Source organism: Salvelinus namaycush, chromosome 29 (assembly GCF_016432855.1).
Source record: "Salvelinus namaycush isolate Seneca chromosome 29, SaNama_1.0, whole genome shotgun sequence".
NCBI lineage: Eukaryota > Metazoa > Chordata > Actinopteri > Salmoniformes > Salmonidae > Salvelinus > Salvelinus namaycush.
The window spans coordinates 31690182-31834360 of record NC_052335.1 but is presented as its reverse complement, the minus strand read 5'-3'; the positions used below and the strand labels follow the sequence as shown (position 1 = coordinate 31834360).

The 144179-nt window shown below is 43.8% G+C and overlaps 3 protein-coding genes across 3 annotated transcripts; 2 read left to right on the top strand and 1 right to left on the bottom strand.

Moving 5' to 3' along the window:
• The first annotated feature begins 16416 nt into the window (after window positions 1-16416).
• LOC120024253 (melanocortin-2 receptor accessory protein 2A-like) lies at window positions 16417-25578 on the top strand. The gene is made up of 3 exons (XM_038968448.1): window positions 16417-16552; window positions 20994-21093; window positions 25098-25578. Exons 1-3 carry the CDS (start codon window positions 16417-16419, stop codon window positions 25576-25578), a joined length of 717 nt encoding a protein of 238 aa, XP_038824376.1.
• A 24450-nt stretch (window positions 25579-50028) lies between these two features.
• On the top strand, window positions 50029-97807 carry LOC120024603 (beta/gamma crystallin domain-containing protein 1-like). The gene is made up of 22 exons (XM_038968895.1): window positions 50029-50269; window positions 54764-56256; window positions 56631-60861; window positions 61487-61657; window positions 62172-62210; window positions 63225-63343; window positions 67664-67823; window positions 71089-71228; window positions 74563-74689; window positions 75833-75868; window positions 76267-76418; window positions 76828-76954; window positions 77717-77862; window positions 80433-80559; window positions 80917-80946; window positions 81065-81177; window positions 81411-81543; window positions 85702-85841; window positions 93658-93781; window positions 94172-94327; window positions 96131-96290; window positions 97277-97807. Exons 2-22 carry the CDS (start codon window positions 55682-55684, stop codon window positions 97363-97365), a joined length of 7095 nt encoding a protein of 2364 aa, XP_038824823.1. The 5' UTR covers window positions 50029-50269; window positions 54764-55681; the 3' UTR covers window positions 97366-97807.
• Window positions 97808-97878: 71 nt separating this feature from the next.
• On the bottom strand, window positions 97879-110479 carry LOC120024604 (reticulon-4-interacting protein 1 homolog, mitochondrial-like). Its single transcript, XM_038968896.1, has 9 exons — window positions 109840-110479; window positions 109526-109677; window positions 108761-108829; window positions 107734-107858; window positions 107235-107283; window positions 106928-107064; window positions 105878-106061; window positions 99658-99750; window positions 97879-98441 (listed from the first exon to the last, which is right to left on the bottom strand). The coding sequence occupies exons 1-9, from the start codon at window positions 110135-110137 to the stop codon at window positions 98235-98237; spliced, it is 1314 nt and encodes a 437-aa protein (XP_038824824.1). The 5' UTR covers window positions 110138-110479; the 3' UTR covers window positions 97879-98234.
• Window positions 110480-144179: the final 33700 nt, after the last annotated feature.

Here is a 144179-nt window from a genome sequence, read left to right as displayed (position 1 = left end):
AACATCATCTCAGGTCTTCTCTCCTTTGATTCACTAGTTGAGCTGTCAAGGAGGAAATACCATCTCCAGCACAGCAAGAAAAATCAAATAATAATAAAATGATAAATAAATTATGCAGAAGGCATCGGTGAATAGAAACAGAATCAATGAATAGTTCATTAGCCCTCTTTGGGTTATTTTGAGGCACAATAAAATGTTGCTGTCCCCCAGTTGTGTCGAGCCTAAGCCCAGAGCGACACAGTAGGTGAACCACACTCTGAATTCTGAAATAGCCAGTAATGTTTAAAGGGGCAATCTGGGATTGTGGTAAACAGCTGAGGGATGGGGCCGGAGAAATGTAACCACTCTCAAATTCATAGACGGAGCAATACATCCATGAGATCAAAATGATAGTTTTAAGAATGTTTTGAAGCTATACAGCGTTTATAAGGTTACCAACAATGGAGTAAAATATAGTTCTGATGAGGGGTTCTGATGGGGGGTTCTGATGGGGGGTTTTGATGGAGGGGTTCTGATGGGGGGTTCTGATGGGGGGTTCTGATGAGGGGTTCTGGTGGTTCTGATGGGGGGTTCTGATGGTTCTGATGAGGGGTTCTGATGGTTCTGATGGGGGTTCTGATGGGGGGTTCTGATGGTTCTGATGGTTCTGATGAGGGGTTCTGATGGTTCTGATGGGGGGTTCTGATGAGGGGTTCTGATGGTTCTGATGAGGGGTTCTGATGGTTCTGATGGGGGGTTCTGATGGGGGGTTCTGATGGGGGGGTTCGGATGGTTCTGATGGGGGGTTCTGATGGGGGGTTTTGGTGGGGGGGTTCTGATGGTTCTGATGGGGGGTTCTGATGGGGTGTTCTGATGGGGGGGTTCTGATGGTTATGATGGGGGGTTCTGATGGGGGATTCTGATGGTTCTGATGAGGGGCTCTGATGGGGGGTTCTGATGGTTCTGATGGGGGGGTTCTGATGGGGGGTTCTGATGAGGGGTTCTGATGGGGGGTTCTGATGGTTCTGATGAGGGGTTCTGATGGTTCTGATGGGGGGTTCTGATGGGGTAAGACAGTTGAAATATGCTCATGAGGCATTTATAAGTTCTGTTCTTTAATAATCAATGGCTACTTTTCATTCATTTAGATCCCTGATTGCTCCTTTAAATATGCAGTACTTTCAAATAGGGTAGAACCAACAGGTCATATTATGCTAATTAGGTGTTTTGTACTGAACTACAGTTGTATCACTGAATTTAAAAAAAAATGTGGTGTAACTCAGGATATGTGCACATGGCACCCTATTCCCTATTTAATGCACCACATTTTGACGAGGAGCCCATAGAGCTCTGGTTAAAAAGTAGTGCACTATGTACAGAATAGGGTGCTATTTGGGACGAAGCCTATGTCGTTCAGGCCAAATGTCAGCCTAGTTCCTATCTGCATGGGTGAGTCATGAGAGTTCTGCTGCAGTAGCTAGAGCCCATTATGCCTTTCTGGGTGGTGGAGATGTATGAGTGGTAGCCTGGCTGAGACTAAGGCTAAATCTATGTAAATATGGACACCGTAGCGTGGTCCCAGATCTGTTTGTGCAGTGTAGACAACTCCTATTTGGCCGGCGCGGCAAGACAGCACAAAGGTCTAGGACTAGGTTATGTGAGTGGTTCTTTGTCTAAGGAAAGGATTATAGATTCATATCTGGAGGTAAACTAGAAATAGTAAATTCTTAAATGTTGGGGATTTCATGTCTTCATATGATCTTGACAATATTTTACACTACTCAAATTGTTAATAGAGTACATGTTGATCCCCACAAAGCAGGCATTGCACATACTTTTCAGTTAAACCACAACTCGCTCACAAGGCCACATCACAAGGCCACATCACAAGGCCACATGGGGATGGTGATGAGAAGAGACTGTATCCTTCTATTTGAATGACTGTCAGCTGCCTTTAAGCACTACAGAAGACAATGGCCTAGTTCTATAGCAGGCCTACAAAGCCTCAGTAGAAAGATCACAGGCATGTCCTTTGTAAGTCATTGGTATTCCCTGTCTTTCGTACGAGGAGTGCACAGCATGTAAACTAGCTTACAACCTATACATGAGTAGTTAGCTCTCCGAGTAAGTCCACAGAATGAGAAAATGATTTGATAGTCATGATTCTGAGTTGGAACGAATGGGGGGGGGGGCTAATTCATTCATATTTTTTTGCTACATAAAATAATGCACGTGCTGCAACACCGACAAGCCAACAGTGTTCATTCCCTACATGAGAAGGGCCAGAGGTATTTATGATTTGGACAAATATGCTTGTTGAGTGTAGCATCCTTTGATAATGCCTAAAATGCATTGGGAATGGATGGGTAGATGGATTGATGGGTAGATGGATTGATGGGTAGATGGACAGAATAATTAATTTGTGAATGTTTATTCTCCTTCCAGAACAAATTATTTCCAAAGTTCCGCTCATTTACTACATGAAACATCCCTCATCCCTGCACATGTAGAGCATGGGGATGTATGAAACTGACTCCCCAGCCTGAAGTGTCCCCACTTCCATTGCCAAATTGCTAGCTTTTCGGTGGCACCGACACGTGTGCTAGCAATGCAGAGGTCCTGGGTTGGCGCCTCGGTAAGAGACAAATCAGGAGGAAGCAGTATTCGCTAAGCAAGCAGCATAACGTCCACTACACACACACTACACTGTAAAACTAATTCTAGTTGTTAAAATTATTATTATTAAGTAACTGGTTCCACAGCCTCTTTTCAGTTTACTCAACTTTTCAGTCAGTGTTACCTGAACTTAATATTTTGAGTTGTCCCAAACTTAGGTCCAACTTGAGAAAACGGGAAGAATTTGGCATGCTCTAACAACGAACCTAGCAACGACAGTAGCAACGGACGCTAATAGCTTCTTGAATCTCATTGTGACGCAGGGAGGGACACTTTTAGGCAGGGGGATACAATTTGGCATGACAGGTCCACACTTGGGAACATAAGCAACCATTTCAATTTAAACAGGTTCTCTGGCACAAAATGTATATCAGCCAATTCAATTCATTGATTTACTTAAACGTGACAGAACACTAAATTGTAGCTGGTCGCGTCAGATAACATGATCTTATAATCTCCACCCGGCACAGCCAGAAGAGGACTGGCCATCCCTCATAGCCTGGTTCCTCTCTAGGTTTCTTCCTAGGTTCTGGCCTTTCTAGAGAGTTTTTCCTAGCCACTGTGCTTCTACACCTGCATTGCTTGCTGTTTGGGGTTTTAGGCTGGGTTTCTGTACAGAACATTGAGATATCAGCTGATGTAAGAAGGACATGATAAATACATTTGATTTGATGACATATGCTAACCTCAACAGGTGGCACTGATTTATATCCTGGCACAAATTCTTCATCAGCCTATCAAAGATCGTTGACTTTATATCCACCAACCAATGGCATTTCTTAAAATAGGTCAACCGTGGCCACTAGAGGGATATTTTAAAACTACAAATTTGTTCCGTTGGTCTGTAACAAAAGGTTGTGTGCCAATATTGCATTGATGCATCCTTGACTAGGCTACCAGCCTACGTTTTCGCATATATGACAAAAAAGATTTTATAGAAAAAATATATGTGGTCCTTACAACATGTAAGTTTCTCGTACATCATGAAAAACAATTAAATGAAGAGCCTTATCGATTTGTCGAAAATGCAGTCGTGTAGGCTGTCGTTACCATCATCATCGCGTCTAGGTGGTACACAATGCTAAAGCAGTTGAATTGAAATCGATAGTGCACTTTAACCAAGGGACTAAAATGTATTTGGTATGTCGTGAACCAAGCGATTTTGAGTTAAAGTCCCAGGTGAGGACATGTTGAAAGATATTTACAGTATAAATCAACATCCACATGTCAATGTATGCAGTGGCAATTTTAGCATGTAAATGTTGGTGGAGCAAACAAGATTAAATGTGGGATGCATGCCAGCAAAGCCACTACACAAGTTATACAACACAACACTAAACAATACATGAATTGCACTATACTGGTGACAAACGGTGCGCACAAACTGTTAGGGTCTATATAAAGCTGTCCCAACATCAGAGTCCCAACAGCAGTCTCAACACCTTACCACCGCTACACAAGGCTATCATTGGACCCTTGTCTGGCAGCGAAACAGTTAATTCAGGCTAATTTACTGCCTTTAAAAAAAACATAGCTGATATGGCTGACTTGCTTAAACAAATGTGATTTCTACTGACAATTGAGATGTACAAACTATGGCATAAGGGGATGACAAACGGATAAGAGGCAATCCGGAATATCGATTAAGACATTATTGAGCGAGCTAGGATGGACGTGGTCAATATAACTATTTGTTCAGCACTTTTGAAATGTACAGCAACAGAATTCAGAAAATGGGCCATTCTTACAGTGTTCTTCGTGTACACCAAGTCAGAACCGTAGCAAAAATAAAGGGGGCATATAAGCAGACAATGAAAACTCTTACAATATTCGATGACTACAATTCTCAAAAACAGGTTATAGGTTACATGTGCACCACAAAGACAGAACAGTAGGCAGAATTTAGAGGAGAAAATAGACCAAATTATTAGGGTGAGGCACATGGGCTACTAACAGCTTACGACACAACATACACTTAGTATTACTTTCTTAGCTACAGTATACATACCTCCCTGGCATATTACATAATTTATGCAGCAACATACAATATATTTTTGGACTCACCTTGTTGTGCTGTGCTCACTTGAACAGGAAGGTGGCGCGATGGTCCTTCATGGGCAAATTTTGTCATCAAACATTGTCATCAAAGTCTGGCATTCTCTGGATTTATGGTGCTTTCAAGACAACTGGGAACACTGGAAAAAAAAGTTTGAATAATGATGACGTCAGTGATCTTCTAGAAAGAGACCCAAGTTCTGAATTTACAATTCCAAGTTGGATGAAAGTTAAAAATGTATTTTCCCAGTCGTAGCTCATTTTTCCCGAGTTCCCAGTTGTCTTGAACTCACTAAAGTCAGATTTTTCAGTTCCGAGTTAACAGTTGTTTTGAGCACGGCATAAATCATGCTTCACTGAGAGCATGACCAATGTTGAAAGTTTATAATTTTAAACTAAGAAAAGATACCCTTAATCTTAGACTTGGGATCACACAGCCACTCCACTGAATAGCAGGCTAGTAATTACTTTGCAATGCTTGCAGTTAGCCTGATTCCTTCCATACCACTCATTGTTGAATTTGCGATATCCAACTTGTTGTGTAATGTTTATGTCCAATGGCCCATGAGCACCGATACGTTTTATCTATAATTTCTCTTCATAATTTCTCTTCATATGACAAGGATTAAAAATGATTTTCCAGTAGATTGTCGAATTGATTCATGATGATGACTGCTAGATATGATTTTGAAAGTATGATGTTGACATTGTCAGTCCAATCAAAGCTATTGTGGTTATAATGTGATTTGACATAATTTTCTCTGTGGCTAATGACCTTGAGCCTCCATGGATGGGCACTTTCAATGTAACTCTATGGCAGCACCCAAGGTGCTTGAATTTTCTAGCTCTACCCTTAGACTTGGAGATGACGTAGTGTCCCCATGAGTGACAGAACACTGAGCCAATCACAGCGCAACGCTCCGCATTTCTGCTGGCCTGCCCCACCACCACAGAAAGCACTGAGCTAGGCTGAAACACCTACATTTTGGAGCTGCCTTACTCAAGAAAACAAAAAATAGACCATGTTTGTATGCAGCTTTATTAACTCAATGATATAACTATATTTTTACATTGTTTATAAACTGATATGTGACACGTATTTATGCCAAAATAACAAGCAAAACAGGAAAGCCCCCCTCCAAAAAATGATCTACAAATGTGGGACTCAAAACAGCCCCACCTGCCCTAAATGACGGGTCGCCAATGAATGTATGTCAAATATGTAAGTTGAAAACATTTAGTGAAAACGCCCAAATAATAATTTCTAGTTGAATGAACATATGAGACAAATTGAGCAGACACATCATTTTAAATTGACTGAATTTTTCTTAAGTTGGAGCAAAGTTTGTGCAAACTAAAACATTTAAGTTCAGGGAATACTTTGATCGAAAGTTTAGTAAACTAAAAAAGGCAGTGGAACCTGTTACCTAATAATAATTAGTTGAAACAACTACAACTTTTTGGAACAGAATGGAATTTGAGATAATCTTGTTCGTGGTGCTATAAATAAATGATTCCATAGATCAATGGAGCAGAAAATGAATAGTACGATTTAATCAAATGTCTCTTATCATGTTTTCATGTACCATAGACCACCTCTAGCGGTCCACATCAATGACCACTGATGCACTTCTGATAGACCATTGGATCTTGCCTTTAGAAGCAAGTCGGAATTTCATTGGATGGAGTACACCAATTGTTCCTTCATGAGGTAGGCTAGATAGGAAAGATTAAAAAAGAGGCTCCTTGATTGTGAGTGATGTAAAAAGTTGAAATATCAACTTGCCATATTGATTTAAAATAATGGGGGAGGCAGATTAGATGATATATAATGAAAATATATAACGAAAAAGATATTAGCCCTAACCAAGTAAAATATAAATGGCAAGGCTATCAGTGGTTTCACATCTAATATTTTACAAATATATACTCGGGCAATCTGCAGTTCAAACAATAACAAAGTGGTCATCTCGCCACTGTTTCTGGCAAAGAGCTGAGCAAGGTTATGTATTATATATAGTCAACTAAAACTGAAACTAAAATAAAAACAAAAATTGAAAAAACAATTTAGTAAACTGAAATAAAATAAAGAAAAATATTAAAAACTAAAACTATACTAAAATGATTACCTTTGACTGCAAAACTAATTAAAATAAAAAACCATAATTAATTATGTTTAGTTGTAGTTTTTTTCTTCTACTTTTGGCAAAAATCAATTGGGGTTTCAAAGCTTTTTTTCAAATGGGGTTTTCAGACTCTGGCGGGTAAATTCTGCCAGTAGATGGCGATGTTTCAAATAGTCCTAACTTGGGCATCACTATTACTACCCATCATTAGCTAACAAGGAAGAAATCAGTGGGCGAGCACGGAGCGTAAGCGTCAGAGCCGGTCCTGACCTCCCTGGGACCCTAAGAAAAATTCTGCTAAGAGGCCCTCCTACCTGACCCGGGAGCCATGTAAACCATTTGTCATTATCACACAGTCACACCGGACATCCCAGTGCTCCCACTACAATCCTCCCTCATTTAAAACGGTTTGCTCAATATGTCAGTATAAGAATAAGTAGACCTATACAGAACAAAATATAAAGGTATAAAAAAAACAATATTTATTGAATAGAATATTTTCTATAGAATTTTAAGATAAGTGAATACATTAACATAAATAAGAAATTGTAGAAAATACAAAATGTAGAAAATTATAAAATATAACACTGAGCTTTGGCTCTGGTAATTAGTCCAGTCCCCACGATATTATACAATTAGCTTTGTCTATACAATGTAAACATAAACCTATAGGCTATGGCTGCAGCTATATGTCTCAAAATAGTAAATAAAACCTACACAGCTGTGTGATTAACTTTGGTTCCCTCTACAGCCTGGGCATTTTCAGCATCAGCATAAACACCAGTCTGTCTGGACTGCCTGGAAGAAATTGAGAAAGTATGTCACATAGTTAGTTAAACAGTCATTTACACAAATGCACTTCTGCCATACAATCTTAAATGTTACTAAGTGTGTAAACCTTTGAATGTTTGACTTAAAATCTTACCATCAAAATATTCCTCTACGGCACTTTCTTGACACAAAATCATCACAAGGATATCATCATAGGATGTGTTTCCCCACGTCATGATTTATACTCATGATGGCCAGACCACTCAAACGTTCCTGTGACATGGAAGACCTCAGGTAGCTTTTGATGAGCTTTCATTTTGAAAAGCTCCTCTCTGCCGATGCTACTGTTACTGGTAGGGTGACTGCAATTCGCATAGAGTTCCTCCAAGTTTTTCTCACAGAGAAAGGAAAACAGCTCAAAGGCAGTCATCTTATCTGATAGCAGATCAGGTAAATTCTGAATCTCGTGTACCAGATCCATTCCACTGATGTCACAGTCATCTCTGAAGGTTAGAGTGTTATCAACTTCCATGAAGTGATCCTTTAAAGATCCACGGGACATCTGAGAGGCAGTGCTGAAGTTCAGCAACACTCCATATTTGGTTTTCTCCTGATTGAGTGTTTCAAATCTCTCATCCATGGATGTCACAGCAGAGTCAACCACAATGTTGAAGTAGTTGACTTCAAGGTTTTTCAGTGCATCAGTCACTGGTTCATCAGGAACCTCATAGCTCAAAAGACTCTTGCTGTTTCTCAATCTCTTCTCTTTCAGAACAGCCTCCACATGTATTTCTTCACAAATGCTTTTGGCTGTTGTCTGGGCCTCAAAGAATCCAGTTTCCCGGTATGTAGTGAGGGAGGCCTTTGCATTTGAGATTAAATTCACTGCAATATCCAACTACATTGAGGCGGATTGGAGGAGCATGTTCACCTTGTTTGTCAATGTCGGTATCTCACACCATACGACACAGAAAATCAAGAAGCGTTAGGACCCAGCTTCCTCTGCAAGTGCTTGTGCCTCCACTTTGGCCACAGGATCGTTGATCGTCTGTCTGGCTTCCAGTAATGCCTCCTGAACCTCAGAAGCCTGATACCTGATTGCATGAACACTTTAGAGCCTACTCTCCCATCTTGTCTCACTCCATGACTTCACGGTTATGTTCACGTGTTTCTTCAAAACACTCCATCTTTGTTTGCCAGCTGAAAAGAATGTGAAGAGATTTTGCACATGTCCAAAAAACCTAACTGCATCTTTTGAAGATTTGGCAGCATCTGCAATGACAAGGTTTAGAGTATGTGCTCCACATGGGACAAACACGGCTCTGGGATTTTTTTAGCAGTCTGGCTTGTACTCCTTGGTGCTTGCCCTTCATGTTGGTCCCATTATTATAAGCTTTCCCTCTGCAATCTTCAAATGGAATCTTCAGCTCGTTCAGCTTATCTAAGATGACAGTGGACAGATTCAAGCCTGCTGTAACCTCAACATTCACAAAGCCGAGGAAGTGCTCCTTGATCTCTGGCTTTCCCTTTAAAGCCACACTTCTCAGAATAATGGACATTTGCTCCTGGTGACTAATGTCAGATGTACAGTCCAAGATAATGGAGAAGTACTTTGAGTCTCTTACTTGAGTCACTATTGCTTCCAGCATCTTGTCACTCACAATCTGTATCAGCTCATTCTGTATGCACTTCCCAAGGTAATGAGCATGTGTATCTCCATCTTTATTTTTGCTGAGATGATTTTCCATAACGGGGTCAAATTTTTCCAGTAATTCAACCTCTTTTAAGAAGTTTCCATTATCTGGTTGGAAGAGTTTGTCTGATGAACCCCTGAATGCTAGGTTTCTTTCAGCCAGAGACTGGGTGATACTTATTAAACAATCATATTGTTTGTGTGTTCAGGACTACCCTCATGGTGTTTCAGAATGGCGGTGATATTTGACCAGTCATTCACGCCTTCCTTTATTATTTTGTAGTCTTTTGTAGAAAATAGCTTACAGCAAAAACAATACACTGCGTTGTTTTAGATTGAGTATGAAAGCCAGCTCCTGGTAATCTTTTCCCCGTTTGACAGCTGTCTCTGTAATATGCCTGAATGAAAACCTCTTCTAGACTTGTCTTTCAGGTAAGACAAATTCAGTCCTGGTTTGAATGGACCTCTGCTCACTAACTCAGTCCTCATGAAGTCTGTTAAGACTGGGGGCCAATCTGCTGGGTCATTTGGTGGAGCAGCAACTGTTCTATTAGGGTCTGAGCTGCTGGTATCTGATGCTGGCTGTACACCTCTGGTTGTGCTAGTACTGGCTGAGGCTGCCTGTACTTCACCTGGGTCTGTGTTAGTACTGGCTGAGGCTGCCTGTACTTCACCTGGGTCTGTGTTAGTACTGGCTGAGGCTGCCTGTATTTCACCTGGGTCTGTGTTAGTACTGGCTGGGGCTGCCTGTACTTCACCTGGGTCTGTGTTAGTACTGGCTGAGGCTGCCTGTACTTCACCTGGGTCTGGGTTAGTACTGGCTGAGGCTGCCTGTACTTCACCTGGGTCTGGGTTAGTACTGGCTGGGGCTGACGGTACTTCACCTGGGTCTGTGTTAGTACTGGCTGGGGCTGATGGTACTTCACCTGCGTCTGTGTTAGTACTGGCTGGGGCTGACAGTACTTCACCTGGGTCTGTGTTAGTACTGGCTGAGGCTGCCTGTACTTCACCTGGGTCTGTGTTAGTACTGGCTGAGGCTGCCTGTACTTCACCTGGGTCTGTGTTAGTACTGGCTGAGGCTGCCTGTACTTCACCTGGGTCTGTGTTAGTACTGGCTGAGGCTGCCTGTACTTCACCTGGGTCTGTGTTAGTACTGGCTGGGGCTGCCTGTACTTCACCTGGGTCTGTGTTAGTACTGGCTGGGGCTGCCTGTACTTCACCTGGGTCTGTGTTAGTACTGGCTGAGGCTGCCTGTACTTCACCTGGGTCTGTGTTAGTACTGGCTGGGGCTGCCTGTACTTCACCTGGGTCTGTGTTAGTACTGGCTGGGGCTGCCTGTACTTCACCTGGGTCTGTGTTAGTACTGGCTGAGGCTGCATGTACTTCACCTGGGTCTGTGTTAGTACTGGCTGGGGCTGACAGTACTTCACCTGGGTCTGTGTTAGTACTGGCTGGGGCTGCCTGTACTTCACCTGGGTCTGTGTTAGTACTGGCTGGGGCTGACAGTACTTCACCTGGGTGTTAGTATTTGCTGAAGCCAGCTGTACTGGGTCTGTGTTAGTACTGTCTGAGGCCAGCTGTACTGGGTCTGTGTTAGTACTGTCCGAGGCTGGATGTACTGGGTCTGTGTTAGTACTGGCTGAGGCTGGATGTACTGGGTCTGTGTTAGTACTGTTTGAGGCTGGATGTACTGGGTCTGTGTTAGTACTGGCTGAGGCTGGATGTACTGGGTCTGTGTTAGTTCTGTCTGAGGCCAGCTGTACTGGGTCTGTGTTAGTACTGTCTGAGGCTAGATGTACTGGGTCTGTGTTAGTACTGGCTGAGGCTGGATGTACTGGGTCTGTGTTAGTACTGTCTGAGGCTGGATGTACTGGGTCTGTGTTAGTTCTCTCTGAGGCCAGCTGTACTGGGTCTGTGTTAGTACTGGCTGAAGCTGCCAGTACTGGGTCTGTGTTAGTACTGGCTGAGGCTGGATGTACTGGGTCTGTGTTAGTACTGTCTGAGGCTGGATGTACTGGGTCTGTGTTAGTTCTGGCTGAGGCTGGATGTACTGGGTCTGTGTTAGTACTGGCTGAGGCTGGATGTACTGGGTCTGTGTTAGTTCTGTCTGAGGCCAGCTGTACTGGGTCTGTGTTAGTACTGTCTGAGGCTGGATGTACTGGGTCTGTGTTAGTACTGGCTGAGGCTGGATGTACTGCGTCTGTGTTAGTACTGTCTGAGGCTGGATGTACTGGGTCTGTGTTAGTACTGGTTGAAGCCAGCTGTACTGGGTCTGTGTTAGTTCTGTCAGAGGCCAGCTGTACTGGGTCTGTGTTAGTACTGGCTGAAGCTGCCAGTACTGGGTCTGTGTTAGTACTGGCTGAGGCTGGATGTACTGGGTCTGTGTTAGTACTGTCTGAGGCTGGATGTACTGGGTCTGTGTTAGTACTGGCTAAGGCTGCCAGTACTGGGTCTGTGTTAGTACTGTCTGAGGCCAGCTGTACTGAGTCTGTGTTAATACTGTCTGAGGCCAGCTGTACTGGGTCTGTTTAGGACTGTCTGAGGCCAGCTGTACTGGGTCTGTGTTAGTACTGGCTGAGGATGGATGTGGATCAACTGAGTCTGTGCTTGTACTGTCTGATGATCCAGCATCTCCTCTACTGACAAACTTAGGCACAGCACCTGTAAATTATAGATAACAATACTATTATTAATTTTATCAGCTGCATCAGGCCCATTCAAACTGGCTCCCCCAGATTTCCTTTAATACATTTTCAAATATAAAATACTATTTATACTATGGCTTGGCTGAATACTTGGTTAATATTTACTGAGAGATGTGCATCCATATTGCCCAGTATGCCCAGCTAATCAACGTTTATAAACGTTTAATATATAAATCAATATTCAATGTCAATCCATTGCTTGCCATCTTGCAATAGTCCAGAGTTGTAACTAAACCTTGCTGAGAGACTAGATGATCATTGTCTTGTTTTAAAATTATATGCGCATATGAGAAGTGCCATCACGCCAATATATTGTCTGGACTGGTTCCCACAGATGTTGCTGCTGGAAAGCGCAAATTTCATTTTGTGCACGCGCATATGAACGCATGTTCACGCGCGACGCGGTTATCTTTTCCAAGCTGCAGTTATAAACAAGGTTGCCTGTTGGCGTTTATTCACTCTCACTTTTGTCAGGCACAAAGTCACAGAACACAGCCCTGGAAATGGCTGGCAAGCAAGACACAGACAGACCAAGAAATGCACTGCCCAGCTAGGTTAGCAAAACAGACAGACTAGAGAGAGATGCACAGCAAGCTAACACATCAACTTACTGTTATTTGCTGACATCAAACTTGGAGAGGAGAGCACAAGTTTACCTGATCGCTGTTCCCACAATTCACTCTCATGGTGTTTTTTTGTTCTCTTTTCGTGACCAGAAGGATAGTTCCGATTCATCCTCTCATCCAAGTTGTAAACACTGACACGCGCTTTGACACGAGAGGGAGGCGGAGCCCTTGCGTAATTTGCGGAGCCGCCCAGCTCTGGTAAGCGTGAACTCAACCAACCTCAAAATTAATCTGAACAGCGCCCACAAATAATCATACAAACAATTTCAGTATAAAGACAAAGTAAGACAGCCACCAGCTATTAGTAACTGCACATCAACGGCAATGTTAGGACAACCAGCTTTACGCCTCGATTACACCGACAGTGTGTTTGAGCTAAATGGTACGCAGTTTCTGAATAAACTCAGCAAAAAAAGAAACGTCCTCTCAATGTCAACTGCGTTTATTTTCAGCAAACTTAACATGTGTAAATATGTGTACCAACATAACAAGATTCAACAACTGAGACATAAACTGAACAAGTTCCACAGACATGTGACTAACAGAAATTGAATAATGTGTCCCTGAACAAAGGGGGGGTCAAAATCAAAAGTAACATTCAGTATCTGGTGTGGCCACCAGCTGCATTAAGTACTGCAGTGCATCTCCTCCTCATGGACTACACCGGACTTGCCAGTTCTTGCAGTGAGATGTTACCCCACTCTTCCACCAAGGTACCTGCAAGTTCCCGGACATTTCTGTGGGGAATGGCCCTAGCCCTCACCCTCCGATCCAACAGGTCCCAGACGTGCTCAATGGGATTGAGATCCGGGCTCTTCGCTGGCCATGGCAGAACACTGACAATCCTGTCTTGCAGCAAATCACGCACAGAACGAGCAGTATGGCCGGTGGCATTGTCATGCTGCAGGCACTACAATACATTAAGGACAGGAATGTGATTCTCCAGTCAGGAAAAATCTCACTTGACACAGAGCCAGCCAATATCAGAGCCTTAAAGGAAGAGATGCAGGCTCTTAGAGATGGATGGGAGTCTCTCCTGTCTGAGGCAATACTGATTGCTACGCAAATGGATGTTGTACCTCAATTTAGCAAGGAACACAGCCGCCAGAGGAAAAGGAAGAGATTCCATGATGAGACCTCTCAAGAGGAGACAGCTCAGGACAGTGCAGCAACGGTGTTTCAGAACACAGTGTTTTTTACTGCTATGGACAACATCATACGTGACTTGGACACAAGGTTCCACACCACTGCAAAAATTGTAGAATCATTTTCTGCTGTTCTGAAAGTTGGGCAGATTAGTGAGGATAAATTCCCTTCTGTGTACCAACCACTGATCATGAAGTATTCCAGAGATCTTACACCTGAGTTTCAAAATGAAGTAAGACACCTGAACACTGTATATGCTGCCACTTTCCCCCCTAACTTGTCCCCTCTTGGTCTCCTGGATGCAATTTGTAAGATGCAGCTGCAAAGCATTTTTGGAGAAGTGTGCATTGCTTTACATATATTTTGCACACTGCCTGTGACTTGCTAGTGGCGAGAGAGCTTTCAGTGAGCTTAAACTGAAACTATTTGAGGTCCACTATGTCCCAGGACAGGCTTTGCAGTCTTGCCATGCTGTCCATTGAAAGTCAGTTAGCTAGAAAGCTGGACTTCAAAGACTTGATCAGTGACTTCTAGCAAGAAGGCTCGACACTGGGCTCTTGGTGAGTAAGGCTGAGCAGATCCAGTGATAACTGTTAAATGACATGGCTATGGATATTGGATCACTACACACATGATGCCCACAGGCTGAGAACAAGACTGAAAACAGACTAAGAACAAGATATATCTCAAAGTAATGGCTGGATTGCCATAAAATGTGTTGTGCACAGTCAAGACCCCAAGTGGAAGAAACCTATTGATTTGATGACCTAGTGACCTTTCCCCTGCGCCACCATCAGGCCTTTTCATTTCCATATTGTTTTCCATTTTCCATTTCCACTTTTACAGCTGCTTATTTTCTAGTTGGTATGTATACTTTGTTCAAAAATCTGCTGCTGATTTTATTATTTGGTTTGTTATATCATTCTATAGATGATAATGTTAATTTATTTTAATTGAAGGTTAATATATATTTAATTTATATTTATTTTAGGTTATTCATGAATGTTAAGAGAATTTTCCATTCAAGAATTGTACCATTAAAATTACATTTAGACTGTAAAAGATGTCCTTTAGCACATTTCTTATAGAGGGTATCAGTCTTGCATCAAATAGTGAATTCCACTGAATGCAGAATGTTGCATGTATGTCTGCACAGTGTTATATTTTCACTGCTCACTGTCAGTAAATATCGTACAGTAAATATTGGACTACAAGAGAGTTGCAAGCCTGCAACGATAGAGTTATTTAAAGCTTTGAATGGGTCGATTGGCTTCTGGAGGTGTGTGGTTACAGCAATTGCGCAGGGTTTGAGTGGCCTGTGGTGGTGGGGCCCAATGTGATATTTTTTCATGGGGCCCAAAATCCCTGGAGTGCCTCTGCCGACGATTATCCTTTTAAATCCAAGTCACATTAAGATTGATTTATAATTAGAACATAACCAAACCTCATCACCTTATGTATTACCCCCCCCCCCCCCTCCCCCCCTGTGGCAGGAGGTGACATCCCCAAAAACACAAACTATAAGCCTAAAACACTTAAATGGCTCCTAGCTACTGTCTGTCCCTAACACTACGACTACATCTGAATCTGAAACTAAATCATATATAATAAAAATAAAAATTATTTTATAAAACTCTAATAAATAAAAACTATTACAAAATCACAAAACTATAATAACCTTGCAGCTGAAGGATGGGTCTGGAGAAATGTAACCACTCTCAAGTTCATGATATGATATCAACATTATAGTTTTAACCTTGTTGTGAGGCTATACAGTGTTTGTTTACAACCATATTTTTTACAAACAAAGGAGTAAAACAAGATCATATTTTGGGTTCAGGTGGTGTTAGACAGTTGAACCAAGCTCATGAGGCATGTGTTTGTTATATTCTTCAAGAATCAATGGCTATGTATGGTTAATTTAATTTCAGTCCAAAAATTGACGTATCAATCACAGATTGCCCCTTTAAAAGGCATAACATATTTTTTACAATAGGCCTACATTACTGCCTTTACCCATTCACTAGGTTTTTGACAACAACGTCTCCCTTCGCTCATCCAATCCAATTCAATACCCAAAGCCGATCAATATGAATATATTATCCTAGGTTGCGTCACACGGTATCCCACCCGCGCTGCTGCTTATCCAACCGCAGTGAACCCTCGTGCGGAGGCTACTTGATACTGCGCTTTGCAGGCTTCTATAGCAGCAGTGTGATGCATAGCCTAGGTGTGATGTCCAGCTGATGCACAGGCTTGAAAATAACGCAGCTGAGTTTGTGTCTATTTGTAATGGTTTTTCTACTTTTCTCTTATCTTGAATTCGCTTTTGACGCTCCGTGTCTCGGAATTTGTTCGCGACTGAATTACCGTTTCCAAGAGTGGATGCTGGATAAATGTGTTGGAGCATTTGTAGGATTTCTAAATTCGGAAAGAAATGCAGGTAGGCTATTGTCAAAAAAAACGTGAACATTTTACTTCAATTGGAAACTTTTCATCTGTTCTTATATTTCTGGAAAATGTTTATGGTTCGATTTTCATACGGATGCCCTGGTCTAAGTCGGTTGTTCAGCATGCCAATACTTTTGCTGTTATTTTTTGTCTTCTCTTAGGTCTGGTAAACCCAGTGTCCATTTGAGATGTCCGAAATCCATAATAACCATAATTATAATCAAAGTCGACCCAGCATCACACGTGGCAGTGATTATGTGTGGCAGTATGAATATTATGACGATGACGAGCCCGTGTCTTTCGAGGGTCTCAAGGCTCATCGATGTGAGTGACATCTTATTTTACTAAACGCCTGCCCTGGCCTCTTAATGAAACGCTAGATAAATCAATTGATTAGTCAATTGATTGAGTGTGTGTTGTGCGTGTGTACATTACATTTTGTCGGCGTGCATTTGTCGCTGTGAGTGTGTCTGCGCGCGTGCATGTTTGTTTACACTCCCACCACGTCTATCCTCTATGCTAATTGGGTTTCTATAATTGCATCAGGCAGCTGCTTCCCTAATTGTAATGCTCCTTTTTTCCAAATCAGTGGGACCCCACTGGACACAAACTGGTTCAATCAACCTTGTTTCAACATCATTTGTCAACATATTGTGATGTGAAATCTATGTGGAAAATACAGTGGATTTGCAAAAAGTCATCAACTGTTGTTTTGAGTGAAAATTCAACCACAGGATTATGTCATTATGGTAACCAATTTTCAACAAACCTCATAAAATATGTTGAATTTGTACCTTTGAAGCAACATCAGATACTCTATGCAATATCTGCTATAAGAAAAAAGTATAAACTGGGTGGTTCGAGCCCTGAATGCTGATTTTTTATTTTTTATTTTTTTTATTTCACCTTTATTTAACCAGGTAGGCTAGTTGAGAACAAGTTCTCATTTGCAACTGCGACCTGGCCAAGATAAAGCATTGATTGGCTGACAGCCGTGGTATATCAGACCTTATAACACGGGTATGACATTTTATTTTTACTGCTCTAATTACGTTGGTAACCAGTTTATAATAGCAATAAGGCACCTCAGGGATTTGTGATATATGGCCAATATACCACGGCTATGAGCTGTGTCCTGGCACTCCGCGATGCGCCGTGTATAAGAACAGCCCTTAGCCGTGATATATTGGCCATATACCACACCCCCTCGTGCCTTATTGCTTAATTATAAACTGGGCAGCACTTCCTACTGGAGAGTTGAGCTATCTACAGCTATCCCTTTGGTCTTCCATCCAGGGTTTTAACCAAGCCCAGCTTAGATATTTTTCACTGACTATTACCAATGTGAGAATGATTTGAGAAATCTACACCTAATAGATTCACTGTTGCGATCAAAGTAATTCCAAAGGGTAAGTTTAACAGAGCAAATTAAATGTTACAATATTTCAATCATATAAACTCAGCAAAAAAGGAAACGTCCCTTTTTCAGGACCCTGTCTTTCAAAGAATTTGTTTCCCATGCTTGTTCAATGAACCATAAACAATTAATGAACATGCACCTGTGGAACAGCTTAGGCAATTAAGGTCACAGTTACGAAAACTTAGGACACTAAAGAGGCCTTTCTACTGACTGAAAAACACCAAAAGAAAGATGCCCAGGGTCCCTGCTCATCTGTGTGAATGTGCCTTAGGTATGCTGCAAGGAGGCATGAGGACTGCAGATGTGGCCAGGGCAATAAATTGCAATGTCCGTACTGTGAGACGCCTAAAACAGCGCTACAGGGATACAGGACGGACAGCTGATCGTGGCAGACCACGTGTCACAACACCTGCACAGGATCAGTACATCCGAACATCACATCTGCGGGACAGGTACTGGATGGCAACAACAACTGCCCAAGTTACACCAGGAACGCACAATCCCTCCATCAGTGCTCAGACTGTCCGCAATAGGCTGAGAGAGGCTGGACTGAGGGCTTGTAGGCCTGTTGTAAGGCAGTTCCTCACCAGACATCACCGGCAACAACGTCGCCTATGGGCACAAAACCACCGTCGCTGGACCAGACAAGACTGGCAAAAAGTGCTCTTCACTGCCGAGTTGCCGGTGATCTTCAAATTTGCCGATTTATCGTCAAAGGAATGAGTGTTACACCGAGGCCTGTACTCTGGAGCGGGATCGATTTGGAGGTGGAGGGTCCGTCATGGTCTGGGGCGGTATGTCACAGCATCATCGGACTGAGCTTGTTGGCATTACAGGCATTCTCAAGGCTGTGCGTTACAGGGAAGACATCTTCCTCCCTCATGTGGTACCCTTCCTGCAGGCTCATCCTGACATGACCCTCCAGCATGACAATGCCACCAGCCATACTGCTTGTTCTGTGCATGATTTCCTGCAAGACAGGAATGTCAGTGTTCTGCCATGGCCAGCGAAGAGCCCGGATCTCTATCCCATTGAGCACGTCTGGGACCTGTTGGATCGGAGGGTGAGGGCTAGGGCCATTTCCCACAGAAATGTCCGGGAACATGCAAGTGCCTGGGTGGAAGAGTGGGGTAACATCTCACAGCAAGAACTGGCAAGTCTGGTGCAGTCCATGAGGAGGAGATGCACTGCAGTACTTAATGCAGCTGGTGGCCACACCAGATACTGACTGTTACTTTGATTTTGACTCCCCCCCTTTGTTCAGGTACACATTATTCTGTTAGTCACATGTCTGTGGAACTTGTTCAGTTTGTTTCAGTTGTTGAATCTTGTTATGGTCATACAAATATTTACACATGTTAAGTTTGCTGAATATAAACGCAGTTGACAGTGAGGGGACGTTTCTTTTTTTGCTGAGTTTATATTCAATTATGTTATTTAGGACTAAAGCAGTTAGGAAGTTATCAACAGCTATTGTATAAATTCATCCCGGGATTTAAAAAAATAGCCAATGCCTATAGGCCTAGGGTTTCAAGCTTAGGTTTACAGTGCCTTGGAAAAGTATTCACCCCCCTTGGCGTTTTTCCTATTGCATTACAACCTGTAATTTAAATTGATTTTTATTTGGATTTTATGTAATGGACATACACAAATAGTCCAAATTTGTGAAGTGAAATGAAAAAAATTACTTGTTTCTAAAAAATAACAAACGGAAAAGTGCATGTGTTTTCACCCCCTTTGCTCTGAAGCCCCTAAATAAGATCTGGTGCAACCAACTACCTTCAGAAGTCACATAATTAGTTAGATTGTACACGGGTAGACTTTATTTAAGTATCACATGATCTCAGTATATATAAACCTGTTCTGAAAGGCCCCAGAGTCTGCCACACCACTAAGCAAGGGGCACCACCAAGCAAGTGTCACTATGAAGACCAAGGAGCTCTCCAAACAGGTCAGGGACAAAGTTATGGAGAAGGACAGATCAGGGTTGGGTTATAAAAAAAAATCTAACTTTGAACATCCCACGGAGCACCATTAAATCCATTATTAAAAAATGGAAAGAATATGTCACCACAACTAACCTGCCAAAGAGGGCCGCCCACCAAAACTTGCAGACCAGGCAAGGAGGGCATTAATCAGAGAGGCAACAAAGAGACTAAAGATAACCCTGAAGGAGCTGCAAAGCTCCACCGCGGAGATTGGAGTATCTGTCCATAGGACCACTTTAAGCCGTACACTCCACAGAGCTGGGAATTATGGAAGAGTGGCCAGAAAAAAATAAGCAAACATGTTTGGTGTTCGCCAAAAGGTATGTGGGAGACTCCCCAAACATATGGAGATGGAACTCTGGACAGATGAGACTAAAATTGAGCTTTTTGGCCATCAAGGAAAACGCTATATCTGGCGCAAACCCAACACCTCTCATCACCCCGAGAATACCATCCCCACAGTGAAGCATGGTGGTGGCAGCATGCTGTGGGGATGTTTTTCATCGGCAGGGACTGGGAATTGAAGGAATGGTGGATGGTGCTAAATACAGGCAAATTCTTGAGGGGAAACCTGTTTCAGTCTTCCAGAGATTTGAGACTGGGACGGAGGTTCACCTTCCAGCAGGACAATGACCCTAAGCATACTGCTAAAGCAACACTTGAGTGGTTTAAGGGTAAACATTTAAATGTCTTGGAATGGCCTAGTCAAAGCCCAGACCTCAATCCAATTGAGAATCTGTGGTTTGACTTAAAGATTGCTGTACACCAGCAAAACCCATCCAACTTGAAGGAGCTGGAGCAGTTTTGCCTTGAAGAATGGGAAAAATCCTAGTGGATAGATGTGCCAAGTTTATAGAGACATACTACAAGAGACGTGCAGCTATAATTGCTGCAAAAGGTGGTGGGGGGTGAAAACTTGAGGGGGCATAACTATTCTGTTTTTTTTGTCTTATTTCTTGTTTGTTCACAATAAAAAATATTTTGCATCTTCAAAGTGGTAGGCATGTTGTATAAATCAAATGATACAAACCCCACAAAAATCAATTTTAATTCCAGGTTGTAAGGCAACAAAATAGGAAAAATGCCAAGGTGGGTGAATACTTTCGCAAGCCGCTGTATATCAAATGGAATCGGCAAGTGTTGCATTCATATGTTGCATTCACTTCTCCATCTCATCCAAAAATCTCTCCAAAACAATCTTACTGTATTTAAAGAGAGGGAATAAGAGAAACGTGAAAGACAGAGGGAGAGATGGAGATGATGTAACATCTTCCAACGCAGTGTGCTTGTTTTACAACTTAATGACTATTTACTGACCGGAACTGGACCATAATCCCTTGTTGATCTGATGTTGCAGACTCTATCGTCATCGGCTTCTGGGTGGGACTAGCCGTGTTCGTCGTCTTCATGTTCTTCGTCCTCACCCTGCTGACCAAGACAGGAGCCCCGCACCAAGAGTGAGTTGAAAACAGCCCCTCTTTCCCCCCCTAAACCGTACAATCTGTCTACCCCATCTACGTTCCCCTTTTCCCCTGAAACCCTCTACCCCTTACCTCTCCCACTTTGCTGAGAGCCCTTCCAGCACCATGGACAGCCCCAGAAACTAGCATTGCGGTTTCAAGGCCTTTTTCTCAATTGTCTGTCTGTCCTCTCCTTGCCTCCTTCGGTATCTGCACTAATCTAAAATAATTGAGCAGGTGAAAGCCAGCCTAATGATGAGCTTCCACTATATTGTTTTCACCTGCCAAGTCTTTTCTAATCAGTGCAAATGAAGAAGACCCGAGGAGAGAACAGATTTTTAGACAATTGAGACAGAGCCAAAGACCGATTCCCTCCTTGATCATATCCAACCGTCTTACCTACCGCACTGCAGAACAACTGTGGCTAAAATGTTGCTTTTTGGTTAATATGCCATCAGCAGGATTTCCGTTAGTAGATAATAAATAAGAAAGAGAGGTATATGTCAAGGAGAAATAAGGAGCTTTATCTTAATCTGTTTATATTAAATTGTCTCTGCATCAATCCATTAAGTCTCACCTCTCGAGGCTGTTTCATGGCACTTTAGAGGCAGATGGCTTGGCTCTGGAGTGGAAACACACTAACACTAGAGCTTCCATTAACACACTGGTGACACACTGCTGTGGAGGTAAGTCTCAATGGAAAAAGCACCATTTGTGCTGTCTTGCTCACTCCCATATGGTTATTGGCACAAACAGATCTGGGACCAGGTTAGGAAAGGCTACCTTTGAAATAAAAACATCTAGTAATCACCCAGTGAATATAATCTGTTCTCTCCGTAATGTGATAAATCATCAACCTGTTAAGATTATTTCTGAATTACACAATCTAATAAAGGATTCAATCAAAATGTTGGATTATAAGACATTCACAAGAGCTATATTGCTGTCCTTGAAAATAATATCAATTCATTAAAAAATCTATGTGATGACGTTGAATCAACGTGGGAAAAGTATTGGATTTGCAAAAAGTCCAAAAGTCAGGTCATTTTGTATTTTTTTCACCCAACTTTTAACCTAAATACAATGATATGGTGACATTTTTGCTGTTGATTTCACGTTAAATTGACATTAGTTGACAACTCAACCAAATGTAAATCTAGACTTGAACTGACGTCTGTGCCCAGTGGGTTCTCTCCTCTTCATCTTGCTCACATCCTCGCCACTTCTCTGCTCTTTCATAGACTTCTCTCTGCCCTCTCCTTTCCATCCATCCATCCTCATAATCTTTCCTAAAGTCCCATTAAATTGAATTTCTCGCCACTCCTAACCTTCCCCTCTCCCCTATCTTCTTCAACTAACCTCGCTTCTTCTCTCTTATCCTCTCCTCTCTTTCTAACCTCCTCTTCTCTCCTTTTATCCTCTCTCTTCCCTCCTCTCTAACCCCCCCCCCCCCCCCTCTCCACTCTAACCCCCTCTGTGAGAGAGCTGGCCATTACTCTAACACTTAAAAAGCTTAAAATCGGACTGAGAATGTCCTGTTTAAAATTACTTAATTTAAAAAAAACTGCAGTAGCAGAGTAAGTTAAACATACAAACCTGGCAGCTAAAACTAATATGGCTCACCGTAGTTAAAAGTAGTTCTGAAAACACAGGACATGGTGTTATAAATCCTTTGTGCCAATTGTTGATTGTGAGCACTAACTTAAAATCTGCTTGATGTTGTTGAGATGGGGATAAGGCAGATATTTCATTGGTGTTTTCAAGTGGGCACCTTCCATATTACATGTTTCGTTGATGAGTCCACAGCATTTCCAGAAGGCTCAACAGTGAATTCTGGTATCCCAGAACCAGCCCCCTCTATACCTGCTCAATCTCCTTCCCGCTCACTTTGAGGCCCATCTGGGTTATTTTCTCTTCAGCCAGAGCCACTGGCTGCCCCTTTCAGCAGCCTCTGAAGTTGCCTTGATGGTTTGACATAAGGCTTGGCAGTGGATCCCAAGGTCCTTCAGCAACCTGGTAGTAGATGTTGCCACAAATCCACGACACCCAACCTCCACTGGGCAGACTCTTGCTTTCCAGCCTCCCTGCTCTGTATCCACTGCAAGCTCAGCCTCTTCTTCTCGTATGCCTCGTCCACCTTATCCTCCCAAAGCACTGTTAACTCCACAAAGTAGAGAGCGCACAGAGACTGTGACCATAGTAGACCATAGTACCAGGTTTGGTCTTAGGTTGGTAACAGCTGTTGTATCAGATGGAACTGTGAGGCATTGGCCCACATCCGTCAGCATTTTCCATTCTCTGTCCTTGGAAAGAGATTTCTACGATTTTGTTCTCCTCCGTGGACAAATGCTTTTTGTTGCGTAGGGTCAGGTGTTCTGGGAGGCAAGGCATTGATGGTTGTTCACTTGGTTTCAAAGCTTCAGCTTGGCAGGATTGATGGACCTGTCAATGCTCTTGAGTCCTCTGATGGTCTCCTGCCTTAGCACCTGGGCTTGGTCTGTGTCCTTGAGGCTTGCATCATGCCATATTCACCTGGGCTTGGTCAAGGTCAATTCTGGTGTTCTGAAGAGTCGCAGGTCATGGAAGTTTGCCTTGACAAGGGTTGTGATGGACTCTGGAACCTTGAAGAAATCGAATGCTGCCCAGAGGAGATTGTGTGGAACTGAGCCGAATGCAGTGGTGAGGTCAAGGAACATGGTGTGGAGATCTCTCTTCTCTCTCATGGCAGACTTTGACTTTGAATTTGCTTCCAGATCATGCATGCATGCTCCCGACATTTGGAGAAGAAGCCTGGAATTCCCGCTCTTTTTCATTGGTTTGTATCAACCAGTTTGTTAAAATTATGCAGGTAATGTTATTTGATAGAATTAAAGTCTATCTGCTAATTTCATAGCTGATCTATTCTTTCTTTCCAGATAGCTTGACATCCTTTGAGCTGTGACGCAAAATAAGTGTTACCCTCTACATTTAGGAGGCAGAATTGGCTGATATATGAGGACTCCTTTTCTTTCAGGATCAGTACTCCTGCTCTCTGCCAAGCTTTTGGTATGACTTGCATCTCCCATGCCACTCACATTAGCCTCCACAGACGTCAGGTGCACTCTTGTATAGCCTGTACGGGACGGCGTTAGGCCAGAGCATCATCAGCCTCAGGGCCTATCTTAATGCGTTCGCAGCCTCGTTCCATTTCAGAGGCCTCCATCTGATGTTCCAGCTATTCGATCGGATATCTGATGGAATAACAGTCTGCTCATGCCTTTTCTCATCAGTGTGTTTTTTTCCAGGTGATCCTCCAGCTCTTGCTTTTAGAGTTATGCTTTTTTCCTTGGTGAAAAGCGCTTTGATGAATTTGAAAGGGATAATTAATTGAACCCACCTGGTGTCCCAGGTCTAAATCAGTTCCTGATGAGAGGGGAACAATGAATAAACGCAGTGGAACTGGCTTCGAGGTCCAGAGTTTAGTTTGAGGGCTCTAGGCCACTTCACCTTAGGTTTATACCCACTTTTTCTTTCTTGCTGGATGGGCTCAATAAACTCCACTTTTGATGTTTATGTGCTTGAGTTAGCCTGCTCAGAGACAGGGGTACTGATATTCTGCAAACTTTGGTTTTGCTCGAGTCACTGAACATTCGACTGACTTAAATGACTTCTCAAGAAGTACTGATCAATATGAGGCCCCTGTTTTCCCTCCTCCAAGCACATTCTACTGACACAAACATTCTGGCACACCTACTTTAAGATGGCAGGTGACCCAATTACTGAGCTGAAACCCCTGTGTCAATTACTGACTTCTATTAACTGGACCAATAGAAACAGTTGACAATGAACACATGGCTGCAATTGGTTGAAAATTAAGGAAAATATTTAGTTACTGGTACGTTTGGCTCTATAAAAACTTGGAATAAATACACTTTAAAATTAAGGTCTCTATTGAAGGCATCTCTTTCACACACTCCCTCTCTCCTTGTAACATCTCGCTCTCTATTCTCCCTCCCCAACAGAAACCCGGAGCTGTGCGAGAAGCGCCACCGGCTGGGGAACTGCGTCGTGGACATCCGCTGCCCCCAGGGGGACTCCCTGGCCGACGAGGACAAGGCCTTCTCGCGCCCCCTTCTGGACGAATCACGCTCCTTCTTCTACATCAGCAAGGAGAAGCAGGGGAGAGGGGGAGCAGGGGGTGGATGTGGGCCGCATAGGGTCTGCGGGAGGCTGGGCGGACGCAGCTCCTTCGGGTTGGAGGAGATGGGGGAGGCGGGGGAAGCCAGCGAGCGGGGAGACGGCGGTATCGACCTCCAGGGACTTCCGGAGGAGGGAAAGTCAGAGAGGGAACACAGCTTCCTGTCGCACCACTTCGACATTCCCAACTTTGTGAACTCGGAGCACAGCTCAATGATGGGAGAGGATGATCTGCTGCTCTGTGAGCCGCCCGTCCTCCTGGACAGCCAATCGTGCGGTCAGGATGGCCACCACGTCATCAGCTGAGGCCCCGCCCCCTCCACATACATCAGTGACATCATTATTGGAGATATGTTACCATAGCAATACTTGAGTTCCAAATGGCCTCTGCTCATTTCTTTTATAGGAGTGTGGACTAACAGGTACTGTAAAGTTACACTGACCTCACCCATGACTACCAGGGTTGTGTTCATTAGGGCATGCAACCGAAAACATTTTGCAACATAAAAACAAACATTTGTGTTTCTTATTGGACAATTCCAGTTAGTCCCGCCCTGTTTTAGTCCGTTTTCCTGTGTTTGGGGCCTCATGAACATGACCTAGCTCTTTTCCATCTGGCTATTGGCAGAAAATACTCTTTACAAACCACCATCAGCCCCTGGTGAACCTTACTTGTTAGCTTGTACTAATAGGTTGACACAGGGTGACAATGTTTTTTGCAAGGGAGAATATTCTCAAGTGGAAACTTCAGCGACTTTTTTAATTTGACCTTTATTTAACCTTTATTTAACTAGACAAGTCAGTTAAGAACAAATTCTTATTTTCAATGACGGCCTAGGAACAATGGGTTAACTGCCTTGTTCAGGGGCAGAATGACAGATTTCTACCTTGTCAGCTCGGGGATTCGATCTAGCAACCTTCCGGTTACTAGTCCAATGCTCTAACCATCACAAACCATTACTTTATCTTAATGGCTAACTCATGAATTCATTTTATAAGTATGGGCTGGATGACACTACACAGGAGAGATGAGATGCCTCTTTATGAGAAACCATCTCATAAAGATTGAATTAAAAAGCAGAGAGGGGGTTGGAGAAGAGCGAGAGACTGTGTGGAATATATATTGATGAACACTAGTCTTCCGTTGCCCTTGTCGTATCTCGACTGAGACATTTTCCAGACAGAAACATCATCAGACACTAAAGAAGCAGGTTCTAAATATATAAATGCATGTATAAATACTGTTAATGTATAGATGATTATACAAGTAATATAAACCATCAGACATGAGTCTCTGAGTTTTTTTTGTTTACAGGTATATTACACTAGCATAGCATAAACAGCTAATTAAAGTCTTAGGCCAGCTTCAGAACCTGCAGATGCATCTAATCTAAGCTTTCTTTGCTTTAATTCATCTTTATGAAAGAACAAACCTTTCATAATACAAACACATTAGTCAATAACAAGATGACAAAAAAAGGTACAAGGAGATTGTCTCATTGTAAGTTAGAGGAGATGACTCATCCTGCATTCATCTTGCAAAGACTAGCCTGCGTCCCAAATGGCACCCTATTCCCTTTAGTGCACTACTTTTGACCAGGGCCCTATGTTTAACTTGGGTCAAATGTTTCGGGTAGCCTTCCACAAGGTGAATTTTGGCCCATTCCTCCTGACAGAGCTGATGTAACTGAGTCAGGTTTGTAGGCCTCCTTGCTCGCACACGCTTTTTCAGTTCTGGCCACAAATTTTCTATGAGATTGAGGTCAGGGCTTTGTGATGGCCACTCCAATACCTTGACTTTGTTGTCTTTAAGCCATTTTGCCACAACTTTGGAAGTATGCTTGGGGTCATTGTCCATTTGGACAACAAACATAACGATGGTCATTATGGCCAAACAGTTCTATTTGGTTTCATCAGACCAGAGGACATTTCTCCAAAAAGTACAATCTTTGTCCCCATGTGCAGTTGCAAACCGTAGTCTGGCTTTTTTATGGTGGTTTTGGAGCAGTGGCTTCTTCTTTGCTGAGCGGCCTTTCAGGTTATGTCGATTATAGGACTCGTTTTACTGTGGATATAGATACTTTTGCACCTGTTTCCTCCAGCATCTTCACAAGGTCCTTTGCTATTGTTCTGGGATTGATTTGCACTTTTTGCACCAAAGTACATTCATCTCTAGGAGACAGAGCACGTCTCCTTCCTGAGCGGTATGACGGTTGCGTGGTCCCATGGTGTTTATACTTGCGTACTATTGTTTGTACAGATGAACGTGGTACGTTCAGGCGTTTGGAAATTGCTCCCAAGGATGAACGAGACTTGTGGAGGTCTACAATCTTTTTTCTGCGGTCTTGGCTGACTTGATGTCAAGCAAAGAGGCACTGAGTTTGAAGGTAGGCCTTGAAATACATCCACAGGTACACCTCCAATTGACCCAAAATGATGTCAATTAGCCAAACAGAAGCTTCTAAAGCCATGACATCATTTTCTGGAATTTTCCAAGCTGTTTAAAAGCACAGTCAACTTAGTGTATGTAAACTTCTGACCCAGGGGAATTGTGATAGTGAATTATAAGTGAAATAATCTGTAAACAATTGTTGGAAAAAGTACTTGTGTCATGCACAAAGTAGATGTCCTAACCAACTTGCCAAAACTATAGTTTGTTAACAAGAAATTTGTGGAGTGGTTGAAAAATGAGTTTTAATGACTCCAACCTAAGTGTATGTAAACTTCCGACTTCAACTGTATCTGCATGGAAGCAAAAGGGCTCTCCTATGGGGACAGACGAAAAATCATTTTGGAACCTTTTTTCTAAGAGTGGACCGTTGTCCCTTGACAAATTTAATGTTCGCAAAAACAGAACTCAGTTTTGCTTTATGGAGGACAGTTATCACTAGTATGGAGGGAAATTTGTTTTCATCGTGTTCTTTCTTTCTCTCGCTCTCTCTTTCTCACACTCTCTGTAACACTCTCTCTCTCACACACACAGTAAAACTCTCTTTCTCTAAGTCCTGTTAGGTGTTGTAGAGTAGCTAACATTTTTGAGACCATTGGTGATGCATCAGAGCCCCACCTGTTATATTTTTTATTTGTTGACTGTTTTGCATGTTATTTTGGCATTAATACGTGTCACATATCAGTTTGCAAGCAATGTAAAAACAAAACAATAATTGAGTTAATAAAGCTGCATATAAAAATGGTCTCTTTTTTGTTTTCTTAAGTAAGGCAGCTCCAAAATGCAGGTCTTTCAGCCTAGCTCAGTGCTTTTTGAGGTGGTAGGGCAGCCAGCGGAAAATAATGTTCTCTAGTTGAGCCGTGATTGGCTCAGTGTTCCATCACTCATGGGGACACTACGTCACCGCAAAATCTACTGGGAGAGAATACATTTTTTCCCCTTGGGTGCTGCCATAGAGTTACATTAGAAGTGCCCATCCAAGAGGGCTCAAGGTCATTGGCCACAGATAAAATGACGTAAAATCACATATCTACCATAGCTTTGATTGGACTGATCATGTCAATATCATCATTTCAAATCGTAGCTAGCAAGCTAGACAAGCAGTCATCGTTGTGAGTCAAGTCGACAATCTACTGGCAAATCCTTTTCAATCTTTGTCATATGAAGAGAAATGATAGATAAAATGTATCTGTGCGCATCAGCCATTGGACATAAACATTACACAACAAGTTGGAAATGAAAATTCAACAATGAGTGCTGAGGCACGACTGCAGCCTCGGGTTCAATCCTAGGCTGTGTCACAGCCAGCTGTGACCAGGAGACCCATGGGGCGGCGCACAATTGGCCCAGTTTGGTCCGGGTTAGAGGAGGGTTTGGCCGGACTTGTCTCATCGTGCTCTAGCAACTCCTTGTGGCAGGCCGGGCTCCTGCAAGCTGACTTCGGTTGTCAGTTCGACGGTGTTTCCTCCGACACATTGGTGTGACTGGCATCCGGGTTAAGCGGGCAATATGTCAAGAAGCAGTGCGGCTTGGCTCTCGACCTTCGCAGAGGCCATAGGGGAGTTGCGGTGATGAGACAAGATCGTAACTTCTGGCCAATGGCGTTGCACGTGAATGTTTATCCTTATTTATAAATAAAAAAATTACCCACTTTTTCGCCGCAATTCGTGATATCTAATTGGTTATATTTGAATAGATTGGCCATGCTATCAATCCAGCATGACTTATGTTCAACACAACTGGAAACTCGGAACTGGGAAATCTCAGACTTCAGGGAGTTCAAGACAACTGGGAACTCTGAAAAGAACTAGCTAAGACTGGGAAAATACGGAAAATAATTTTGAATGGTCATCCAACTCGGAATTCCAAATCACAAACTCTGGCCTCTTTCTAGAGCCCAAAAGAAGGACCGCCGCGCCACCTTCCTGTTCAAGTGAGCACAGCACAACAAGGTGAATCCAAAAATGTCTTGTATGCTGCTGCATAAATGATGTAATATGCCAGGGAGATATGTATACTGCAGCCAATAAAGTAATACTAAGTGTATGTTGTGTAGTAAGTTTTTAGTAGCCCATGTGCCTCACCCTAATAATTTGGTCCCTTTCCCCCTTCATAACTTAGGCTACTGTTCTGACTTGGTGGTGCACATGTAGCCTATAGCCTATTTTAAAGAAACGTCATCATTGAATATTGTAAGAGCTTTCATTGTCTGCTTATATGCCCCCTTTATTTATCCTACGGTTCTGACTTGATGTACAGGCAGAATACTGTAAGAACGGCCCATGTTCTGAATTCTTTCACTGTACATTTCAGAAGTGTGTACATCTCAATTGTCAGTAGAAACCATTTTGTTTAAGCAAGTCAGCCATATCAGCTATGTTTTTAAAAAGGGCAGTAAATGAGGCTGAATGAACTGTTTTGCTGCCAGACAAGTCTCTGCTGATAGCCAGGTGTAGTAGGGGTAAGGATTCACTCCATGGTGCTGAAAAGAAAGCTCTGCTGCTGGGACAGCTTTATATAGACCCTAACAGTTTGTGGGCACCATTTGTCACCATTATAGTGCAATTAATGTACTGCTTAGTGTTGTGTTGTTTAGTGTTGTGTTGTGTAATTTAGTGGCTTTGCTGGCATGAATAAAAATACAAATAAATGTTGTTTTCCACACCAAGATTTACATGCTAAAATCGCCACTGGTTGAGACACTTAGCAAAATGCCACTGTAGCCCCTTGCAGTGACGGAAAAATTGTCATACTTGAGTAAAAGTAAAGATACCTTAATAAAAAATGACTCAAGTAAAAGTCACCCAGTAAAAACCTACCTGAGTAAAAGTCTAAAAATACTTAACGTATCAAAAGTAAAAGTATAAATAATTTCAAATGTTTTTGTTTTTTATTTATGGATAACCAGGGGCACACTCCAACACTCAGACATCCTTTACAAATGAGGCATGTGTTTAGTGAGCCCATCAGATCAGAGGCAGTAGGGATGACCAGGGGCGTTCTCTTGATAAGTGTGTGAATTAAACAATTTTCCTGTCCTGCTAAGCATTCAAAATGTAACGAGTACTTTTGGGTGTCAGGGAAAATGTATGGAGTAAAAACTACATAATTTTCTTTAAGAATGTAGTGAAGTAAAAGTAAAAGTTGTCAAAAATATAAATCGTAAAGTAAATATACCCCAAAAAACGACTTTACTTAAGTACTATACATCACTGGCCCTTAGCATATTAGGTACTGAACAATTCATTGTAAATAATGCTTTTATATTGTTTTCAGTATACGTGTATAATAATAAAATATCTGCAATTTAGCAGATGCTTTTATTTAAAGCAACTTCCAGTCATGCGTGCATACACTTTACATATGGGTGGCCCTTGGAAATCAAACCCACAATCCAGGGTCTGCAAGGGTCTACCAGGGTCCGTATCCATAAAGCTTCTCAGAGTAGGTGGGCTGATATGTCAGTTCCCACCTGTTCATATAATCGTATTCATTGTGATCTAAAATAAAAAACTGATCCCAGATCAGCTCTCATAGTCTGACATGTTTATGAATACAGGCTCTGGCTTCTCCAATTTTGTTACTCACTCTTTGAGCTTTTTAAATTCAAATGTGATAACTACAGATTTTTATAACGTAAACACAAGCTAAGAGTCGGGTTACATATGCAACTTGATGTGAAAAGTTTGACAATAGGAACACAGTTTGTGTTGTGAATGATTTGTGTAAACTGAATACAGAGTATACTCTCTGTTGAATAAATGTAGAAGTTGTAACGGCAGTCTAAGTCGTCCTCCTCCTCAGACGAGGAGAGGCGAGAAGGATCTGAGGACCAATGTGCAGCGTGGTAATTTTCCATTATTTAATTAACACAAAACAAGACACTATACAAAATGACAAAACAAACTGTCACAGTCCTAGCTGGTGCAGACAAAACACAAAGACAGGAAACAACCACCCACAATCCCCAACACAAAACAAGCCACCTATATATGATTCTCAATCAGGGACAACGATTGACAGCTGTCTCTGATTGAGAACCATATTAGGCTGGACACAGAAACAGACAAACTAGACACACAACATAGAATGCCCACCCCAACTCACGCCCTGACCATACTAAACAAATACAAAAACAAGGGAAAACAGGTCAGGAACGTGACAGAAGTTCAGAACTAGTCACTGTGTTTATTGTTCAAGAAGGAATGTTTCTATGGTGACCCGGGACTGAGTGGGAGGGGTGGAGTCAGGCGGTCTTACGTTTCCCTCTGAATGAAGTGTTCCATCAGCCTTCGTGGCACCCTATTCTTCCATAGTCAAAATGGGCCTGGTCAAAAGTAGTGCACTATAAAGGGAATAGGGTGCCATTTGAGATGCAGACTTCATCCTCCCCCTCCCCCAAAGTAATGAGTTCTGTTTAGGTCAGCAAAGCAGAATCCAGTGTGAAAACACAATCAATTAATGGATGGAAGAGGGTGGGTGGTTACCGGTGACTGGTCTACTACGTCACATTTTGCACATACACACACACAAACACGCCGTAAGGCTTTGAGTGTATCTTTGTCCTTTGAGTGAATAATTGTCCTTCTTGCAAAATACAGTATTCATAACCATCCTTGAAAATAATTTCAGTACTCTGACACAGACAACAAGTTCCACATTAGAAATAAATACTTTTTGTTATTATGACCATTTATTTCCACCCCACATGTTGACCATGAGCTTCCATTAGTAAAGTTTCCCCTAGGTACAGCTCTAGGATCAGCTTCTCCATTCCGCAATCCTATCCTCAACCAAGAGTGGGGAACATCCTAAACTGACTCAAGATCAGTGTCTAGAGGCAACTTCACCCTAACTACTCCTGCTTCTATTGAGAAGTCTGGTCCTTGAAGATGTAATGACTGTTGTTGACCATAGGGTGGGGCAGTGGAGTGGCACTGATGATGGTTCACAAAGTAGGGTGAAGTTTCCCCGAGTTGCTGATCTGAGGCAGTATCCAAAAAGCGTCTCAGAAAGGTACCTAGGAATCCTGCTAAAACCTGTTTTATTAAGACAATAAAAAACTCCCAGCTCAGAGTAGGTTTTAGGGTGACATGACACTGCCCAGACAAAGCCAGGAGTAAAATAAACTCATAAAAGTTTATCTCAGCTGGTAATCATGACAGTTTGAGGTACAACAAAGGAAATATAGTGATGACGCTCATTGACATTGTTGCAAATGATGGGGAATATATCATTGGGAATAACCAGTCGCAATGAGGCATTGCCAGCTGTGCTCGCTTCAGACAACCACGGTGAATGTGACTGTACATTAAATCTTTCAGGTCATTTTCTCTTACTTGTCTCCCAAGTGGGATAACATGTTTATTAATGTTTAACGTAGCATAACTTGCCCATGCTTCCTCCAACCACATAGTATGATATACAATTTTGGAGCTCTGAAACGGAACCTTTGTAATCAGATTTTTCGACATAAGACACAGTTGGGACAGGCCATCACAAATCGTTATGTTGGATTGACTTAAAAAGTTGAGATGAGACACATTAATTGTTTAGTTGAGCAAGAGTAATGGAAGCCAGGGAAAGGGTTGGTATTTTGTTGTTGTTGACATAGTGATTTCTGGGAGAATTACAGGATAGGGAGGGGAGTGGGTTTACCCCAAAGACACCCTATGAGGCCTAGGCCTATGTGAAATCATTGGCAAAAGCGCAAGAGACACTGTTGCATGAATGTCTAGATTATTTATGGGTTGATCATATAGAAATATCAAACTATTATTTCAACAACTCCAAAGCATTTGTCTGTCTATGGTGCAGGAACCACTGACTCGCTGCCTTTTTCTATTACCAAGACACCTGCTGGTAACTCTTAACTGGTTAGGACAGCTCATGAGGTGTCCTAAATATCTGTCGACTAGGTGGGACTCATGACTAAAGAGGCTTCATGCGTCGCTTTTATTTTTACCCATGAGAGCATGAGTAAAATGTCTCTATACTTGGTACTTACGACCAATTTTCTACTCTGTTACGCTTTGCGGATACGGACCCTGAGGCCCATTTTGTGTCCTCCACCCTAACTCGAATTCAGGGATGGTAGCCTGATCCAAGATCTGTGCATACTTCTACACGGAGTTCTTGTTTGCCAATATGGATGACTGTCTGTTGATTGAGTTAGCGCCTTGGTATGTCTCCAGCAGCGGCTCAGTGAGAGAGAATGAGACAAAAGGTGTGTTCATAAATTCACTCTGGCTATCTACGCTGATTTCAGAGCACGTTCGCCTGAGTGTGCCAGTGCGCAGAAATACTGATCAAATCAAATCAAGTTTATTTTATATAGCCCTTCGTACATCAGCTAATATCTCGAAGTGCTGTACAGAAGCCCAGCCTAAAACCCCAAACAGCAAGCAATGCAGGTGTAGAAGCACGGTGGCTAGGAAAAACTCCCTAGAAAGGCCAAAACCTAGGAAGAAACCTAGAGAGGAACCAGGCTATGAGGGGTGGCCAGTCCTCTTCTGGCTGTGCCGGGTGGAGATTATAACAGAACATGGCCAAGATGTTCAAATGTTCATAAATGACCAGCATGGTCAAATAATAATAATCACAGTAGTTATCGAGGGTGTAGCAAGTCAGCACCTCAGGAGTAAATGTCAGTTGGCTTTTCATAGCCGATCATTAAGAGTATCTCTACCGCTCCTGCGGTCTCTAGAGAGTTTGCTGATGAATTTACGAACACACAAAACCCATTCAATATGACCGGTGTCAGTAAACATCAGCAAAAAAAACATAATTAAATTGTTGCCAGCAGCACAGTTACAGTCATCAACACTCTGGATGACATGAAAACAGCCTAACCAGCTCTGCTAGGGGGAGTAAAATGATCAGAGTGGGGCGTTCTCTCATTTGTGTCTGGATGTAGCTAGCAAGCTAGCAAACTTTAGCCAGTTAGCATGGGTATTTGACTGCTGTTGTGAGGTCAGAAAGCCTACTCCTTGGTCAGAGTGTCCAGGTCAGTGTCCTGTGTACGCTCTGGATACTGACCAGATCAAAGTGTTCTGTGTATGCTCTGGATACGCAGAGAGCGAAAAGCTCTGAATTTAAGAACATAATTTACATATAACCCAGAGCACACTCTGATACACTGGAGGCAATTTACGAACGCCCCCAAAGTGACAAGATTATGGCTATGAGATAACTAGGAATGCCAGTGGTGGGTTGGTCCTTGTATTGTCAATCAAACTACATGAATAGTGTGACTTCGAGTGTGTAGAAAACTTGTTCAACAGCATACGCCAATGCTAGGTACAGTACCAGTCAAAAGTTTGGACACACCTACTCATTCAAGAGTTTTTCTTTATTTTTACTATTTTTTACATTGTAGAATAATAGTGAAGACATCAAAACTATGAAATAACACTTATGGTATCATGTATTAACCAAAAAAGTGTTAAACACATCAAAATATATTTTATATTTGAGATTCTTCAAAGTAGCCACACTTTGCCTTGATGACAGCTTTGCACACTCTTGCCATTCTATCAACCAGCTTCATGAGGTAGTCACCTGGAATGCATTTCAATTAACAGGTGTGCCTTGTTAAAAGTTAATTTGTGGAATTTCTTTCCTTCTTAATGCGTTTGAGCCAATCAGTTGTGTTGTGACAAGGTATGGGTGGTATAGAGAAGATAGACCTATTTGGCAAAAGACGAAGTCCATATTATGGCAAGAACAGCTCAAATAAGCAAAGAGAAACGTCAGTCCGTCATTACTTTAAGACATGAAGGTCAGTCAATACGGAACATTTTAAAGAACTTTGAGAGTTTCTTCAAGTGCAGTTGCAAAAACCATCAAGCGCTATGATGAAACTGGCTCTCAGGAAAGGAAGTCCCAGAGTTTTTTTTATTTAACAAGGCAAGTCAGTTAAGAACAAATTCTTATTTGCAATGACGGCCTAGGAACAGTGGGTTAACTGCCTTGTTCAGGGGCAGAACAACAGATTTTTACCTTGCCAGCTCAGGGATTCAATCTGCCAACCTTTTGGTTACTGGCCCAACACTCTAACCACTAGGCTACCTGCCGTTACCTCTGCTGCAGAGGATACGTTCATTAGAATTACCAGCCTCAGGAATTGCTGCCCAAATAAATGCTTCAGAGAGTTCAAGTAACAGACACATTTCAACATCAACTGTTCAGAGGAGACATCGTGAATCAGGCCTTCATGGTCGAATTGCTGCAAAGAAATCACTACTAAAGGACACCAATAATAAGAAGAGACTTGCTTGGGCCAAGAAACACGAGCAATGGACATTAGACCGGTGGAAATCTGTCCTTTGGTCTGATGAGTCCAAATTGAGATGTTTGGTTCCAACCGCCGTGTCTTTGTGAGACGCAGAGTAGGATGATCTCCACATGTGTGGTTCCCACCGTGAAAATTGGAGGTAGGAGGTGAGATGGTGTGGGGGTGCTTTGCTGGTGACACTGTCTGTGATTTATTTAGAATTCGAGGCACACTTAACCAGCATGGCTGCCACAGCATTCTGCAGCAATACGCCATCCCATCTGGTTTGCGCTTAGTGGGACTATCATTTGTTTTTCAACAGGACAATGACCCAACACACCTCCAGGCTGTGTAAGGGCTATTTGACCAAGAAGGAGTGTGATGGAGTGCTGCATCAGATGACCTGGCCTTCACAATCACCCTGGACCGCAGAGTGAAGGAAAAGCAGCCAACAAGTGCTCAGCATATGTGGGAAATCCTTCAAGACTGTTGGAAAGCATTCCAGGTGAAGCTGGTTGAGAGAATGCCAAGAGTGTGCAAAGCTGTCTTCAAGGCAAAACGTGGCTACTTTGAAGAATCTCAAATATAAAATATATTTTGATTTGTTTAACACTTTTTTGGTTACTACATGATTCCATATGTGTTATTTCATAGTTTTGACATCTTCACTATCATTCTATAATGTAGAAAATAGTAAAAATAAAGACAAACCCTTGAATGAGTAGGTGTGTCCAAACTTTTGACTGGTACTGTATGTTATATGGAAATTAGACAAGAGACAACTGTATTCATTAATTAAAGATGAACTAAGATGTGTCTGAAAAACATTGAGGAAGACGGCCTATTTAACCACATAGCTAACATTGTTGACATAGCTGGATCAATTGTTTTGGGCAGAAATTGTGTCTACTGAAACATGTTTAACAGGTCTGCCTAGGTACTGTAGCAGCTGGAAAGTGGCGGAAATGACGTGTTGTTGTCATCGTAACCATCCATTGTAAACATACACCGTCACTGCCCATCTGTGTCTTGTGTCTGTTGCTATCCTCACAAAAGGTGACATGTCCTTGAACAGGGGCATCTGGTATGTGTCACACCTGCACAGTGACTCAAATTGTCCCGCCAATACTCTCTTAAAGTGTATATAAGGCCAGTGTCTAGTTCAACGTGTGTGGGTCTGGATAACCTCTGATTGCGGATTTGCTACCAAAGGGACTCTCGTGACTGCAATATTCTCTGCTTTTCTGAAACATGGCTTTTGGACAAGATACCTCTCATGGCTATTCAACTGGATGGATTCTCTATCCACTGAGCCGACAGGACAGTGGAGTCAGGGAAATCGAGAGGGGGAAGGGTTTGCCTCTTCATTAACAACAAAAGGTGTGCTGACTCGAGTGCAGTGGAACTCTTTAACAATTGTTCACCCGTCTTGGAATACCTGATGCTCAAATGGCGACCATTCTACCTCCCGAAGGAGTTTCCAGGTGTTATCGTGACTGTTGTATACATTCCACCTCAGGACAAGAAAAATAACAAGATGGCACTTAAAAACTGAACAAGGCTATAAACAAGCAGGAAAAGGTGCACCCAGAGGCTGCTTTACTTGTTGCCGGTGCTTTTAATTCCACGTCATTAAGACACGTGATGCCCAACTTGCATCAACACGTCTCCTTTGCCAATAGGGGCAATAAAGACCACTGTTACTCTACCCACAAACAAGCATACAAGGCCCTTCCTCGTCCCCCATTCAGCTTGTTGTTTTCAAGCAAAACCTCAAACAGGAAGTACCCGTGACTCGCTCCGTTGAGAAATGGTCATCAGAATCAGAGATGATGCTACATGACTATGTTTCGAGACTCCGCCGTTAACATCGACAAGCTAACCACCTCCGTCACCGGCTTCATTAGGAAATGCATCGGTGATGTTGTCCCCACAGTGAAGGTTTGCTGCTTCCCCAATCAAAAGCCCTGGATTAACTATGAGGTTGGCGCTAAGACAAAGGACAGGGCTACCGCACACATTGCTATTGCAGACAACCCTGAAGCTACAGCTGAGGACAGGAACAAGTACAAGAAGTCACGCTATGTCCCACGCAGAGTCATCAAACAAGCAAAAGGACAATATAGGAATAAGGCGGAATCATATTACACAGCCTCCGATGCACACCGCATGTGGCAGGGGCTACAGTTCAGTATGGATTACAAAGGAAGACCCAGCCGTGATCTGCCCAATGATGCCTCTCTACCAGACGAACTCAATGCATTTTATGCACGCTTTGACAACAACAACAACACTGTGCTGTGCGTGAGGGCCCCCACCAACCCAGAGGACTGGGTGATCTCTCTCTCCAAGGCCGACGTGAGTAAGGTCTTTAATAAAGGTCAACACTCGCAAGGCCACAGGGCCGGACAGCATTCCAGGGCAGGCTCTCAGAGCCCTCACCCACCTAGATAAGAGGAATACCTATGTGAGAATGCTGTTCATTGACTACAGCTCAGCGTTTGACACCATTGTCCCCTCCAAGCTCATCACCAAGCTTAGGACCCTGGGCCCTGGGACTGAACACCTCCCTCTGCAACTGGGTCCTGGACTTCCTGATGGGCCGACCCCAGGTGGTAAGGGTAGGCAGCATCACCTCTGCCACACTGACGCTCAACACGTGAGTCCGACAAGTTTGTGTGCTTAGTCCCCTTCTGTACTCTCTATTCACCCATAACTGCATGGCCTCGCACATCATCAAGTTTCCTGAAGACACAACGGTGGTAAGCCTGATCACATGCAACGATGAGACAGCCTACAGACAGGAGGTCAGTGACCTGGCAGTGTAGTGCCGGGCCAACAACCAATTGCTCATTGTCAGTAAGACCAAGGAGCTAATCGTGGACTACAGGGGGGGAGCACAGCCCCATCCACATCGACGGGACTGCAGTGGAGCGGGTCGAGAGCTACAAGTTCCTCGTTGTCCACATCACTAAGGACTTAAAATGGTCCACACGTGCAAACAGTCGTGAAGAAGTCGCGACAGCGCCTCTTCTCCCTCAGGAGGTTGAAAAGGTTTGTCATTGGTTCTACAGCTGCAAAAAGTTCAACAGCTGCACTATTGAAAGCATCTTGACTCGCTGCATCACTGGTTGGTATGGCAACAGCACCTCCCTAGATCGCATGGCGCTACAGAAGGTGGTGCGGACAGCCCAGTACATCACTGGGGCCGAGCTCCCTGCCATCCAGAACCTCTATATCAGGTGAAAGGAAGGCCCGGAATATCGTTAAAGACTCCAACCACCCAAGCCATAGACTGTTCTCTCTGCTTCCGCACAGCTAGTGGTACCGGTGCATCAAGACATCAGCAGGCTCATGAACAGCTTCTATCCCAATGCCATAAGACTACCAAATAGCAAACAAAATGGCTACACAAATCTGAGTTGACCCTTGTATTTTATTTTTGGACTGTTTCAATGCACACTCACAGAACTCTACACACTCACATACACACTCACACTGACACTCAAACACACACACACTCACTTCATTTGCTCACACACACATAACATGCACACACATTTATACTGGCTCTACACACACACACACACACACACACCCACTCATATACGATCATCATATACGCTGCCGCTACTCTGTTTACCATAAATCCTGATGCCTAATCACCTTACCCCTATACCAGTGGAGGCTGCTAAGGGGAGGACGGCTCATAGTAATAGATGGAATGGAATCAATCAACCACATGAAAAACACATGTTTTATACCACTCCATTGACTCCATTCCAGACATTATTATGAGCCATCCTCCCCTCAGCAGCCTCCACTGCCCTATACATATCTACCTCTATCACTCCAGTATCCCTGCACATTGTAAATATGGTATTGGAACTAGGGTTGGAAAGGGTCAGAAACTTTCCATGGTAAATTAAGCCCGGGAATTTGGGGAATTTTGCTTAAATTCATCAAAAAAGTTAGCTTATAACAGTGAACACTTTTTGTGGGATACACATAAGGCAATTCTAGGTATTGTGGCATAGTTTAGTCAAACTATCCCCAATTCAATGGAATTGCAACCCTCTGCATGCACAGTGCATTCTTCCATCACGTGTACAGCTGATTCTCAAGATCTTGCACACTAATGAGATGCTATTGAGCCCACACTACTACACTGTCTGAGCCCAGGACTACATGCTTTATGGTAAGTTTTGATTACAATACTGGGTGGGGTGAATATATTTTATATGTTAACTAGTAAATAGTAGCCATCTGGCCAAGTGCATAAAGTTCCCTCAGCGCTCACAACAAGCAACCTCTGACAAAAGTCCCTCTACTTCTATTCAAGGTGAAAATTATGAATCAGACACCTTATCGATAGCAACAGCTCATGGTCCTCCTGGAATCAGAAGTTTTTTTGACTCAATGGAGGAACGTAGTCAGAGAAATGCTGATGAACGTCTTGCTCGAGCTGTGTATGAAACTAGTTCACCTCTGATGCTCACAGGCAATGTGTATTGGAAGAGATTTCTGAATGTTCTTCGCCCAGCATACACCCCTCCAACCAGACATGCTTTATCTACTCATTTGCTGGAGGCAGAGTTCAACAGATTTCAAATGAAGGTCAAGCAAATCATAGAGAAAGCAGACTGTATTGCAATCATCTCTGATCAAACATGTGCGCCTGGCACCTACTACCATACCATAAAAGGCACTTAAATATTTTGTCTTGCCCATTCACCCTCTGAATGGCAGACATACACAATTCATGTCTCAATTGTCTCAAGGCTTACAAATCCTTCTTTAACCTGTCTCCTCTTCATCTACACTGATTGAAGTGGATTTAACAAGTGACATCAATAAGGGATCATAGCTTTCACCTGGATTCACCTGGTCAGTCTATGTCATGGAATGAGCAGGTGTCCTTAATGTTTTGTACACTCAGTGTATATACACTGCTCAAAAAAATAAAGGGAACACTTAAACAACACAATGTAACTCCAAGTCAATCACACTTCTGTGAAATCAAACTGTCCACTTAGGAAGCAACACTGATTGACAATAAATTTCACATGCTGTTGTGCAAATGGAATAGACAAAAGGTGGAAATTATAGGCAATTAGCAAGACACCCCCAATAAAGGAGTGATTCTGCAGGTGGTGACAACAGACCACTTCTCAGTTCCTATGCTTCCTGGCTGATGTTTTGGTCACTTTTGAATGCTGGCGGTGCTTTCACTCTAGTGGTAGCATGAGACGGAGTCTACAACCCACACAAGTGGCTCAGGTAGTGCAGCTCATCCAGGATGGCACATCAATGCGAGCTGTGGCAAGAAGGTTTGCTGTGTCTGTCAGCGTAGTGTCCAGAGCATGGAGGCGCTACCAGGAGACAGGCCAGTACATCAGGAGACGTGGAGGAGGCCGTAGGAGGGCAACAACCCAGCAGCAGGACCGCTACCTCCGCCTTTGTGCAAGGGGGAGCACTGCCAGAGCCCTGCAAAATGACCTCCAGCAGGCCACAAATGTGCATGTGTCTGCTCAAACGGTCAGAAACAGACTCCATGAGGGTGGTATGAGGGCCCGACGTCCACAGGTGGGGGTTGTGCTTACAGCCCAACACCGTGCAGGACGTTGGCATTTGCCAGAGAACACCAAGATTGGCAAATTCGCCACTGGCGCCCTGTGCTCTTCACAGATGAAAGCAGGTTCACACTGAGCACATGTGACAGACGTGACAGAGTCTGGAGACGCCGTGGAGAACGTTCTGCTGCCTGCAACATCCTCCAGCATGACCGGTTTGGCGGTGGGTCAGTCATGGTGTGGGGTGGCATTTCTTTGTGGAGCCGCACAGCCCTCCATGTGCTCGCCAGAGGTAGCCTGACTGCCATTCGGTACCGAGATGAGATCCTCAGAGCCCTTGTGAGACCATATGCTGACACATGCACATTTGTGGCCTGCTGGAGGTCATTTTGCAGGGCTCTGGCAGTGCTCCCCCTTGCACAAAGGCGGAGGTAGCGGTCCTGCTGCTGGGTTGTTGCCCTCCTACGGCCTCCTCCACGTCTCCTGATGTACTGGCCTGTCTCCTGGTAGCGCCTCCATGCTCTGGACACTACGCTGACAGACACAGCAAACCTTCTTGCCACAGCTCGCATTGATGTGCCATCCTGGATGAGCTGCACTACCTGAGCCACTTGTGTGGGTTGTAGACTCCGTCTCATGCTACCACTAGAGTGAGAGCACCGCCAGCATTCAAAAGTGACCAAAACATCAGCCAGGAAGCATAGGAACTGAGAAGTGGTCTGTGGTCACCACCTGCAGAATCACTCCTTTATTGGGGGTGTCTTGCTAATTGCCTATAATGTCCACCTTTTGTCTATTCCATTTTCACAACAGCATGTGAAATTTATTGTCAATCAGTGTTGCTTCCTAAGTGGACAGTTTGATTTCACAGAAGTGTGATTGACTTGGATTTACATTGTGTGACAATACAGAGGCGGATGCAAGATGCAAGCAACGATGGTTTAATGAATACAGTTTACAGCAGCAACAGGACAGACAGACTGTACTCAGACGGAATCCGACCCAGGGACTAGGGCGCATATACCGATGATAGCGTGCTGAGAAATCCAGGGGAATGTGTCCGGATGGGTAGGAAGGAGCACAGAAGATAATCCACACAAGGGCGGCGAGAAAAAGAGCCCAGACACACGACACAACCTCAGGGAAGTAACAATGATCTGACAACAAGAAACACTGGTTACAGAACATATAAAGGGAAGATAAGTGATTCCAGCTGGCGCAGACAATCAGGCCGAGATTGGGAACCACGCCCACACAAACACGGGAGAGAGAGAGAGAGAGAGAGAGAGAGAGAGAGAGAAAAAGAGAAAGAGAAAGAGAAAGAGAGAGAGAGAGAGGGAGGCAGTGGATTCATGAACCGTGACAATACCCCCCCCCCTAGGAACGCCTCTTGGCGTTCCCAGGCGAATTTACCTGTCGATTGAAATCATCGATAAGGGAGTGATCCAGAATGTCCCTAGCAGGTACCCAACTTCTCTCCTCCGGACCGTAACCCTCCCAGTCCACCAGGTACTGGATTCCGCGTCCCCTCCTTCTAGAGTCCAAAATACGATTGACAGAAAAGGTGGGTTCCCCATCAACAAGTCGTGGCGGCGGGGGAACCGGGACCGGCGGGTTAATGCGTGCCTGAAACACAGGTTTTATTTTAGACACATGAAAGGTAGGATGAATTCTCCTATACGCCGGAGGAAGCTTGAGCCGGACCGCCACCGGACTAATGATCCTGGTGACTTTGAACGGGCCGATAAATTTGGGGGCAAGCTTGTTCGAAACGGATCGGAGTGGAATGTTCTTAGTAGAAAGCCACACTCCTTGGCCAACGACGTATACCGGAGGCTTCGACCGGCGGCGATCGGCCTTAGCCTTGGTGCGCGCCCCCACCCGGAGAAGAGTCTCACGGGCTCTGCTCCATGCGTGACGGCACCTCTGGATGAAAGCGTGAGCGGAGGGAACAGTGACCTCGGACTCCGTACTGGGAAAGATAGGTGGCTGGTAACCTAAACTACACTCAAACGGAGAGAGACCCGTGGCTGCCACTGGCAACGAATTGTGAGCGTACTCAACCATAGAGAGTTGTTGACTCCAGGAAGAGGGATTCTTAGAAACCAAACATCGCAACACTCTCTCCAAATCTTGGTTGGCCCTCTCCGTTTGACCGTTGCTCTGGGGATGAAACCCTGAAGACAGACTGACACTCGCTCCCAGTAACCTACAAAACTCTTGCCAAAACTTGGACACAAATTGGGGCCCCCTGTCAGAAACTACGTCCATCGGCAGGCCATGTAAGCGAAAGACGTGATCCACGACAGTTACCGCTGTCTCCTTGGCAGATGGTAATTTAGGCAAGGGAATAAAATGAGCCGCCTTCGAGAACCGGTCCACCACGGTCAAAACAACCGTCTTGCCCTGGGAGGGCGGGAGGGCGGTAACAAAATCTAGCGCGATGTGGGACCAGGGTCTCGAAGGGACCGACAGCGGTTGGAGTAACCCATCTGGAGGTCGATTAGAAGTCTTCCCAGTGGCACAAACCGAGCAAGCCAAGACAAAACTGTGAATGTCACGAGCCATCAGTGGCCACCAAAAGCGTTGCTTAACCAAAAAGCTAGTGCGGCTGACTCCTGGATGACACGCTACGTTGGAGCAATGCCCCCACCGAATAACATCGGACCGACACCCCTCCGGCACAAACAACCGATTAGGCGGGCAACCGGGCGGAGGCTTTACCCCTTCTAAGGCCGTTTTGACCCTCGATTCAACCTCCCATGTGAGTGTGGAGACCACTAGGGTCCCGGGTAGGATGCACTCGGGAGTGGATGGGCGTTCGGAATGGTCAAAAATGCGAGAAAGGGAATCGGGTTTGACATTCTTGGAACCCGGGCGATACGAGAGAGAAAAATCAAAACGTCCGAAAAAGAGTGCCCACCGCGCCTGCCTGGAGTTGAGTCGCTTGGCGGTTCTGATATATTCCAAATTTTTGTGATCGGTCCAAACTATAAAAGGTACCCCCGAACCCTCTAACCAATGGCGCCACTCCTCCAGTGCTAACTTCACTGCCAACAACTCTCTGTTGCCAATGTCGTAGTTGCGTTCCGCAGGTGATAACCGATGGGACAGGAACGCGCAAGGGTGCATCTTGTCGTCAGAAGAGGAACGTTGGGAAAGTACCGCACCTACCCCCACCTCTGAAGCGTCCACCTCCACCACGAACTGACGCGAGGGATCGGGAGCTATGAGGATGGGGGCCGAAACAAAGCGGCTCTTGAGTTTGGCGAATGCAGCCTCGGCTGTATCGGACCACCTGAACGTCACTCTGGGGGATGTTAAGGCGGTAAGAGAAGCGACTATCTGGCTAAAGTTGCAAACGAAACGCCGGTAGAAATTTGCGAATCCCAGAAACCTCTGTAGGGCCTTACGGGAATCTGGGCTTGGCCAATCCACCACAGCCTTAACCTTGTCAGGATCCATGTGAATACCTTCAGTCGAGACGATGTAACCTAGGAATGGAACGGATTGTGCATGAAAAATGCATTTCTCCGCCTTGACAAAAAGTCCATTCTCCAACAACCTCTGAAGCACTCGTCTGACGTGCTGAACGTGTTCCTGGAGAGAAGAAGAAAAAATCAGTATGTCATCCAGGTAAACATATATGAACTGATCAATCATATCTCTCAGCACATCATTGACGAGTGCCTGGAAAACCGCTGGGGAGTTGGATAGCCCAAAAGGCATGACCAAATATTCGAAGTGCCCTCTGGGGGTGTTAAACGCGGTCTTCCATTCATCCCCCCTCCTTATGCGAACCAAATGATATGCATTACGTAAATCCAACTTAGTGAACACGGATGCTCCCTGTAACCTTTCAAAGGCTGAGGACATCAACGGTAAGGGATAGGTATTCTTCACTGTGATGTTATTCAACCCACGGTAATCAATGCAAGGACGCAGAGATCCGTCCTTCTTCCCCACAAAGAAGAACCCCGCCCCCGCTGGAGAAGAGGAAGGACGAATGAATCCAGAGGCCAGAGAATCAGAGATGTATCTCTCCATAGCCTCCCTCTCAGGAACAGAGAGTGAATATAACTTGCCTTTAGGCGGAGACTCACCTGGCAATAATTCTATTGCACAGTCATAGGGACGATGCGGAGGAAGAGAAGCAGCACGGGACTTGCTGAACACCTCCTTCAGGTCGAGGTATTCAACGGGCACGTTAGACAAATCCACTGCCTCCTCTAGAAACACAGAATCAGACACAGATGAACAAGCAGACACTAAACAGGACTCAAGACACTTGTTACTCCACATGGATATAGAGTTATGACCCCAGTCAACTCTGGGGTTGTGTTGGGTGAGCCAAGGGTGGCCGAGAACTAATGGTGCAAGGGGTGAGTCCATGAGTAGAAATGATAGTGTCTCAGTGTGATTGCCAGAAGTGATGAGTGTGATAGGTTCAGTGGTGTGAGAAATGTTGGGGAGTTCTTGACCATTGAGAGCGTTGACGGATATCTTGTGCGTGAGTGAGGTGATAGGAATCTGGAGTTTGTGAGCGAGCTTGAAGTCCATAAAATTACCCTCTGCTCCTGAGTCCAGTAAGGCTTGGGTGTCGTGCGTGTGGGTGGCCCATCTTAGTCTTACCGGGAGGAGAGTAGATGATGAGGTCTTCTCTGTGGTGACACCACCCGATAGTAGCCTCATACTTACTACCGGGCCTGATCTTTTACCGGGCAGGAGTGGATAAAGTGGCCCGCTCTACCACAGTAGAGACAGAGTCCTTGGGATCTCCGCCTCTCCCTCTCTTCCCGGGAGAGGCGAGCTCTCCCCAGCTGCATGGGTTCGTGAGCGGAGGCTGAACTGGCCGTGTTCCCGCCGCTGGCATGCCAGCCCTCCGTGTCGTTATACGGTCTGTTAGGGCATGCTCGGCGGCCAATACGACTCAGACGAGCGTCGACCCTCAAGGCTAGTTCCACTAGTCCATTTAAACTCCTGGGAAGGTCCAGAACATAAATCTCCTTCTGGATCCGGTCCTCCAGCCCATGCAGGAACATGTCCCACTGCGCCTCCTCGTTCCACTGACACTCTGCGGCCAGAGTGCGGAATTGGATGGAGTATTCCGATACTGAACGGTCTCCTTGGCGAAGGTCAGCGAGTAGTCTGGCCGCCTCCCTACCCGCCACGGCCCGATCGAAGACCCTTCTCATCTCCTCGGAGAGTGTCTGGAAAGAGGTGCAGCATGGGTCCTGGTTCGCCCACACCGCCGTTCCCCAAAGAGCCGCTTTGCCTGATAGCAGTGTGAGTACGAATGCTACCTTAGACTGTTCACGGTTGAAGGTCCGTGGCTGCAACGAGAAATGCATGGAACATCTCGTAAGAAAAGCTCTGCAATAGTCAGGATCACCTGAATAACCCTCTGGTGTCGGTAGCCGTGGCTCTAGCTGGGAATCCGGCTCTGGCGGGGCGGGTTGAACTGCCGGTGTAGGTGGCGCAGCGAGACCCCTCAGATGTTGTAATTGTTGGGTCAGCTGGGATACCTGCGTCGCAAGGGCTTGTACTGCCCGACCTGTGCTGGAGATGTTCTCCTCTTGTTGATCCATTCTCGTGATACTGCGGGAAATGAATTCGGTCAGACTCGTTGAACTCGCTGCATCCATGGTCGGGTCAGATCATTCTGTGACAATACAGAGGCGGATGCAAGATGCAAGCAACGATGGTTTAATGAATACAGTTTACAGCAGCAACAGGACAGACAGACTGTACTCAGACGGAATCCGACCCAGGGACTAGGGCGCATATACCGATGATAGCGTGCTGAGAAATCCAGGGGAATGTGTCCGGATGGGTAGGAAGGAGCACAGAAGATAATCCACACAAGGGCGGCGAGAAAAAGAGCCCAGACACACGACACAATCTCAGGGAAGTAACAATGATCTGACAACAAGAAACACTGGTTACAGAACATATAAAGGGAAGATAAGTGATTCCAGCTGGCGCAGACAATCAGGCCGAGATTGGGAACCACGCCCACACAAACACGAGAGAGAGAGAGAGAGAGAGAGAGAGAGAGAGAGAGAGAGAAAAAGAGAAAGAGAAAGAGAGAGAGAGAGAGGGAGGCAGTGGATTCATGAACCGTGACACATTGTGTTGTTTAAGTGTTCCCTTTATTTTTTTGAGCAGTGTAGTTTACTTACTTCTTGTTATTGTTAGTGCTACATTGATATTTATTATTGCATTGTTGGGTTTAGATCTTGCAAGAAAGGCATTTCACTGTATGTGCATGTGACATTAAAACTTGAAATTTGAAGATAAAGCTTAGTACTAGACTAAAAAGCTATTTCAATGGAGGTTTATTTTTAATCCAAGACTAGGCTTAATCTGTGTGTGGGAAACCAGCCCTGACTGTCGGAACAACATTTTCTCCAGTCAGCCCAGTTCTTAATTAATTATTCTAACATAATATTCAAATATGCAATGTTTCATTAGTGCACCTAAAGTTGGCCGATGGTGCACTAAGGTCCAGGTGAATGACAAACTGATGCCTGTTGGCTATCTTGGCGCAGGTGAAAAAGCAACAGTGGTGTCGTTTTACCTCAGGGTCAGTTGGCTTGGTGGAGTATCAATGCAAGTGTGTTAGAGGGTCACAAAGGGATATCCGTGATGTATATTTTATAATATAGCACCATTATGTGATGGGGACGATTACCTATGGGGTCAGTCTAGCATAGACAGCCTGGTTACCAGCCCAACCCCCAGGAGCAGTGTGGGCGTTAAGTGCCTTGCTCACAGGCACAAAGGCAGGTGATGGCATCTAGGATTTAATCCAATCCTCCTCTCCTGGCCAGAAACATCTAGGCTATTCCTTGTTGGTTGGGAAAAATGTGGATTCAACCAGAATATGCTCAGAAGGCAGCTTTTCTGGTGTGTGTCTACAGGTATTTTACAATGAGTTGTTGCATATGTAATAGGTCTATGTTCGGTTTCCCACAAGTGTTGGTGTAAGAACGTTGATTCAAAACAGTGTTTAAATGTTTAATAGGGTTGGAGAGGCGGGTTTCAACTGCAAAGATTAATAATTTAGCAGTTGGGGGGTATCAACAGTGTGTGTGTGTGTGTGTGTGTGTGTGTGTGTGTGTGTGTGTGTGTGTGTGTGTGTGTGTGTGTGTGTGTGTGTGTGTGTGTGTGTGTGTGTGTGTGTGTGTGTGTGTGTGTGTGTGTGTGTGTGTGTGTCATGTGTTTGTGTCTCTGAGAGTGCTTTACTTTTGTGTTGGACTGAAAGTGTTGTATAACATACTGCCATACCTGCTGTCACCAGTCTTTCTCCTTGGGGTGTGTTACCTGGGCTGGGCAGATTCCAGATGCAGCCTCAGCCCTTCTCTCAGAAAGCCACTCAAACAACGTGGATAATGCAACGCTATTGGTTTAATTCAAAAATTGCCTCTGAACTCTTGACAAGGACATTTGGACTCATATAATGATTTGTTTACGGTATTAGTTTGTAAGAAAAAGTAAAGGTGATGCAGACATAGGTTACCTCACCTCAGAGTGACGGTGGCCGAGTGAGAGTGTTATTTTAACCGGGTCCTTGCTCAAAGTCGCCCCGGCAAGTTCCATTTGACCGATTCCTGGGAGATTTGGAACGGATTCAATAACGAAGGCGTTATCATGGTAAGTACTCCGTCTCTCTCTAATGTATTTCTTTGACTATAATTAGTGTATGGCAGGCGGCTTGGCTGAACTTTGGGATTTGTCTAACATATGAACTGGGCGTGTTAAATGAGGCGAAAAAGAAAGGAATGCCACACTGACATTTTGGTCGACTGTTTCAGGATGAGTTTACCTATGGGCGCGCCAAGGCTTTTACAAAGGGCACTGTATTTTATGTGAATATTTGATAAACAGCCTCGGGAATGCATCTGTGTGACTTGGGTTATATTTATTGGTGATATATCAATTGTCTGTTCTGTAAATGTTTTAGGCCAATATTCTATTATATGTTATTATATCATATTTTATTTTCTAATTACAGGTAGGTAATGTCTAGCCTATTATTAGGCTATTTCAATGATAAAAACACATATATTGCAAAGTAGCATAATGACAATGACAATCGCACTTTAGGCCTAATAGCTGACATTTAGGTGCATAAATAACTTCATTAAGTGGAAAGAAATAGGCTATGTGTAAATATTTGTTCACTTTCCTTGTGGTTATGGTCATTCTATTGACAAATAGACAAAACAAACAGACAAACAACAACTACATGTTATCCTGAGGCAGACAGTTATTTGAAGGGTTAACTACAGTTCTCAACTGCTTATGGAAAGACTGACTTGAGCAGCCCGCCAACAGTGGCACACTGAAACCAGACGATTCAAAAAAGAAACAGGCAAGCCTACAAATCGAATGCGTCATCTCCCGAGGGAAACGTTTGCCGGATATTTTACCACCAGGCTGCGTATGCGCGCGGTTCCGCACAGAAATAATTATCAAACTTCAACTCAGCCTGCACACATACCTTCGATTCCACTTTCAAACCGTCTTCCTCTCGTTCTGCTTGCTTTTTCTGTTGGTCAGACATGGAAAATACTTTTACAAAGAAAACGAGAGAAAGACTATTATCATACTGACTATATTGTGAGACTGACTTATTCTGTACTTGACAGCTGTTCATTTTGGGTTTCAAATATTGGAGTTTTCCTCTAATTTAAGGTAAGTTGTTCTTTAGACTTCTCTGTTACTGGGATATGGAAGCAGTTGAAAATGTTGGAGGTCTTATATCTATCATGTACTTATATTTAGATTGAAAAATACATTTTCATATATAGGGGAACGTGGGGTAACAAGCCCCCCCTCTAAGAACAATGTTCAATTGCTGACACAAAAAAAACAACGTTTGGTAAAACTTTGGTATGGGGATGGTTGTACCTTAGTGCACCATCGGCCAACTTTAGGTGCACTAATGAAACATTGCATATTTGAATATTATGTTAGAATAATTAATTAACTATGAAGAGGAGTAAGTGGCTACAGTTTACACTTTTTTGGTTATTTAATGACATTTCGTTTTTAGAAAAGGACAGTTTTCCCAAGTACAAGGGTACCCCCCCCCCCCCTGAAGATTACTGTGTTAAAATCTATTTAATACATTTTATTTCGATACTTTTGAATAATTAAAAGCTTAAGTCTAGGTATATTTTTTGAATAACATACATCAAATATTGAAACAAAATGGCATTGCACATCTCACTATTAATATCCTCACTATGATGAGGTTTTGATGTAAGGCTTCTCTTTTCTTTATCGCTCCAAATCATGTCCAAATCATTCTAAAGTGTCTAAAAATGACTGTGTAACTCAATTAAGTTACTTGTAGATGATTTGGACATTATTTGTAAAATACTAATTTAGGTAGAATAGACTTGCATTAGATTGCCGTGGGGCCAGTTATTGGAGGGGGGACCCCCAAAACCCTCAACTTAAATGTTACTGCTTTAATCAAAACGGATTCCTATTTTTCTTCCTAAACAAGTGGATTATTTATATTTAGGCTCCGCTACAGGTTACTACAAGCTTTACTCCGTTGATCTAACACCGTGCATGCACGTAGGTGGAGTGGGATTGTTGGATTAGCGGACACCTTTTGGTAACATGGTATCCTCGCCAGTCCCACACCCATTCACAAGGGGGTGATAGCATCGTTTTTTTTTGTCTTTTCATTTTGTGAAAACAAGGAAGAATTGCCTTCCCTTGCTAGTAGCAGCTATCTTTAGCTTGACTAAAGACTTAGCAAGCTAGCTAGCCTTTTTAGCTTCCCACATATACACAAGAAAAAATCTGATTTGTAATTTAAAAAATATGCCCTAGCAAATATTCTCATACTTGCCGATGATTGAACTTAAAACATTATCGCAGTTTTATATGCTGCTTGTGTATTCATTCCCATATCAGCTAAAACATCATCGTGTTTTGGTCACAGAGTAAAAAAGCACATGGCTAGCTAGTTGGCTACAGCAATTTCTACCATTTCACAATATCCTGTATTCACTAGTTATTACTTTGAAACAAAACACCTTTTGGGGTGGATTCTTGTTGTTTGAACAATGGCTGAGATTATATTTAGTTATCAATGCAAAATAGGCTACTTTGATGAAGAGCCTATATATAGCCCATAGATCAAATCAAGGAACCAAGCCACACTGCCCCCACGGCTGCAGAAGGAATGAGCGTGAAAATGTTCAGGTAGTAAAAAAGTATGTTGAATGCCAGAGCGTATTATAAGAAGCCGTCCCGTTTGTAACTAAAAATTAAATTGCATCACTCCGAATCTTGCGTCGGCGTAGAACTTGCAGTAAGCTTAATGGTACATACATAAAACATTTATAGATGTAATACGATTATATATATGTAACGGATGTGAAATGGCTAGCTAGTTAGCGGGTACGCGCTAATAGCATTTCAATCGGTTACGTCACTTGCTCTGAGACCTGAAGTAGGGTTTCCCCTTGCTCTGCAAGGGCCGCGGCTTTTGTGGAGCGATGGGTAACGACGCTTCGTGGGTGTCAGTTGTTGATGTGTGCAGAGGGTCCCTGGTTCGCGCCCGTGTCGGGGCAAGGGGACGGTTTAAAGTTATACTGTTACATATATAGAACTTTTTAGAAATGACGAAATATTAGATCAACTTAACTCAGAATCGTTTTGTTAGTGACTTACACTACCGGTCAAAAGTTTTATAACACCTTCTCATTCAAGGGTTTTTATTTTTACTATTTTCTACATTGTAGAATAATAGTGAAGACATCAAAACTATGAAATAACACATATGGAATTATGTAGTAACCAAAACAGTGTTAAACAAATTCTTCAAATAGCCACCCTTTGCCTTGATGACAGCTTTGCACATTCTTGGCATTCTCTCAAAGAGCTTCACGTGGAATGCGTTTCCAACTGTCTTGAAGGAGTTTCCACATATGCTGAGCACTTGTTGGCTGCTTTTCCTTCACTCTGCGGTCCAACTCATCCCAAACCTTCTCAATTGGGTTGAGGTTGGGTGATTGTGGAGGCCAGGTCATTTGATGCAGCACTCCATCACTGTCCTTCTTGTCCAAATAGCCCTTACACAGCCTGGAGGTGTGTTGGGTCATTGTCCTGTTGAAAAACAAATGATAGTCCCACTAAGCGCAAACCAGATGGGATGGTGTATCGCTGCCGAATGCTGTGGTAGCCATGCTGGTTAAGTGTCCCTTGAATTCTAAATAAATCGCTGACAGTGTAACCAGCAAAGCACCCCCACACCATCAAACCTCCTCCTCCATGCTTCACGGAGGGAACCACACATGTGTAGATCATCCATTCACCTACTATGCGTCTCACAAAGACACGGCGGTTGGAACCAAAAATGTCAAATTTGGACAAAGGACAGATCAAAGGACAGATTTCCACCGGTCTAATGTCCATTGCTCCTGTTTCTTGGCCCAAGCAAGTCTCTTCTTCTTATTGGTGTCCTTTAGTAGTGGTTTCTTTGCAGCAAATCGACCACGAAGGCCTGTTTCACGCAGTCTTCTCTGAACAGTTGATATTGGGATGTGTCTGTTACTTGAACTCTATGAAGCATTTATTTGGGCTGCAATTCCCGAGGCTGGTAACTCTAATGAACTCTGCAGCAAAGGTAACTCTGGGTCTTCCTTTCCTGTGGCGGTCCTCATGAGAGCCAGTTTCATCATAAAACTTGATGGTTTTTGCGACTGCACTTTAAGAAACTTTTAAAGTTCTTGAAATGTTGAGAATTGACTGACCTTCATGTCTTAAAGTAATAATGGACTGTCGTTTCTCTTTCTTTGAGCTGTTCTTTCCATAATATGGACTTCGTCTTTTACCAAATAGGGCTATATTCTATATACCACCTCAACCTTGTCACAACAGAACTGATTGTCTCAAACTTATTAATAAGGAAAGAAATTCCACAAATGAACTTTTAACAAGGCACACCTGTTAACTGAAATGCATTCCAGGTGACTACCTCATGAAGCTGGTTGAGAGAATGCCAAGAGTGTGCAAAGCTGTCATCGAGGCAAAGGGTGGCTACTTTGAAGAATCTCAAATATAAAATATATTTTGATTTGTTTAACACTTTTTTGGTTACTACATGATTCCATATGTGTTTTTCATAGTTTTGATGTTTTCACTATTATTCTACAATGTAGAAAATAGTAAAAATAAAGAAAAACCTTGAATGAGTAGGTTTTCTAAAACTTTTGACCGGTAGTGTACATTTTTTTTAGATGAGACAGATAAATATTGTAGTCGAGGAAGAGTAGTGGCAGCAAGGGTGTTAAAAAATTGGTGACATAAAGTGGTTTCCGTTAGAATTACATCACGTTACCCAATTTTATTTTGGGGGGGAAATGCTCTAAAATATGAATTATTTGCATAGGTGCATGTTAATTTGCAACAGAGCTAAATAGTATGTATTTTAGGATGATTATATATTATATTTTTGTCTTATGGTCTATAGGTTTAAATGTTTTAAAGCCTAAAACATGTTCACAAGCGGCATAAAGACTCTGAATGATATGGTACTTGGCTCTTGGGTGAGTTGAGCTCCTGTAACAAAGGTATTATTAGTACTGCTGTTGCATGCTTTCATTACGTTGAGAGCTGCACAAAATCTGACATTCACAAAGCAAATAACCCTTGGACTCTCTGACCCTTCCTTCCTTTCGCCTATCTGCAATATTCACTGTGCCGTACACACGTAACTTACACTGTATACAGTAACACTTACTTAAAGCCCGTAGGTACCTACACTGTAAGCAGTAACACTTTGCTTAAAGCCCGTAGGTATAATGCATTATAATGACGTTCTAATCCATTATAAGACTATAGGCACAAATGAGCCTCTTTACTGTCTTGTTATCCTATTATAATCATCCTGACTAAAATAACAGCCTATTTGAGTCACTTGAAAATCTCCTACATACAGTAGAGAGGGACAAAACATAGCCTCATAACAAGGCATTGTAAAGGCTCATACATGCTTACAACAAGTTATAATGCATTATACCTGCAGATTTTAAGTAAATGGTTACCACTTATGCTTATGCATGTGCAGCGTATGCATGTGTATTGGCACTGGCAGTCAGTGAGTATGTACTGGTACTGTAAAGACATGTCTAATTAGTTCTCTGTCTGCCTCTACGACTACAGTCTCAGACCCCAGAAGAGCACAGTACTGGTGTCTTGGGCCGGATCGGGAGCTGGTTCTCCCCCTGGAAAGAAAGAGGGAGCCCCAGGAGTCCAAGTGACGATGCCTCTCAGTCCCCGACGGAAGACCAGAGCCCCAGGCCAGAAGGAGAGGGGGCCCAGGAGGAGCCTGTGAGGGGAGAAAAGGAGCAGCAGAAGGAGGGATCGAATTTCCAGCCTGCCCAGCGGCATCTCTCCAGGGTTTTTGAGGAGTGGAACGCGGCGGACGCCAGAGCGTCTACCCACAGGGACAGCCCCCTCTCTGCAGCCAGCAGCCACAGCGAGTGGGGAGAAGGAGGAGGTCCTAGGGAGGAGGAGTGGTGGATTGCCTCGCAGGGAGAGGAAACGGAGGAGGAGGGGGGAAGGAGCAGTGGAGCGAGCGGGAATCCTGCCCCGAAGAGGAATGCCAGCCATCTGACACGTGTGCTTTCATCTGCCCTTGAAGAGGGAGTGGCCTGGGAGGACTCTGACCGTCAGGAACACACCCAGGCCCTGCCCCGAGCCCAAGTCCAGGCAGGCAAGAGGCTGCATGTGTACCTAGAGGAGACGAGCCTGAGCCTGAGCCAGAACGGAACGGGCACCCACACAAAGCAGGAAGTGCCCCCCTCCATCATCACCACCAGGGTGAAGAAAAGAATTCAGGTGGTTTCCAGAGCAAAATCATCCAAGAGTGTTGACTTGTCATCAGAGAACACCAATACAAAGGAGAGGACCGAGGAGCGCAAAAGGATTTGTCTCAAAGCTGCTATAGGGATCAAAGGTCACAGCAGTTACAGTGCCCTGGTGGGAGTGTCACTGAAGTCCCCCAAAGAGACACAGACGAGCTCACATACCATCCCTGAGCTCTCTGGTGAAGAGGAGTCAGACAGAGACACAGACACGATGGGCCGTAAGAACTCAGGCAGGAGGCGGTCCAGGAAGAACTCCTCCGGAGACGGAGGAGGAGCCAGTTCTCAGGAGAATACGCCCACCAAACCCCAGCCTGGAGCCGAGAACTCACCTACATCATCAGAATATAACACACCTAAACCTGGAGACTCCACCCCCTCCTCTTCTAAAGACAAACATGCTTCAGTTCCCCAAAAAATACGCAGAGGGAAGGAGAGGGAGGAAGCCCAGGAGGACCTAGACGCACCAGTACACGCCACCCTGGTGGCCGTGGTGGACGGGGAAGGGGACATGGACGTAGACGTGGTCGACAACACTAGCCCGTGCCGGGTGGAGAGGCGCACGGAGAGCGCCGAGTCCAAACGCCGGAGCATGAAGGTGTCGCACAGCGAGGTGAAGTTCTTTGCGAAGAAAGTGATGGTGAACTCAGAGCAGCCACTGAGTCCAGAGGGAGATGAAGAACACATAGCCGTGAGCTTTGAGAAAGGAGGAATGGCTACAGAAAAGGTCACAGAGGGTCATGATACAGCTAAGGGAAAGGGCAAGGTGGAACCGAAGGTGGCCAAGAGGTGAGTTGTGTTTACCTGACTACTAGATTACTGTATTGTTGGATAACCTACTTCCTGACTATGCAGTTTAGGAATCAGATATGTTATTTAAATACTTTAAAATATTTCTGTTTATAGCAAAAAAAGTTAAATAATGATATTCTACCTGTAAAGGGAAAACTATCTTTGTAGTGCATCAAAATATGTCCTACATTTGTTGGCATTTCAACCACTATCTCCACTTAGCTTATAAAGTATTTTCCAAACACTAAATCCATTGAGATAGATTTTGTGTGTGATATAGAACAAATGTAGTGTATTTACAGCTAGATCAATTGAATATCAGGGTTTTTGTTCATATTGAGACAGAAAACATGCTTCTTTGTTTTCATTAGTCACAGACCACCTGATTTAAAGAAAGTGGACGAGGAATCCAAGACTCCTCAGCCTATTGGGCGGATCGCAGATAGGATCAGCCTTTTCGAGGGGAGAGCGATGGGGGTTGCCAGTCCCAGTAAGACTTACCCCAGGAGTGCAGATGTTTCTCCCACCAGGAAAGTCACAGAGCAGCTCATAACAAATGTAAACAGAGAGCTCGTGTTGCCAGATCAGCGGGAGAAATCGGTGGAACGTGGCGATGCCAGGTCCAGCTCGGCCCCCCCTGTTCGGGATAAATTAAAAACGATACGGGAGCGGGCTAGGAACTTTGCAGAGGCTCAGAAGATGGATGATAAAACAATGGTACCCCAAAAGTCCTCTATTATTGCAGGAATACCTGAAAATTCTACAGATTTCCCTGCTTCTGCTGTGTCAAAGATAACAAAACAGGACATTCAGGGAAAACTGGCCAGCGGGGAAAAGACTCCTACTCGTGTCACTCCGAAGGCAGAGATAACATTGAAACCAGCGGATCCAGAAACCACCCCAGTAGCGGTCATGCCAGTTCCTAAAGCAGATCAGACAGACTCCAAAACAAAGGACAAAGAGGCTACTGAAACAGTGGAGCTACCAAAGAGACCTACCAATATTGACCTAAATACTTCAGTTAAAGGGGGGAGTAGCTCAGACTCAAGCCAGCTGACACCTCAGGTGGACTCAATCAATGAGGTCAGCCCACAATCCAAAGCCAACAGCAGACAAAACTCCAGGTCAAAGAGACGGAAAAGCAAAGGAGGGGAGTCAGCCAATCACCTGAGCTGTGACATCAAACAGGAAGTGACAAACACTGAGCAGGAAGTGGTCAACAGCAAACAGGAAGAGGCAGGCACCACAAAGAAAATGGCCACTGCGTTTGAGCAGGACGATAATACAGTTACATCGCCACAATATAGTCAATCTGTAGACGTAAAATCAGATGTTAAAAAAGAGTCTGTTAGAGAAAACATACAGAAAGTAGTCATTAAAAAGCCAGCACCCTCAGACAAGCAGATTGAGTCATTGTCAGATGAAAAAGAAAATTCTAACAAACTGTTAAAGGAAAAGACGCAATCACCCACACCTCCAAACGTCAACAAAGACAATAAAATGGCTACCTCTGATCCTATCAGTGGAAGAAAGGGGCCCAATAATAAAACTGTAGACATTCTACCCTCACAGAGTTCCAAGGGAGAGAAGGCAGAGGGGGGAAGCTCTGAGACGACCTCTACCATTAAGACAAATCAAAATGTTTCCAAGGACAACAGCGAAACATCACTGTCTTCACATTTGCCTAAGAAAAAACAGACTCTTGTTCAAGACCCCTCTCGTGTGGAGCAAGGCTCACCTGTCCCACACGCTGAAGTCGACAACAGACCAATGCAGCCTGAAAAGAAAGCGGTGGAAATGGTAAAACAACCTGATAAAAATACAGATACAAAGTCAGAGAAGGATTTGCCTTCAGGCAGTAGACAAGACACCCCTGAGATAGCTGCTACTAAAGCTGTCCCACCCTCTGTAGCTCCTATTAAACCTCCAGCCTCACTGACTCCTATACAGCCTTCTCAGTCAGATAAAACTGCCAGTGTTGTCACTCAGATTGATGAGACAGCGATGGGAAAAGACAGTGATAAATGTGCAATCGAGCCTCCTAAGGAAGGGTCGTCTACACGTGTGCCTGAGCAGAAAACAAAATCTTATCATCAGGACCCTGTATTAGAAAAGCAGCAAACCAAGGTCTCAAAGCAAACCCAGTCTGTAATGTCATCTGAGGTGAAGACAGATAAACCTAGCCACGACACACCGACACACAGAGTGAGGCCTACCCCAGAACCCACCCCCTCAATGCCTAGCACTACAGTGCCAGTAGTAGAGAAGGACACCTCTGTAAAAACAGAAAGCAAGGCCTCAAATCCTACAGCGGTAGATTCTACTCAGAATCCTTCGGAGACCAAAGCCCCAGAAAATACAAAGGGTCAGGGGGAGAAAGAACTACCTGGGCCAAAGCCGAAGAGCAGTGAGGGGCCAAGGCTGGATGTTGGGAAGGAGAACTCCACAGCTGTAAAAACAGAAAGCAAGGCCTCAAAACCTACAGCGGTAGATTCTACTCGGAATCCTTCGGAGACCAAAGCCCCAGAAAAGACAAAGGGTCAGGGGGAGAAAGAACTACCTGGGCCAAAGCCGAAGAGCAGTGAGGGGTCAAGGCTGGATGTTGGGAAGGAGAACTCCTCTGCTGTAAAAGCAGAAAGCAAGGCCTCAAAACCTACAGCGGTAGATTCTACTCAGAAGCCTTCGGACACCAAAGCCCCAGAAAATACAATGGGTCAGGGGGAGAAAGAACTACCTGGGCCAAAGCCGAAGAGCAGTGAGGGGCCAAGGCTGGATGTTGGGAAGGAGAACTCCACTGCTGTAAAAACAGAAAGCAAGGCCTCAAAACCTACAGCGGTAGATTCTACTCGGAATCCTTCGGAGACCAAAGCCCCAGAAAAGACAAAGGGTCAGGGGGAGAAAGAACTACCTGGGCCAAAGCCGAAGAGCAGTGAGGGGTCAAGGCTGGATGTTGGGAAGGAGAACTCCTCTGCTGTAAAAACAGAAAGCAAGGCCTCAAAACCTACAGCGGTAGATTCTACTCGGAATCCTTCGGAGACCAAAGCCCCAGAAAAGACAAAGGGTCAGGGGGAGAAAGAACTACCTGGGCCAAAGCCGAAGAGCAGTGAGGGGCCAGGGCTGGATGTTGGAAAGGAGAACTCCACTGTAAAGACTATAGCCCCAGAGGTAAAGAAGCCAGAGGATGTGAAGGAGTGGAACACTCTACCAAGCCAATCACAGAGTGAGGACAGAGAAAAGACAGTGATGTTGCCCAATGGAAAGCTAGCAGAGGGAAAATGGGATGCACTTGAACAAAAGTCATCTACTAGTAGTTATACTACTACTGTGCAAGAAAGGACAGCTGATGACAAGCAAGGAATTGTGGTAACAAATTCTACACCGGTTGTGAATGTCGAGATCCGCCCGGTAACACAACCCGAGACAACCGATGAGAAATCAAAAATTTTCCCCAGTCCAGGCAAAGCTCCGAAGATACTCTCTTCTACTGAAACCACTAAAAAACAGAGCCCAGTCTCTCCCCAACATCCATCTCTGAATAAGCTCCCCTTACTGGGGGGCGGTGGCAGTGGCTTGCCCCTCCAACGCGACACCCCCTCCAGCTGGCTAGACGTGGACCATCGCTTCCCCAAGCCGAAGCACCTCCGCCCCGCTGAACCCAAGCTCAGCTCATCGGTCAGCGAGAGCAACCTCTTGGACACGTCCGGAGAACTGGACGACGATGACTTCATCGAGAACATAAAACGCCTTGGCGTGCCTTTCTCGTTGCCACCGCGGCAGAACCACCACCACCATCCTCCCAAGCCACCGTTCGCAATGCCCGCCATCCGGGAGGACCGCTTCGAGAAGACCTTTGACCCAGAGGAGTTCCAGTTCGGCCTGAGGAAGAAGAGGGAGTTTTCTGTGGAGACGACACAGAGTCTTCTGCCTAAGCTCCAGAGGAACCGGGTCAAAGGGGAGCTGAAGCCGGCCAGGGCCAGCATCACGGACCGGGACAGGGGCAGCATCCTACTCAAGAGCCTCGACACCCGTTCCAGGCTCCTCTTGGAGAGGGAGAAGACCACCATGGAGGAGGGCGAGGAGAAGATGAAGGAAGAGGGCGGGGGGGAGGAGAAGAAAGAGGAGGCGAAGGTGGTGAAACCTCGTATGTCACGCTTGGAGGGGAGCTGTATCCTTAGTAGCTTGAACAGCTCCTCCACCAGGGGCAAGAGGCCCGGAGATGGACCCCAGATGGACACCACTCCGGGTGGGGAGGTGTCTCCCACCGAGGCCCCTCACCTCCAGCCCAGCCCTTCACCAGTCACTAAGCCATCCCAGACTACCCCCACTTTCTCTGGGGAGCTCAGACAGGCATTGGCCAAACAGCCCAGCCCTCCACCACCAGTCCCCCAGACTTCCCCCACTTCCTCTGGGGAGGCTACCATCCAAAGTCGTAACCTGGGGAACAGGCCCACTGCCCAGACTGCTGTGGTCAGTGACTCAGCTTCTCCGTTCCCGTCCTTTAACGACATCAAGCTGCCGGAGTATTTAGAGAAGTACCTTCCTCTCCGAGAGCCTGCTGGGAAACTAGAGCTGAGCACAGGGCAGGAACCGCTCAACTCAGAGGTAGGTTTTCGACAACCCTCAATTCTATTGAGTAGCGCTTGCAATGCCTGTATGTTGAATCTAGCACTTTTGAACATCTCAATGGCAGTGTTTCTCAAACCTCTCTTTGAGAATCCCAAGTCATGTTACGTATTTGTTCTATTCCAGTACCAACACACCTGATACTCTAATCCAATGCTTAACGATTAGTTGACCATTCAGATGTGCGGGCACTGGCAGGTGTTTTGGGGAACACTGCCATTGAGATGTTTGAAAGCTATAGAGTGTGTGATCAATCTTGATTGAATGGTGTGAAATGCAAGCAGTGTAATCCCGAGTGGCGCAGCAGTCTAAGGCTCTGCAGTCTCTGTTTCGAATCCAGGCTGCATCACATCCGGCTGTGCTTGGGAGTCCCATAGGGCGGCACACAATTGGCCCAACGTCGTCCGGGTTTGGCTTTCCTGTTGATGATAAGAACATTATCATAGAACGCAGACACTCTGTTCCGTGTTTAAACATGTTATCCTATTTCAGTAATTGTTTTTGTATTTTCGTAGGTTTTTACGGGGAGGGAAGCATGTCTAACTGCCTCACACACTGATCCTTATCTGATGGGTATTTAATGGTTATTGTTTGGTTATATCAGGTTATTGGAGGGATGAAGCCACTTGAAGGAGGTGGTAGAGGAGACTTGAATATCAGGCCTGGACTCCTAATGCTGGATGGAAGACCTCCGAGTCTTCCTCTGGTTCCTCCATCCTCCCTACTCGAGGCCATGGCCCCTCTGGCTGGCCCACTAGGGACTCATACTGACCATGTAAGTGTGTGTGGCAGAAGGTGATGGGTGGGGGGGTTACACGTGTGTAATATTCATTAAGTATTATGTATAAAACAGTTATATTAATTGACTTAAACATGTCTCACAATAGTCAATAAAACAAACCAAAGTCAAACCATGAGTCAGAAAGGCCTGACCCACAAACAAGTACACAGTACGCAGTACACAGTCTCAGAAAAGAAAGCTATCTAGAACCTTAAAGGGTTCTTGGCTGTCCCCATAGGAGAACCCTTTAAAGGATACTTTTGGGTTCCATGTAGAACCCTTTGTACTGGAAGCAAAAACGGTTCTACCTGGAACCAAAAACCGTTCTACTATGGGGACAGCTGAAGAACCCTTTTGGAACCCTTTTTTCTAAGAGTGGACAGTACATAGTACACAGCATTAACTTAAACACTGATAAGCAGATCTAGAACCTGGATTTTATGACATTGAAGATAACCATCTAGAATGTCATGATAATTGCAGTATTCATGTGATTTTGGTGTTACAGAGAGAGGCTGTGAATGGATTCCATAGGCGACCAGGAAAGGTAGGCACAGCTTCAAACAGATATTTCTAATTGAAAGAATTAGCATTGAAACCGAATGGAAGGAGAAGCTATTATGTGTGTTCCTGTCCCAAATGGCACCCTATGCCCTATGTAGTGCACTACTTTTGACCAGGGCCCATAGGACTATACAGAATAGGGTGCCATTTGGGACTCTACCATTGTGTTATTGAAGACATCTGTTTCATATGGTTTCGCATCAAGGGAAAATGGGGTTGTTTGAGAAAGGAGCTATACAGATCTACAGCTGGATATGTTTAAGAACAAGCTATTCTGTACTGCCAAGAGCCATTTAAACTCTGTGGTAAAGCATTGCATTGTGGAATCTCAGGGGGTGGGGATGGAAGGCAGGCAGTTAAACATGTACTTTATTTTCTTTATGCTGTTTCAGTAACTGTAGGTTTGCATGTAAGAGTAATAAGGTGGTATCCCAAATGACACTTTGTTCCATATACAGTGCACTGCTTTTGACGAGCTCTATGGTCAAAAGTAGTCACTATAAAGGGAATAGGGTGCCTTTTGGGATGTTATATCGTGAGGTTATATAATACTTGAAGATGAGAATTAGAAGTGAATGGAATGAAACATCCTAACAAACTCTCATGGTAGCTCTACCAACTTAGTCATATGATGAGTCACCCGATGAGTCATACAATGTGATGGAATATCGAAGTCAGATTCAGAGAGGGAGAGTTAATGTACTTCCTTTTCTTGATGTCTTGATTAAAAGAGTTAGTTTTGGTAGTCGGATAAATGGAAGTTTGCTTCTTTCTGTTGATATTTTGAAATGACACATAGTGTTACCATGGTGATGTTTGAGCATTTCCTTCTCTCTTTATGCTGTCTTCAATAAAATAAAACCCACAGTGCACCTTGCCAGTATCACTTTAGTTTATTAAGCTTACGGTCTCTCTGCCTTCGTCAGAGCTGCTCATGACATCTTTTTCTCTTGATGTTTTGAAATGACAAAATGGCTTCCCTGTTCCTATGATTTAGATGGTGTTGTTTGAGCATGACCAGTTTAGCGGCCAGGCTTATGAAGTCTTCAGAGACATGGTGGATGCCACCCAGCTCCAACTGTCTCCCAGAATTTTTGTGAAGGTGGTGAGAGGATGGTGAGTCACACAGCCAAACTGGCTCTTATTTCCTACAGAGTAAATGTTCTGTTTTCAAAGTTCAAGCAAGGTCTGGAATAGGAATATCCAGTTAACAGAAAAAACACACTGTTTTGTATGCTCTGTCTGGCGTCTGTAGAAAGCATATTTACATAATATGTAGCGTAGTACTTTCTTAGCAGAGAATATCTGGCATGCCAAGCTGAGTAATTCGATGGTTTCAAATACCATCCCATCCTATGACTCATGTCAGGAAATACCAATGCGTGATAACAATTATATTGGCTGTTTATCATTCATATTACTTCATTTTATTGAATCAACCACCCAAAGTTATTGTCCTACATGATAGTGGGACGTGCACAAACAATAAACTAGTCCAAAGTCAAGTAGCCTGGGTACCTGTCTGTCCACTCCTTTGCACTCCTTGTCATGCAAAACACGGAGTACAAGGAGTGGAATGTTAGCCAAGCAGGTTCAGGATTTCAGGCTACAGAAAGAGTTAAACGTGAAGTGTAAAAGAGAATTTCCAGGTGAAATAAAGACGAGCGGTCTCTGATAGTCAATAAAAAAATGCATCTGGATTAATTCAAGTTGCAACAGAAAGACATCCAGCAAGAACACAGAAAAAGTCTAATGGCCTAAATCAAATAAATTGTATTTATTACATGCAAGAAAATACAACTGGTGTAGACTTTACAGTGAAATGCTTGCTTACGAACCATTCCCAACAATGCAGAGTTAAAAAAACAAAATATACAAAATAAAATAACTTACACGAGGAATAAAATAAAATACACAAGAATGGAGTTATATACAGGGAGTAACAGTACCAGATCAATGTGTAGAGGTATGAGCTACAACGCCTTCGGAAAGTATTCAGACCCCTTGATTTTTCCTACATTTTGTTAGGTTACAGCCTTATTCTAAAATTGATTAAATTGTTGTTGTTTTTCTCATCTATCTACACACAATACCCCATAATGACAAAGCAAAAACTGTTTTTTATATATATTTGCTAATTTATTTAAAATAAAGAACTGAAATATCACATTTACATAAGTATTCAGACACTTTACTCAGTACTTTGTTTAAACACCTTTGACAGCGATTACAGCCTTGGGTATGACGCTACAAGCTTGGCACACCTGTTTTTGGGGAGTTTCTAAAATTCTTCTCTGCAGATCCTCTCAAGCTCTGTCAGGTTGGATGGGGAGGGTCGCTGCACAGCTATTTTCAGGTCTCGCCAGACATGTTCGATCTCGTTCAAGTCTGGGCTCTGGCTGGGCCACTCAAGGACGTTCAGAGACTTGTCCCGAAGCCACTCCTGCCTTATCTTGGCTGTGTGCTTAGGGTTGTTGTCCTGTTGGAAGGTCAACCTTCACCCCAGTCTGAGGTCCTGAGCGCTCTGGAGCAGGTTTTCATCAAGGATCTCTCTGTACTTTACGCTGTTCACCTTTGCCTCGATCTCGACTAGTCTTACAGTCCCTGCCTCTGAAAAAACTCCTCACAGCATGATGCTGCCACCACCATGCTTCACCGTATAGATGGTGTCAGGTTTCCTCCAGACGCGACGCTTGGGATTCAGGCCAAAGAGTTAAATCTTGGTTTCATCAGACCAGAGAACCTTTTGGCAAACTCCAAGCGTGCTGTCATGTGCCTTTTACTGAGGAGTGGCTTCCGTCTGGCCACTCTACCATAAAGGCCTGATTGGTGGAGTGCTGCAGAAATGATGGAATTAAGAATGATGGAGGCCACTGTGTTCTTGGGGACCTTCAATGCTGCAGAACTGTTTTGGTACCCTTCCCCAGATCTGTGCCTCACCACAATCCTGTCTCAGAGCTCTACAGACAATTCCTTTGATCTCATGGCTTGGTTTTTGCTCTGACATGCACTGTCAACTGTGGGACCTTATATAGACAGGTGTGTGCCTTTGCAAATCATGTCCAATCAAATTAATTTACCACAGGTTGACTCCAGTCAAGTTGTAGAAACAATTAAAGTTTATCAATGGAAACAGGACACACCTGAGCTCAATTTCGAGTCTCACAGCAAAGGGTCTGAAAACATATGTATATAAGGTATTTCTGGTTTTTAGTTTGAATAAATTTGCAAACATTTCTGAAAACCTGTTTCCGCTTTGTCATTATGCGGTATTGTGTGTAGATTGCTGAGGATTTATTTATTTATTTAATAGAATAAGGCTGTAACGTAACAAAATGTGGAAAAAGTAAATGGGTCTGAATACTTTCCGAAGGCAGTGTATGTGGGCTCCCGAGTGGCGCATTGATCTAAGACACTGTATCTCAGTGCAAGAGAGTCACTGCAGTACCTGGTTTGAATCCAGGCTGCATCACATCCGGCTGTGATTGGGAGTCCCATATGGTGGTACACAATTGACCCAGCGTCGTCCGGGGTCATCTTTGTAAATAAGAATTTGTTCTTAACTGACTTGCCTAGTTAAATAAAGGTTAAAGAAATAAAAAAAGATATACATGAAGGCAGGGTAAAGTGACCTAGATATCAGGATAGATAATAATAATAAGAGTAACGTTTAGAAAAGAACAGAGTAGCAGTACCAAAGTGTGGGAGTGCCAATGTAGTGTGTGTGAATGATATGGTGTGTATATATAGTCTAGTGAGTGTATATATATATAGTCTAGTGAGTGTGTGTAGGATCAGCGCATTAGTTTACTATTTAGCAGTGGCTTGGGGGAAGAAGCTGTCTCGGAGCCTATTGGTCCGAGAGCCGATGCTCCGGTACCATTTGCTGGACGGTGTCACGATCGTCTATGGGTGAGAGAGTGGACCAAGGCGCAGCGTGTGCAAAATACATCTCTTTTATTTTAGAGAAGGAAAAAACACGTAACGAACACAATTACAAAACGAAACAAAACAACAAACGATCGTGAAGCTAAAGACGTAAGTGCAAACCCAAGCTACAAACGTACAACATAGACAACTACCCACAAAAGCCTACTGCCTATGGCTGCCTTAAATATGGCTCCCAATCAGAGACAATGAATGACAGCTGTCTCTGATTGAGAACCAATCTAGGCAGCCATAGACATAACTAGACAACTACACTCTTCTCTGCCCCATACACATACAACACCCCTAGACACTACAAAACACATACATTCCCCATGTCACACCCTGACCTAACTAAAAAACATAAAGAAAACAAAGAATACTAAGGCCAGGGCGTGACAGACGGTAGCAGAGTGAACAGTCTATCAAATCAAATTTATTTATATAGCCCTTCTTACATCAGCTGATATATCAAAGTGCTGTACAGAAACCCAGCCTAAAACCCCAAACAGCAAGCAATGCAGGTGTAGAAACACGGTGGCTAGGAAAAACTCCCTAGAAAGGCCAAAACCTAGGAAGAAACCTAGAGAGGAACCAGGTCAGTCCTCTTCTGGCTGTGCCGGGTGGAGATTATAACAGAACATGGCCGGGGTTACCCGGATCACCCCGGGTAACCCCGCTCTCTGGCTCACTTTTTGTTCCGGCACCTCCAAATGTACAAATTAAGCACTGGTTAGGATTCATTCTTATAGTCACTGTGGGGATGACATTGTCTATGTACTTATTGATGAAGCCCGTGACTGTTGTGGTATCCTCAATGTTATCGGATGAATCCTGGAACATATCCCAGTCTGTACTAGCAAAACAGTCTTGTAGCCTTGCGTCTGCTTCATCCGACCACTTCCGTAATGAACATATCACTGGTACTTCCCATTTGAGCTTTCGTTTGTAAACAGGAAGCTAGAGAATTGAGTCATGGTCAGATTTGCCAAAGGGAGGACGAGGGAGTGCCTTGTATGCATTTCTGCAGTTAGAATAAAGGAGGTCTACATAGCCACTATCAGGAACAACTGTTCTGTCGACAATGTCACTAAATCTTGTAGGAACCTACAAATAAGGCACAGTGGTCTTGGCAACTAGCCGTACAGATTACAAGTAAGTATCACATCAGCACTTATAACGGGTCAAAGGTCTGCTTAAGAGGTATAAACATCATCAGCAATTACGTTTAATTACAGATGCAATTATAGACTTGATTACCAAACATGGATTTTAGACAAGGAATAGCTGGTTAACTCCGGTTTCCCCTCTCCAGGGGAATGCCTCTGTCAGCGTTTCCCCACTCACACGAATATGTTTAATACAGATCATAATCAATACAACAGTAATCAAATACATGTCAAATAATACATCAATTAAGAGAAAGAGATAATCATATTGTTCCAATTAGTCTATTTCTATGATTCATATTTTATGTGTTTGTTTACCTGCTCCTATCTGTCTTTACAGCTGGGTGCTTTATGAGAGGCCTGGGTTCGAGGGGCGTTCCATTGCCCTAGAGGAGGGGCCTATTGAGCTGACCAATGTCTGGGCAGATGCAGGGCCACCAGGTTCACACCCCCATGTCGACATACCAATGGTCATCGGCTCCATCCGACTGGCTGTATGGGTGAGTGTCCACTCTGCTATAAATGTTGCTACATAGAGAGACACACCATAACATATCATGAGCCTTATAATAAGACATAATAAAGGCTAATACTACATAAGGGATAATCAACCAGGTGCAGGGTTGCCATGTTTGCTGATTTCTAACAAGTTGGGTTACATTGAAAACGTTGTCGCTGGTGAAAATGTATTGGTCGCGGGTGGCAGGTTTTTGGGCTACTTCTAATTGCACTGTGGCCGCCATGGCATTTCTCTCAAAAAATGTACAGTATATTTCACTGCAGTGAGCTGTTACTGAAGGCTGGAGGGATGTGTGTGCGTTGAGAGCACTGGTTGAGAGAGTGCTGCAGCTGGGCCACGGAGACAGAGCAGCACGCACGTCATGCCAACTTTTTACCAGTTGTAGGTAGGCTATTTAGATTGGTCATTATGGAGACACCCTCTTTCCATAGCACATATTAACGTGCTAGAACTAACATAACGGCGACAAAGCATTGTCAAACGGCTTTAGGCGCACACTAGAGCTCTTTAGATACATTCGCTCAGAGATGTTTTAAAGTAAACTGCATTCAAATGTCGACTTTTCTTATGGATAAGCAAAGGGTTTTACTCATGCTCATTTCTAGCGTCTGGAGCGCAGTGGGAGTGTAAATATGAAACGGAAGTTATGGAACTCCCTGGTGTGCTTCTGTTATGGGAAAACGTGTGGAGAATGATAGGGTGCATCTGTTGGCCATCAAGTAGGCTATTCATTTCTATGCCATTCTAGGCTACTGTAGCCTACCATTTGATACAATAAATATGTTGAACTTACGATATCGCTGGAGTCGTTGCAAATTAATTTGTGCCACTTGTGCAGCCTACCTGGAGCTGGCAAACTGATGTCATAAATAGCCTTTAACTCTGTTGTTGTAGCCTTGTGTTATTATGAAATTATTAATGGCCATGTCAGTTAATTAAATTTGAAGTCATCAATTGTGATCATGGTCACAGCTCTATCACAAATGTATCATTCTCCAGATTTAATGTCAGCTTCATTGTGGACTTTTCCCTGAAATTAGATGTTGGCCTATCAGGGGCAATATATAGGCTACCTACATCTAGCTCAGCAAACCATGGCAAAGTTGATTTCCAATTATAAACACATAGCAGTTAATCATAGCAGTCAAAACAAGTTAAATCGACATCCATTGATGGAAAATTATTGGGATAGTTTGATACGGGCCATTTATATTTTCTCTTGTGACATATTCTTAAACTGGCAGTAAGTCATATTTTGATGGAAACCAAATTTTGCTTCGTAGCCTACATCGTAAAAATTCACTTGATAACGGTATGGGTAAAAGGTTTATTGGATAAATGTGGCAACTCCTCTCTTGCTGCACAAAAAAACTATTTTGGGCTAGTTTTCAGGCCTTGTGGGCGGGTTTTCCACGATCAATGTTAGAAATGTAGCTAGACCTGGCAACCCTGATGAGTGGCTATGCGTTCTGTTAAAAATAATGCACGATATGAAAGGTGTGCCACAACGCACAGAAGACTGCCACTGACTGTCGACTGAGTTGCATTATTTTCCACAGAACGCATAAAGGCCTGAGTTGATTATCCTGCTTATCCCACGGTTATAATATAACCCATTTGCAGCTAGAAATGTGTTAATTTGCTTATAGAAATGTGTTAAACATCCATTGAAGTAGCTAGCAAGTTTAACTTTGCTAGATAGCTACATTTAGTTGCTTTGGTAACCAAACAAATAGACTTAGCTTAGCTAACCAAAACGTTAGTCCTCCTAGCTTGCTATTATGATAATCGAATTCAACAATGCCAATGATGTTTTCAATTCAAAATTTTATTTCAAAAGCAACTCAAACATAGAACATGTTAGAATGAACCTCATAGCTGTTGGTTATTGCCGTGCTTTACTTAAGTGATAATGCTGGAAAAGCCGGTGTTTGGAGGATATATTGGCACACCGCTGTTATTAAGTCGACGGCCGGCAAACCATGCCAATATATCCTCCAAACACCGGCTTAGAGGGCATTATCACTTTTATACAACAGGTTACCAACATATTCAAATAATGATTGATTCATTTATTCATACTATTTCATTCTTCCAATATTTTTAGTGCCGACACAAATCTAAGGTTGCTACGAAAATCGGCTGATCAGAGACTTGACCCAGTCATTAAGTCTTGCAATTTTCTTATCCCTTGGTTGCAAGCTAGCCAACTACGGCTAACTTACTGTCACGTCAAACAGTACAGCCAGAATAACAGAAAAATAGCTGCATTTGTTCAAGCTGTTTTCTAGTGACATTTATTTGGATACATCCATAACAATGAGATAATGATGCACAATTTTGCCTGGCATAGAAAATGTGGTCTCTCGTCAGGACACTGTTGTTCAAGGGAGCTAGCCTTGTGGCTCAGTTGGTAGAGCATGGCACTTGCATCGCCAGCGGTGCGGGTTCGAGTCCAAAGGGGGAACAGTAGGAATGAAAATGTATGCACTCACTACTTGTAAGTTGCGATAAGCGTGTCTGCTAAAATGTAAACACAGCTAACACAATCACTTCAAACTGCAGCAGAAAAGACAGCAAACTAGCTGTGTTTAATTTGACCTGTTTTCTATTGACATTACTTTGTATATATCCATAAAAATAATGCCAGTTGATTCATGATTTTGACTGGCTGAGAAAAGCTGCCTGCCTGCCTGTCTCATCCCGACTCCCAACACGTTCATTACTATGGGACAGCTGGAGACCAAATTTCAATATTGAAATAATGTTGCAAAGGTCAGAGAGACAGGCAGCAAGGTTTATACAAATCAGCGCTGTTGAAAATCAAATGCTAGTCTAAAAGAAATGGGAGATAATGTCTAGATGCTTTTTATAGCGGAGATAAATTGCCTGGCTGGGCTGATGAGACAGTGGATTGCGCAGTGAGATTGGAACAGAGTAAACGTGCATTTCAACATCTTAGCTTTTGCCGATGGTAATTTGAGGAATAGACAACTTCTGGAATGCGGTTTTAACCAATCAGTATCCAGGATTAGACCCACCCATGGTATAAAGAGAAACATAATGCACACTCTAGAATGCCCTTTAAAGGTTATTAGAAACGAGTATTCAACAATGCTGTGGTATAAATGCTTATATAAAGCATTATATCTGTCAGTTTTAAATAAAGTGTTACCACAATGCAATCAATCACAATTCTCCCTCCACAGTATGGTGACTTCCTGGGTTTGTGTTCCCCTCTGTAGGACTACAGCGTTCCCCATATTGACTTGTTCACTGAGCCAGAGGGCCACGGCAGGCTAGCACCGTACCATGACGACACAGTAGAGATCAGCTCCTTCGGTATCCCACAGAACACAGCTTCCATCAAAGTCAACTCTGGAGTGTAAGTGTATCTAATGGTTGTTGTATTTACATGGTACCTCTTCAGTCCACTCTAGGGCAGGGTAGTCCAAACTCGTTCCTGTGGCCTGTCCTGGGTGCCCGTTGTGTTTTTTGCCCTAGCACTACACAAATAACCAAATCATCATCAAGCTTTGATTATGTGAATCAACTGTGTATTGTTAGGGCAAAAACCAAAATGTGGGGGCCTCAGGACCGAGTTTTGGAAACCCTGCTCTTGGGTGTAAGTGCATCTATGCTCTTCCTAAAATGCTACATCTAAATGTCTATGGTGTAGTGGTTCAGTGGATCAGTCCACTCTGTGTAAGTGCATCTTTGCTCCTCATAAATCAGGGGTGGTCAAACTACGGCCCACGAGCCGGACAGTTTTTGGTCTGAAGCAGTGCACTAAATAGGGAATAGGGTGTCATTTGGTATGCTGCCTTATTACTCTTGCATGCAGATATGTAGTTACTGAAACATCCGGCATACATTTTTTATTTATTTGTATTTATTATTTGGGGGAAAAACAATCCAGAACACGCTTGAACGTCTGAAACTAGATTAAAAAGTATGTAGAAATTATAATGGACCTTTATATTTTCAAACAACTGCCCTTTCCCCAGCCCCCAAATTGATTTTGACAAACAAATTGGTCAAAATAAATTTACAGCCCTGTTGATTTTCGAAATCCTGATGTGGCTCTCAAGACAAAAAGTTAGCCCACCCCTGTCCTAAATGTCTATGGTACCTTTTTGATCCACTGTGGGTTGTCAGTGTGTGTAGTCCTCCTGAACGGTGCCTCTAGAGGTCTATGGTACCTCTTTAGTTTGTTTAGTATGCTGCTTGGCTCTTGTTGTCAACCTCCTCAGCAACAAGGCCTTCTCCTCATGGTACTTCTAATGAGATTGCTATCTGGGTAGGCAGCGGGAGATCAACATTACATACTGCAGTGCAATACAACTCTTGCTATTGTAGAGAATTCAATTACTGTTTCAGTTGGAGATAATGACATTTTGGAGCCTTGAGCGACCAGGCAATCCTAATTCTCTACGTTGATTATTTCATGGCTTCTGGCTGCTACTGAGCCAAACCTGGGTCATGTTCATTAGGTTCCAATGGGAATAAAACTGATTGAACCAGGGAGGGACAATAAGAAATGCTGATTTTTGTTTTCCTTTCTGGGGTGTGCCCTAATGAACCCGACCCTGAGTTCAAATATAATTTGTTTACTTTTAAAACTAAGCCTGCTCAGAGTGCCAGATCAGATAAGCTTTTAATTAAAAAAAATTGGATTGAATAAGAGTCAGGAAATTATTCAATCCGTGTTTCCCAAACCTGGTCCTGGGAACCCCAGGGGGAGTACACATTTTTGTTTTTGCCCCAGCATTAACACACATGATTCTAATCCTGGACCGAAGGGAGTGCACATTTTGTTTTTGCCCCAGCATTAACACACATGATTCTAATCCTGGACCGAAGGGAGTACACATTTTGTTTTTGCCCCAGCATTAACACACATGATTCTAATCCTGGACCGAAGGGAGTACACATTTTGCTTTTGCCCCAGCATTAACACACATGATTCTAATCCTGGACCGAAGGGAGTGCACATTTTGTTTTTGCCCCAGCATTAACACACATGATTCTAATCCTGGACCGAAGGGAGTAGACATTTTGTTTTTGCCCCAGCATTAACACACATGATTCTAATCCTGGACCGAAGGGAGTGCACATTTTTGTTTTTGCCCCAGCATTAACACACATGATTCTAATCCTGGACCGAAGGGAGTGCACATTTTTGTTTTTGCCCCAGCATTAACACACATGATTCTAATCCTGGACCGAAGGGAGTGCACATTTTTGTTTTTGCCCCAGCACTAACACACATGATTCTAATCAAAGGCGTAATGGTAAGTTGATTAGTTGAATCATGTGTGTTAGTGCCTCAGCAAAAAACAAAAAGTGCACCCCTTTCGGTCCAGGATTGGGAAATACTGGATTAAATAATGATGGGCATGTTGATGTTTTTGAATGAGGCGTTCGTTTTAATGTGGCTTGCATGTGGTATGCTGTCATGATGTTGTTGTTGCAGATTCACATGCTCAAAGTGATTGCTCCTCAGGGATAAATAATGTTCCAATGGAATTGATTTGCAGGCTGAGGAGAGCGAGAGAGCACTGACAGATAATGATTACTGCCCCCCCCCCCCCCCCCCCCAGAATGTCCCATATGCAACCTGCATGTTATAGAGAGAAAGGTAAAAGTGGGGAGTGAGGGAGAGAGAGAGGTGGGGTAGGAGACTGGTAAAGGTGGGGGACATACAGAGATAGAGAAAGAGGGGGGGTGAGGGAAGAAACTGGTAAAAGCGGAGAGAGAAAGACAGAGGTAGAGAGAGAAAAAAGGAAAGAAAGAATCTGGCAAAGATTTCAAAGGTTATTTTTCCCACGTGAGAGGCACGTTTCAGAACATTGTGTGCCCGGACTCCTAGCTGAAGTACACCACAATAGACCATTTCCCTCTTCGTTGCCAAACTGCTACTAAAGACGGTTTACTTAGGCACGTGTGATCGAAAAGTCCCCTTTCAGGAATCATTTCTTTTCTGTGCCCGACCATCCCGGAAACTCTTAATGGAGGCAGTTAAAATTAGAGTTGAATACTTGTGGCTGTCAAAGAAGTGATCATCTAGCCTGGTTACACCAGACCAATGATACAGTACATCATGGCACCAGACTAAATGGTGAGCACAGCGTTCAGTCTAGTTGAACCAGGCTAGTAATCAACTCAACACCAATGTTATTCCCTGAATACTTTGGCCTGTGTTTCCTTAGCAACTCTCCCTGCGGTTATTTTTCTGATTCACACACGGAATGTCTGAGTACTATACAGTCTTTCTTTCCTTAGCCTCACTCAAGGTAATCTAGCATTGTACAGTACTGGGGGTAAAAGAAGCTGGCACAGCATTGGATGGAGAATAGAGTTTGACTGTAAATCTATCACTGATGTTTTATGTGTGATACACAGGCATAATATGAACATCAATAACTTAACATTTCAGTTTAATCAATTCAGGCGATGAATGGAAATTGAATCCATGATTTCAAAATGGCCCATTATTTGAATCTAATCTCAGTTCAACTGCGGACTGATTTAAAGTTAAGACAATTTGTACATTCATGTAAATCATCTATTGATGTAAACACTCTGATCTCAAGTCTGGATTAGCCCGCTGCTGAATTGACTGAATTGGAATGGGAGGTACCCTGCTTAGAAGAACAGATGACTGATCCATTGGTGTGTACATAATGTTTAGGGATTCCTGTTCCTCCCCAACACAGGTGGTTGGTGTTCAGTGACCCAGGGTTCCAGGGCCTCCTGGCGGTGTTGGAGAAAGGGGAGTACCCCTGTCCCGAGGCCTGGGGGTTCAACACACCCTTCATCGGATCCCTCAGACCCCTCAAAATGGTGGGTGCTACAGTATCTCGCAATAACAGATGTAGGATCTTAATTTGATCCCTCTTTTGTTGCCGAGAATGCAGGAGGAAATGCAAACTTGTAGTGTATTCAAGGTTTCAAAAGGCTTCTAAAGTTTGTAATTTGATTTTCTTTAACGAAAAAAAGTATCAACCCCTACAACAAATGGCCATGATAATCCACATATCCTTTTACTGCATGATTCATTTCCTGCTGTAGCAAACTGGCTCAAATTAATATCCTACATATGTACTGCACATTAAATACATGGATTAAACTACATGTCCATAAAATAAATGGAAGCAAGGACGATGAACAACAAACAAGGCTTGTGTTCATTTACAATTTAGCTTTATGTTTTATTCTTTCTCCTAACCTTTATTTTACCTTTTTTTCTGTTTTCAATGTTTAATTACCTTTTGAAAAAACAGGTGCCAATGTTTAGCAAATCATTTCCAAGGCAGAAGAACAGTACATGCAAAGGATGAACTAAACTATAAATGTTTATCTTTATTTTTGGAATAATCTTCTTGTTTAGCCACATTTTTGCTTTTATTGAATTGTGGAAATTTGTCTAAAGCTATATATCTTTATGAACATGTATCTTCATGGATGTAGTTTAATCCATGTATTTTATGGACATGCGATAAGATTAATGTGCAAATAGTCATGACTGACTAGTGAGTGAGCTGTTGGCCAACACAAGCATGCAAAATTGGATAGTGACTAGTGAGCAATTGTCAATTGTTCTAATGACGTTTTGCCTCATGTTTCTATGTCCTATACCACTCTACATGAAGGTTATTAAGTTCACTGTCGTACCAAATTACTGAAATTACTCAGACGCAGAGACAGAATGCACTCATTCAATCTGAATGAGGCTTGTCCAGTCTCTGGGCGGTGCAATCTCTCACTATATCCCCTATCTGTCTCCAGCATCTCTCACTATATCTCCTATCTGTCTCCAGCATCTCTCACTATATCTCCTATCTGTTTCCAGCAGCGTCGCAGTTCATTATGCTATGTGCGTAAATGGCAGAATTTGCATATTGCTGACTCCCACCTCGATGTTGTGTGCTTTTTTAATTAGTGGACTATAGTGCTGTTGTGATTGATTATCTCTGTTTGTTGCAGGGTGCCTTCAAGGTGGAGAATCCTAATGAAGTCAAGGTACGCCATTACTTTACCATTACATTCTGCTTCACTGTCGTCCTCAAGTTGTCCCGGGTTCAAATAGTATTTGTGTTCTTTCAAATACTTTAGCTTCGCTTGATTGAGTTTTCCTGGCACAATGGAGCCAATAGAATAGTCCCAAAAGGACAAACCCTTCTGGCACCCCAGACAGGCTCAATTACATGTTTAAATCATTTAAAACCTGTGTGGTTTATAATTTCACATACTATTTTAGCATGTTGTCAACTAACGTATTGTTGGTCTGACTATGGAAACACAGTGAAAAACAACAACCAATCACAAATCATTACGATCAGGTCTTGGGGTCAATCACGGGTCAAACACCCTTTGAAATGCTCCCTCCTACCTTTGACCTTTGGCCTTGGTCTCCTCAGGCTGTGCTGTATGAGCGGCCTGGCTTTGAGGGATCCTGTCTGGAGATCGATGGGGACGTGTTCTGTTTTGGAGATGAAGGAGATGAAGAGACATCAAACCTGGAGTCAAACAGACTGAAGTCAGTGGGCTCTGTGAAGATCCTCAGAGGACTGTAAGTTCATATAGCTCTCAAAATGTTCATATGTATTTATGTGGGAGAGAATATGGTTATTAAGAAACACAAGACACAATCAACGTGTCGTGTTGTGATAGAGAGTGTTACAAAATGGTACTGTCAGTGATCCTCAAACCTGCTCCTGGAGAGCCACGGTACTGTGCACTATTGTCCCAGGTTTGAACCATCACACTTGATTCAACTTATCATCTAATTTTCAACACCTTGATAATGTGAATCAGTTGTCTCACTGCTGAGCTGCAACAAAATCCTGCAGTACTGCAGCTCCCCAGAAGCACACGTTTAGGATAATGTGTTACAGTAATGCAACATACATATGAAGTAATATACTGTACAGTGCGTACAATGTAGCCATTGTCTAATTCCCTTTTATTTGCTGTCCCAGCTGGGTGGGGTATGACCAACTAGGGTTTGAGGGTCACCAGCATGTCCTGGAGGAAGGAGAGTACCTGGACTGGAGGGACTGGGGAGGAATGACTGATCAGCTGTTGTCTATACGACCTGTACTGACTGTAGGTATCATGCTATGACCTAGAACTGAATGGTGTACGATTTGGTATGAAATTATGAATTACAGTATGGATGAACCCCTGCTATAAATGAGCATCAAGCCTCCTCTTGGAGAGGTTTTGCTCTACACTCTTATTTTGTGCTCTACAGTCTTTCCAAAAGGGTTCTTTGGCTGTCCCCGTAGGAGAACCCATTTTAGTTCTAGGTAGAACACTTTTTAGTTTCAGGTAGAACCCTATGTGGAAAGGGTTCTTCATGGAACACAAAAGGGTTCTACCAGGAACCAAAATGGTTCTACCTGGAACCAAAAAGGGTTCTTCAAAGGGTTCTCATATGGGGACAGCCGGGCACCTTTTTCTTCTAAGAGTATATTGTAGCCCTACACAAACACACCTGATGCAGCTAATCAATAGAGTCAGGTGTGCTGTATTAGAGTTGGAACAAAAGCATGCAGGGGAGCTCTCGCCAATGAGGAGGGTTGGGCACCTCTGATGTTTGATATGCCATGCCAATGGTGTAAAGGTAAGTCATGATAGGATATTGTTTCTTATGGTATGCCATGACCATACAATTAGTTATGCAGTACTAAAACAAACTTTCCCCATTCAAGTCAACGTTCTGTGATTGATGGACCAGCGGTCATATTGGGTGTACCTATGAGTGTACCAGTCAAATTGCTGTGGACTGAGGGTTTTGTACATTCTAGTAGTTCTACTTCTATGGGCAGGACCAAGGATGTTCTTTGTTTCATTTCCCCATGACAGGATTTCATGTCACCACACCTCAAGATGTTCAGTGAGAGAGACTTTGGCGAGCTGGGCGCCAACATCGACATCTTAGAGCCTATCATCAATATAGAGGACACCGGCTATGGGCTGAAAACGCAGTCTGTCGACGTTATGGGCGGAGTGTAAGTCTGAGATCTCTTTCTTTCTCTGTTTCCACCTCTGATGTGCACAGTTAAAGCTACAATCTGCCATTTCAACAGCCTGACCGTGTCACTTTGTTTGGTAAGCTTTGGGATGGGGCTGGGGAAATGTAACCACTTTCAAATTCATACAGACCTATGGAACCATGGATAATTAATTGAAATGACCATTGAACAACAGGAAATGTTACAGATTGTGGCTTTAAATCTACCTTGCCCAGTCTTGTGTGTCTTATAGGAAAATGACCAGTTAGTCGATTACAGAAATTCCGGGCTGTGCTCTGCTATAAAGTGTGAATGTAATGAGACGTCTACATACTGTTAACCACTCATTTACTGTCCTGATTAAAATACTCCAGTGATCTGTAGTAGCTCAGGTCAGGTGTCTTCTAAGTTTCATTATTACCACTGTGTCCTGTGGCCTGGCGGACTACATAGTTAAAAATGAACACTACAAAGCTGGAAATGTAGTGTTCTAATAAACAGAAGCAAAGTTACAATGCAACTTCTAAAAGCATATTTGATCCTGTATAGTTAAAGGTAGACTCAGTGAGATGACGTTGCAACGAGCAGCAGATAGTGAGATGACCGTGATGCAAGACTTTGCACTCACACAGTCACACAGAGGATCTACACCAATGGAGGCTGCTGGGGGGAGCTATAGGAGGACGGGCTCATTGTAATGGCTGGAATGGAATTAATGGAACAGTATCAAACACATTAAACATATGGAAACCACGTTTGACTCCGTTCCATTCATTTCATTCCAGCAAATTACAATGAGCCTGTCTTCCTATAGCTCCTCCCACCAGCCTCCCCTGATCTGATCACATGTGCATGTGTGTGCTTCACGCTGCTACAACGTGTTAGCTACGGGGCCAAAACAGAGGAGAAGTTGTTGCAGAAATGAACCCACTATGTGTATTCAACTTCCCCTCGCTGAGTCTACCCTGAGAGTTTCAGCGAAGCACCAAGTAAACAGCAATATTGTGCCGATTTCCACAACAACTAAGAGCGTTGAAGCGCGTGTTTAAACTTCTCTGCTGTTTTAGTCCCGCATGTTGTAGCTATTGAAACGTGCACATGCGCAGATACCCTGCACTACTCTGTGAGTGCATCTTCTGGCATCACACTCATCTGCAACATCTGTTGTGCTGCTCGTGGCAACATCATATCTCAGAGTCTCAGATGTTTAACTTATAAGTGAACCTTGATACATACTATCCTACAGCATGTGCAGCCCTCTAGACTTAATCGTTGTTACTAATGTGTCTGTGCTAGCTAATTGTTTCTCACTTTGGCTGAAATATCTTCCTGTGTTGCCTGCAGAGCTAGGTCTAACGCGTGTTCATTCATGTACAGTATGTTATCTTAAGTTCCTTCTCTCCGGATAAGGGTCGTGTTCATTAGGGCACACCATACCAAAACATTTAAAAACGGAATGCAGAAACAAGCATTTCAAGATCAGGTTGTTCATACACGTTTCACTTCGTTTTTGGAACCTAATGAACAGTTGTAGGGCTGACTGTAGGCTGGCTGCCTCTCCCCGGTTGGCACGTTCAGACAGGGGACCAAAATTCCTCCGAGACATTCAGTCCACGCCTCATTTCCTGGGTCTCTGTCAGTTGGGAACAGGGTGGAGTACACTATGTGCAGCAGAACACTTCCACTTGCTTTTGGAGGAACGTCTCTGGTTCTGTTAAAGTGTTGTGAACGCTCGTTATAGTGTACTACATCTCCCTTGTCGTCCCGCTCCCCCGTCGTCCCGCTCCCCCGTCGTCGTGCTTCTCAAACTCTGTTATCAGCAGACTCTCTCTCTCTCCCTTATCTCTCTTTCTCTCTCTCCCTCTTTCCCTCTCTCTCTCCTCCTACCTATCATATCATTCTCTCTCTCCCCTATCTATCTTTCTCTCTCTCGTCAGCTTCTGCTGTGGTCTTTTCTACACAGGCACAGTCATCAGATACACACTAATCAAAGACAATATTGAGTAGGAGCGTAAGAGCTAATTAACCACTATCTGTATCTTATCTACATGTTTGATCTGAAATGTCAACGTTTAATATCAACCTTGGTTTTAATGACTTTGATTCCGTCTATCTATTCGTTGTTATAGATTTTGTCTTTGGCGTCATCCATCATAAGAGCACAAAAAATACCGTAAAACTCATTATAATGTGCAGCGCAGTTTAATTTCCCTTTCTCTAACGATGTGCGTTTATGGTTGCCAAATTACAGTATCTTTCCCTAAATTCCCACAGAGGATTACACATTTCCTGCTTACTCCATCCTGATTCCGGGAAATTTCCAACCGGGAATTCTGGAAAGTTACTCAAATGTTTTCAACCTTAACCTGAGTTTAGTCAAGTATGGATGCATGTGATGCAACTGCGAGTTGCAGTCTTTGACACTTCTGTTTGAAATGTTATTGTTATTTTGCAAACTGCCAACTGTTCACGCAAAATGTTGGCCCTCGGACTGAAACATCAAGGCACTACCTGAACTTGAGCAATAAGAAACAGTACTGAATACGGTCCTCATGTGTCCCTTCTAGATGGGTGGCATTTGAGGAGGCAGGGTTCTCTGGAAAGGCGTATGTGTTGGAGAAAGGCCTCTACGGAAGCCCAGAGGACTGGGGGGCCCTCAGCTCCAAGATCACATCCGTCATGCCCATCATTCTGGTAAGATCAACACAATATTAAATTACAAATTATTATAATATTATAATGATAAACTAATCATATAATATACTATTAATGTTGCAACAATAAATTATTAACATGATAAAATATTAAATAATTGAAATATTCTGTAATCAGTTACATCCGTTTGGAAAGGGGGCAAGGTCGGGGGAATGACATGAGCCATACAGTATGGGATAATGATGATCTACAGAGAGGTGATAGTGCACTATATAGGGAAGAGGGTGCCAATTTGGGATGCATCCAATGATAATAACAAAGTCATCAATATACTGATCCAAGTTGAATTATTTCCTCAGTTCTCTCAATAATGCCCTCATTTGTGGTCTCTTCTAGGATAATCTGGGAAATTCCTCCAAGTTTAAGGTATGTCAACCAAAAGCAACAGGACCAACCTACATTTCTTTGTCATAGATTTTGTAAACCACTCCATGACAGCCCCATATTTGACAGAATCTGACAGTGTATCTGTTGTGTGTCTCAGATGCAGTTGTTCTCGGAGCCGGGGTTCCAGGGTTCTGTCCACATTGTGGAGGACAGTGTTTCTGCCCTGCCACACGGCTTTTCCCTGGGTTCCTGCAAGGTGCTGGCTGGCAGGTGAGTGTCGTACTTGTTATTCAGCCAACGTAATCTGCAGATTTTAACACGTACAGTATCTTTCCCGTACCATTAGCTACATCATTTGCAAGACGAAGTTACTGTTGGCCACAGTCATTTATATCTACAGTTCTAGATGATGCCTATAATTTTATACATTTGCTGTTGGAACATTATGATGGTGGAGAAGAATAATAATCATCTCCATGTCTGTGCGTGTCTGTGTGTTCCAGCTGGCTGGCGTTTGAGGGCCAGGGCTTCACTGAGAGGATGTATGTGTTAGAGGAGGGGGACTACCCTGATCTGAGGGCCATGGGGTGTGTGGAGCCCAACTCCTCTGTCCTGTCCCTGCAGACTATTGGCTTTGTGAGTACTCTGTCTATTAGCTCTCTTTCTGTGATGTAAATGGCACCCTATTCCCTACATAGTGCACTACTTTTGACCAGGGCCATAGGATATATAGTAGTGCACTATATAGGAAATAGGATGCCATTTGAGATGCACCAAATGTCTATGTCAAGGATGGGCATAGACATGTCTATGTCAGGGATGGGCATAGACATGTCTATGTCAGGGATGGGCATAGACATCCCAAACATTCCCACACTGTTCCTGCAACTCACATCTCTCTGCTGGAGGTGAATGCATTGGAAGATGACGTTTTCTGATGTTGCGAATAGTAGACTACACAAAGTGCAATATAGAAATGTGGTTGTGCATCAGCAGATTTACTCTTGTTATGTCAGTCATTGATAGTCACTCAATTAGCCCATGTCTAACATTTTTAGCGGCCAGCTATCTAAACTTGTTTTACTTTGTCAAATTACCGGCCGGGGGTCCCCCATTGATTTTTTTTAGTCAGTGTCACTTAGATATCATATTAAAAACTGCAAACATTTCTCTCCTCCCGCATGGCAAAATGTGTAGAATTGCAAGAAATTAACTCTAAAACATAAACAACTTCTCTCTGCTGACAAGAGGTGGGCCACTAAGATGTTTTGCTCACAACACATCAAAGTTGCCCATCCCTGGTCTATGTCAACCTTATATGGCACAAAGAAAAACCTATTTCATCCAATACATTGGATCCACATAATCACGTGACTTCATCCAATGAAATAATTGTTTTTGGACAATTGTTTGGTATAAAGGGTTACAATAGGAATAGTGGCAATCTATATACAGTACAGTCGTGGCCGAAAGTTTTGAGAATGACACAAATATTCATTTTCACAAAGTCTGATGCCTCAGTTTGTATGATGGCAATTTGCATATACTCCAGAATGTTATGAAGAGTGATCAGATGAATTGCAATTAAGTCCCTCTTTGCCATGCAAATGAACTGAATCCCCAAAAAACATTTCCACTGCATTTCAGCCCAGCCACAAAAGGACCAGCTGACATCATGTCAGTGATTCTCTCGTTAACACAGGTGTGAGTGTTGACGAGGACAAGGCTGGAGATCACTCTGTCACGCTCATTGAGTTCGAATAACAGACTGGAAGCTTCAAAAGGAGGGTGGTGCTTGGAATCATTGTTCTTCCTCTGTCAACCATGGTTACCTGCAAGGAAACACGTGCCGTCATCATTGCTTTGCACAAAAATGGCTTCACAGGCAAGGATATTGCTGCCAGTAAGATAGCACCTAAATCAACTATTTATCGGATCATCAAGAACTTCAAGGAGAGCGGTTCAAATGTTGTGATGAAGGCTTCAGGGCGCCCAAGAAAGTCAAGCAAGCGCCAGGACCGTCTCCTAAAGTTGATTCAGCTGTGGAATCGGGGCACCACCAGTACAGAGCTTGCTCAGGAATGGCAGCAGGCAGGTGTGAGTGCATCTGCACGCACAGTGAGGCGAAGACTTTTGGAGGATGGCCTGGTGTCAAGAAGGGCAGCAAAGAAGCCACTTCTCTCCAGGAAAAACATCAGGGACAGACTGATATTCTGCAAAAGGTACAGGGATTGGACTGCTGAGGACTGGGGTAAAGTCATTTTCTCTGATGAATCCCCTTTCCGATTGTTTGGGGCATCCGGAAAAAAGCTTGTCCGGAGAAGACAAGGTGAGCGCTACCATCAGTCCTGTGTCATGCCAACAGTAAAGCATCCTGAGACCATTCATGTGTGGGGTTGCTTCTCAGCCAAGGGAGTGGGCTCACTCACAATTTTGCCTAAGAACACAGCCATGAATAAAGAATGGTACCAACACATCCTCCGAGAGCAACTTCTCCCAACCATTCAGGAACAGTTTGGTGATGAACAATGCCTTTTCCAGCATGATGGAGCACCTTAACTACACTGCTCAAAAAAATAAAGGGAACACTAAAATAACACATCCTAGATCTGAATGAATGAAATATTCTTATTAAATACTTTTTTCTTTACATAGTTGAATGTGCTGACAACAAAATCACACAAATTATCAATGGAAATCAAATTTATCAACCCATGGAGGACTGGATTTGGAGTCACACTCAAAATTAAAGTGGAAAACCACACTACAGGCTGATCCAACTTTGATGTAATGTCCTTAAAACAAGTCAAAATGAGGCTCAGTAGTGTGTGTGGCCTCCACGTGCCTGTATGACCTCCCTACAACGCCTGGGCATGCTCCTGATGAGGTGGCGGATGGTCTCCTGAGGGATCTCCTCCCAGACCTGGACAGTCTGTGGTGCAACGTGGCGTTGGTGGATGGAGCGAGACATGATGTCCCAGATGTGCTCAATTGGATTCAGGTCTGGGGAACGGGCGGGCCAGTCCATAGCATCAATGCCTTCCTCTTGCAGGAACTGCTGACACACTCCAGCCACATGAGGTCTAGCATTGTCTTGCATTAGGAGGAACCTAGGGCCAACCGCACCAGCATATGGTCTCACAGGGGGTCTGGGGATCTCATCTCGGTACCTAATGGCAGTCAGGCTACCTCTGGCAAGCACATGGAGGGCTGTGCGGCCCCCCAAAGAAATGCCACCCCACACCATGACTGACCCACCGCCAAACCGGTCATGCTGGAGGATGTTGCAGGCAGCAGAACGTTCTCCACGGCGTCTCCAGACTCTGTCACGTCTGTCACATGTGCTCAGTGTGAACCTGCTTTCATCTGTGAAGAGCACAGGGCGCCAGTGGCGAATTTGCCAATCTTGGTGTTCTCTGGCAAATGCCAAACGTCCTGCACGGTGTTGGGCTGTAAGCACAACCCCCACCTGTGGATGTCGGGCCCTCATACCACCCTCATGGAGTCTGTTTCTGACCGTTTGAGCAGACACATGCACGTTTGTGGCCTGCCGGAGGTCATTTTGCAGGGCTCTGGCAGTGCTCCTCCTTGCACAAAGGCGGAGGTAGCGGTCCTGCTGCTGGGTTGTTGCCCTCCTACGGCCTCCTCCACGTCTCCTGATGTACTGGCCTGTCTCCTGGTAGCGCCTCCATGCTCTGGACACTACGCTGACAGACACAGCAAACCTTCTTGCCACAGCTCGCATTGATGTGCCATCCTGGATGAGCTGCACTACCTGAGCCACTTGTGTGGGTTGTAGACTCCGTCTCATGCTACCACTAGAGTGAAAGCACCGCCAGCATTCAAAAGTGACCAAAACATCAGCCAGGAAGCATAGGAACTGAGAAGTGGTCTGTGGTCACCACCTGCAGAACCACTCCTTTATTGGGGGTGTCTTGCTAATTGCCTATAATTTCCACCTTTTGTCTATTCCATTTGCACAACAGCATGTGAAATTTATTGTCAATCAGTGTTGCTTCCTAAGTGGACAGTTTGATTTCACAGAAGTGTGATTGACTTGGAGTTACATTGTGTTGTTTAAGTGTTCCCTTTATTTTTTTGAGCAGTGTAAGTGGCTCGGGGAACAAAACATCGATATTTTGGGTCCATGGCCAGGAAACTCCCCAGACCTTAATCCCATTGAGAACTTGTGGGCAATCCTCAAGAGGCAGGTCGACAAACAAAAACCCACAAATTCTGACAAACTCCCAGCATTGATTATGCAAGAATGGGCTGCCATCAGTCAGGATGTGGCCTAGAAGTTAATTGACAGCATGCCAGGGCCGATTGCAGAGGTCTTGAAAAAGAAGGGTCAACACTGCAAATATTGACTCTTTGCATGAACTTCATGTAATTGTCAATAAAGCCTTTGACACTTATGAAATGCTTGTAATTATACTTCAATATTCCATAGTAACATCTGACAAAAATATCTAAAGACACTGAAGCAGCTAACTTTGTGGAAATTAATATTTGTGTCATTCTCAAAACTTTTGGCCACGACTGTATATGGGCTCAGGAGACGTTTAAGTAGCTTGAAGGTTTAAGGTCGGTATCAAACAAAGAAGGTCACTATTTAAATGTATGAACATGTTTAAACAATAAACAATAAAATGGTCACCAGTAATGTTAAGAGTTGGTGTTCTCATACCATTGTCAGGCGTATAAATAACCTCTCTTCCTCTCCATCTTCCTCTCCATCCCCCTCCCTCTCTCCATCCCCCTCCCTCTCCTATTCTCTCTCCCTCCTCATAGGAGTTTTCGCTGCCCTCTGTCACCCTGTTTGAGAGGTCAGGTCTGCGGGGAAAGAGGGTGGTTCTGACCGACAGCTCGGTTAACCTGCAGCTTGCCGGAGGCTGTAGCCTGGTCCAGTCTGTCCTTGTGGAGGGCGGCATGTGAGTACATACAGCACAGCCTGTCTGTCCTCATGTCTCTGTCTGTGTCTGTTGTCTCTGTCTGCCTACCTGCTTGTCTCTCTGTCGAAGGTCATATATTTGTATGCATGGGCCTCCTAGTCTCACGCACCAGATAGTCCTCCCCAATAGCCTTTGGACAAGGTTTTGGGGCCCTTCCAATCCACAGACAGAGCTCTGTGTTCTTTGTGTGGGTGTGTCGCTGGGTAGTGATTGTGTGTGTGTGTGTCTAAGAGAATCCTACTGACGGTTCCCCAGGAACCTATCTGTTATGTTTATATCCTTACAGTGCATACTATATAAAGGAACACCAAACTGGAAAGATTATTTTTCTTTGGAGCTGTTAGAAACGACACCGTCGTGTGACACATCCTTTATCCATTGACACAACCATTTGTAGTCCTTTATCCACTGACACAGCCATTTGTAGCCCTTTATCCACTGACACAGCCATTTGTAGCCCTTTATCCACTGACACAGCTATTTGTAGTCCGTTATCCACTGACACAGCTATTTGTAGCCCTTTATCCACTGACACAGCTATTTGTAGTCCTTTATCCACTGACACAGCCATTTGTAGCCCTTTATCCACTGACACAGCTATTTGTAGCCCTTTATCCACTGACACAGCTATTTGTAGCCCTTTATCCACTGACACAGCTATTTGTAGTCCTTTATCCACTGACACAGCTATTTGTAGTCCTTTATCCACTGACACAGCTATTTGTAGTCCTTTATCCACTGACACAGCTATTTGTAGTCCTTTATCCACTGACACAGCTATTTGTAGTCCTTTATCCACTGACACAGCTATTTGTAGTCCTTTATCCACTGACACAGCTATTTGTAGTCCTTTATCCACTGACACAGCTATTTGTAGTCCTTTATCCACTGACACATAATTTTAGTCCTTTATCCACTGACACAGCCATTTGTAGCCCTTAATCCAGCTGACACATCATTTTAGTCCTTTATCCACTGACGCGGCCATTTGTAGTCCTTAATCCAGCTGACAAAGCCATTTGTAGTCTTTCTTTCAACGCTTAATACAAGCAGTTCACACACTGTGAGCCAATTAATCACTGTATTTAAAAATGCCAAAAGGTTTCTCATGAGTCATAGCACTACTTCACACCCCAGACCAGTTCATCAACTTTTTGTAAACACAGAGCGAAGTACACTTCACACAAGTCGCCTGCGTGGGTAGTAGATCAGGTGACTATAGTGGGAGCTATTATTGCACAGTTCACAGTTGTGGAAATGTTGCATAGAGTTTAGTCTAGTGTAGAATGCACAGTCAGCAGGAAGGAGGAGTTTAGTCTAGTGTAGAACGCACAGTCAGCAGGAAGTAAGAGTTTAGTCTCGTGTAGAACTTATGGTCAGCAGGAAGTAGGAGTTTAGTCTAGTGTAGAACGCACAGTCAGCAGGAAGTAAGAGTTTAGTCTAGTGTAGAACTTATGGTCAGCAGGAAGTAGGAGTTTAGTCTAGTGTAGAACTTATGGTCAGCAGGAAGTAGGAGTTTAGTCTAGTGTAGAACTTATGGTCAGCAGGAAGTAAGAGTTTAGTCTAGTGTAGAACATACGGTCAGAAGGAAGTAGAAGTTCAGTCTAGTGTCGAACGCACGGTCAGCAGGAGTTTGTGTCGTCTAGCGTAGAACGCATAGTCAGCAGGAAGTAGGAGTTTAGTCTGGTGTAGAACACACGGTCAGCAGGAGTTTAGTCTGGTGTAGAACACACGGTCAGCAGGAAGTTGGAGTCTCATCCAGGCAACGGGGGACTGTGTATTTTTTACGACCATGTTGCCCATAGCACAGGGTAATACTGAACGCATTATTAAGAAATGCTATCTTACCTCTGAAGTTGCTACAGATTTTATTGAGTGTATGACCAATACCCCATCACTTATTCTGCCTTCCTCTTGTGATGATTTAGTTGATAGTTTTTATTGCAATTTAAGGGCAACTGTTGATGCCATAGCTCCAGTAAAGTTGAAAAGGGCCACAGCCAAACGGAGAGGCCCTTGGATGAGTGAGTAAACTAATCAATTAAAGAGAAATTGCAGGAAGGCAGAGAGGAAGTGGAGAAAGTCAAAGTTGCAGGTCCATTATGATATTCTGAGAGAGCAACTTGGCATATATAGTGCATTCGGAAAGTATTCAGACCCCTTCCCTTTTTCCACTTTGTTACTTCAGCCTTATTCTAAAATGGATTTTAAAAATCCTCAATCTACAAACAATATCCCATAATGACAAAGTGAAAACAGGTTTTTAGAAATGTTTTCTAATTTATAAAAAACAGAAATACCTTACATACAGTTGAAGTCAGAAGTCTACATACACTTAGGTTGGAGTCATTAAAACTTGTTTTTCAACCACTCCACAAATTTCTTGTTAACAAACTACTTTGTGCATGACAAGTAATTTTTCCAACAATTGTTTACAGACAGATTATTTCACTTATAATTCACTGTATCACAATTCCAGTGGGTCAGAAGTTGACTGTGCCTTTAAACAGCTTGGAAAATTCCAGAACATGATGTCATGGCTTTAGAAGCTTCTGATTGACATCATTTGAGTCATTTGGAGGTGTACCTGTGGATGAATTTCGAGGCCTACCTTCAAACTCAATGCCTCTTTGCTTGACATCATGGGAAAATCAAAAGAAATCAGCCAAGACCTCAGAAAAAAAATGTGTAGACCTCCACAAGTCCGGTTCATACTTGAGACCATTTTCCAAATGCCTGAAGGTATCACGTTCATCTGTACAAACAAAAGTACGCAATAGTACCGCTCAGGAAGGAGAAGCGTTCTTTCTCCTAGAGATTAACGTACTTTGATGTGAAGAGTGCAAATCAATCCCAGAACAACAGCAAAGGACCGTGTGAAGATGAAGGAGGAAACAGGTACAAAAGTATCTATATCCACAGTAAAACGAGTCCTATATCGACATAACCTGAAAGGCCGCACAGCAAGGAAGAAGCCACTGCTCCAAAACCGCCATAAAAAAGGTTTGCAACTGCACATGGGGACAAAGATCATACTTTTTGGAGAAATGTCCTCTGGTCTGATGAAACAAAAATAGAACTGTTTGGCCATAATGGCCATCGTTATGTTTGGAGGAAAAAGAGGGAGGCTTGCAAGCCGAAGAACACCATCCCAACCGTGAAACACGGGGGTGGCAGCATCATGTTGTGGGGGTGCTTTGCTGCAGGAGGGACTGGTGCACTTCACAAAATAGATGTCATCATGAGGATGGAAAATTATGTGGATATATTGAAGCAACATCTCAAGACATCAGTCAGGAAGTTAAAGCTTGGTCGAAAATGGGTCTTCCAAATAAATAATGACCCCACGCATACTTCCAAAGTTGTGGCAAAATGCCCTGAGGACAACAAAGTCAAGGTATTGGAGTGGCCATCACAAAGCCCTGACCTCAATCCTATAGAAAATGTGTGGGCAGAACTGAAAAAGCGTGTGTGAGCAAGGAGGCCTACAAACCTGACTCAGTTACACCAGCTCTATCAGGAGGAATGGGCCAAAATACACCCAACTTATTGTGGGAAGCTTGTGGAAGGCTAACAAAAACGTTTGACCCAAGTTAAACAATTTAAAGGCAATGCTACCAAATACTAATTGAGTGTATGTAAACTTCTGACCCACTGGGAATGTGATGAAAGAAATAAAAGCTGAAATAAATCGTTCTCTCTACTATTATTCTGACATTTCACATTCTTAAAATAAAGTGGTGATCTAACTGACCTAAGACAGGGAATTTTTACTAGGTTTAAATGTCAGGAATTGTGAAAAACTGAGTTTAAATGTATTTGGCTAAGGTCTATGTAAACTTCCGACTTCAACTGTAAGTATTCAGACCCTTTGCTATGAGACCCGAAATTGAGCTCAGGTGCATCCTGTTTCCATTGATCCTCCTTGAGATGTTTCTACAACTTGATTGGAGTCCACCTGTGGTAAATTCAATTGATTGGACATGATTTGGAAAGGCACACACCTGTCTATATAAGGGCCCATTGTTGACATTTGTAACGGTTTTGACTTGAGGTTATTGTTTGAAGAGGTGGCAGGTAGGTTGTGCCTACCAGAGAAAATATTGCTTTCTCTTTTTTGTTTGGGAGGGAATGAGTCCTGTCTGGTCCGTCAAGTCTACACCAATACAAATGACTCATGTAAAAGTCAGTATGGACATACACTTTTCATAAACCCTTAAAACATTGGAAATAACTGCAAAACAACTGTTCTTTTGTGTTGGTTGTCTTCCCAAAATAAATGATCACACACATAATAATATAACAAACAATAAGCTCTGGTTCCTCAAGAAAAGTCACGTACCTCGGGCCTAAAAGAGTCCAGCCCGGTAAAGGAATTCAGTGAACCCAAGTGACCTCAGTCACTCAATTGTCATTTCATAAAGTGATGCGTAAACTTGGTCTCATTAATACAAATCAGATTGCAATCAACTCTTTTACCACACAACTATAAAGTGTCATCTCTGTAGTCTTCACTACAACTGAACACATAAATCATCATGGTATACATCACACCAAAACAAAGAAAAAAGTTGTGGTCAGACAATCCAATCTGACAACAGATCTCCAGCGGAGAAAGGCCACGAAGAAACAGCGGAGACCAACTGAGATGTGTAGTCCAAAAGAAGAAATTAGTGGATCCGATCCTGGTTAAACTTGAGACAAGGCTACAAAGCACACTTTTAAATACAACAAAACAAATGGAGTAAAGAATATTCAGAACTGAGGGCTGAACATATCCTCATTCGCACCACCATCACAACCCCATTTTGCACAGCTGATGCTGGCTATATAATTGGGAATTAAAAGGGAAGCGCCCTATTGGAAGAAGCACTGAAACGGTTCAGACAAATTCAGGGCCGTCACACAGTGCATGTCAGAGCAAAAACCAAGCCATGAGGTCAAAGGAATTGTCCGTAGAGCTCCGAGACAAGATTGTGTCGAGGCACAGATCTGGGGAAGGGTACCAAACACATTTCTGCAGCATTGAAGGTCCCCAAGAACACAGTGGCCTCCATCATTCTTAAATGAAAGACGTTTGGAACCACCAAGACCCTTCCTAGAGATGGCCGTGTGATATTTCCGTGTTTTTATTATAATACATTTGCAAAAATTTCTACAAACCTGGTTTTGCTTTGTCATTATGGGGTATTGTGTGTGAATTGATGAGGGGGGGGGGGGGGGGGACGACTTAATACATTTTTGATTAAGGCTGTAACGTAACAAAATGTGGAAAAAGTCAAGGGGTCTGAATACTTTCCGAATGACTGTATAACAAGGCAATTAGAAATGCCAGACGGGCTCATTTTTCTAGCTTGGATCACTAACAAACTGAATAATTTGAGAGTGCTCTTCTCGACCATTGATGGCCTGATAAATCCTACCCCCGCAGACCTATGTGAACTTTCCTCCACATCTAAATGTGATGAGTTTGTAGCATGTTTCAGAGATAAGATACCCTGCCTTATGTTGGTTATCAGACAAGCAAGACCTGATGAGAAGTTTGGTGATATGTCCCCTAACCTAGCACGCAAAGGCACTATGGATTTAATTTCCCTGGTTTACACAGACATGCTCAGGAAAGTGATATCACAACTTAAGTCTTCTACCTGCCTTCTCGATCCTATCCCTACCACCTTTTCAAAACGGTTTTTAATTGCATTTCTGAAGAAATGCAAGCTATTGTTAATCTCTCCCTGTTTACAGGCATTTTCCTCACTGCACTAAAAACTGCTATGGTGAAATCCCTTCTGAAGAAAGTAATCTAGATTCTTCAGCTCTTAGCAAATTTCAGCCGATCTCCAACCTTCCTTTCTAAAGCAAAATTCTGGAGAAATTGTTTTTCAAACAGCTAAATTATTTGTGCCAACTGTCTTTAAAAAAAATCAAATCTGTTTTTTGTGCCCACCACAGCACAGAGCCAGCTTAAGTTAAAATGCTAAATGATCTACGAGTGAACACGTGCCAAACAGCTCTTTGTACTCTTGGATTTATGCGCTGCATTCGACAATGTTGACCATAATGTCCTTCTGGATGGACTGGAGAGGTGGGTTGGTCTCTCCGGTCCAGTTCTAAATTGGTTTAGGACCTATTTAACCGGTCAATAGTTTGTCACCCTTGGTGAACATAACTCAGAGAAAATGCGTATCACATGTGGCGTTCCACATGGTTCGATTTTGGGTCCGGTACTGTTCAGTTTATATGTGTTACTCCTTGGCAGCGTTATCAGAAAGCACAGCACTGATTTTCCCTCGTACGCAGACGATACACAACTTTACATTTCTGTGTCACCAGAGGATTTTAGCTCCACGGATAAATTATTAGACTGTATTAGTGATTTAAATACGTGGATGGCTTACAACTTCCTCCAGCTAAATCAAGACGGAGGTAATTATTGTTGGAGCCAAAGCACAGAGAGAGAATCTGGCCACAAATGTTAATTCACAGGCAATAAAGATAAAATACCAACTAAAAAACCTAGGTGTTATTTTACATTCTGAACTCCATTTCAAATCACACATTAGAAATGTGACCAAAATAGTTTTTACCACCTGAGGAACATTGCCACGGTGTGGCTGTTTCGCTCTCAGGCTGATACAAAAATACTCACTCATGCTTTTATTCCAAGCAGGCTTTACTACTGTAATGCTCTCCTGTCTGGTCTACCCAAGAAAGCCATTGGTCAACTGCAAAACATACAGAATGCTGCAGCATGGGTACTGACCAAGACCAGCACACATTACACTGGTTTTAAGGTTTTCAGAATTTATTTGAAGATTATTAGATTGGTTTTTAAATCAATCCACGACTGTGCATCCCAATACATGTCAGACATGCTTTTAAGTTGTACCCAGTAGGTCCCTCAGGTCCTCTGGCCTTTTAACTGTCCCAAAGCCTCAGACCAAGAGGCATGGAGAGGCAGCCTTTATTTATTATGCCCCCAGCCTCTGGAATAGCCTGCCAGAGAACCTGAGGGGGACCAAGAGGCATGGAGAGACAGCCTTTAGTTACTATGCCCCCAGCCTCTGGTATAGCCTGCCAGAGAACCTGAGGGGGGCTGAAACTGTGGACATATTTAAAAGAGATCTTAAAACACACCTTTTTAGCTTTGCTTTTCTTAAGGGTGCTTTTCAGTTTTTATTGTTTTTTTTGTGTTTTTTTCCCTCTTATGTTTGTTGTATAGTAAATATTAAAGTTTTTTTTAAGCACATTGCGTTGCATTCCATGTCTGAAATGTGCTGTATAAATAAAGCTTGATTTGATTTGGAAGGGTCTTGGAATCGTGGGATATTATGAGGTAGTGAGGCTTGGTCCAGACCAGTGGAAAGTTCCCAATGGTGTGTGACATTCAGACTGGAGATGTGGACTCACCTCTGCAACACACAGAAACACAAGGAGATCCAGCAGGGTCAGACCTATAACTCATGTGGGACTTTCTTGCAGGGAGAGAAATGGGATGAGGCCAAATGAATGGCGCTTTTGATTCCAGATAAAGCGATGACATCAGCACAGACAGAATGTTCCTGTGTTGATGTGTTCTAGTTTCTATGGGGGTTGAGTGGGTGAAAAGGCAAAGCAATCATTATTCACTAATTGATATGTGAGACACTTAGTTTGGTAACTGTGTTTTGACCTTGTCTTTGATTGACACTGAGTGAAAAGTTCAAGGAATAATTTGTCTGATATGTGAGACACTAAGCTTTGCTAGTGTGTATTGATACTTTTTGATTGACACTTGGTTACTTCTGATTGACAGGTGGGTGCTGTATGAGGGGATCAACTACCGCGGAGCTCAGATTCTGCTGAAGCCCGGCGAGGTGCTCGATTGGCGAACATTCAGTAACTGGCAGCGAATCGGATCCCTGCGCCCACTGATCCAGGTAAGAAGCCATCTCAAATGTGATAACATGATTATATGGGCACACAGAGATTAAGGCCAGGATTCAATCCTAGTTTCGTTATAGAGCTACGGACTATAACAGATTTTTAAAGGTAATTTACACTTGAGCCAACATCGGCAGCGTTTACCGTTAATGTGATCTCTGCCAAAGTCAGGGAAAATACCTTTTAAAAGGTGCGCTGTTGGCTTCTATAGTGCACTACTCTGTAACGGCCCCATCAATGGAGCTTTGCATAATATTCTGTGTGAGCACAGGGGCTGCATGGCAGACAGGGAATACATTGACAGCATATTGAACTGAGAACTACTTATGGTTCATAGACAGTGAACCCTAATCCAGTGTGTGTGTGTTTGTGTGTTACCTGAGCAGCGACAGGTGCACTTCCGGTTGAGGAGCCAGGAGGGCCTTCTAATGTCTGTCACTGGGGAGATGGATGACATCAAGCTGATGCGTATCCAGGCAACGGAGGAGATGGGCGGAGTCGAACAGATCTGGTTCTATCGGGACGGACATCTCCACTGCAAGGTAGCATCGTCATGGCAACAGGGTGTTTAGAGTAAAGCCCTGCAGGGGCATGAATTTTTAAGCCTTGCCCCTGCCCGTGACGTTCAGACCCTACCCAGGCCCGATTGCTTCTGACAAATTTAAGGCCCTGCCCGAAATCAGAAGTAACTTCCTCCATTAGTAAATCCATTAGCCGCTCCTCTCTGTCACTCTTATCGCTCCCTGCGTGCAGGCAGCTCACTCTACAGGCACTCTGCTCATGGCGAGTCTGTGTATCCATAGTAATGGGCAATGAATGGAGGAACATATAACGCCCCACCCAGCAGACTGTCAACCAATCGCGTTCACGTTCTCATGCTGCGTCACATGGTTGCTAAGCTAATCGTCACACAATCCCTTCTCAAAATCAGGGTGTGAGTCGAGAAACGTGCCTATTTTCCTCAATAAGTACATAATGTCACAATTCCAAAGCTATACAGATAGCAAGTTAATTATCTCACATCTCCGAAGATTTGTAATGTTGTACTTCTTGTTGACAAAATTCATGCTAATGTTGAGTTTTTGAGCTAGCACCCAATTGATTCCCATTCACGCCTTGAGAGAGAGCTCTCCTTGTCCCAGAATGGACCATGTGTCCCATTGATGTAGCATGGGCAATGTACACAATGGCCGTTAATAGGATTCCAATGGAGTTTTCCATTTCCTTAAAAGTATCTCTGGCTCTGCTCAACAAACGAAGAGACATGAGAGAGCAGTTAGCTGTTACCTACTTTTGGTCACTCTAAACTCAAGGAACATTATACGTTTTTTTAAATAATCTTTGTTTTATATTTGACAAGTTTGAAGCACTTCTGACACCATGTTATGATCTTAGTCAGATATGACTACTGTGCAGCAGAGCACAAGCAGATGGCTCAACTTCAATATGTTAGTGATCAATGTAGTGATACCCGAGCCCTTATGTAATTGATGAGAAAACTTACCCGGCTCTAACCCAATGTAAAATGTCGGAGCCCGTTGGGCTCGGGTCGGGTAGCAGAGCTTCAGTTTAGAGAAGGTGGACAGGCCAGTGTGGCTCAGTTGGTAGAGCATGGCGCTTGCAACGCCAGGGTTGTGGGTTCAATTCCCACGGGGGGACCAGGGTTCAATTCCCACGGGGGGACCAGGATGAATATGTATGAACTTTCCAATTTGTAAGTCGCTCTGGATAAGAGCGTCTGCTAAATGACTTAAATGTAAATGTAAAATGTAATGAAAACTGTGACTTAACAAGCACTAGAGCCGGGGTATTTAAATCAGATCCTGGAGTACTGCTGGTTCTTGGGTAATCAAATCCTTGGGGATTTGTTAAGTATTCTATCTATAGAGTAGTCTGTCTTGGCCGTGGGCTACACCTACTGTACAGTTCTAATAGTTTATGCTTCCAGAGAAGCACTCTGAACATGGCCTTGTAACTTCACAGAAATTGAATGCCATCCATTTCATTGTTCATGGACTATCGACGAGGATCCTGCACCCAACTATTTTTGAGAGTAGAACTTTTGAGTAAGCACGTCGATTATTATTTCATGAACTTTAAATTTCCGACCCATGACTTTAATTAGTGAGTTCATAACAGCCTTTGTACTCTGGACTCCCTGCCACATCTCACAGCATCATGCTCTATGTTGCACTTATATGGTTTATTACAACACTCAACTAGTGTTTATGCTTGATGCAGGCCCGTTCTTTATTTAAAGTGTGTGATTGAATGTCGGTACAAATTATTTCCTCTTTAGAAGATAAAAGTTTTTCAAGCTAAAGTTTTCTACTCTGTCTGTCCAGGTGCAGGAGGATTGCTGTGTGGCTCCGTGCAGCGTGGCCATGACAGGCAGTCGTATGGGCCTCTCACCTGAGCCTGGCAAACAACCCTCCTGCTGGAGCATTACGCCTGATGGCCTCATCCGCTACACCGCCAGCCCCGACCTGCTCCTGGAGGTCAAAGGTGAGGCAAAAACAAAAACATGGGATACCAGGTTCATATTCACTAGGCTACACAAATGAATATGACTCCCAACTCCCCAGCCACTCCTGTAGATCTGAGAGGATTTGATAGGTAGGAGCAATATGACGACATTGCTACCCAGCCAATCAGAAGGCAAGAGAAACCTATTGCAATAATACCTCAAAGCTACAGGAACTAGTCTGTGTATTGTATTGTTCACTGGTTTCACTTCATTCAGTTCTGGGGTTTTACTTAGATTAGGTAATTTGACTAGAATAATTGTGAATTAGCAACACCTTGTGGATGGACAGAGACATGACAATGGGCTGCAGCTGGATTCAGTATCAAGTAGGCTTGTGACAAGTTGAGACAGACAGGCTGAATCTCAAATCACTCCCTTCTCCTCGCCCCTCCATATGCACAAGTGTCCCAAGGAAGGGCCTTCCAATCGAGTTGGTAGGGACCAGGGGTGTTTTGGGATTCACCGATAGGCTTTGAAAACCCCCCTCAAATTTGCCCCTCCTTTTCCCCTTCTTTGAGGTATTCACTAATCAGTAAGTTATTAGATAAGTTAAGGCAACGTTGTCTGGGTAAGTTAAGGCAACGTTGTCTGGGTAAGTTAAGGCAACGTTGTCTGGGTAAGTTAAGGCAACGTTGTCTGGGTAAGTTAAGGCAACGTTGTCTGGATAAGTTAAGGCAACGTTGTCTGGATAAGTTAAGGCAACGTTGTCTGGATAAGTTAAGGCAACGTTGTCTGGATAAGTTAAGGCAACGTTGTCTGGATAAGTTAAGGCAACGTTGTCTGGATAAGTTATGGCAACGTTGTCTGGGTAAGTTAAGGCAACGTTGTCTGGATAAGTTAAGGCAACGTTTCCATTGTGCTTTCACTGATCCAACCTTGGCAGATCAGTGATTGGCCCAAGGAAGGAAGGGACACATTGTATTTAAACAAGGCACAACTCAAATAATTTTGTCTGTCATTGCAGGTGGTCAACAATATGACAGAAACCAGGTGATTCTCAATGCGTTTGATCCAAACAAACCCAACCAAAGATGGACAGTGGAGATACTCTGAGGTCTTGTTTTGAGAGGGAAGAACTAGGTGTAGTCTCTGAGGTGCAGTATGATGAGGGGCCTCAGCGCTCTGTGACGCAGCTGCAGCGTGGGCCCCATACAAGCCTCAAGGACAAGATGCCTCAGGAACAGAACATTTGCTGCTGGAAGAGAAGCTTATATACAGTATAATCTTTCCTCTGCGATCAACATGGAAAATATATCAAATTTCCTGGATAATCTATAATATCGCATTACTTCTTCACGAACAAACAGGGACAAAACAATAGTATTCATTACTACATTATGGGAAAATGGACTCAGACTAAACTTGAAATACTTTACCTACCCTTTAATATCTGATAATATACGAGTTTGACATTGTTGATGAATATGTATTTTTTTGACATCTTATTCCCTTCTGCCATTGATGTCCTTATGTAAATAAATATGTGATGTGATTATATTTTGTTATCTAGAATATTTGGAATAACAAATTGCCTAACAAAACATGTCATAAAAGTATGAATCAATTGCGCAGGCCAAAATGTATATATTTTACTTTTCCGTAATGAATTCTCAACACACAAGACAAACCATAAGATAAATAAATGTTGCCTTTCTCAAACAAGCAGTTTATCTGCAAAAGCGCAAACCAAACAGTGTTTTGCAGTAGAGCTCAAGAGTTCAGCGTTCTACAGGATGGACATGGACAAACCATATTCAGGGTCATGTCCATTAGGAAAATGGAAGAAAACTGACTGAAACAGGGTGGGACTATCTGGACTGGACCAAAAAACAAAAATGTTTTAAGTTGTCCGTTGCAAAGCGTTTAAAAAAAACAGTTGCGTGCCTTAGTGACCCAATGCTTAGTGTTGACATCACAGCGGTTTAGCTCTTTGGCGCTGCTTGCCTGACTTCCTCCCTGACTTGCTCTGGGGTGTCACTAGTCTCCCCCTCCTCTTCAGTCACTCCGGTCCCCTCTTCCTCTTGGGCCACGGTGACCACAGTCTTCCCCCTGGCGTGACCCCCCTCTACTTTCTGGAAGGCCAGGGGCACCTGGGAGAACAGGAACGTGGCCTCCACCACTGGAAGGATCTAAGGAATGACAACACAGTGTCTGTACACACATGAACAGTAAAAACACAATCCACCAATGAACAACCACCTCAAGGAAATGCCCTAGGACTAAATGTGTAACTAGAACCAATAAAATGACTTGCTTGTTTTTGCAGCGAGCTGTGTGTATGGACCTCAACCAACCAAACTAATACATACTGCAGGAGAACTCTAAACACATTAGTAATCTATGAATACATTCAACCACCCATGCGCAAATCATCTCCAAATGAATGCACAAGTGTCAACAACAACAAAAAAGAGGGAGGGGCTAGTGTTAAAAATGTGATGAGGAAGGACAATCCTGTGCCCCCCTCCCACCACCCAACATGTTATTCTCGTCTGTGTCTCGTCATTAACAATGAATGGACCGGCTACTGGCGTCACAGTGAGAGACTGTGGAGATATATATTTTTAACGTTTCATTAGAAAACTAAGTAGTGAGTCACAAATATGTAAAATGGAGGTCACAAATGTAATCTGTGGAGTAACAAATGTTGTCAAATGTCACATTCACAAAAGCATATTTGACCACTTGTGTTTGTAAAGAAAGAAATATGTTTGTAAAATGTTCTGTTTTAACCAGAAAAAACCTGTCTTGCATTTATTTGTTATTTATTTTTGTTGATGACTCATTTGCTTTTGGATCATGACATATGTTCGTGGACCTATATGGGCATATTTACAGTCAGATATTTAAAAGTTGCATCTTCTGTTTGTGACTCACAACTAATATATTTGAAACATTGTGATAGAAATCTATCTCCATACTGACAGGGATTGGGGTGTGTGTGATGTATGTCTGTGTGAATGGATTCCTGCCACCAGCACAGCACCCCCGCTCCCCAAAATGCCATGCTGTCCCTATAATCCCTGGGACAAAGGGGTATGGATTACACCCGTGACTGGGGAGGGGGGGGGGGGGGGGGGGGGGGGGGGGGGGGGGGGGGGGGGGGGGGGCACTTTAGCAAATGGCTGCTCAGCACTGTTGGAAACCCATTCACTGTTCAAATCTGACTCATAGCCAACCACACACCGACACAGGGGAATGCCCACACACAAAGACAGAGGGACTCTGAATATAGGACAATGCTTGGAATCTGTGGCATGTATAGACCCACCTACCTGGCTAATTTCCATCTGTAGAAATGAGTTACTGTAGGATGTTATAGACTAGAGAATGCAGTAGCAGTACCTTTCCGGCATCCACCAGCTGGCTGACCTCGTCCAGCGCCGGGCCGTCTGGAGCATAGAACCCCCAGCGGTAGAACACTCCGTTACACATGTTCTGAGAGGGAAAGATCTGAACGTCAAGATACTATCCGACTTCAATTCAATACATCTTTATTGTCCCCAACGGCCATAAACATACAGAAAACCGACCAGGGACTAAATATGAACAGCAAGCACAAACGCTGGTGAAATGACCTTGATAATGACCGTTTGGTAGCACCATGTACTGCACTGTACACATCCTATACAACACTGCATAGTCACATAATAATGCTAAGTTAACACGTGGTGGCATTATCCTATGTGTCTCCAGAAATAAGTGAATGTGCTAGCCTGGTCCCAGGTCTGTACTATTATGTCAACACCTTGTTATGCCCGACATGTCAAGTCAGTGTCATGACAAGGATATGACATGATGGCACAAACTGATCTCGGAACAGGCTATGAAAGTGCCACTTGTGTTCGTGACTAGTAAGGCTACATTGGCCCACTAGAGGTCCCCATTTGGCTGTGCTCTCTCAGGTACTGTGTCCAGCTCCAGCCCTAGTCTGTCTGTCCAGTGTGACTCATGCTTTAGCCCCGCAGTCGCCCGATATGGCCAGCCAGCTGCTCACCCAGACAATAGGGTCCTGAGCCAGAGGCTTGGCAGGAAACATACAGACACACACACAAACATACACATACAGGCATTTAGTGATTTAACTGCCTAAAAACTGCCGTTTCAGCAGCCCCCCACCCCGTGTGTGTAACTCACAGACAGTCAGACAGTCTAGTGACTATTATAACTCACTGCCAGAGTAATTGTCCTTGCCTACCAGGCTTGTGTTGTTCGGGAGGACTACATAGCAAAGTCCCCTAAGCAGTAATCTGTCGTGGGCAGACTACTTAAACATGAATGGTGCCATAGATCAGTCTTTATACTATGGGCACTGATAGCAAACAAACAGCAATAGTTCCAGTGCTTAAGCTTATTTGGACCAATCACGATTTCACAGGTGTTCGTATCTTTTGAATTTCGGAAGGGGACATTCGGCCCATAGACTTGCCCGCAAAGAGAGAGGGTGGAGCTCCTCGTTCTAACATCTCTTCATCTCTTTTAACATGTCTGGACCCTGAACTTAATCTAGCAGCTGACCAATTACGCAAAACTTTAGTTCTGGGTTAACCAAGATTACCTAAGAATCAGCTCCACCCTGTTCCAGACCATCCATCCATTTAGTTCAGCTCCACCCTGTTCCAGACCATCCATCCATTTAGTTCAGCTCCACCCTGTTCCAGACCATCCATCCATTTAGTTCAGCTCCACCCTGTTCCAGACCATCCATCCATTTAGTTCAGCTCCACCCTGTTCCAGACCATCCATCCATTTAGTTCAGCTCCACCCTGTTCCAGACCATCCATCCATTTAGTTCAGCTCCACCCTGTTCCAAACCATCCATCCATTTAGTTCAGCTCCACCCTGTTGGTAACCATCCATACATTTAGTTCAGCTCCACCCTGTTCCAGACCATCCATCCATTTAGTTCAGCTCCACCCTGTTCCAGACCATCCATACATTTAGTTCAGCTCCACCCTGTTCCAGACCATCCATCCATTTAGTTCAGCTCCACCCTGTTCCAAACCATCCATCCATTTAGTTCAGCTCCACCCTGTTCCAGACCATCCATCCATTTAGTTCAGCTCCACCCTGTTCCAGACCATCCATCCATTTAGTTCAGCTCCACCCTGTTCCAGAGCATCTATCCATTTAGTTCAGCTCCACCCTGTTCCAGACCATCCATCCATTTAGTTCAGCTCCACCCTGTTGGTAACCATCCATCCATTTAGTTCAGCTCCACCCTGTTCCAGACCATCCATCCATTTAGTTCAGCTCCACCCTGTTCCAAACCATCCATCCATTTAGTTCAGCTCCACCCTGTTGGTAACCATCCATCCATTTAGTTCAGCTCCACCCTGTTCCAGAGCATCCATCCATTTAGTTCAGCTCCACCCTGTTCCAGACCATCCATCCATTTAGTTCAGCTCCACCCTGTTCCAGACCATCCATCCATTTAGTTCAGCTCCACCCTGTTCCAGACCATCCATCCATTTAGTTCAGCTCCACCCTGTTGGTAACCATCCATACATTTTGTTCAGCTCCACCCTGTTCCAGACCATCCATCCATTTAGTTCAGCTCCACCCTGTGCCAAACCATCCATCCATTTAGTTCAGCTCCACCCTGTTCCAGACCATCCATCCATTTAGTTCAGCTCCACCCTGTTCCAGACCATCCATCCATTTAGTTCAGCTCCACCCTGTTCCAGACCATCCATCCATTTAGTTCAGCTCCACCCTGTTCCAGACCATCCATCCATTTAGTTCAGCTCCACCCTGTTGGTAACCATCCATCCATTTAGTTCAGCTCCACCCTGTTCCAGACCATCCATCCATTTAGTTCATCTCCACCCTGTTCCAGACCATCCATCCATTTAGTTCAGCTCCACCCTGTTCCAGACCATCCATCCATTTAGTTCAGCTCCACCCTGTTCCAGACCATCCATCCATTTAGTTCAGCTCCACCCTGTTCCAGACCATCCATCCATTTAGTTCAGCTCCACCCTGTTCCAGACCATCCATCCATTTAGTTCAGCTCCACCCTGTTCCAGACCATCCATCCATTTAGTTCAGCTCCACCCTGTTCCAGACCATCCATCCATCCATTTAGTTCAGCTCCACCCTGTTCCAGACCATCCATCCATTTAGTTCAGCTCCACCCTGTTCCAGACCATCCATCCATTTAGTTCAGCTCCACCCTGTTCCAGACCATCCATCCATTTAGTTCAGCTCCACCCTGTTGGTAACCATCCATCCATTTAGTTCAGCTCCACCCTGTTCCAGACCATCCATCCATTTAGTTCAGCTCCACCCTGTTCCAGACCATCCATCCATTTAGTTCAGCTCCACCCTGTTCCAGACCATCCATCCATTTAGTTTAGCTCCACCCTGTTCCAGACCATCCATCCATTTAGTTCAGCTCCACCCTGTTCCAGACCATCCATCCATTTAGTTTAGCTCCACCCTGTTCCAGACCATCCATCCATTTAGTTCAGCTCCACCCTGTTCCAGACCATCCATCCATTTAGTGCAGCTCCACCCTGTTCCAGACCATCCATCCATTTAGTTCAGCTTCACCACCCTGTTCCAGACCATCCATCCATTTAGTTCAGCTCCACCCTGTTCCAAACCATCCATCCATTTAGTTCAGCTCCACCCTGTTCCAGAGCATCCATCCATTTAGTTCAGCTCCACCCTGTTCCAGAGCATCCATCCATTTAGTTCAGCTCCACCCTGTTCCAGACCATCCATCCATTTAGTTCAGCTCCACCCTGTTCCAGACCATCCATCCATTTAGTTCAGCTCCACCCTGTTCCAGACCATCCATCCATTTAGTTTAGCTCCACCCTGTTCCAGACCATCCATCCATTTAGTTCAGCTCCACCCTGTTCCAGACCATCCATCCATTTAGTGCAGCTCCACCCTGTTCCAGACCATCCATCCATTTAGTTCAGCTCCACCCTGTTCCAGACCATCCATCCATTTAGTTCAGCTCCACCCTGTTGGTAACCATCCATCCATTTAGTTCAGCTCCACCCTGTTCCAGACCATCCATCCATTTAGTTCAGCTCCACCCTGTTCCAGACCATCCATCCATTTAGTTCAGCTCCACCCTGTTGGTAACCATCCATACATTTTGTTCAGCTCCACCCTGTTCCAGACCATCCATCCATTTAGTTCAGCTCCACCCTGTGCCAAACCATCCATCCATTTAGTTCAGCTCCACCCTGTTCCAGACCATCCATCAATTTAGTTCAGCTCCACCCTGTTCCAGACCATCCATCCATTTAGTTCAGCTCCACCCTGTTGGTAACCATCCATCCATTTAGTTCAGCTCCACCCTGTTCCAGACCATCCATCCATTTAGTTCATCTCCACCCTGTTCCAGACCATCCATCCATTTAGTTCAGCTCCACCCTGTTCCAGACCATCCATCCATTTAGTTCAGCTCCACCCTGTTCCAGACCATCCATCCATTTAGTTCAGCTCCACCCTGTTCCAGACCATCCATCCATTTAGTTCAGCTCCACCCTGTTCCAGACCATCCATCCATTTAGTTCAGCTCCACCCTGTTCCAGACCATCCATCCATTTAGTTCAGCTCCACCCTGTTCCAAACCATCCATCCATTTAGTTCAGCTTCACCACACCCAGGCTATTACACATGAACTCCAAACAGCCCAGCTGCATGTAATACACACACACACTCACAGAGAGAGACACACTCACACACACACTCACAGAGACACACTCACAGAGAGACACACACACTCACAGAGAGACACACACACACACTCACAGAGACATACACACACACTCACAGAGACACTCATATAGAAAGAGAGACAAACACACAGAGAGAGAGAGAGACACACACATTCACAGAGACACACACGCAAACGGGTGGATTCCTCCTGTGTAATTTCTTCCTCATGAAATCGTTTAGAACAGGTTATTTGCACTGATTAAGCACAAACCATATTGAAGTTAGGTCCAGGCCATATGGCCTAAAACTCATATCTCTATTTTATCTCTATTTTTTTTCACCCTGGAATGAGTCGGTGTGTCCAAACTTTTGACTGGTACTGCATTTCTCGATTTTTTAAAATGTTTTTTCTAAATAAGCTTTGTTGTAAAATTAAAGGTCAAATCCACTGCATTAAAAACAGTCAGCGATTATTTAATGAATTCAGGGCTTGTGTAATCATACCGAGGCTGAATATATTCCTTCCACAACCATAAGACCCACTTGTAATTTAATTATTTTATCAAAATAGTTGTACCTGGGTTTTTTTTGTTGCTATAATCACTGATCTGGCTTTCAGGTTTGTCTATAAAAATTACCAGAACCATGCATAATGCACATTCACTAATAATGTAGCAGGTATTCTAGAAAATGAACACCGGTCTCAATCTCTCAAGCACAAGCCCACGGGCTAGTGAGTAGCCAGCTAATATTTATATTTCTAGTTCAGCCAACTTGGATCTAGGTATAATTTCACAAGCTCTGAATCCAGCTAACAAGGTAGAACAGTTGAATTGTTATGAACACACCCTTCTGTCCGTCTCCAATTGTTTGAACAGCATGTTAGCCTGTCCACTTTGTTCAGATGTTGAAATCAAGTGGCCTACTTTATTTCTGAGGAGTTGAGACATACAGGGTTTCATTAGAAAGGTTAATTTCTCCTCTATTACAGTATAATCATTTCTCCATGTGTTATGGTGTCCATATGACCCATTCTGTTGGACCAAACCTCAAATGCAAATAGAGAGTTGAAACCGTTTGTCAGAGAAGAAGTGATCTCTCATCTTTTTTGTTGTGTGTGGTAGAGGCTTGGGAGAAAGAGGCGAAGCGAGAGGTGCCACTCTCGCCAAAATATGTCCAGGATAAGCCCAATGCGTTTTTATGAACTTAAGTATTACGTCTGCTTTGCCGCCTTTGGGACAACGACCCCCATTGTTAGGGCGGAGACATGAGCATCTAGTCATTATATACAGATCTCTGGTGTAAATGGGAAGGTGCACAGCACAGAAGGAGCGAACGAGACCAAAAAGACAACATGAGAACAAGCAGACAAACGCTCATAAAAACATAAATATAAGTCATACAGGCCATGGTTGAATCAGTCACATGGTGCCAACTACCCCACCCTGGCCAAACTAAGGGGTTTCACTTATCCATTTTTCACACTATTGTAAAGCATTGGCACAGATTTTATTTATTACATTGTCTTTTCCAGCATGGTTCTAGCAATTGTTTGATGTGTAACCTGGCCACCGCAGCGGTGTGAAAAGGCCCCTGTAACCCCCACCCTGACAGAGGGGCGTGGTCGGTTGGTTTAGTCAAGTTACAATAAAGGCTTTTTTAAACTTTGACATGAGAGTGCATTGATATTTTAGGAAGTTTTCCCATGCGTATGTAACGGAGGTGAATCGGACTCAAGCTCTCGTGATGAGGTAGCCCTACCAGCGACTTGGTCTAATGGTTCAGACGTTTGTTTCCCGAGCGTAAGACCGGAGTTCAGACCTCATCCGTGACACGTATGCATTGTTCACACTGCCGGCATCAACTTGTTTTGCTAGCTTACCGTGATGACCTTCTGGTGCAGGTTGAGTCCTGAGTGGACGGCTCCCTCCAGCAAGCCCATGGAGTCGATGTTAAGCAGGAAGGGGGTGACCAGGGTCACGTATTTGGCCCCTGACCAGGACTTTAGCAGGCCCAGGGCCCACTGCTCCGAGTCCCCACCCACATTGTCCAGAATCACGTCGAACCTGAGGGGGAACACAGGGAGACAGTGGTTATAGTGAAAAAGTCTAACACACCATCATGCCAACCTGAGACTCTGTATTGACTCGGGTACTTTCTTTCACTTTGTTCAGTCCAGCACGGTTCCAACTAAGATGAAGGATGTGTAACCAGGGCAGCGCAGTAGAGTTCTGCTTGATTCACCAGTGTAAACATGATAAGAGAGAGGAAGAGAAAGAAAGAGAAAGAGAGAATCCAATCCACAACAACACAACACTCTTAAGTACTATACCGTCATGCTATTCAATAGACAAATATAGAGGTCAACCTGAAAATAAACAGATGTCTAGCCAAGCCTAAGGGATTGAAGTGTGTCTTCACTCAGGACCACTGAGACAAGGTTAACAGGGTTTATTCTGATCAGCCCACCAACCCCCCCCCCCCCCCCCCCCCCCCCCCAATGGAGAGCATTTAGTTTCCCACTCTAGTCCTTGAGCCACGTTGCCATGGAAACCAGGAAGTGAATCAGTGAGCAGGTATGCCAAATCAACCTTGCTCAGCTGCGTGGGTGGGTAATGTTGTTTATGACGTTGGCCAGGGAGAGAGTTGGTGGGGAAAGTGGTATTCGAGTGGGAACGTGACTGTATGTCATTAGATTGGACCTTGGCAGCTAGCTACTCTCATGATGTCTCAGAAATATGTTAGATCAGATCTAGAGGAGAATCTCAATGGATAAAATAGGGTTTATTTAAGATACATGATCTCTTTGAGGCACTCATTATCTTCTAGTGTTGTGGCCCTGTCTCAGTCGACACATCACAGGGTTGTAAAAAGTGTTTTAAACATTCCTTGATACACGCACTTTTACATTATTCCAACTAATAAAACCCACTTTTCCAGCAGTCCCAGCTCCGTGGCCACATCTCCCGCCGTGTAGTCCACCACTTCATCCGCCCCCAGACCCCTCACCAGTCCCTCGGCATTGTGGGAGCAGGTCACTGTCACGTGGGCACCCCAGGCCTTCAGCAGCTACAGAGGAAACAGACACTTAGTGAGAGAGACACCTCTCTGTGTGGGTGTGTGTTGATGTGTGTATACTCTTTATGATTGCACAAGGTCAACCAACCACTGGTGCTGGTGTGAGGTGAGTCTTTAGTGTTGGTGCTATGAGCTGCTGGTCAGATCTGAAAGGTCCTTACCTGGATGGAGAACGTTCCAACACCACCTGAGGCTCCGGTGATAAGAACTCTGAGAGAGAGAGAGGAGAGAAGGGGGGGGGGCAGAGGGAGAGAAAGAGAGAGACAGGAGAGAGACAGGGTGGGGGAGAGAGAGAGAGACAGGGTGGGGGAGAGAGAGAGAGAGATCAGACATGAGGTCAGGATTCAAAGAGAGAAGATGATCCATCTATGTTCAGTGTAAAACATATATCAGACAAGTATCGCTGGCTGATTAGCCGAGACCCAGAGTGAGCATCACGCAGCAGGGATGTCATCCTGCGTGACACTTAAAGTAAAGATACTCTTGCTCAAACCAAGACCATGGGTTCTGGTATAGTGATTAGTTAGAATGCTGCTTCAGAAGTGCAAAGTGTTGGTCTAGGGTTTGTGGCCAGAGTGGAACAGGGTGGGGACCTACTGTCACAGAGCAGGAGTCTGGGAGATGGCCAATTTGGTCATGTATGGATGTGTGTGTACTTGCCGTTTGTTAGTGCAGTGGTTTCTGCACAGGCCGCCCGCGTTGACCAGGGCAGACAGGGCCGTGGCAGCCACGTAGGGGATGGACGCCGCCTCCTTGTGACTCAGCGACCTTGGTTTGTGGGAGACCTGAGGTGGGAGGGCACACAAATACAATTTTTGTTATTCATACAACACACACACACACACACACACACACACACACACACACACACACACACACACACACACACACACACACACACACACACACACACACACACACACACACACACACACACACACACACACACATAGGGTAACTACTAGAAGGACATACAGTAGGCACAAACTCTCTCACACATCTGTACGTGCTTAACCGTTACTCTTCCCTCCCTTTACCCTTTCTTTTGTTTCAGGCAACGATGGGAAAACGGAACGACTGGAGTTGCTGCGAGGACAGGACAACAGGACAGGACAACAGGACAGGACAACAGGACAGGACAACAGGACAGGACAGCAGGACACCAGGATAGCATGCTGAGAAGTGCCAAACAAATGATGCACCACACAACTCAGTTTGTCTGGCTAGCCTAATTGCTGCTTTCACTGGCTCATGGAACCAGTTGTACTGGGAGTCTTAATTAATTATGCACACTTCATTGCAATATGATTAAATGATTACATAATAATAGACTTGCACCTCATCCAAGTTTGTTTTACATGTTTTCTCAGTTGAAGCAAGGGTTCGTAGAAAGCGATGCCCCCTGGTACTTCCATTTGTTTGAAAACAGAGCCATTAAAATAAGCTAATAGTCTCCTCTATAACAGAGCCATTCAAATCTGAAAAAAGCCAATGTTCTTTTCTATTCAGCAGACGACTGAACACCAAGAGGGTGGTCTGTCTTACAAAGACTACGGTATATTTCGTGAAACAATTCAGTTTCTACACGTATAATGGGATAACACAATGAATGAAAACCTGTTTGGAAAACAATTCATAATAACAACAATGTCATTGCATGTAGCATACACAGTCATAGTAGAATTACCTCATACTCTGTCAGATTCACCATCTCTGCTAGGCTGCCCTGCTTCCATGGAGGAATGGCTGCCCACACCTGTGAAGAAAAAAAACACAAAACACACAACAACAAAAAACACACAAAATAATATATATATATTATTTCAAACATTTTATATTTTCAACACATCAGTTATTTACAATAACAACGTAATGCATACGAAAAACACAAAACAACGCCGAAGTCCTCGAAAAACTAAATCAAACTTGTTACAATAAGCAGACAGGCAACAACCAGACAGGTGGAACATTTGGACTAGATGAGTTTCTGCACACCACCTGCAGCCCGGCGGAGGCTCAGCAGAGGAGGCAGCCCAGACGGGCCACAACCACTAGGGATGGAAAATACATTCTAAGGGTATCTCTATGTAATCCTACTTGATAAACAAGGTATCAGATAATGAGTGTGACAAGTGTAGAAGAAAAAACAACACCCATTTCATTCCTGCCAACAATGCAAATAATTTACCAGTAGGTAAAAAGTACGGTTTTCATTCGATCAGCAAAACGGCTGTTCTCTTGAATGTCACAGGAAGGCACTGTGCATGCCATCCCGACTCAGCATGGTTGTGTTCAGTAAACACCAAATGAAGGAACCCGAGTAAAAACTGGAGAGACAACTTGGACTTGTTCAATAACAAATGTCCATTTTCATTTTCCGTTGCAAAACGTTTTGCTACGGTCGGCCCTAACGACTGTTACTAGGCCACATCAGAGCTGCTCAACTACGTACCTCATCTCCTGGTTTGAAATGGGTCACTCCCGACCCACAATCCACCACCACGCCAGAGACATCCCGACCCAGTATGATGGGAAACTCGCCTCCGTTCTGACCCAAAGACACCGGGTCCCATCTCAGCTTCAGAAGATTTGACCCATACCCACCTGAGAAATATAAACAGACAGATTAGTAAAACAATTGTGATAAAGATGCAAAATTATTCCCATGACCGCTAATGCACTGCAACTGACTGAAGTCCCATAATCTTGGTTTATAAGGAAATATGACCATGAGCATATTGATATTATAGACTTATAGATACTTACTCCTCATGGATATGTCGAGAGGGTTGAGGCTTGCAGCGTGGACCTGGATTAAGACCTCACTTGCTGAGTTGACACTGGGAGCTGTTGCATCTTCAGTGAACCGCAGTACCCCATTGTTGCCATACTCGTCAATCACCCAAGCTGGCATCCTGGACCGCAATCTCGAAGAGGAACCGAGATTTCTTCGAAGGGAGCATATGATGTTCCCAGAACTAGCCATCTTTGTAGTTAAAGCAAGTGCTCTTGCATGGGGCAAAAATAGCTGCCTGCAGCACGCTGTGACTTTGACAGAGCCCATATCGAATGTTATTATCCACCTCCTGAAATGTCTATCAAATCAACTGTGTAGAAAAGTATAAATGGCTTCATGCACTGTCTAATGTAAGGGCTACATGTCAATAGTACGATAATTATGAATGTCAGCGTTGAGGTGACATGTAGTTATTCATTAAACATACACGCTCATAGAAATACCTTAAAGGTTTAATGAATTACCCGAAATGATGCATGAACGAAAATCCCAAAATATCTCTATCTTGATAACTAAAATCAATAAGTTACATGACGTGCCCCTGGTACATAACTTACACAACATTCGCTTCCTACTCTGCGCTCTCAGTTACCGCTGACCTCATTCTTCTTCGTGTAGTTTTCCGGCAGACTATATGCTTCGTCGTGTATTGCTGCCGTTAACAGGTCGGAGTGTGAATTGCATATTTCCTTCACAGAGCCGAAAAGTAACTATACATTTAGTATGCAAAGAGGGAAAAAAGAAGAAGAAAAAGAAGTGAGGCTCCACCCCAACCTCCCACTCCCTTCCCAACCCCACCCACCTAGCATGTCTCCCTCCAGCCACGACTGAACTAGGCAAATAGAACTCGCCACCTTGTAGTCCTAAACCCGCAAATTAGTTACCTCTGGTTCGTTCAGCAATCCCTATGGGGAAAATAAATGGGGAAAGATTAGGCTTTTGGGGAAAATGCAGAAAACAAGGTCCAAGGTTAACACAGGTTTAGGATATCTTATATGTTTTGTTCTATGATAATATCAGTCATGTTAACACGTGACCTTTATGAATTATGAAACCTTTATGTGCGTTTTGCGCTTTTTTATTACATAAAAAAGGTGACGTTAGCTGATGAAGATTATGTCATAAAACAAAACGTATAAGATCTCCTAAGCCTGTATTTACCACAGACTTTATTTTCAGAGGTTATCCAAAAAACCCTACAAACTATTATTTCCCTATAGGCTTTGTCCACCGAATCAATGCTGGAGTTATTGCCTACAAAAAGGCTCCATTACTGTTTCTCTCTAGTGTGCCAAATCTTTGTGTCAGCCAGGAATAATCTGCTTGATAAAATGGTGTGAGGGACAGATCAGTAACTTTGCCTTGCTGTGTTTATTTGTTTGTACTGTTTGTTTCTTCTTAGCATCTGCTTGTATAATCGATCACCTGAGCCATTGGAGCTTTATACCAGGGTTAGGGTCAATTCTAAACTGAGTTGAGAAATTGCTCTTTAATTCCAATTCAATTCTTGAATTTGAATTTAATTAAAATTGGTCACAGAATTTGAATTGAATTTGAATTAAAGGAAGTAGAATTTAATCCAATGAAACTCAAATGGTTTATTTATTCTACACATCACCATAATAATGTTTATTTGACCATCCTGTATGGTTAACACTACTATGTAGTTCATTTTTAAAACGCATTCTCCTAAAACAATTTTAAATAATTACAGTGGTCTGGAAATATTCTAAGATTATGTTGTGGGTTGTCTATAATAATTCATAATCCTCATAATGTTTTTTAATATCAGAAAAATACATTTCCGATAATGTATTAGATTCATTGATTGAATTGAATTACATTCTGAAATTCTGAATTGACCCCAACCCTGCTTTATACAGTACAGTTTGTGTTCAGTGAAAGAACAACAGGGCTTTATTTACTCTAGGAACCAAACGGAAGCAAACAGGACAAAAAGGGGAGGCACTAACTGAATTTGTCCAATAAGAAACCCTTGTTTCAGTTGCAAAACATTTTTCTACGGTGTACATTAATGAATAGACTCCTGATGTTGGTTTCCTAGGATTGACCTCCGGCCACACCATAGATTCTAATGTAGGCTACTTTATTTGATAGTGTGCACAGACATGGTGACATGCAATTCCAGGAACTTAGGACCAAATGATATGAATAAAGGTGCCTGGGTCCCCTGAGGCCAGAGGACAGTACAACAGAGATTGGCTCACATTCACTTGGAATAGTTTGTGTCAAATCAAATCAAATCAAATTGTATTTGTCACATGCGCCGAATACAACAGGTGTAGAACTTACAGTGAAATGCTTACTTACAAGCCCTTAACCAATAATGCAGTTTTAAGAAAAATACCCCCCCCAAAAAATAATTAAAACATTTTTTTTTATAATCAAAGAGCAGCAGTAAAATAACAATAGCGAGACTATATACAGGGGGTATCAGTTGATGGTTTGGGCTTTCGGATGATAATGACATGGTGATCATTTGAATTAGCTTAGCCTATCCTGGTTTATCTTGATTGCGTTATCTCTGCCTTGATTCACCTACAGTTATACTACATGTGCAGCCTACTTCACTACTGCTTCCCTGCTTGTAATGAAAAGACACTCGTCAGAAATATACAGTAGCTCAACTTGTATTGTATTAACTCTATTTTCTTAAAACTGCTTTGTTGGTTAAGGGCTTGACAGGAAGCATTTCACCGGAAGGTCTACACCTGTTAATATTCAGCGCATGTGACAAATAACATTTGATTTAATTTGATTAATGAGCTCACCGGCAGTAGTCTACAGAGCATTGGTTCAACTTCAAACAGTAGAAGATGAACCCATAGAGTTTCACCTGAAATACTCTGCCTCAAATGAGTGCTAGTTGAGATTGGAGCAAAAGATTGTACCCAGAGCCTCTGAAGCAGAATAACCATCGTCCTCATCCAAATGGCACCATATTCCATATAAAGTGCACTACTTTTGACCAGATCCCCATGGGCCCTGGTCAAAAATAGTGCACTACATATGGAATAAGGTGCCATTTGGGACATAGCCCATGACTCAGCATGCCAATAAACTGAGCTGGTATTAAAATCACACAGATCTCTTGGGGGATAGGAAGGAGGACACACATATTGGATACTTTGTTTCAGACCACCTCATTACAGTAGAGGCTGCCTAATGAAGTGTGAGGGGCCATTCTCATTATAACAAGGAGTGAGTCCCAATTATCGCTCCTTTCTCCCAAAGTGTGCAGCTGTTCACGTCCCTTCACTGATTTGAAAGAAAATTACTGGTATAATTAATATGGTGGAAATTCGCCTAGCCAGCACCTTACCTAAACAGGTGTGTGTTTCCAATGCTTTTGGATTTGTGGGGAACAAGTAAACAAGTGAAAACTTTGGGAGAAAGGAGATATTATTGCAGGGATCATCAACTAGATTAAGCCGCGGGCCTATTTCTTCTTGAGCGGACGGTCGGGGAGCCAGAACGTAATTACAAATCATTTGTAGACTGCAAATTGACTGCAAGAAGCCCAAACAGACATAATATTTGACTAAAACATAATAATTTCAAACCTTGCTTACATTTGTATATAATCATTTTTTTATTTTTTTTCACCTTTATTTAACCAGGTAGGCTAGTTGAGAACAAGTTCTCATTTACAACTGCGACCTGGCCAAGATAAAGCATAGCAGTGTGAACAGACAACAACACAGAGTTACACATGGAGTAAACAATAAACAAGTCAATAACATGGTAGAAAAAAAGAGAATCTATATACAATGTGTGCAAAAGGCATGAGGAGGTAGGCAATAAATCGAATAATTACAATTTAGCAGATTAACACTGGAGTGATAAATCATCAGATGATCATGTGCAAGTAGAGATACTGGTGCAGAAAAGTAAATAAATAAAAGCAGTATGGGGGGTGAGGTAGGTAAATGGGTGGGCTATATACCGATGGACTATGTACAGCTGCAGCGATCGGTTAGCTGCTCGGATAGCAGATGTTTAAAGTTGTTGAGGGAGATAAAAGTCTCCAACTTCAGAGATTTTTGCAATTCGTTCCAGTCGCAGGCAGCAGAGAACTGGAAGGAAAGGTGTCCAAATGAGGTTTTGGCTTTAGGGATGATCAGTGAGATACACCTGCTGGAGCGCGTGCTACGGGTGGGTGTAGCCATCGTGACCAGTGAACTGAGATAAGGCGGCACATTACCTAGCATAGCCTTGTAGATGACCTGGAGCCAGTGGGTCTGACGACGAACATGTAGCGAGGGTCAGCCGACTAGGGCATACAGGTCGCAGTGGTGGGTCGTATAAGGTGCTTTAGTAACAAAACGGATGGCACTGTGATAAACTGCATCCAGTTTGCTGAGTAGAGTATTGGAAGCTATTTTGTAGATGACATCGCCGAAGTCGAGGATCGGTAGGATAGTCAGTTTTACTAGGGTGAGTTTGGCGGCGTGAGTGAAGGAGGCTTTGTTGCGAAATAGAAAGCCGACTCTAGATTTGATTTTGGATTGGAGATGTTTGATATGAGTCTGGACGGAGAGTTTGCAGTCTAGCCAGACACCTAGGTACTTATAGATGTCCACATATTCTAGGTCGGAACCGTCCAGGGTGGTGATGCTAGTCGGGCGTGCGGGTGCAGGCAGCGAACGGTTGAAAAGCATGCATTTGGTTTTACTAGCGTTTAAGAGCAGTTGGAGGCCACGGAAGGAGTGTTGTATGGCATTGAAGCTCGTTTGGAGGTTAGATAGCACAGTGTCCAAGGAAGGGCCAGAAGTAATCATGGGTCTCTCTATATGAGTGGAAATAGTTAGAAAAAGATTTACCAAATTAAAATTACTTGGAGCTGATTTCCTGGTGTTTTTACAGTTTTTTATGTCCAACAATTAATTATTATTTTTTTGCTCAGAAAACTTGGGAGCCAAATAAAACCACCCGCGGGCCCAATTTGGCCCGCAGGCCGCCATTTGGGGAACCCTGTATTATTGGGACACACGCTGAGGAACCTGGCTGCAGTTCTGTGTTGTTCTGAGTGTCCTTACTATTTAACGCTGTATGAAAAGGTTTAAAGATGGCTAGAGCTTTCCCTCTGAGGCTTATGAGGACACAAATGGATCAGACATCACTAGCATCCCTTTTAAAATGTGTTTGTGTGTGGGGCTGTGGAGGGGCGTCCTGATTCTCAGTCTTATAACAGCCTGGTATAGCTTCTTATCTGGGTCTCCTTAGCCATCCTGGGACTGATAGCCTACATCACATGGTCGAGTCAGACTACAGTCTAAATAGACATGTGTTTAATTGATCACATTTAGTGTGTTCATTTTTTTATAAATAAAAATAGGTGGTAGATCAGCTTCAATATTGCAGGTAGAATCTGGCTTCCATCAATGTAATTGTCTGTATCATTTCCAATGCCCATATACAGTATATATTTGGCAAATATATATATCATATATACACTATCGTTCAAACGTTTGGGGTCACTTTGGGGTCAGTTTGGGGTCACTAGAAATGTCCTTGTTTTTGAAAGAAAAGCACATTGTTTTGTCCATTGAAACAACATCAAATTGATCAGAAATACAGTGTAGACATTGTTATTGTTGTAAATGACTATTGTAGTTGGAAATGGCAGATTTGTTATGGAATATCTACATAAGCGTACAGAGGCCCATTTTCAGCAACTATCCCTCCGGTGTTCCAATGGCACGTTGTGCTAGCTAATCGGTGTTTATCATTGTAAAAGGCTAATTGATCATTAGAAAACCCTTTTGCAAATATGTTAGCACAGTTGAAAACGGTTGTTTTGATTAAAGAAGCAATACAACTGGCCTTCTTTAGACTCGTTGAGTATCTGGAACATCAGCATTTTGGGGTTTGATTACAGTCTGAAAATGGCCAGAAACAAAGACCTTTCTTCAGAAACTAGTCAGTCTATTCTTGTTCTGAGAAATGAAGGCTATTCCATGCGACAAATTGCCAAGAAACTGAAGATCTTGTACAATTCTGTGTACTACTTCCTTCACAGAACAGTGCAAACTGGCTCTAACCAGAATAGAAAGAGGAGTGGGAGGCCCCGGTGCACAACTGAGCAAGAGGACAAGTACATTAGAATGTCTAGTTTGAGAAACAGACGCTTCACAAGTCCTCAACTGGCAGCTTCATTAAATAGTACCCGCAAAACACCAGTCTCAACGTCAACAGTGAAGAGGCGACTCCGGGATGCTGGCCTTCTAGGCAGAGTTGCAAAGAAAAAGCCATATCTCAGACTGGCCAATAAAAATAAAAGATTAAGATGGGCAAAAGAACACATACTCTGGACAGAGGAACTCTGGCAGAATCTGTGCAGAAGATCTAGGTGCTGTTTTCGGCCCTCCTTGGTCGGTGACAGAAGCATCAGATCATCAGCAAACAGTAGACATTTGACTTCAGATTCTACTAGGGTGAGGCTGGGTGCCGCAGACTGTTCTAGTGCCCTCGCTAATTCGTTGATATATATGTTGAAGAGGGTGGGGCTTAAGCTGCAACCCTGTCTCACCCCACAACCCTGCGGCAAGAAATGTGTGTGTTTTTGCCTATTTTAACCGCACACTTGTTGTTTGTATTTATGGATTTTGTAATGTTGTATGTTTTTTCCCCAACACCACTTTCCATCAATTTGTATAGCAGATCCTCATGCCAAATTGAGTCAAAGGCTTTTTTGAAATCAACAAAGCATGAGAAGACTTTGCCTTTGTTTTGGTTTGTTTGTTTGTCAATTAGGGTGTGCAGGGTGAATACGTGGTCTGTCGTATGATAATTTGGTAAAAAGCCAATTTGACATTTGCTCAGTACATTGTTTTCATTGAGGAAATGTACGAGTCTGCTGTTAACGATAATGCAGAGGATTTTCCCAAGGCTGTCGACGCATATCCCACGGTAGTTAATGGGGTCAAATTTGTCTCCACTTTTGTGGAATGGGGTGATCAGTTATTGGTTCCAAATATTGGGGAAGATGCCAGAGCTAAGGATGATTAAGGAGTTTTAGTACAGCCAATTGGAATTTGTTGTCTGTATATTTTATCATTTCATTGAGGATACCAACACCACAGGACTTTTTGGGTTGGAGGGTTTGTATTTTGTCCTGTAGTTCATTAGAGTTAATTGGAGAATCCAGTGGGTTCTGGTAGTCTTTAATTGTTGATTCTAAGATTTGTATTTGATCATGAACATGTTTTTGCTGTTTGTTCTTTGTTATAGAGCCAAAAAGATTGGAGAAGTGGTTTACCCATTCATCTCCAATTTGGATAGATAATTCTTTGTGTTGTAGTGATTTCCAATTTTCCAAGAAGTGGTTAGAGTCTATGGATTCTTCAATTACATTGAGCTGATTTCTGACGTGCTATTCCTTCTTTTTCTGTAGTGAATTTCTGTATTGTTTTAGTGATTTTTTTTCTCTCTCTCTCTCTCTCTCTCTCTCTCTCTCTCTCTCTCTCTCTCTCTCTCTCTCTCTTCCTTTCTCTCTTTCCCCATCTATCACCTTCTTTCTCTCTTGTTCCTTTTCTCCCTGTCTTTTGCTCTCCTCCCACCTTCCCGTCGTGTCCCTCTCATAATTCAAACCAATGACTAAACAGATGATCCTACTTCTAACAGACCACAGATACATTGAATGTGTGGTAAATTTGGACATTTGATAGATACAGTGACTAGCACCCCTGTTTACAGTGCCTTGCAAAAGTATTCACCCCCCTTGGTGTTTTCCTATTTTGTTGCATAACAACCTGTAATTTAAATGGATTTTTATTTGGATTTCATGTAATGGACATACACAAAATAGTCCAAATTGGTGAAGAGAAATTAAAAACTTGTTTAAAGAAATTCTAAAAATAAAAAAACTGAAAAGTGGTGGTGCATATGTATTCACCCCCTTTGCTATGAAGCCCCTAAATAAGATATGGTGCAACCAATTACCTTCAGAAGTCACATAATTAGTTAAATAAAGTCTTCCTGTGTGCAATCTAAGTGTCACATAATCTCAGTATATGTCATGCCCTGACCTTAGAGATCCTTTTTATGTCTCTATTTTGGTTTGGTCAGGGCTTGAGTTTTGGTGGGTATTCTATGTTCTATGTTTTGTAGTTCTCTGTTTTGGCCAGGTAGGGTTCTCAATCAGAGACAGCTGTCTATCGTTGTCTCTGATTGAGAACCATACTTAGGCTGCACTTTTTCCACCTGTGGTTGTGGGAAGTTGACTTTGTTTAGGGCACATAGCCTTTAGCTTCACGGTTTGTTTTTGTAGTGTTTATTGTTTTGTTCGGCGTCATTTTATTAATAAAAGGAAAATGTACGCCCACCACGCTGCACCTTGGTCCTCTTCTTTTAACGGCCGTGACAGAACTTCCCACCAACAACGGACCAAGCAGCGTGGTAAGGAGGAGCAGCGTGTCCAGGATTCATGGACTTGGGAGGAGATCCTGGACGGTAAGGGACCCTGGAGGCAGGCTGGGGAGTATCGCCGTCCACGGGAGGACCTGGAGGCAGCAAGAGCAGAGCGGCAGCGTTACAAAGGGACTCGGCTAGCAAGGAAGCCCGAGAGGCAGCTCCAAAAATGTTTTTTGGGGGGGGGGAGGCACACGGGGGGTGGCTGAGTCAGGTTGGAGACCTGAGCCAACTCCCCGTGCTTACCGTGGCGAGCGTCGTACTGGTTAGGCACCGTGTTACGCGGTGGAGCGCACGGTGTCTCCAGTGCACGTGCACAGCCCGGTGCACTACCTTCCAGCTCCCCGAATCGGCCGGGCTAGAGTGGGCATTCAGCCAGGTCGGAGGATGCCGGCTCAGCGCATCTGGCCGCCAGTACGTCTCTACGGCCCGGGATATCCTGTGCCGGCTCTGCGCACTGTGTCTCCGGTGCGTCTGCACAGCCCAGTGCGTCCTGTGCCTGCGCCCCGCATCTGCAGGGCGAAAATAACCATCCAGCCAGGATGGGTTGTGCAGGCTCTACGCTCAAGACCTCCAGTGCGCCTCCAAGGCCCAGTGTATCCGGTGCCTCTGCCTAGGACAGGGCCTCCTGTATGTCTCTCCAGCCTGGTGAGTCCTGTGCCTGCACCTAGAACTCATCCTCCCGTATGTCTCCCCAGCCTGGTGAGCCTTGTGGCAGCTCAACGTACCAGACTGCCCATACGTCTCCTCCCTCCAGTGATGATCCATGGCAAGTAGCCTCCAGTGATGATCCATGGCACGAAGCCTCCAGTGATGATCCATGGCAAGAAGCCTCCAGTGATGATCCATGGCACGAAGCCTCCAGTGATGATCCATGGCAAGAAGCCTCCAGTGATGATTCATGGCACGAAGCCTCCAGTGAGGAGTCATGGAACGAAGGCCTCCAGTCCGGAGCCTCCAGCGAAGGTCTCCAGTCCAGAGCCTCCAGCGACGTTCTCTAGTCCGGAGTCTCCAGCGACGGCCTCCAGTCCGGAGCCCCCAGCGACGGTCTCCAGTCCGGGGCCCGCAGCGAGGGTGCCCAGTCCGGGGCCCGCAACAAGGGTGCCCAGTCCGGGGCCCGCAACGAGGGTTCCCAGTCCGGGGCCCGCAACGAGGGTGCCCAGTCCGGGGCCCGCAATGAGGGTGCCCAGTCCGGGGTCGACGATGAGGGTCCCCGCACCAGAGGTGCCACCAAAGTGGGGTGAGCCAGTGGTGGAGCGGGGTCTGCGTCCCGCACCTGAGCCGCCACCGCGGATAGATGCCCACCCAGACCCTCCCCTATAGGTTTAGGTTTTGCGGTCAGAGTCCGCACCTTTGGGGGGAGGGGGTACTGTCACGCCCTGACCTTAGAGATCCTTTTTATGTCTCTATTTTGGTTTGGTCAGGGCGTGAGTTGGGGTGGGTATTCTATGTTCTATGTTTTGTAGTTCTATGTTTTGGCCGGGTAGGGTTCTCAATCAGGGACAGCTGTCTATCGTTGTCTCTGATAGAGAACCATACTTAGGCTGCCCTCTTTCCCACCTGTGGTTGTGGGAAGTTGACTTTGTTTAGGGCACATAGCCTTTAGCTTCACGGTTTGTTTTTGTAGTGTGTATTGTTTTGTTCGGCGTCATTTTTATTAATAAAAGGAAAATGTACGCTCACCACGCTGCACCATGGTCCTCTTCTTTTAACGGCCGTGTCAGTATATATACACCTGTTCTGAAAGGCCCCAGTGTCTGCAACACCACTAAACAAGTGGCACTATGAAGACTAAGGAGCTCTCCAATCATGTCAGGGACAAATTTGTGGAGAAGTACAGATCAGGGTTCGGTTATAAAAAAATATCCCAAACTTTGAACATCCCACAGAGCACCATTAAATAAATAAAAATTAAATGGAAAGAATATGGCACCACAAAAAACCTGCCAAGAGAGGGCCGCCCACCAAAACTCACAGACTTGGCAAGGAGGGCATTAATCAGAGAGGCAACAAAGAGACCAAAGATATCCCTGAAGGAGCTGCAAAGCTCCACAGCGGAGATTGGAGTATCTGTCCATAGGACCACTTTAAGCCGTACACTCCACAGAGCTGGGCTTTACGGAAGAGTGGCCAGAAAAAAGTAATTGCTTAAATAAAAAAATAAGCAAACACGTTTGGTGTTCGCCAAAAGGCATGTGGGAAACTCCCCAAACATATGGAAGAAGGTACTCTGGTCAGATGAGACTAAAATTGAGCTTTTTGGCCATCTAGGTCTGGTGCAAACCCAACACATCTCATCACCCCGAGAACACCTCTCACACCCCGAGAACACCATCCTAGATGGATGTTTTTCATCGGCAGGGACTGGGAAACTGGTCAGAATTGAAGGAATGATGGATGGTGCTAAATACAGGGAAATTCTTGGGGTGAAACCTGTTTCAGTCTTCCAGAGATTTGAGACTGGTTCACCTTCCAGCAGAGGTTCATCTTCCAGCAGGACAATGACCCTAAACATACTGCTAAAACAACACTCGAGTGGTTTAAGGGGAAACATTTAAATGTCTTGGAATGGCCTAATTAAAGCCCAGACCTCAATCCAATTGAGAATATGTGGTATGATTTAAAGATTGCTGTACACCAGCGGAACCCATCCAACTTGAAGGAGCTGGAGCAGTTTGCCTTGAAGAATGTGCAAAAATCCTAGTGGCTAGATGTGCCAAGCTTATAGAGACATACCCCAAGAGACTTGAAACTGTAATTGCTGCAAAAGGTGACTCTACAAAGTATTGACTTTGGGGGGGGGGGGGGGGGTGAATAGTTATGCACGCTCAAGTTTTCAGTTTTTTGTCTTATTTCTTGTTTGTTTCACAATAAAAAATATTTTGCATCACCAAAGTGGTAGACATGTTGTGTAAAACAAATGATACAAACCACCAAAAAATCTATTTTAATCCCAGGTTGTAAGGCAACAAAATAGGAAAAATGCCAAGGTGGGTGAATACTTTCGCAAGCCACTGTATATCAACTGGTGTCACACCCTGGCCTTTGTTATATTGATTTTCTTTATTAGTTTAGTTAGGTCAGGGTGTGACATGGGGGATGTTTGTGTGTTTTGTCTAGTTTAGGGTGTGTGTATTGTTTAGGGGGTTTTGTAGAATTTATGGGGTTGTGTTCAGTGTAGGTGTTTAGGAAAGTCTATGGTTGCCTGGTTTGGTTCTCAATCAGAGACAGCTGTTTATTGTTGTCTCTGATTGGGAGCCATATTTAAGGCAGCCATGGGCTTTAGGTGTTTGTGGGTAATTGTCTATGTCTGTGTTGCATGTGTGCACTTAGTTCGTTTTAGCTTCACGGTTGTTTATTTTGTTCGTTTAGTAAGTGTTTGTTTTTCTTCATTAAAAGAAGATGTCTTTCTTTCACGCTGCGCCTTTGTCCACTCATTCGTCTTATAACGATCGTGACAACTGGGCTGTTGTGGAGCAGTTCGAGAGCTTTAAGTTCCTTAGCGTCCACATCACTAAGGACTTAACATGGTCCACAAACACCCCCTCAGTTGTGAAGAGGGTACAGCAGCGCCTATTTTCCCTCAGGAGGTTGAAAAGATTTGGCAGCTGGGGGGGGCATGTACCCCAGCTGGGGGGGGGGAGCATGCACCATCTAGGGCATCTTGACTGGCTGCACCACCGCTTGTTATGGCAAATGCACTACAGAGGGTGGTGTGGACAGCCCAGTACATAACTGGGCCGAGCTCCTTGCTGTCCAGGACCTCTAAATCAGGCCCGAAAAATTGCCTTAGACTCCAGCCACCCAAGCCATAGGCTGTTCACTCTTCTACCGTCTGACAAATGGTACCAGGCTCTGAGACATCTTCTACCCCCAAGCCACGAGACTGCTTCATAGCCAGACTGCACACCATATACACACTCACTAGACGTAACATGTTGAAGTCGGAAGTTTACATACACTTAGGTTGGAGTCATTAAAACTCGTTTTTCAACCACCCCACAAATTTCTTGTTAACAAACTATAGCTTTGGCAAGTTGGTTAGGACATCTACTTTGTGCATGACACAAGTAATTTTTCCAACAATTGTTTGCAGACAGATTATTTCACTTATAATTCACTGTATCACAATTCCAGTGGGTCAGAAATTTACATACACTAAGTTAACTGTGCCTTTAAACAGTTTGGAAAATTCCAGAAAATGATGTCATGGCTTTAGAAGCTTCTGTTTGGCTAATTGACATCATTTGAGTCAATTGGAGGTGTAGCTGTGGATGTATTTCAAGGCCTACCTTCAAACTCAGTGCCTCTTTGCTTGACATCATGGGAAAATCAAAAGAAATCAGCCAAGACCTCAGAAAAATAATTGTAGACCTCCACAAGTCTGGTTCATCCTTGAGAGAAATTTCCAAACACCTGAAGGTACCACGTTCATCTGTACAAACAATAGTAGGCAAGTATAAACACCATGGGACCGCACAGCCGTCATACCGCTCAGGAAGGAGATGCGTTTTGTCTCCTAGAGATGAACGTACTTTGGTGCGAAAAGTGCAAACCAATCCCAAAACAACAGCAAAGGACCTTGTGAAGATGCTGGAGGAAACAGGTACAAAAGTATCTATATCCACAGTAAAACGAGTCCTATATCGACATAACATGAAAGGCAGCTCAGCAAGGAAGAAGCCACTGCTCCAAAACCACCATAAAAAAGCCAGACTACGGTTTGCAACTGCACATGGGGACAAAGATCACGCTTTTTGGAGAAATGTCCTCTGGTCTGAGGACAAAATAGAATGGTTTGGCCATAATGACCATCGTTATGTTTGGATGAAAAAGGGGGAGGCTTGCAAGCCCGAAGAACATCATCCCAACCGTGAAGCACGGGGGTGGCAGCATCATGTTGTGGGGATGCTCTGCTGCAGGAGGGACTGGTGAACTTGGGGTTGCAAAAATTATGTGGATATATTGAAGCAACATCCCAAGACATCAGTCAGGAAGTTAAAGCTTGGTCGCAAATGGGTCTTCCAAATGGACAATGACCCCGAGTATACTTCCAAAGTTGTGGCAAAATGGCTTAAGAACAACAAAGTTAAGGTATTGGAGTAGCCATCACAAAGCTCTGATCTCAATCCTGTAGAAAGTTTGTGGGCAGAACTGAAAATGCATGTGCGAGCAAGGAGGCCTACAAACCTGACTCAGTTACACCAGCTCTGTCAGGAGGAATGGACCAAAATTCACCCAACCTATTGTGGGAAGCTTGTGGAAGGCTACCTGAACCGTTTGACCCAAGTTAAACCATTTAAAGGCAATGCTACCAAATACTAATTGAGTGTATGTAAACTTCTGACCCACTGAGGATGTGGTGAAAGAAATAAAAGCTGAAATAAATAATTCTCTCTACTATTATTCTGACATTTCACATTCTTAAAATAAAGTGGTGATCCTAACGGACCTAAAACAGGGAAATGTTACTAGGATTAAATGTCAGGAATTGTGAAAAACTGAGTTTAAATGTATTTGGCTAAGGTACAGTATATGTAAACTTCCGACTTCAACTGTATCTACCTCACATACCTTATTATTATCTATCCAGATACCTAGTAACTTTACCCTGCCTTCATGTACATATCTACCTCAAATACCTTATTATTATCTATCCTGATACCTAGTCACTTTACCCTGCCTTCATGTACATATCTACCTCAAATACCTTATTATTATCTATCCTGATACCTAGTCACTTTACCCTGCCTTCTTGTACATATCTACCTCAAATACCTTATTATTATCTATCCTGATACCTAGTGTTACAGCTCTCGTTGGTGGTATGAAGAGTGGACCAAGGCGCAGCGTCGTAAGTGTTCATGATTATTTTATTTCAAAAACACTCAAACAAAATAACAAACGTGAAAACGAAAGCGCACAGTTCTGTCAGGCAGAAACACTAAACAGAAAACAAGATCCCATAACCTAATGGTGGGGAAAAGGGCTGCCTAAGTATGATCCCCAATCAGAGACAACGATAGACAGCTGCCTCTGATTGGGAACCACACTCGGCCAAAAACAAAGGAACAGAAAACATAGAATGCCCACCCAAATCACACCCTGACCTAACCAAATAGAGAAATAAAAAGGCTCTCTAAGGTCAGGGCGTGACACCTAGTCACTTTAACCTGCCTTCATGTACATATCTACCTCAAATACCACGTACCTCTGCACATGGATCTGGTACTGGTACTCCCTGTATACAGCTCCACATTGATCTGGTACTGGTACTCCCTGTATATAGCTCCACATTGATCTGGTACTGGTACTCCCTGTATATAGCTCCACATTGATCTGGTACTGGTACTCCCTGTATATAGCTCCACATTGATCTGGTACTGGTACTCTCTGTATATAGCTCCACATTGATCTGGTACTGGTACTCCCTGTATATAGCTCCACATTGATCTGGTACTGGTACTCTCTATATATAGCTCCACATTGATCTGGTACTGGTACTCCCTGTATATAGCTCCACATTGATCTGGTACTGGTACTCCCTATACATAGCTCCACATTGATCTGGTACTGGTACTTCCTGTATATAGCTCCACATTGATCTGGTACTGGTACTCCCTGTATATAGCTCCACATTGATCTGGTACTGGTACTCTCTGTATATAGCTCCACATTGATCTGGTACTGGTACTCCCTGCATATAGCTCCACATTGATCTGGTACTGGTACTTCCTGTATATAGCTCCACATTGATCTGGTACTGGTACTCCCTGTATATAGCTCCACATTGATCTGGTACTGGTACTTCCTGTATATAGCTCCACATTGATCTGGTACTGGTACTTCCTGTATATAGCTCCACATTGATCTGGTACTGGTACTTCCTGTATATAGCTCCACATTGATCTGGTACTGGTACTCCCTGTATATAGCTCCACATTGATCTGGTACTGGTACTTCCTGTATATAGCTCCATTATGCGTATTTTATTTTATTTGTTGTGCTATTATTTCATTTGTATTATTATTTGGAAAATCTGCGTTATTGGGAAAGACTCGTAAGCAAGCATTTCACAGTAAAGTCTACACCAGCTGTATTCGGCACGTGACAAATAACATGTGGTTTGATTTGATTTGATATTGAATGGATGCCTTGATGTGGATGCGTTAATAAAGACTGAGAGGTGCACAGGTTCCACGACAACCCATATGAAAGGGGCTGCGCTGAAGGAGGATATTTTTAGAACGGTCAAGTGGTTTGTTCTCCCTGGAAACCAGCCTGCTGCTGCTTCAGTGATTGGGTACTTGACGTCAGCCAAGCCAAGCCGTGGACCAAGGCTTATCACTATGGATGGGCTGGAACCCAAAGGTTTTTTTCAAGGCAGAGGTGTTGTACGTAGTAAATGCCCCTTCTGTTTCAGAGTAACCTGGGTTAATCTCTTCTTCCTCCTGAAGTGTGCACTCGTTCACTACTCCCCACAAGGCTAAAAGCATTGGACCGATGTAGGCACGGGCTAGAAAGAAGGACTTTTCATATACAGGTCAAGTGAACAAGTGCATACTTCGGGAGAATGGAGAGGTTATTGGTATGCAACCATTGCTTCCCCTACCCCTCTGCTTCAAGCGCAGCGGTTGACAGACCATATTCAGTACAGTTTATTATGTGATGCTCTTGGCTCTCACAGAGGATATAAAACAACACCAATTACACATCTGTATGAGAACTTACACTACCACTACACTATTTGGGGTTACTTACAAATGTCCTTGTTTTTGAAAGAAAAGCAAATTTTTTGTCCATTAAAATAACATCAAATTGATCAGAAATACAGTGTAGACATTGTTAATGTTGTAAATGACTATTGTAGCTGGAAACGGCAGATATTTTTATGGAATATCTACATAGGCAGAGGCCCATTATCAGCAATCATCACTCCTGTGTTCCAATGGCACGTTGTGTTAGCTAATCCAAGTTTATCATTTTAAAAGGCTAATTGATCATTAGAAAACCCTTTTGCAATTATGTTAGCACAGCTGGAACTGTTGTTCTGATTAAAGAAGCAATAAAACTGGCCTTCTTTAGACTCGTTGAGTATCTGGAACATCAGCATTTGGGGGTTTGATTACAGTCTGAAAATGGCTAGAAACAAAGACCTTTCTTCAGAAACTAGTCAGTCTATTCTTGTTCTGAGAAATGAAGGCTATTCCATGCGACAAATTGCCAAGAAACTGAAGATCTTGTACAATGCTGTGTACTACTTCCTTCACAGAACAGTGCAAACTGGCTCTAACCAGAATAGAAAGAGGAGTGGGAGGCCCCGGTGCACAACTGAGCAAGAGGACAAGTACATTAGAATGTCTAGTTTGAGAAACAGATGCCTCACAAGTCCTCAACTGGCAGCTTCATTAAATAGTACCCGCAAAACAACAGTCTCAACGTCAACAGTGAAGAGGCGACTGCCATTTCCAACTACAATAGTCATTTACAACATTAATGTCTATACTGTATTTCTGATCAATTTGATGTTATTTCAATGGACAAAAAATGTGATTTTCTTTCAAAAACAAGGACATTTCTAAGCGACCCCAAACTTTTGAACGCGAGTGTACATTTCAACAAGGTTACTCGTAAATTTGATTTGAGTCTTCACTTGCTGCAGTCTCAGTTGATTCAATACAATACATTTACAGTAGAGTAGGCTATATGACATTTAATATCAGACAGATCCATTTAATATCAGACAGACCCATTTAACATCAGACATACCCATTTAATATCAGACAGACCAGCTTAATATCAGCCAGACCCATTTAATATCAGCCAGAACCATTTAATATCAGACAGACCTGCTTAATATCAGCCAGACCCATTTAATATCAGACAGACCCATTTAATATCTGCCAGAACCATTTAATATCAGACAGACCAGTTTAATATCAGACAGACCCGCTTAATATCAGCCAGACCCGTTTAATATCAGAAAGACCCGTTTAATATCAGACAGACCTGTTTAATATCAGACAGACCTGTTGAATATCAGACAGACCCGTTTAATATCAGACAGACCTGTTTAATATCAGAAAGACCCGTTTAATATCAGACAGACCTGTTTAATATCAGACAGACCTGTTGAATATCAGACAGACCTGTTTAATATCAGACAGACCTGTTGAATATCAGACAGACCCGTTTAATATCAGCCAGACCTGTTTAATATCAGCCAGACCCGTTTAATATCAGACAGACCTGTTTAATATCAGAAAGACCCGTTTAATATCAGACAGACCCATTTAATATCAGACAGACCCGTTTAATATCAGACAGACCTGTTTAATATCAGAAAGACCCAAGGTCAAAGTCACTTTGCCTGAGGAAAGAGAGAAATAGAGAGAAAGAAATAAGTGAATCAACATGGGTGTCCCTATCTAATAAAATTTGTAAAAATGTGTCACTACATTCCCCTGATACAACCACCCCCCTCCCAAGCACACACAAAACATCAGGTCTCTCGCATCATTGGTCACTGTCCCTCAGAAAGGAGGCTCTAGCATATAGGAAACACAATGCAGTATGTCATTCATCGGGGGACAGATAGCATCTTATCTGCAGGCTTCCTCCACAGTGCAAGGACAGCATCGGAAATATAATACACGCTCCGGCCTCTGTTTATCCTGCAGATTAGCGGGCTTTTTATGCTGGGGGGGGGGGGAGTAATTGCCCTCTGTGTTGGAAAAGTAGTCTACTGAGAGAAGCACTTCGGTCGGCACATTGATTTCAGAACAGACAGTACTAGCCGACCCACACACCTGGGTTCAAGTAGTGTTCGTTGTCGATCAAATAGTTTAGCTGCTCTCGATTCAGCTTGCCTGGCTGGCCGTGCAATGGAACCAATCGAGCAGTTCCAAAAGTGCAAATCGGCTAAATGGAACCAATAGAGTAGTACCCAAAGTGGCAAACCCCACCCATCTGGCATCACTCCAGACATATTTGATTAAACACTTAAAGTATTTGGAAGACAAAAAATACTACTTGAGCCCAGGTCTGGAACACTTACGTCACCCTGAGATTGAGTTTCTATGAGAGTTGGAGGTTGTGTTTTGGTTGTGTTTTGGTTGTGTTTTGGTTGAGGAGCTCAGTGCTCATTCCTGCTTTGCCCTTGCCTGACGATTAAAACTGAATTCTTCCCCTGCTCTATGTTCGCTACATTCTTCAGTCTGAGACTGCCATCATTGAAGTCATTTGTGGTGACGTCAAAATGAGGGGTATTGTACAAAACAAAGTCATCAGCGATAGGATCATCTCTAACCAATCAGAGTATCAAAGCCAATGAAGAATTTGCTAGCTACAGTAAATCACACACGCACGCACGCACGCACGCACGCACGCACGCACGCACGCACGCACGCACGCACGCACACACACACACACACTCTCTCTCACACATCATAACATCTGTCACCGGCAATGGCGTCTGCCACTTAATTGGGCACACATTCGAAAATGCACCAAGTTCATTATACAAATGTCAGTGCCGTGCTGACAAGGGATGGAGGGAGGGTGGAATGGAGGAGTGGGAGAGTGGAGCTGCTGGACTCTTAGTAATAGAGGAGTGGGAGAGTGGAGCTGCTAATGAGATTTCATCCAGCCGAAAGGCTTCTCAGTCAGACCTCACATCCAGTGTGTGTGGTGTGTGTGTGGTGTGTGTGTGTGTGTGTGTGTGTGTGTGTGTGTGTGTGTGTGTGTGTGTGTGTGTGTGTGTGTGTGTGTGTGTGTGTGTGTGTGTGTGTGTGTGTGTGTGTGTGTGTGTGTGTGCGCAGTAGCGGATTTAGGTATAGGTGACATGGGCAGCCGCCCTGGGCGTCACCGTTTCTATCGCTCAGTTGCACGTCACGTCAATGATATCATGTCACAGTGTGGGACTGTGGGTCAATTAACCTTGTCGGTGTGGGCGCCCTGATTCTAGTTTGTGAGCTAGGCAGGCTCCCACTCTGAAGTATGAGATGGGGAGGGGGGCGGGGGTAGGTTGACCTCAGGTCTCCCCACTGGAAGCCCAAGGTAGGGGGAGAGGGGGAATCTATCAAATAGCGCACCTCTAACTTTGTACAGTACTAATGCAATTAGTAATGCAATTAGTTGTGCAATTTAGTTTGTGTGTTACTTATTTGAAGTTCAATAGTATAATAATCAGGTTCTCTTCTTTATAAGTGTGTTATTGTCACGACTTCCGCCGAAGTTGGTGCCTCTCCTTGTTCGGGCGGCGTTTGGCGGTCGTCGTGACCGGCTTTCTAGCTGCCACCGATCTATGTTTCTTTTTCCATTTGTTTTGTCTTGATTGTATACACCTGGTTCCCACTACGTTATAATTTATTCCCTATTTAACCCTCTAGTTCTCACATGGTTTTGTGCGTGTTTGTTCTTTGTTTAGTGTTCAAGACTTCTGTGAGCTGGTGTGTTTTCCCTGCGTGGAAATGTTGTTGTTTCTTTTCGAGTAAAGTACGTATTTTACTCAGTTCTGTGTCCTGCGCCTGACTCCGTCCTAACTGCTGCACATTGACACATGACAGAAACACGCACCACTTATGGAGTCAGCAGGTGCACCCAGGCCTCCGTTACCAGTGGAGGAGTGCGTCCAGCACAATGCTCCAAAATCTTGGCACAGCCATGGATCGCGTGCTGCACACCATGGAGCGATAGGAGAGAGGGGTTTTTCCCACAACCCCATCAACTTCATCCCAACCCACACCACTGTCCACCCCTCCGTCACCTGTACCCGGTGGGATTCGGCTCTCGCTCCTGCGAGCATATGATGGGACGGCTGCCGGGTGCCAGGGGTTCCTACTCCAGTTGGAGCTCTACCTGGCGACCGTCCACCCGGCTCCCTCGGGATACCAGAGCGTGTCCTCCCTCATCTCCTGTTTGTCGGGGAAAGCACTTGAGTGGGCCAACGCCGAATGGGGAGGAATAGACGCAGCGTTGGTCCGCTATGAGGATTTCACCTGCCGCTTCCGGGCGGTCTTCAATCATCCACCTGAGGGGAGAGCGGCGGGGGAACGCTTGTTCCATCTCAGACAGGGGATGAGGAGCGCACAGGACTTCGCACTGGACTTCAGGACCCTGGCTGCCAGCGCGGGATGGAATTAGAGGGCCCTGATTGACCATTACCGGTGTAGTCTACATGAGGACGTTCGTCAGGAACTGGCATGCAGGGACACCACCCTTACCCTCGACCAGCTGGTGGATTTATCCATCCGGCTGGATAACCTGTTGGCCACCCGCGGACGTCCGGATTGGGGTCCGTCCATTCCATTCCCCAGCTCCTCCGATCCTACACCTCTGGAGCTCGGAGGTGCTGCTCTAAGGGTGACCGGAGGGGGGGCCGTTTCCTGCACCACCTGTGGCCGCAGAGGGCACACTGCTGGTCGGTGCTGGAGAGGTTCCCCAGGGAGTCGAGGCAGCAGGCAGAGTACTGGTGGATCATCCCAGGTGAGTCGGCACCCGACTCACCCAGAGCTCCCTGTTGCGCACATGTGTGTATGTATAGAATTTCCGGAGTTTTCCCCGCATTCCCAGCATAAGGCGCTAGTAGATTCAGGCGCAGCTGGTAACTTCATTGACCGTTCATTTGCACTTATATTAGGGATCCCTATTGTTCCTGTTGATGTGCCCTTCCCTGTACATGCCTTAGATAGTCGTCCTTTAGGGTCGGGGCTGATTAGGGAGGTCACAGCTCCACTATGTATGATAACGCAGGAGGGTCATGAGGAGAGAATTAGTCTCATCCTGATCGATTCTCCTGCGTTTCCTGTGGTGTTGGGGCTTCCCTGGTTGGCCTATCATGACCCCACTATTTCGTGGCAACAGAGGGCTCTCAAGGGATGGTCACGTCAGTGCTCAGGTAGGTGTATAGGTGTTTCCATAGGTGCAACTACGGTGGAGAGACCAAACCAAGTCTCCACCGTGCACATCCCCCTGAATATGCCGATTTGGCTCTCGCCTTCTGTAAAAAGAATGCGACTCAATTACCACCCCATCGACGGGGGGATTGTGCGATAAATCTCCTGGTAGACGCAGCACTTCCCAGGAGTCACGTGTATCCTCTGTCACAGGAGGAGACGGCGGCTATGGAAACATATGTCTCCGAATCTCTGGACAGGGATACATTCAGCCTTCCACTTCACCTGCCTCCTCGAGTTTCTTTTTGTGAAGAAGAAGGATGGACTTTACGTGCGGAGCCCACTCCCACTCAGTGTCCAGTTGGGCGTCTGTACGTTCTGTCATGTCCGTGATCGATTGATCTGTTGGGCCCACACGTCACCCTCCTCTGGTCATCCTGGTATCGGTCGGACAGTGCGCTGTCTTAGTGGGAAGTACTATATATATATCCCATAGGCAGAGATGGCCCAGAACTCACTCCAGCACTCCTCTATGAACCTGTCTCTCTTCCAGTGCGTGTTGGGGTATCAGCCGGTCCTGGTACCATGGCATCAGAGCCAGACCGAGGCTCCTGTGGTGGACTATTGGGTGAGGCGTTCGAGGGAGACCTGGGAGGCTGCCCACGGGTACTTTAAACGGGCCGAAGAGCGGCAGAAGGCAAGTGCTGACCTCCACCGCAGCGAGGCCCTGGTGTTCGCAACGGGGGACCGGGTCTGGCTCTCGACCCGAAACCTGCCCCTCCGCCTGCCCTGCCGGAAGCTGGGTCCACGGTTTGTGGGGCCGTTTAAAGTCCTGAGGAGAATAAACGAGGTGTGTTATAGGTTACAGCTCCCCCTTATTACTGTATTAACCAGTCGTTTCATGTGTCTCTCCTCAGGCCAGTGGTGGCTGGTCCCGTGGATTGGGAGGGGTACGGTCCGGAGGAGAGATGCTGGGTGCCGGTGGAGGACGTATTGGACCCATCTATGCTTAGAGAGTTTCACCGCCTCCATCCGGATCGCCCTGCGCCTCGTCCTCCGGGTCGTTCTCCGGCTGTGGGAGCTGCGTGTCCGGGGGGGGGTTCACACCTGGTTTCATTTGCCTTAATTTCTGTGTGTATAATTTTACCCTGTTGCCTGCCTAGGTTTGTGCGGGATTGTTTTATTTTGTGATGTAGCTCGGTGAGGTTGTGCCTAATTTTTGTTTCACGCAGTTAAATAGAGTGTGTTATTTAGGAGCTTTGTTTGTTCCTCCGTGTGTGAGTAACAGGTGTCTCTGTTGTCGAGGGCGTTTGACTTTTGGATTGTGCCATACCTGTATTTGGTGGACTTGCCTATTAAAAGTACGCATCTCAGACATCTCTGCTCTCCTGCGCCTGACTCCTTCACCTACCTCCTAACGCAACATTGTCACACATGTGATTGAATTAAAAACAACATAAAGGTTGAGAATTAAAGCAATACACTCTAGACTGTAGTGACGCTGACATCAATTAGTATACAGTAACACTCTTTGTGGACTCCATTTAATCACATCTGTTACAATTCCATGTTGCACAACCACAAATAATAATGAGGAAGATACAAGGGCATGAAGTAATGACAAACAACAGAGCTGCAAGAACACCTGTGTGTTCTCATTCTAGAAGCCTCTGCGTTCACTATCTGGAAATATTTTGAGAAAACCATCTCAAAAATAAAATACAAGTCTTGTGAATGCTAGGAAGAGCTTGGGCTGGTATTTCATTTCCTTATCATCAGGATATTCATTCCTTGGACCATGTTGATCATGTTCTGCTTTAAGTAGGAGAAGTGGAATGTTGGTTTGCATCAACTTCCTTGGCAATAACAAAGGTGAATGCCATGTCTCCCATAGTTGTGATTCCTAGAAACAGCAGAAGTTGTCTGACTGCTGTAGGTGCAGATGTACTGTACCTCCCCCGACATTACTCTTCCACATTCGGCTACTTTCGGCTTACCACTCAAACGCACCCAATGTGTGTCTGAAAGCAATGCCTCCTGGGTATGTGATTTGGGCAAACATTAGCCCTATTATTTGCCATGAAACAATAAGGGGGAAAATGCTATGCCAGGTGCTATGCCAGGTGCTATGCCAGGTGCTATGCCAGGTGCTATGCCAGTCAGTTGTTGGAGGGTCTGTTAGTGTTGATATAGTGATGAGTGAGATATCTTTATCTCTGACGGAAGAAACCAGTATCTCAATGGTTTCTGAGACCTATCGTCATTGCAGCTGCTGTAAAGAAGTGTTTTCGGTGAATACTTGAATGAATCTTTGATACAGCGGCAGCGGGTGACTTAAAATATCATCAATTTTTGAAGAGCGAAAACTTTGTTGTCAATGGTGTAAACAGATGCATCGTTTTAATTACATGGACGACATTTAGATATTTTAGTGTTTCGTTGTTTGTATTGTTTATCATTTTCCTTCCTGGAGGAGCCTCCTCTGCTTTGGTATCCAACCGTTACATCAGGAAAAATACATTTGTACTCCAATGCTTGCTTGGTGGGTTTCATGTGTATGAGGAGTGAGCAAGTGTCTCCCCCTAGCCACAGGACCCTGCAGAATGTCACATGGTCCAGCCAATGATGCAGGACAGCCTGTGTCATGGACGTCTGAGATGAGAGCAGAGACTGAAGAGGGGATGAAAAAAATAAATGATAGGAAGAGGGGGATGATGTGGATGATTTAAGCCAGTTCTGCACTTTATCACTCATTGTGGTTCTGCAAGAGTTTTCACATTCCCAAAATACTTTTTATTCTGAGAACTGTAACTAAGGACAAGTGTTTTTATGACAATGTTGGACTGGGGCATTTCTAACGGAGTAGCGGGCTCTTGTTTGTGGAATGGGAGTTTGCCTTATCTGATCAGTATTTTAATATTAATTTGCTTTATCAACACCTAGTGGCAGATTGATGTAGGGAAAGAGGGCCACTTCCTTTTCCTCAACCCGACCCACGATCCCATGAGGCTGATGATATACAAACATACACCACCATACTGACAAAAATTCTGACTTAATCCTTGCTGTGTTTTTTGTTTATATACTGTAAATATTTGTTGGTATAGTTCAGAATAGTCAGGGTGCCATGCTGTTTTGTGAAAAATATATTTTCTGTCTGGAAACATGACATTTGTGAAAATGTGGTTGATTGTTTATTCCAGGTCAGTAAACTTGTCATCTACAGTAATTAATTAATAATTTATTATATAATTATAATGAGGCGATATCATTTTCTACAGTATGAATGTATGTTTTATCCAAGTGTGCTGATTTGGGAGCTGTCAGATGTTCTTGACAGGTAAGGAGAGTTTCGGGAAGCTTGTGTCATGTTTTTTATTTTTATTTTACCTTTGTAGAACAACAGATTTTTACCGTGTCAGCTCAGGGATTTGATCTTGCAACCTTTCAGCTAGTAGTCCAACGCTCTAACCACTAGACTACCTGCCGCCCCACGTAACAGAAAATGTTTTGCTACAGAAAATGGAAATTAGCATTTCTTATTGGACAAGTCCAGGTAGTCCCTCCCTGTTTCAGTCAGTTTTCTTCCATTTGGTGTTTAATGAACACAACCCTGATGTCTGCAGATTGTGTCTGGTAGTCAACAGTCATTGTACTGAACAGTCATTCTACTCAGGTATTATCCACATATACTTTGTGGGTTTCTGCCTGAGCCAGCTTAAATATATCCTGTTTAAGCCAAACTGAACGCTTAGCTGGCCACCCACCATTGTTTCAAGATGGCACAGCTTTCAGTCTGGTTTTGCCAGGCTATGGCAGCTCAAATGGCATCTTTCGCCACACTCCCCAGGCAGTAGACAGAGTGGGTGGAAGCTATTCCCAGCAGCAAACAGGTGCCATCAGGTGGCATCAGGTGTCCTTTCAAAAGGTCAGGAATAGAAAAGAGATGAAGCCGGAGCTTGTCCTAGATATGCTGTTACTAGAACAGATGCTCTCAGAGGACAAGTGAGCAGTGGATCTGGGTTCAAATCGTATTCATACTATGTAAAATACTTTGAGTGTTTGCTCTAGCCTGCCTTATGTGCCGTTTTTGGGACTTTCATATTGGTCCATTAAGCCAGGCAAGCTCATTCAAGCACAGATAAAGTATTTGAAATTATTTCAAATAGTACTTGAAACCAGGTTTCATCAGCAGGTTATAGAGCCATTTTACACAGGGTGGTAGCCATGGTGTAAATCTGGGATGGAAGCTGATTTGTTCATAGGAAATTAGGTTAGCCAAGTGGGTTTCATCACTCCTGTCATTTAAACAGGTCAGTGTGTGTGTGTGTGTGTGTGTGTGTGTGTGTGTGTGTGTGTGTGTGTGTGTGTGTGTGTGTGTGTGTGTGTGTGTGTGTGTGTGTGTGTGTGTGTGTGTGTGTGTGTGTGTGTGTGTGTGTGTGTGTGTGTGTGTGTGTGTGTGTGTGTGTGTGTGTTGGTTTATCCATCAGAACATTACAGCCTTGTTGAAGCTGAAAGAGAAAAAGCAGGTGGAGAATTCAATATGGCGGTTAAGTTTAATCAGTAGCCCCTGACCGTATGTATCCAACCAAACCAAATTGACATTGGAAAAATCCAAATGAGTTTTTCTTTATTTGAGAAAAACATCTTCTGTAGTTACATGGAAGGATTATATGTTATGATATGTGAGATGCTCTTGTCTGAGCTGAGGTAAAATACCCAGAATCTCTCTGCTGTTTAACCCAGGGACACACACAGCCAATCGTGAGGCAGCTGTCTAGGATGGCCGCCTACAAATATTTCTCCTGTCTTTGGTCTCCATGGTGATAGTGGTTGCATGATGTGAATGAGAAAAATTGTACCCAGGGGAGTCGGTGGTTGTAATGCAGCAGTTTAGAGTCATAGTTAGCAAAGAGTATGTGATTTTTGTGGGTTTTACAAGATTGAAAACTCTTATTCTCCATCAAAAGTGCCTAATCCAGGAATAGGCTTCATCTGATTTTTGGGAAACTGGCCCTAAATGTCTACAGAGCCAAATCTATTGACAAGTGCACATGTATTGACATAGAGAATAAGGGGAAGCTTAGTCTGTCCAACAACAACAATAACAGTTTTCTTAACAGGGGAGCAGCTAAAAACAACCGAATCAGTGAAAAGGCTCAAGCCATTTGGCAAGAAGTCCCCTTCAGCAATGCATTCTGGACCTTATCACTGAAAGATTTACGCTGCACTTGGCGTAAGTCGATCCCTCAACTTTCGCTCAATGTTCCACCAACCTTCAAGGAAGGCACCCATGATTCCTAGACTACTTCCTCCCAACGTCCTACAATCTAGCAATTGTAAACCCACCAATCAGCCTGACTACTGAAGTTCATGTTTACATTTAGTCATAGGTCACCGTACAAGTACAAGAGGGACCAGTACGTCTGGCTGCTAGCCAGAGAAGAGTGAATGTCACAACTTCTGCGGAAGTCGATGCCTCTCCTTGTTCGGGCGGTGCTCGGCGGTCGACGTCACCGGTCTTCTAGCCATCATTGATCCATGTTTCATTTTTGTCTTGTCTTCCTACACACCTGGTTCCAATCCCATTCATTTATTATTGTGTATTTAACCCTCTGTTTCCTCTCATGTCCTTGTCAGAGATTGTTTTATGGATTGGTGTGCGACGGGTTCTTGTACCCACATTTATTTTATTATGGACTTTGGTTTTGGAGTTTTGTTTTACGTCATTAAACTACTCCATTATACCAAGTTTGATTCTCCTGCGCCTGACTTCCCTGCCACCTACACACACGTCATGACAGTGAAGGTGGCCCTAGACGCTGATCTTGGTTCAGTTTAGCATTTTAGGATTGGGGACAGGAAGCTGATCTTAGATCTGTACCTAGAGGAAACTCCCCCCTGGTAGCCCACAAAAAGGTCATCCTCACAATGGAAAGTTTGCAAAACTATTGAGATCCTTGGGGATCTTTGCAAATCTTGGAGTCTGACATCTTGGAGATGTGTAAATCCATGCAAATCCAAAGTCCCCTGAGTCACAACCCCTGTTGTGTACGCAGAAGAAAACATGTTGTTTTTTATTTGTATTTGAATAGCTTTGTTTTTCCTACAAACAAACCAAATTAAACGTGGGGCCTGGTCTACCATTTGTCATGTACATGTTTAGTCATTTAGCAGACGCTCTTATCCAGAGAGACTTACAGTCAGTGCATTCATCTTAAGGTATCTAGTTGAGATAACCACATACCACAGTCATCTTAAGTACATTTTTCCTCAATAAAGCAGCACTGTCAGTTTCATATCGGACTATCAAATGATTCATATCAGATGATTCGATTATATTTAATCTCATTTAAAATGTTGAAATCATGCCAGTACTTTTACAGTTGCAATGTGAAGAAAGAAAAAAACACAACAATTATTACAGAAACAATGTCAAATATTCTAAATACATTTTGACAAATTTTCTTTGGGAATAATAAATGACCAAAAATGTAATTGTGAAAAGCTATATATAATAAGACCAGAAGAAGCCCTGTCCACACTAATAACCTCATTCAACAACTGATTCTGATTCTGGTACATCCAAGAATAAACCCTTATAATGGTTAAAGATGGTTATGTGGACATGTCTAAAGAATATTGTAGTGAGGATCAATTGTTAGCATTTCCAATTTTTCCTTCCAGTGTATCTATAACCAACACCAATATATTTTGTTTTGTAACACAATGCTCAGCCCCCTTATTGCTACATCACTGCAAGTGATGCTGACCTCTATAATCACACACAGCATGGAGCATCTAACCGATGCTAACCGATGCACCATGCTGTGTGTGATTATAGAGGTCAGCAGGACCTGGGGACTCTTAAAAGACCCCTGGTGGCATGTCTGGTCGGGGAAGTGTGTGTGTGTGTGTGTGTGTGTGTGTGTGTGTGTGTGTGTGTGTGTGTGTGTGTGTGTGTGTGTGTGTGTGTGTGTGTGTGTGTGTGTGTGTGTGTGTGTGTGTGTGTGTGTGTGTGATTGTTCTGTCTTCCTCTCCGCCCTCCCCACAGCCCACCTGTGACCAACCCCTAGGCTCTAGTCCTGTTTAACGTTTTTTTTTGTTTAGGCAAATGTAGATAAGGGTCTAAATGGCTGATAAGTTGTTTTCTTTGGGGGGGGGGGGGGGGGGGTCTTCCAGCCTTACCCAATGCTCTTATCTCCCCTGAATGGTACTTTTGCCATATTTTCACAGAAGATTTACCTCACTGTTTTAGTCCATAAGGCCCAGACTTTACTGTTTCTATCTACGCGGGCCTGCACTGTGGCACCAGTTGGCCTGCTCTGACTTGGAGACAAAGCAAGGCTACCAGTACTTTTCAGCTGGCATTTACATAACAACAGCTGACTGTGGACTTTAACACCTTCTCACAAAGCAACTATTGAGGTTGTTGATTCTGCTCGTCTTAAGTATCACACTCCTGAAGGAAATACAATAATACTACAATCTTAGAAAAAAGGGTTCCAAAGGGGTTCTTTGGCTGTCCCCATAAGACACAAGGGTCAAACACATTCCAAGGAGGGCCGAGTGTCTGCGGGTTTTCGCTCCTCCCTTGTACTTGAGTGTTGAATTAAGGTCACTAATTAGTAAGGAATTGGTTTTCTAGGTCTTAATTTAAAGGAAATAACAAAACCCCACAGAAACTAGGCCCTCCATGGCATGAGTTTGACACTCCTGCCATATGAGAACCCTTTTTGGTTCCAGATAGAACACTTTCTTTTTGGTTCCAGGTAGAACCCTTTGAGTTTCATGTAGAACCAACCCTCTGTGGAAAGGGATCTAGCAAACTTTTGGGAAAAATCATGTTTGACCAAATACAAGTTTATTTGACAGAAAACGAATTAACAACAGACTTTCAGCATGCTTATAGAGAAGGGCACTCAACATGTACTGCACTGTAACAAATTACTGATGATTGGTTGAAAGAAATAGATAATACAAATATTGTGGGAGCTGTACTGTTAGATTTCAGTGCAGTCTTTGATATGATTGCTCATAACCTAGTTGTAAAGAATGTATGTGTTATGGCTTTTCAACCTCGGTTTTCTTTAATGGAAGCTTATCTAATGTCAAATATGTAAAGTGTGGTGTCACACAGGGAAGCTCTCTAGAACTTCTGCTCTTTTCTATTTTTACTATTGTCCTGCCACTGGCATTAAACAAAGCCTGTGTGTTCATGTATGCTAATGATTCAACCATATACACAACAGCTAAGGAAGTCACTGAAACACTCAACAAAGAGTTGCAGTCTGTTTTGGAATGGGTGGCCAGTAATAAACTGGTCCTGAACATCTCTAAAACTAAGAGCATTGTATTTGGTACAAATCATTCCTTAAGTGCTAGACCTGGTAATACAGTTTACAATACAGTTTACAACCTGGTAATGAATGGTGTGGCTGTTGAACAAGTTGAGGGGACTAAGTTATCCTAGATTGTAAACTGTCATGGTCAAAACTTATAGATTCAATGGTTGTAAAGATAGGGAGAGGTCTGTCCGTAATAAGAGATGCTCTGCTCACACTCCACAAAGCAAGTCCTGCAGGCTCTAGTTTTATCTTATCTTGATTATTGTCCAGTCATATGGTCAAGTGCTGCAAAGAAAGACCTAGTTAAGCTGCAGCTGGCCCAGAACAGAGTGACACGTCTTGCTCTTCATTGTAATCAGAGGGCTAATATTAATACTATGCATGTCAGTCTATCTTGGCTAAGAGTTGATTAAAGAATGACTGTGTCACTTCTTGTTTACATAAGAAACATTAATGTGTTGGAAAAGCACTGACACACACACACACACACACACACACACACACACACACACACACACACACACACACACACACACACACACACACACACACACACACACACACACACACACACACACACACACACACAAACACACTTCACCGACCAGACATGCCACCAGGGGTCTTTTAAGAGTCCCCAGGTCCTGAACAAATTCAAGGAAACGTACAGTATTATACAGAGCCATGAGTGCATGGAACTCCCTTCCATCTTATATAGCGCAAGTGAACAGCAAACCTGGTTTCAAAAGACAAATAAAGCCACACTTCGCTGCACAACGCCTCTCCCCCATGTTACCTACTTGTTGTGTGTATGTACTGACATGTATGTGTAAAGTCATTTGTCTGTAATGTCTTTTTCGTTGTGTGTCTGTCACATTCTGACCTTAGTTCCTTTTTTATGTCTTTATTTTGGTTTGGTCAGGGCTTGAGTTGGGGTGGGCATTCTATGTTTTGTAGTCTAGGTTTTGTATTTCTGTGTTTGGCCTGGTATGGTTCTCAATCAGAGCCAGGTGTCGATCGTTGTCTCTGATTGAGAATCATACTTAGGTAGCCTGTTTTCCCACTATGGGTTGTGGGTAGTTGTTTTCTGTGTCTGTGTTTGTCCATACAGAACTGTTTCAGTCTCGGTCATTCTCTTTTTGTTTTGTCATTCAGTGTTCAGTTGTTTTCATTAAAATGGACACTTACCACGCTGCACATTGGTCCGATCTTTCATACTCGTCATCAGACGAGGACGAGTACCGTTACAGTGTCGGACCCGAGCCATTGAGGGAAAATATATGGACATGGTTGTATTATTTAAAATTCTATTACAGTCTTTTGTTGACATTAAATTGAAGGAAATTGCTGTTTTGTGTTATTGGTTTGTGGTAGCAAAGTCTTCTCTAGTCTTTTCTAGACTCGCAGAGAAAGTACAGTGGATTTGTCGTTCGTTAAAAAATCTGACACCATTGAAGACTTGTTCATTGGAACCATAACTTCATCCCAAATGGCTCCCTATTCCCAACACAGTGCACTGCTTTTAACCAGAACCCAATAGGGAAAGGGTTCTATATGGGACGCATGCCATAAATTAGCAGCTGTGCTTCACTATAATTGTCAGATTTTTTGGAAACCTCTTCAAGCCTATTGGCCTCAGTATCCTTCAGCCTTGGGCCTTTCCTCCAATTCCTCCAACACAGAGGGGGCGCCTCCAGGTGCTAGGCAACAGACTATGCGTTGGGCAGGTGTGTGACACAGAGATACGTGGTAGACAAAGATATGTTCTGGATTATTCATGAGCCTAAACCTCACCTCATTACTGACTGACCTGCTGTTACCTGCTTGTATCATAAACAAGTGCTTGGGTTACAAACCTACAAATTAACATATTTGTTGTGAAATTTTAAAGAACATTTGAAATACTATTTATGAGCTTACTTTTTTGATTGAACGTGATTCCAGTTTACTTGAAGGTGATATACCTGAAATAACTTATCTGTTTTTATTCAGTGTACAGTACCAGTCAAAAGTTTGGACACACCTACTCATTCAAGGGATATTCTTTATTTTTACTATTTTCTACGGTGTAGAATAATAGTGAAGTCATCAAAACTATGAAATAACAAATATGGAATCATGTCGTAACCAAAAAAGTGTAAAACAAATCAAAATATATTTTATATTTGAGATTCTTCAAAGTAGCCACACTTTGCCTTGATGACAGATTTGCACACTTGTAGCATTCTCTCAACCAGCTTCATGAGTTAGTCACCTGGAATGCATTTCAATTAACAGATGTGCCTTGTTAAAAGTTCCTTTGTGGAATTTCTTTCCTTCTTAATGAGTTTGAGCCAATTAGTTGTGTTGTGACAAGGTAGGGATGGTATACAGAAGATAGCCCTATTTGGTAAAAGACCAAGTCCATATTATCACAAGAACAGTTCAAATAAGCAAAGAGAAATGACAGTCCATCGTTACTTTAAGACATGACAGTCAGTCAATCTGGATAATTTCAAGAACTTTGAAAGTTTCTTCAATTACAGTCGCTATGATGAAACTGGCTCTCATGAGAACCGCCACAGGAAAGGAAGACCCAGAGTTACCTCTGCTACAGAGGATAAGTTCATTAGAGTTAACTGGACCTCAGACTGCAGCCCAAATAAATGCTTCACAGCTCAAGTAACAGACACATCTCAACATAAACTGTTCAGAGCAGACTGCGTGAATCAGGATTTCATGGTCAAACTGCTGCAAAGAAACCACTACTAAAGGAGCCCCACCTGTTTTAAGCCTCAAATTTTTTTCACATATCACTTTGCAAACAATGTAAAAAAAGATAGAATAATCATTGCGTTAATAGAGCCGCATACAAACATGGTCTCTTTTTGCGTTCTTGAGTAAGGCAGCTCCAAAATGTAGGTGTTTCAGCCTAGCTCAGTGCTTTCTGTGGTTGTTGTGGGGCTGCCAGTGGTATATATACGGAGTGTAGGAGTTGGTAATGTTTTCTACTTGCGCCGTGATTGGGTAATGTTCTCTAGTTGCGTAGTGATTGGCTCAGTGTTCTGTCACTCATGGGGACACTAAGTCAATGCCTTATCTAAGGGTAGAACTTGAAAATTCAAGCCCCTTGGGTGCTGCCGTAGAGTTACATTAGAAGTGCCATCCAATAAATCTCAAGGTCATTAGCCACAGATAAAAGGGCGTCAAATCACGTTATATCTACAGTAGCTTTGATTGGACTGAGGATGATCAGTCAAATCAGGATAATGGCGCCGAAGGAAATGGCCGCCGTTTTACGATCCCATAACCAATTGTGCTGTTGTGTACATTTTTTCGTGTTATTTGAAACTTATTTTGTACATAATGTTTCTGCCACCGAGTCTTATGACCGAAAAGAGCTTCCTGATATCAGGGCAGCGATTACTCACCCCGTACTGGAGGAATTCTTCTTCTTCAACGAGTCAGACGGGAAGGATTTACTCCAGACACCCGACAAGGCCCTCATCCCCGTCATTCGCAGGAGGAAAAGACGGAGGTATCGTGGACGACGGTCCGGGTGCCTTGTAAGGATCCGTCGCCAAGAGGGTAATCCTACCTTTACCATTGGTCCTATTAGCAAATTTACAATAAAATTTATAATAAATTATAATAATAATAATATAATATTCAATTTATAATAAAATAGACAAACTAATTTGTATAGACGAACCAATTTGTAAGTCGCTCTGGATAAGAGCGTCTGCTAAATGACTTAAATGTAATGTAAATGTATGAGCACATATATCCTACCAATGGGACATTGAAAACTGTAATATCTTATGATTCACAGAGTCGTGGCTGAATGACGACATGATTAAGATACAGCTGGCGGGTTTTAAGCTTTTTCGGCGGGATAGAACACATCTGTAGCAATGAAGTGCTTTGAAAGTCTGGTCATGGCTCACATCAACACCATTATCCCAGAAACCATAGACCCACTCCAATTTGCATGCCGCTCCAACAGAGCCACAGATGATGCAATCTCTATTGCACTCCACACTGCCCTTTCACACCTGGACAAAAGGAACACCTATGTGAGAATGCTATTCATTGACTACAGCTCAGCGTTCAACACCATAGTGCCCTCAAAGCTCATCACTAAGCTAAGGACCCTTACCTCCCTCTGCAACTGGATCCTGGACTTCCTGACGGGCATCCCCCAGGTGGTAAGGGTAGGGAACAACACATCCACCACACTGATCCTCAACACAGGGGGCCCTCGGGGGTGCATGCTCAGTCCCCTCCTGTACTCCCTGTTCACTCATGACTGCATGGCCAGGCACAACTCCAACATCCTCATCAAGTTTGCCGATGACACAACAGTGTTAGGCCTGATCACAGACAACGATGAGACAGCCTATAGGGAGGAGGTCAGAGAACTCGTTGTGTGGTGCCAGGACAACAACCTCTCCCTCAATGTGATCAAGACAAAGGAGTTGATTGTGGACTTCAGGAAAAGAAAGACCGAGCACGCCCCCATTCTCATCGACGGGGCTGTAGTGGAACAGGTTGAGAGCTTCAAGTTCCTTGGCGTCCACATCACCAACAAACTATCATGGTCTAAACACACTAAGACAGTCATGAAGAGGGCATGACAAAGCCTATTTCCCC

Excerpts from the sequence above, each read along its gene's own strand:
- LOC120024253 (XM_038968448.1), top strand. The coding sequence starts at position 16,417 with ATGTCCGAAATCCATAATAACCATAATTATAATCAAAGTCGACCCAGC. Across the intron at positions 16,553-20,993 it reads GGGTCTCAAGGCTCATCGAT|ACTCTATCGTCATCGGCTTC; the intron begins GTGAGTGACATC and ends CTGATGTTGCAG. Across the intron at positions 21,094-25,097 it reads ACAGGAGCCCCGCACCAAGA|AAACCCGGAGCTGTGCGAGA; the intron begins GTGAGTTGAAAA and ends CCTCCCCAACAG.
- LOC120024603 (XM_038968895.1), top strand. The coding sequence starts at position 55,682 with ATGGGCCGTAAGAACTCAGGCAGGAGGCGGTCCAGGAAGAACTCCTCC. Across the intron at positions 56,257-56,630 it reads GAACCGAAGGTGGCCAAGAG|TCACAGACCACCTGATTTAA; the intron begins GTGAGTTGTGTT and ends TGTTTTCATTAG. Across the intron at positions 61,658-62,171 it reads TAGGGACTCATACTGACCAT|AGAGAGGCTGTGAATGGATT; the intron begins GTAAGTGTGTGT and ends TTGGTGTTACAG.
- LOC120024604 (XM_038968896.1), bottom strand. The coding sequence starts at position 110,137 with ATGGGCTCTGTCAAAGTCACAGCGTGCTGCAGGCAGCTATTTTTGCCC. Across the intron at positions 107,284-107,733 it reads AACCACTGCACTAACAAACG|AGTTCTTATCACCGGAGCCT; the intron begins GCAAGTACACAC and ends TCTCTCTCTCAG. Across the intron at positions 106,062-106,927 it reads GAGCTGGGACTGCTGGAAAA|GTTCGACGTGATTCTGGACA; the intron begins GTGGGTTTTATT and ends GTTCCCCCTCAG.